This window comes from Pyrus communis, chromosome 13, assembly GCF_963583255.1.
Source record: "Pyrus communis chromosome 13, drPyrComm1.1, whole genome shotgun sequence".
NCBI classification, from domain to species: domain Eukaryota; kingdom Viridiplantae; phylum Streptophyta; class Magnoliopsida; order Rosales; family Rosaceae; genus Pyrus; species Pyrus communis.
Genome location: NC_084815.1, coordinates 7656559 through 7787498, shown reverse-complemented (window position 1 = coordinate 7787498; position 130940 = coordinate 7656559). Strand labels below are relative to the sequence as shown.

Below are 130940 nucleotides of genomic sequence, written 5' to 3'. Positions count from 1 at the left end.
GGTTGAAGCCATTGCTACAATAACTAATGATCATAAGGTTGTTTTGAATTTTCTTAAAGATGTGATTTTTTGTAGGTTTGGAACCCCAAGAGCTATTATTAGTGATGGTGGCAGCCATTTCTGCAACAAACCCTTTGAAACCTTGATGAAGAAGTACAACATCAACCACAAAGTGGCAACCCCATACCATCCTCAAACCTCAGGACAAGTGGAGATTAGCAATAGGGAGATCAAGAACATTTTGATGAAGACCGTAAGCCCTACAAGGAAGGATTGGTCACTGAGGTTGAATGATGCACTATGGGCATATAGAACAGCATATAAGACCCCCATTGGCATGAGTCCTTATCGTCTTGTGTTTGGGAAAGCTTGTCATTTGCCAATGGAGCTTGAACACCGTGCATATTGGGCCATCAAGAAGTTCAACTTTGATTACAAGGATGCTGGAATAGCAAGGAAGCTCCAACTTAATGAGTTGGAAGAACTCAGAAATAAAGCATATGAGAATGCCAAAATCTACAAGGAACGGACTAAGCTCTATCATGACAAGGCCATCATATGGAAGGAGTTTCACCAAGGTATGAAAGTACTGTTGTATGACTCACGTTTGAGACTTTTTCCAGGTAAATTGAAGTCTAGGTGGGTGGGACCATTTAAGGTGCTGCAAACATTTCCCCACGGAGCTGTGGAGATAGAGAACATGAAGAATGGCACCTCTTTTAAAGTCAATGGGCAGCGATTAAAACCATATTTGGAGAAAGTGGAGGAAGAGCAAGTTTATCAAGTTGTAGATTTTCTTGAGTTTACAACACCGTGAACACGCTACCATGTCTTGCCTAGACATTAAATAAAGCGCTTACTAGGAGGCAACCTAGTGTGGTTTGTGTTCTTTCCTCATTTTGTGTTTATGTTGTCACCATTCCATATTCTTTGCCTACTTGCCTTGTGTTAGTTGTGGTTAAGTGTGTTTTTGCTTACTAATACGAATGTATATGAGGGCTATGTTTGTAGACAAACTATTGGGTTGCTATGAAAAAGGGTTTTATGACACGGGACATGTCATAACTTTCGAAGGGGTGTTTATTTGTAAGTTCATGTCGGAGCACAAAGGTAAGCCGCCTCCCCGAATTTCAATTTTCTTTTATACTAATATGTTGTTAATGATTCAGGCATCCACACTAGAATTTAAACCATTACCGGATCATTTCAAATACCACCCTCTATTCAAAGATCAATTCCATGCCGTTTGATTTGATTAAAAAAAAAAAAAAAAAAAAAAAAAAAAAGAGATACTAAACATGGAGAAAGATGGAGCTTCACAAAGGTTGTTTACGTGAAGCCCCACTACGAGGCATAGAAGCGGGAGGCATAGAAGCGGGAGGCATCGGAGTGGAAGCCATTGGAGCGGAAGGCATCGGAGCTAGAGCATTCCAGGCCTCAATACTTGGCCAAGCGCTGGATGACCCAGGAAAAAGGTGCCTCTGGAGATAAGCCGTAAGCTTTTGACGGTCACTGTGAATTCGACCCTCAGATTCTTGCAGCTCATCAAGCTTCCTCTTCATGCCCGACGAATAGTTATTTGCAAGCACATGCAAACTTCTATTCTCGTACTTAAGCTGCTGGATCTCTTGCTTAAGACTTTCCACCTCTGCCATCAATGATTCCACCTGATGGGAGCGGGCAAGCAGGCGTTGGCCCATGTTGGACACAGAACTCGCACACTGAACACTAAGTGCGAGGGACTCTTGAACGGCCAACTCATCAGACCGTCCTGACAGCAGCCTACTATCTTTTGGAGTGAGGAGGTTCCTAGCTACTATTGTAGCTGTTGTGGCGTCCTGCATCACGGAGTCTTCACCTGTAAGAAGACCGTTAGAAGATAAGAAAAAAGGGCGCCATACGTTACCTTGACGCGGCGCGCCCGTATCACTGCTAAGGCTCAATTCCAAGCTAAGGTTCGATGGGTTTGCCATTTTTTCAAAAGTGTTCAAAGAGAAGGGATGAAGTTAAATTTCAAAGGGCCGGAGTCGATTTTCAAGAATGGGAAATCTTCAGAGTGTGTTTGTTGGCGGTGATCGATACCTCTATAAAAAGCCAAGGCGACGCGTCCACCGATTCAAAAAGCCGGAATTTCCGGCGTAATTTTGGCGACGCTTTCTCGGCTTTTCAGAAGACGTGTTCAACTTTGTCAAAAGATTTCTTCTTTTCAGAAAACACGTGGAGGCCATCATCGCAACTACACATCTTTAGCCGACAGGCGCAAAGTCCGGCGACGCTTTCTCTGCTTTTCGGAAAACGCGTGCAGCTTTGTCAAAATGAGCCGCATCCGCACTACTACATGTCGTTCAGAAAGCAAAGGGGCGCCTGCTCAGAAATCGAAGGGGCGTCGTTCAGAAATCGAAGAGGCGTCTGCTATTTCAAAAAGCCGGATTTGCGGGATCAAAACGTTTGTCGACAATGGTAAAAGAACAGTACCACCACTTGATATTATCTCTATATATGTCGACCTTCGTCTTTTATGGCAAGGAAAACCTGAAGAAAATGCCCAACTCTCCCTCACCTCTGAGGGCGCACTCCCAGCAAAGCCTTTCGAAATACTCAATTCTTTCTTCTTCCCCAAAGATGATACCAGATGCCTGGAGTACAGATGACCCAGGAGGAAACGGCGGATTGAAGTGTGCTGATTCATTCACCGCTTCTTCAAAAGCAAAGGTATCTCATATCATCAAGGTCAAAAGCAAAAGTATCTCATATCATGCTCTTTCCCTGTCTTTTTCTTTGTCCTTGTTCTTACTCGCATGGCAAAGTGAAAGAAGCAATCAGCCGGCACTTGGAGTCAGTCTTCTGTTCTGGAGCCAACTGCCTGGAATCTATTCCTGATTGCTTACCTAGCGTTGCTCTCGAGTAGTCATCTTCAACGGTTGATACACTTCCAGAGAAGGGACCACTTCTGCGAAGATTGAACAAAGAAACAAATAAAAGGAGAAAGCTCAGACCTTCGGGGAAGACCAAAAGAATCCTGCTGCCCAGTTCAAGAGTAGCACAAAGGAAAATCAACGATGGGCAGAAACCAGTTCAAGAGTAAGCCTGTGGAATCACAAAGATCATTGCCTCAATGCAATTACCAAGGAGAAGATGGAATTTACACTCTATAACCAGATTTGCGTCCCTAAACTCTTCTCTTTGTTAGTTACATTCTGCCATGTTTAGTATGTTTAGTGCTGTTTGTGTGTTTACTTATGTTTTGTGTGAATCTATGCTTAAAACATTGAGGACAATGTTTGATTTAAGTGTGGAGGGGTAACTAAGTTTGTTGATGCAAATTCGTTGAATTTTATCACCCATAACTTCAAGTGTTGTTCCTTGCTGTTTTAAATGTTTTTAAGTTGTGTTTTAGAATGTTTTGTTTTTATAACTCCGAAAATCACATAAAAATTTAAAAAAAAAAAAAAAAAACATGTTTTGAAAAGCCTAAAAAGAGTGTTTTAAGTCGTTTTTGTGTGTTTGTGTCTTAGGGTACCTTCCAACACAATGATAAGGATTTGGTTTGTAATTGCATGACTATTAAAGAGAGTTATAAACATGGATGAAAGTTTGATTTACTCTTGGTATATACTTGGTTATGGTTATAATGTATGACTTCACATGCAATCATAAAAAATAAAAAAATAAAAAATAAAAAAAAAAATTTGTGACATGCTTGAAGGAAGGAACTCAAACAAACGCTACAACCCTGTGAGACTCGAGCCATTACCTTCTTTGGAGAGTTATTTTCTGTGATTCTTTGTTTTCTAAAGTTGTTGCATGATCTCATTATTCCTTGCTTGGTTGCTACTTAGAATGCAATTGTATCATGATAGAACTAAAAGCTAGAACTTATATCCATTTCATTCAAAGCATGACATTGAATTGCATAACATATATCAAGATAAAGTTGTGTAGTTGCCACCATAGCCAAATAGCCTTACTTCCCATATTTCGTATTTGTTGTAAGTTTTAACCCCTTTGAGCCTTGTTTAACCTATGTTCTTTGTTAACCCATGTTATCCTTACCTAGCCTAGAATAGGACCATCCATGCCTTTGTTCTTAAAGCATAGTAAGCATGACGGAAAATGAATTCCTTTTTGATTAATATGTTGCAGAAAATAAGTGTGGGGGAAGGATTATTGATGAGAGTTGTTGTGCCATAGGCACGGCTAAAAAAAAAAATAAAATAATAAAAAATAAAAAAAAGAAGAAATAAAAAATAAAAAAAAGAAGAAAAAAAAAATTGAAAAAAAAAATGAAAAAGAAAAGAAAAATAAGAGTTGTTTGAATTTCCCCTATTAGTCTAAAAGTTGTTTTCCGCGCTCTAAAGGGAATTCTAAGTGCCTAATTCAATACTTTGCTCACTATTGCTTTAAGAATGTTTGTTTATCCTTCACCTTTCATTGTTAACCAGTACCCTAGCCCCGTTACACCCCTTTGACTTCTATCTTGATCGTTATGTGTTCAATAATGTGGAGTTTGGATTTGATATGAGCTTATGGAATCACTGGTTCTCATTCTAAGTAGTAGCATTCCATTCATGAGATCATATTCATGTCATTATCGTAAATCCAGAAAATGCTTTCTTTGTTATAACATATGTGAGATACTAGTCTTTCATGTTTACATCAATCTCTCACATATAACTAGTGTAGGGTGTGTAGTCAGAAAATCTGTGTGAAAATAGAGTGCATTCTAGTAAGGAATTGAGTAAATTCTCTAAAGCATGTTACTACATTTGAAATGTGTTTTAATTGCTTAAATGTGAACTAGTATGTGGTGACTATGATTAAGAATGTACTTAAGTGTAAAGATGGCTAAAATCTGTGAGAATAATGATTTTTAACTTGTCATGTGCATTGGAAATCCCTAAGACGGTTGTTGGAAGGTTTAGGTTGTGTTTTACTTGTTTAGTGTCGTTTTGTTTATTTGTTATTATTTTGTTTTGCTCGAGGACTAGCAAAAGCTAAGTGTGGGGGAATTTGATAGGAGCATATTTAGGCGACTTACTTAGCTTGTTTTCGTGCATCTATGTTGTTAATTCATAATTGTTTTAGTAGTTTAAGCCATTTTCGTGTGTTTTTAGGTTCATATGGCTAAGGAAGCAAAAAGATGCATTTTGGAGCATTTTGGAGCAAAATTGGGCTTGGAATGGATAGCATATGCTTGGAGCCAAAGTGTTGGACGAATTTGAAAGCCTTGTATGCACTTTGGACATAAAACAAAGGGCCTAGCCCAATCAAACAATCCTTTGAGCCATGCAAAACCTCTAGCCCAATCAACAACCCTTAGCCACATGCATTCACATGCATCACAACCCCAAAACCATCAAGAAACACCATTCACACACACATGCACTTACTTTTTCATCATAGCTACCACCATTCACACACACATGCACTTATTCTTTCATCATTGCACCACCATTCACACACACATGCACTTACTCTTTCATCATTGCACCACCAATTCAACACATGCATTCACACACCAACAACCTAGCTCTTTTTCCATCATTATTTCATCCACATGCACTCTCAATCATAACAACCACATTCACTCTTAAACAATCACCCACATATTCTCCCATTCCCCCTATAAAAACCCATGCATTCATACACAAAAATCTCATCTCATTTTCATACACAAGACACCACAAACACATCCAATCTTCCCCTTTGCCGCAAATCCCCTTCCATTTCTACACAATCTCTTCTTGGCTTCATTCCATTCCATACACTCTCCCATTCGCAGAAACCATTCAACCTTAGCCGCTCCACCTTCATTTACAACACACTTGGAGCACCCACACCGAAGGCAACTCTTAAGGGATTTCGACATCAGTTTTGCTTCAAGGGTTCTTTCTTCTTAATCCTATGTTCACTCATGTTATATATTTTTATGTCAAACCTTTTGTAAACATGAAGTGTAACTAATCTCTCTCTAGGGATTCGATATAGCCTTGCAAGATTGCCATGTAGTTAATTCAGAATTCTCATTTAATCTATCTATTTCTTGTTTCATTCTCCATTTTAATTGTGACTTAGTGTGTTGATTTTAATGCTTGATCATCATTTGAATTAACCACAGGTTGTTTAGCCAAGATTAAAGCACACATCATGCATAATCTTGGTGGATATGTGAATGAATGAAGGGAATGTTTTGCAAATTTCCTGCCGAGTGTTCCCTTTGGTTTTGTGAAAGTTTCTTGTGCACTATATATTCTTGATTAGGAACCAAAGTTGCACATCACAATTAGGCTCATGATTAGAGACATTTGATCAAATCCACACATCATATGGTTGATCATATCTAAGTGAAACAAACTCAAGAAATAGGTAGATGGATGAGTATAATCTGATTCAACAAGCATGGCCTTGGGTTAGCAATGGTAAAATCGAATCCCTAGCTTCATCTCCATTGGTACTATCTCATTTTATTAGCTGTTGATTCATTCATTTTGTGTTTACTTCATTTCCTTATGCTTTCAAGTTACAACAACAAATCTGCCTACATTGATTAGTTTTATTTCTCTAGTAAAGAGTTCTTGCAAAACAAGTGATTATATAGGTCCAATTAGTCCATGTGGATTCGACACCCTTACTTGTGCCATTATACTAAACATATTCTAGCATGAAGAAGGAAAACAACAATCACTATCCCCACCCTTAGGCGCCTTAAGCATTTCCGCCAAAAGCTCCTCGGACACGAACCCGTACCGTACCATACTGCATTGAATCGGAGCGACCCACGTCCAGAGTTGTAGAACAACAAGGCGGAGGTCGAGCAGGAGCACGGAATCATTCGACCGTTGATCAATGAATAAGATGAAAAGGTCGAGAAGTAGGGACTGGATGGCTTCTAGTATGAGAAAGGCGAGTTGTTGCGGGCTCGTGAGGACGAGGCCATCTAGCTGAGTCAACTCGGACAGTGACTCGGTGAGAGAGATTTGATAAAATGTAGCAAATAAAAAACAAAAAAAAAAGGAGAAGGAAGGAGAAGTAAAAGAAGAGCAAAGTGATCCGACTAAGACTGCAAGTGCGATCGAAAGCAGCGAGCTCGACCAGAGAAATGGGGTTTTCGAGTTCTCGGAGTTCGTTGTATTTTAGGTTCTCGCTAGCTTGGTGGACATGGAGGTTTGGAGGGCGAAGGAGGTGAAGAAGAACCGTTGTGAGGAACGGCAGAGGCGAGAGAACCACGACACCATGGCCATGGTGATCTAGGAGGTACAGAGATGGAGGGGTGTCGGGTTGAAGGGTTTTGTTTTTTTTTTTTTTTTATTTTTTTTTTTATTTATTATATATTTTAATATTTTAAATTTGGATGAGAATTTTTTGTTTGAATTTTTAATTTCCACGTGGATCCCTTAATGACACGTGGCGCCTAGTCATTGTCCACATAGGCGCCTCCTCACAATTAACAAGAGACTTAACAGTTTGACTAACGGATGTATGAGACTGTCCCAAAATTTACACTTTAGCTATGACTTTGGGACAAAAAAAAACTAATGTACTAAATGTTGAAAATTACAAAATATGAAGGTAATAAACAGTCTTTTGCCCTTTTATTTTTGTTCAAACATGTGCACTATTTTAAAGTCTGACATAGCTTCTTCTTCATCTGCTTCGTACCTTATAATTTCTCCAACAGTAGGGTATTAATACTGGGTCCAGAGCTTTGGCCCACTGATATACACCGTGGCTCTATTCATGGACAACATCAATTGCAAAAAGAGTGGGCCCATTTGATCGTATGGCCACATATTTGTCCAAGCCCAACAATTAATCTCAGTCTCAAGTCTCAAATCTTAATAGTGGAGTGGTCCCAATTTTTCAACCGTCCATGTTATATTTATGTGTAATTTTCAGCCACATACAATATGATAATGATCTGACATATTTCATCATGTGGCTGAAGATGAACAAAACGACTCCGAATGGGCCATTTGTGTGTGGATTACGTTCCTTCCTTTGAATTGAAAGCACACTTTGCTTTTCATCTGTAAGGATAAACATAATTTGGACAAGAAAACACGTAGGATATATACAATCGTCCACAATTATTAGAGTCTCACATTAATAAATAAATTTACCATCTTTGATTTGAAGGACTTTGTTGCGATATGCTCGCCTTCTAAGTCAAATCAAGATTTTTGTTTGCTGTCATGTATAAGCAATTGGATTGATGGTCAACGAGTTCACAAATTCGTCAATTGTTTCACGGATTCTTAATGGCTAGATGCGATGAGTTCTATGATAAATTTAATCGGCCTGACATGATCCTCCACCAACATCATCGACATTGTTCCAACTTAAACACCTATTACTATTTACTGAATTTTGTCATACTCGGTTATATTTGTGGTGGATACTCTCATGTATTAATTATTTATTATATGACCGATGCGTGATCATATTCTTCAACATTCTACAGCGTGAGTCTTCGGTTTGTGGTGATAGTCGTGGTTTAAGGTTAAGAGTTAATTTAAGGTTTCGGTTGTGTGTTGTATGAGTTTGGCTTTAGGGTCATGCTTATATGCGGAGTTTTTCTTTGTGAGATTATTTTTGTTACCGTTAAAATCCTTGATTTTTGTCAACGTTTTTAATATACTGTTAAAATTTATCTAATGAAGCGTGTTTTATGTAAAAAAAAATGTCATTTCAACTAAATCATAACAAAGTTTATTAACTGCCATTACCCTGAGAAGAGACCAAAAAAGAAAGCATACAACAAAGTATATTTATTTGCGATCCAGCTGATATCACATGGTGTCACTAATAATCATTCTATTAGTGAATTGATTCAAACTTACCGTGCGAGGTTACTGTGTAATTGGGAATGTAATATTCGACATATCCATCGTAAGATGAATTTCGTTGCTGTTGAGTTGACCAACATGAGCCTCGCTCATCATTTGGATAACGTTTATTTTGAGCAAGCTCCATATTCTTTTAAGCAATTATTTATTATCTAATATTTATGAATTTCTCAACCTTGCAACATTATTTTGTAATTACTTTTTTGTCGGATTATTAGCCCCTTTGTTTAACAAAAAAAATTAATACCATGAGAATAGACAAAAAGAATATAACAAGGCTAGTTGGGATTTTCTCTTAGTTTGGACTTTGGAGTAGGGTGAGACGAGGTTGAAAGGTAATTAAAATATACAAGAAGAAAAACTCCGCCAAATGTTAAATTATTGATTGATCTGCACAACATTATTAGTAATTTAGAATTGCATAATACTAGTGGGTGAGTCTGTCATGATTGCATCATGTAATCTTGCAGTTTCGTGTTTAAATATAACTTCTCATGATTGAAAGAAAATGATTATATTTCTTTAATAACAGTGTAACTACTATATAAATTTCATGATCAAAATAGTTCTATTACTGTATTATCATCTAAAAATCATTTTTATAAAACTTCTTTTAATATAGAAACCGTTTAATCATCTTTATGTGTCGATTATGTGTCAATTAAATCGATAGTCACATTAACAAATAGATCTCCATCATGAACTATCAATTTGTTTGATTTATATAAATAACTAAACAGTCTCCAAACAGAATTATTTCTTATGAGATGACTTATAGATAAAGATAAGTATCAAATGAACAGTTCTATGACATTTATACAAAAAAATAATGGCTTTTTAGCAAAATGGTTCATGAGATTAACATAACTCCTCACTTTAGTCCCTAAGATTTAAAATTGACAGAACTGATCCTTGAGTTTGTCCACCATCAATCATTTTAATCATTTTGTGAAAATCTCCATTAAATAAAGAGAAAATGACAAAAATACATTTAATTTTGTCAAATCATTTTGGTTTATTGTTTATTAAATTGAGAATATTTGTTTCATTTTGGTCCTTATTTAACAGAGATTTGTTCACCAAAATAATTAATAATGGATAAACTCAATGACCACTTCTATTGATTTCAAATCTCATGGACTAAAATGAAGAGTTATGTCAATTTTCAAGAGTACGTTAACTAAAATGCCAAAATAATATTACATGTCATTAAAGAATCAATAATTCATTCCATGCAAAGAGTCAAAAACGCTGTCCTAACACAATACCATTTGGCAGCTTATCAAGCATCAAGCAAAAGCTTCATGTTAGCCATGTCATGATCAAATTACAGGACGCATCTCACCTCTGAAGAAGGAGCTAAACGATTGATGTCAAAGATAACTTAGACACGCACTGTTTCACTCATTCCATCACATTGTGATATTATCCACTGCTTTAGGCTTGCATGTAGTATTCCTCCAAATTTGAAAACATAATTTTACAAAGAGGGAAAAAAAAAAAAAAAAGTGGTTGGCAAGAATTCAAACTTGAGATCTTTTCGATTTTAGAAGAGTTGGTTTCAGGATACTAATATTCATCACAAATCTTTTTTTAACCTTTTACATGTAAATTTTTATCCATTTTTTATTTCATCTAAAATCGAAATTTGAGAGAGATGTGTGAAAGGTATAGATGGTACGTCAATAGCACCACCCATAGTTTAATTGGCATATTGCAATAATATACAAAAAATTTGAACTTAAGAAAGAGCTCTAACGGTCGATTCTTATCAAATGCGCGAATTTGAACCACATTATAGTTAGACAATTATGAGAATTAACTCACTCTCTCACTCTTGATGTAGATAATATTATTTGTTTAAAAAAATAATACTTACTTTTTTTAAGAAAAATAATTTTCACATATTTTCATATCTTTTATTAATTTTAATACCAAATTAAATAAATTAAACGAAAATAACCAACATCATAAAAAGATAAACATGGTGCCTGTTTGTTGTTTATCGCAACTCAACTCATACTCAGCAGGTGAAGTCATAAGAGTGGGCCCATTTTAACGATTTGGTTGAAGTCTTCAAGATCGCAATTTTGCTGATATGGATTATAACTAATTCATGCGTCTGTCACACATCAGCTATTTTATGGTCTTCTAACAATCATCTACGTGTCATGTATATGTTTGCCAGATTTGGAAGGTTTTTAGTTGAACAAAAATAAAGAGTTTTTATCACCCTCAAAAAAGAATTATCATAAATAGAAATAAATGATTAAAATCAACGATGCTAGGCGCTAATCAGATATCAAATTAAGATTTAGCATTGAGGCGATTACAGAAATGTTCTTCTAAGGCTCTCAATATGAGAACCTATGAAGTCCTCTTTCATCTGAACCATTAGATTGATCTAAGGATAGATTAACCTATAATCTTAACGTATTCTAGTTTTACCTTAACAAAATATATACGGCAAATGAATTAAATTAACAAAAAACTAAAAATAATCTCTTCCTGCAATTCGTCTCATCTTCTTTCCGGCTGCTATCCTCCTAAAATTTGAATTCTCTTTCAAGATTTGTAATCAAATTGTGCCCTAATGGCTTCGCAATCATAAGAAGGAGAGGATGATGCACATCAACTCAACACAATCATCCTTTTGGCTATTTAAATTAGATCAAAGAGGCACAGCAAACGTGGTGGCCACTGTTTGATGTGAATTCACTGCAAAATGGATGGCAAAATACGGGATTGCCTCCAATAAACTTAAGGCTTTTGATAATGTCTGCAAGACAGCTCGTTTAGGCCCGTCGGCAATGGCAGTTCGAAATCTGAAACATGTGAGGAATCTGGGGAAAGACCTCTCTGCCAACTGGAAGGAATTTTCACCCGTGAACTTTTTGTTTTTTGTTTTTATGTTCTTTATTTAATCTGTTTGATATATTGTTATGGTATAACAAGGATAATTTACGCTTATTGGTTAATTTATCATTAGATCAATTTAATGGCTCAAATGAAAGAGCATCCCAATGGTTCTCAAAATGAGGATCTTAGGAGAGCAGCACTCTAGACGAATAGGTGATTAGGCAGGGCTTAGGTGGAAACCTAAGTGAACTGAGCGGATTTAAATAAATTTATTATATATGGTATAAATAAGTGTCTATTTATACCCAAGAAACACACATAATTATATTGAGACACATAGCTTGCATAATAAAATGACATATATATTATAAAGTATTAGAACATATTGAAAACATGGAGAACAAACATATAATGAGTGTTTCATCCAAGCATTTAACAAGTCTTTTACATTTTATTGAAAAAATAAAATGCAAAATGAAAGTTACCGATTTTTTGCCTAAGTAAGAGTCACGATCTAGGCGGATTTAGGCATGCTAGGTGGATGCTTAAACTGATCTAGGGGTACTTTCTTGATTTTCAAAAGCCTACGAACTAATCAGAGTAATGACCAACCACCTAGCGCCTAGGCGGAACTAGACGGAGATTTTTAGAACAGTGACTAAATTTGAGAAATCTCATCTTTCTAGTTGACAAGCAATGTGTTCATCTATTTTACAATCAAGTTCTAAAAGACGTTAGGCGCTAGTCGGGCGTCGGGCTGAGGCCTAGCCCCTAGGTGGTTAAGCTAGGTCTAGGCGAGCTCCTAGGAGGACTAGGCGGATTTAAGTAAATCCATTATATTTCGTGTAAATAAGTGTCTGTTTATACTTAAAATATATATAATTCATCATAAACTACAAAATAGAATGACACATGGATTATGAAGTATTGGAACATAATGAAAACATAGAAAACAAGCATATAGTGTGTACTCACTTAAGTATTCAACAAGTCTCTTACAATTTATTGAAAAAAATTAAATGCAAATTGAAAGTTATCTGTTTTCTGTCTAAGTGAGTTGCAACCTAGGCAGGTGCCTAGGTGGCTCTGGCGACCTAGGCAGATGCCTAGACGGTCTAGGCGGGCGCCTTAGCTCCTTTCTTAACTTTGAAACGTCTAGACATTAATCGAGACGATGGTCAGCCGCCTAGAGCCTAGCGGGGCTTAGGCAGTGCTAGGTGGTGATTTTTAGAACAGTTACACTAGAATAGTGCTTAGAAAATAACGATGATGAATGTTGTTGCTTCTGATAGTTACTAAATTAACTATACTTTATCAAGTTTAAATTATTTTTTGTGTTGGCATTCTGAATCACACCCCATCATAAAAGATAGTGACTAAATGAAGTATATTTTTATAATAATCCTACTCATATGTTGTCATCTTATGCTTGTCGATACAAGAATATGCAAGCTCACTACGGGTGCAATATAGGTGGGAATACCTGATTATGAGTGATTTTGAATTAAAAAGTTTTAAAATATTTCGTCAAATTAAAATTCGAAATAAAAAATTTTAAATTAAAAAAAAAAAAAAAAAACCACTGAACTGAATTAGATAGGAATTGAAATGTATTTGAATATTTCTCGAAATTGATACTTTTTTTTTTTTTTTTTTTTACTTTTTGGATTGGAATTTGAAACTTGTTTTTTCAATCCGATCTGGTAAAAATTTAGGCCTAGTGAGGACTAAGGAGAGAGAGACTTTATGTCAACATTCAATTCATTATATTCAAATACATAAGTAAATTCATTATATTTCGTGTAAATAAGTGTCTGTTTATACTTAAAATATATATAATTCATCATAAACTACAAAATAGAATGACACATGTATTATGAAGTATTGGAACATAATGAAAACTTAGAAAACAAGCATATAGCGTGTACTCACTTAAGTATTCAACAAGTCTCTTACAATTTATTAAAAAAAATTAAATGCAAATTGAAAGTTATTTGTTTTCTGTCTAAGTGAGTTGCAACCTAGGCAGGTGCCTAGGTGGCTCTGGCGGCCTAGGCAGATGCCTAGACGGTCTAGGCGGGCGCCTCAGCTGGTCTAGGCATCCTTTCTTAATTTTGAAACGTCTAGGCATTAATCGAGACGATGGCCAGCCGCCTAGAACCTAAACGGGGCTTAGGCAGTGCTAGGCGATGATTTTTAGAACAGTTACACTATAATAGTGCTTAGAAAATAACGATGATGAATGTTGTTGCTTCTGATAGTTACTAAATTAACTATACTTTATCAAGTTTAAATTATTTGTTGTGTTGGCATTCTGAATCACACCCCCTCTTAAAAGATAGTGACTAAATGAAGTATATTTTTATAGTAATCCTACTCATATGTTGTCATCTTATGCTTGTCGATACAAGTATATGCAAGCTCACTACGGGTGCAATTTAGATGGGAATACCTGATTATGAGTGATTTTGAATTAAAAAGTTTTAAAATATTTCGTCAAATTAAAATTCGAAATCAAAATTTTTAAATTAAAAAAAACAAAAACCACTGAACTGAATTAGATAGGAATTGAAAGGTATTTGAATATTTCTCGAAATTGATACTCTTTTTTTTTTTTTACTTTTTGGATTGGAATTTGAAACGTGTATTTTCAATCCGATCCGGTAAAAATTTAGGCCTAGTGAGGACTAAGGAGAGAGAGACTTTATGTCAACATGGAAGCCATATTTTGAGTAAAAATACAATATTCATAGATAAGAAAGAAAATCGTTAATACGTTTGTGACCAGCTGCCCTGTGTTGAATTTTTTCTTTCCGTCCAAATAAACAGTTATTTAGACGACGGATTATCAAGTGGTAAGAGATTTGGACAACACTAGTCTCATTTTAAATTTAAAAAAAAATAAATAAAACAAATAAATAAATAAATAAAAAAGCCATGATAGTAAAACAAGAAAGCCACTCCTTCGTCCTATATAAGTAAAGGACTCCGCACATGAAGGATACAAGCAGAATTCTTGTCAGAGCTGAGTCAGACCCAAAAGAAAAGCTGAAATCCCAACATAAAAAAACCAAGTGCACAGGAGGAGACACACCCTCAAATGAAGCTTCAGCAATGGCGTTAATGGCAACCAGAACAAACTTCTTTAGGCTCCTCACAACAAAAGCACCAATTTTGGGATCTGTGTCTTACTCCAATGGCCTCAAACGACCGGTTCGGGTTGACCGGGGCGGTGGAGCCGGGTTGACGTCGCCGTATTCCACCTCTGCGGTGGCGCAGCAGCCAGAGTCCGGGATCATTGGGTCGAGGCCACCGCACATGGGGTTGGAGATATTGGGTGTGAAAGATTACGAAGATTATAGGAGGTCTTTGTATGGTGAAATCACTCACAAGGCTTTGCTTGTTGATGCTGTTGGTACCCTTGTTGTTCCTTCCCAGCCAATGGCTCAGGTCCTCTCTCTCTCTCTCTCTCTCTCTCTGTGTCTAACGCTTTACAATTACATCAACACCCACATTTTCATTTCTCAATTTTTCTATCTATGCTTGTAAATTGTAATGAACCTTTAGGCTTCTGGGTTTGTATGTATATGAATTGAACTTTTGGGTTTCTGGGTTTGTGTATAACTGCATAGAAGTTCTTGGATCTTGTGTCCTTTCTTATTTTCTTTCTTTCTTTCATTTTCCGTTTTGGTGTTTTGGGTTATGTTCATACATAAATGATAAAAATCCAAGAACTTCTTGTGCATATTTCAATCGTGGGAATACATTTATACATAATAGATATTGATTATTTATGCATGTATTGAGTTTCTGAGTTTTTTTTCATAGAATTGGATTCCTGGGAATTTTCCTTTTAAAATTACATTTTGGTTGCCGTTTGTAGCTTTTTTGCAGGTTTTAGGATTTCTTTTTTTCTTGCATGATTATCTGTCTCTATGACTGCTGATATATATCGATTTTTTTTTTCTGTTTGCATAGATATATAGGAAGATAGGCGAGAAATATGGAGTGGAGTACTCAGAGGCCGAGATTTTAAACAGATACAGAAGAGCTTACGAGCAGCCTTGGGGAAGATCTCGTCTCAGGTCTCTTCCCATCTTCATTTTCAATGTTTCTATTTCCCCTTGTATACTGGGGTACATATGGTTTTTGCTAATCCATTTGCTATCGTTTTAAGTGTAAGTTTTACGTCTTTAGTTTTTGATTCGTTGGCATTTTATGGGATTGAAAATGTTTACATCAATTTTTGCCTGTAATAGCTATTATTTGGCATTTTGGAAGCTGGCTAGGAAGCTAATTCATAGCCTCTGTGTTCTAAAGTTTATCGGTAGAGATTTGATGCTGCATGCAATCAACTCACTTCATTTTTCATAACCGAGTATTGACTGGAAAAGATCTAACAATCTAATGGTCTTGTGGCTCCTTATTGTGTTTTGGGAAATATATTGACAGTCCCCTAAAGTTTAGCATAGAGCTTTCCCCCGTCTAGCCATTGTGTTTTCAATGGGGTTGGTTAAGAAGAAGTGAATCCTTTCTTGCTGTTTCTTTGCAGTGTCCCCTTTAGTCTCATTCATTAAATACATAAGTTTAGCGGTAAGCCTGCCATGTTTGGAGTGAATTCTCTGATTTTCTCTTTTATCTTTAAAGTGTGTGTTTCCTCTTTTTTGTTGTAGATATGTAAACGATGGGAGACCCTTCTGGCAATATATAGTCAGTTCTTCCACTGGCTGCTCAGATTCTCAGTACTTTGAAGAGCTTTATAACTACTATACGACTGACAAGGTTGGGTAATTTTTAAGTACCATTTTCTGTATAGCAATATATAGGCATGAAGTGGGTTATAATATACTTCTGTGTTTTCTCATAGGCTTGGCACCTCTGTGATCCTGATGCTGAGAGAGTGTTTAAAGCTCTGAGGAAAGCAGGTGTCAAAGTAGCTGTTGTGTCAAATTTTGATACCCGATTAAGACCTGTTTTACATGCTCTACATTGTGAACAATGGTTTGATGCAATAGCAGTGTCAGCTGAAGTAAGTGAATTGCTTAGTATCTTTCTGCAGTATGCATGTCTTTGCGTCGTTCTCTCTCTCGCTCTCTCTCTCTCTCTCTCTCGCTCTCTCTCTCACGCATACACACATGTGCAAATTCTAGAATCTTCTGCAGTAAGCATGGTTCTTGAATTAGGTGATTGGTTGTCCATATTATCCATCGTTCAGAAACTAAGAAGTTGAGTCCAACAAAATTAGTCTTTATTTTGCAGTAATTACGAAAGAAGGTGATACTGTCCTTCTGTTTAACTCCCACCCTCCGACAGACACAAAAAGGGAATGCAAAAGCTAAATGGGATTTTTGAGAATTCCATATTTGTATATATACATACAAAAAGATTTTAAAAAATTTGTTTTTTGGTTCTCCACATAATCTGTTGGTCTGATGACAAAATAGCTCTGTTGTTCGTATTGTTGTGTCATTGCTGATGCTATGATTATTTCATATGAACAGGTTGAAGCAGAGAAACCAAATCCAACAATATTTCTTAAGGCTTGTGAATTATTGGGAGTAAAACCTGAGGATGCTGTGCACGTAGGTGATGATCGTAGGAATGATATATGGGGTGCTAGAGATGCAGGCTGTGATGCTTGGCTTTGGGGAAGTGATGTTCACTCCTTCAAGGAGGTGCGTCCCTGTCATATGTCTTTTTATGCAAAGGAAATTTTAGGCAAGGGTGTTATGCTGTATAATTTAGTCTCTGCATGTATTTTATGCGTATCTTTTCTAATCACCCAAAAATTGCACGTAATTCACTTTGCGTAAACTAATTACTTTTGTGCTGCCGATGCAGGTGGCTCAGAGGGTAGGGGTCCATGTTTAACATGATGTCGTATTATTATGCGACCTGAACGATGCTCGCTCTGTACAGGTTTTTATTTAGCTTCTTCAATGCGGGTGTTGTGTGTAATGTGCTTTTGTTGTAATATGTATTAGAGAGACGTGAAACCTAAGGACGAAAATAATGCTAGACATTTTTGTCTTCTTTTTCGTGGAAAATGGAAAGTTCTGTACTTTTAGTTATCCTGCAGAAGTTTCGATTTCGTGCTAATTTAAAGTTAACAAAATGGTAAGTAACAGTTGCATCAAATTCTGATGGTACTAGAGACCACACTGATTTCTGAAACTTACGGTACAAATAAACTAGGGTTATTTTTCCAGATTGGAGGCCACCACTTTTGGTGGGCCTGCACGGATGAACAGCCTAAATTTGCAGAGGGCTGGGTGCACCCCCCAGCCCCAATGTAAGCAACCAATATGTGATGAGATAAAATTACTGATGTACTGCTAAGGTGACATGGAATTGTATGCCTGATGCTTGGAGTGGAGACGGGAGAGAGTGTCGCATTTGTTAGGGTTTACCTGGGTTTTTCGAACAGGAAATGATGAAATGAAAGACGGGACGGGATGGTGTGGGGTGGTGGTGGTTGTTCCTTGTGGTTTTGTGGTGGCTTGTATGGTGGGAAGTATTAGTTCACAAAGCACAGAATCAGAAACTACCACTCCCAGCTCAACACCAGTGAGGTTGAAGAGTTTGACTGGCATATATGCAACCCTGTTTGGCAGATCGGATAAAGGATCAGATAGGATTAGTTATACGGATTCGGGTGTTTGGCGTTCACTCGTAATAAATAAGTGCCGGATTAATTTAACCGGTCGGATAGGATAACACGGTATACACCCGCTTAATAAAACCAACCAAAACGCCCGGATTATTTAGTCGGGGAAGAAGAATATGGGAGAGAAAGGGAGGGAATTTGGGGGGTGTGGCGGAGAGAGCTGGGGAACAATTATTTGGGATTCTTCTGCAGTCGGGGAAGAAGAAGGGAGAAAGAGGGAGGGTGTTTGGGGGGTGCGGAGAGATCTGGGAACAAAAAAATGATTTTACTTTTTTTCAAACTTTTTTTTTAAGTTTGATTCCTTCTATCTAGTATAATACCAAACATAGTATAAATAATACGGTCACTAGTCCGATACTGCACCAAACACCCGACTAATTTTGTCAGTACTATCCGGTGGCTATTTATCCTATCCGACAGAAATAGTCAGTACAGTTCGAGCTGCCAAACGAGGCCATGATTATCAAGAAGAGGACTTTAACTAGACTTTTGCATTGCAACTGAAATTGGATCGATAAGGATTCTTATTGCCTTAGCAGCTTAAAAAGGTTGGAAATTATGCCACCAGCTTATTTTTTTATTCAACCAAGGGTTCTTTCTTCCTTTGTTTTTTTAACATTGAAGGGAGTAGGATACACTTATTTTGATCCTAACTCATTACTCCGCCTCAACTCGCCACGTTAACCGACCAGAACGACTTACGTATTTCACATCTTTCGACATAAAGAAACGCATTGATCTCCTTCAATAAGTATAACTAGTTTGGGTGCAAAAGCGTCAACCAAACCACTCAAAATGGAAGTGATTTTCCACACACCCCCTTTGCTTCCTTGTATTTTTAGCATTTGAGTTGAATAGAAAGGATAATCTAGGGACAAAATTAAAGATAAGTATGCAAAAGAAGAAAAATGGCGTGCAAAACCCACTCAAAATTACGAATTTCGTGTAGACCAAGAGTATAACTGGTTTCATCATAGACAAGGAAGATTGAATTTGAAACTTTCTAACATATAACTTCAAAAATTCATATTCCCTTTTAACAATACATTCATACAGGAAACAAAACCACCTCTGCTTACGCCGATTATACACCCAAGGCTGTGATGGGGTATTCCAAATATCATAAAAGATTCCAAAACTGCAAGACCTCTAGAAGGCAATGCTACTTGTTCCCTAGAAGAAGCTCTAAAGTTTAGAAAGGTGAGAAAAATACTCCTCTATCGTCTTCTGGTTTAACCAGATGAAGGTCCAGCTTGGGTTCTGCTCTTCTTGTAGTAACTCCCAAATCTTTGGGCAACCGCAGCATCATACGTTGTATCCCATACCTGCAAATTCAGCCATTACATTAGCGGTCGTGATACACCATTGAAAAGCTGCCCTTCAAAAAGTGCAACGATAAACAAGATACAGAAAGACAGCTCACTTCCAGTTTCCCTTTTGAGCCTCCTATGGCCAGCAAAAAGGGGTTATCTTCTGCAAACGAAATAGAAAAGACAGCTCCCTGACAACATTCAGAGCAGAGTCCAACAATCAATCTCACATTAAACAGAAGAAACAGAAGAATAACTCATTGCATTAAAATGATGAACTATGATCAATCACTTACTGCTTTAGGATTCCTGGATGAAATGCATGAAGGTTGGTTGTTTGACAAATCCCAAAGCTTTACCTGTAACAAATGGTAGTGGATACATTACAAAACATTCCAATCTACCAGGTATGCGAGTGTGCAGTTAGTGAGAAACACTTCATACCATTTTATCTGTGGATCCAGTTGCAAGAAGCTGGAAAAAAAAAAAAAAAAGGCACAAAGGTGAGATTACACATAACTCGGCGATACAAAATGTACACCAAATTGAGGAGAAAAAGACTGTACATTCGGTGCTGCAGGGTTATATGAGATTGAGCATACAGCTTTGTCATGAGCATGAAGAGTAAAACTCGGTTTAGACTCGGAAGTAGGAGCAGATGTGGCAGCCCGAATATCAAAACCTTTGATTGTGCCGTCTTCTAGGCTCACCTGGATGGATTTACAAAATGTAATGATCAATAAAGGATAATTCTCATTTAGCCACAGAGCAACTGTTTCCACTTATTAACAAATAACACGAAAAGGGATAAACAAAAAGCAAACACTTTGTGATAAGTATGAAAAAAGACTGTCTTAAGAGCCAAGGCACACACCACAAATGAATGCTCAGTGTGTGGATCCCATGCTAAGCTTTCTACATCAGCTGTGACTGTCCACTTATACCCGGAATGTGATGGCACCCTCCCATCTTTCTGGAATGAATAACAATTGTAAATGCACAAGTCAAATAAATTTTCAAACAAATAAGTTTCTTACGATCGCTTAAGTTTCTAGGATAACAAATAAATGCCAACAGAGTAACTTTGTAAAACATTGAATACCAAGACTACTGTATGATCAAAAGAACCACTGAGAAGAACTTGCGGGGCAAAATGATTCCATGCAACTGCCTGAACCTGTAAAAATAGTATGAAGATGGTTAATGAAAAAAATTGAAAGGAAAAGTAACTCCTTAAAATGAAGATCTCAGGATTGCATTTGTTCTATAGCATGCCATCGAAAATTTGATTTCAGGTTAGAGCATAGAAAATCAATCCTGTCTAAATTCTTGCCTTGTCTGTATGGTGCTCCATGGTAATATTACATTTTCCAGTAGCCACATCCCAAATCTTAACTTGTTTGTCAGCACTTGCACTAGCAAGTATATTTCTGTTTATAGGAAAAGACAAGATAGTTTATGAACCTCCCACTGAAGCAACAACAGGAAGTACAAAACTCTAGAAGAGTACAAACCTGTACTCCTTATTCCAAGCAAGCCCGAGAACTGAATCTCTGTGACTGTCTTCTTTGTATTTGATTGATACCTAATACAAAGGAAGTTTCAGAATTGGTAAAGAAAGTTAAAAAGAGTTGCACGATTCAAAAGCCCAAACAATGAAAGAATTGAGCATCGAACCTTCTTTCCTTTCTTTTTTTTCTTCTCAGCAATACCACCCAATATCACGCATGGTTGCACTTCATCAATCTGAAAAACAGCAAAAAATGTTAGAAATTACAATTAACATTTCCATCAATTACCCACATAAACCTATGCAATGAGACTAGTATCCATGAACTACATACAATGTCAAGATCCCATATCTCAATGGAAGGTTCATCCATTAAACCAACCGCAATGAAGTTTCCTGTCAACGTAGAAAACATTTAGACATCAACTAAATATAAAGGTAAAGCAAAGCTAAAACTGAAATTTGAAAAAAAAATTGATAAAATTGCAATTGATATCAAGGAAAACAAGTATTCACAATGTATAAGATAATCGTCTTTAAACTTCACCATAAGAGGGAGCTCATGGTAACAGAAATTTTGAGCGGAATAAATCTAATTTTAACAAAATTGTACTTGTCATCAAAGAAAAAAACAGTGAAAAAGAACTTTATTAGAAGAAGATATTACAATTCTTCTAAAAACAGATTCTAACTATAAATATAATTCACGTATATGAGTAACCTCCAGATGTTTCAAACAAAATGCACACGTAACACATGAAAAAATTATCTAAATTGTGATTAAAATGCAATTGATATCAAGGAAAACAACTATTCATAATGCATAAGATAATCGACATTAAACGTCACCATAAAAGAGAGCTCATGGTTACAGAAATTTGAGCGGAATAAATCTAATTTAAACAAGTTTGTACTTGCTATCACAGAAAAAAACAGTGAAAACAGAACTTTATTAGAAGAAGATATTACAAAATTTTCTGAAAACAGAAGAAATTCTAACTATAAATATAGTTCAGGTACATGAGTAACCTCCAGAAGTTTCAAACAAAATGCATGCGTAGCACATGAATCGCACCTTTGTCTCCACCTTTGAGAGGACAATCAAGCCATGCTGTGCAAAGGGGAAATGATGAAAGGATGACATCATGGTGAACAAAAACATCTGCTTCACCATCTTTTGATTCAACATACAGCCATATCTGCTTGTACATAATTCAATTACGATCAGTGGAAAATAGACAAGAAAAAGGAAACAAATAATTTAAAAAACTATTACATGCCTCAAGCTGGCTGACTTCATCCTCATTGCGGGCACAAACTATGACTGCATCACTTGGATTAATTGTCATGTCATCACTGTCTTCAGAATCCTCGTCCTTTGAGGAAATAAAAATGAGAATGAAAAACCAAGTTGCTCTCCTAGCCTCACAAAAGAAGGAAGGAAAACAAAAACAATGGCATAATTTACGTAGTAAAAAACTTACATCATCCTTTTCCTTCTTTAGATATGGATCCATATCGTTACTTGGGTAGTAAAGGTCCCCAACCCCACTACTAAACACATCAATGCCTGAGATCAGACATACCAAAATGCACTGTTAGCTATAAATCCTAATCAACACTCATGAGAAGAAGCATATAGTAAACTTAATCAAATTACTAGTTAGTAACTTCATCAATGCTTCAAGTTAAACATTGTATAATACATCCATTTTAATAGAAGATAGTTGACGTTCCACCATAAAACCAATTGGCAATATCAGAAGTAGCTCAATTACTTATAAGCACATGCAAGGTCCCTCCTTTCCCCGAAGTGGGATTGATATGTACTAACAAAACTTAATCAAATTACTAGTCAGTAACTTCAACAATGCTTCAAGCTCAACATTGCACAATACCTCCACTTTATTGACATGGTAAAACCATATGCATTAACAAAACCATCTAACTGTAAACTAAAGAAAAAGAAAATTTTACAGGTCTCACAAGACTTCAAGATTATTGACCAAAAAAAAAACACTATCAAGTTTAACTCTGAGCAACAGTTTGATTGCCCATCCAACATCTCCAGCTTAAGCAACATTGTAAGTAACTCCCTCTTATGCTCCAAAAATAATCTCAAGAGAATAAAGAACAAAGGGAAATACCATCATCCTCGTCGTCATAATGTTCCATGTCAAGTTCCCTCAATTCATCGGCTATGTCATCAAATTTGGCCCCTGGCTCCGTAACTTTAGGAGCTCTTCCGAGTGCTTTTGCCACCTCTAATGCTTGGGAGACTTGATCACCCTGCTTGGGGATTTCAACATCCATTTCTCCATCATCGTCCTCACTTTCAGCATCTCCACTGCAAAATCAACAACCCATCAAAACCATACAAATCAGTGAGTCGAAAATGAACACCCAAACCGCCCAGAGCTTCATATCCCAATTCACAAACCACATTACACATACACTACACTGGAAATTCAACCCTTTCCCACTTGGTTCAAGAAATAAACAGCCAACCCTCCACCAAGTTTTTAACTTTTCGGAGAAAAAAAAATTACCCAATTATTCATTTCAAAGAAAGTGAACATCTTTGACACAAAATTTGAACTACCACCAAACATCAATAAGTTGAGAGCTCTGCAACAATGGCAGCTAAAGGAACATCAATGTTCCCGCAACCAGTACAGCACTCTACGACAGCAAACACAAAGACATACAAAATGAAAAATGAGAAACGAGGCGAAGAAGTTTCACCTTTTCTCCAAGGCGCCGGTTTTAATCAGCTCTTCGATTTCCTCTTTGGTGGGCGGGTCGGCGACGGAGGGAACCGGCTTCGAAACCCCTTTGGGCACCCACGAAATTGCTGATATCATTTTTTCTTCTTCTTTTCGAAACTGGGTTCAATTCAATCGCTGTGTTTTGGTGGAGGTTTAGGAGGTTTAGGAAATTTGGCGGTGTAGCAAACTGTTTTCAGCTGCCTCTCGTTCGCCTCGGTGAGGAGTAGGGTATCCAATAAAACTTCGTTTTTGTTTCTCTTTTCTGTGTAATTCCACATGCGCCCCGGTGAGTTTCAGCGGTTGTTTCATTTTGATCCCCAAACTTTGTTTTTTCTTTCCGAGTTGCTCCCTAATTTAAAGACATGCTAATTAAGTACAAATGTACAATAGTGACGAGTTTGATACTAATTTCTAATCAGACATGTTTTAAAAAACAGCATATCATATATGGTGGGACCATAGGCTTCGGACCACCACATCAAGACTAGTGGAATGACGAGATCAGATCTCGAAGCTCGAAGCAACTTGTGAAACCCGAACTAGGATTATCATCATAGGGACTGTCAGAGCATGTCATCTTCAAGGAAAATGCACTTTCCAAAGCATATTTAGGGGCATTTGTGTGGTCATGAATTTTATTGGACCGGAGTAAGGTGGATCAAAATATGAATACCTTAGAAGTCCTGTCATGGACTCAATGGCTCATATCGGAACAAACCCCCTAAACGGACCAATGATGCCACTACATCTTGTTGGGCTTCGAAATTATAGGAGCATGCTTACTCTGCAAAGACACGAAAATCTAATTCAATTGAGGATCAAAATGGTTTAGTATGAACGTTACATTTGTAGATCGAGTTGGAGAATGTTTGATTTATTCCAATATAAATCAACCATGAGTGGTTTACAATGTAATAGGAATGTAATATTGGAGATTAATGTTGAGATTGTGATTTTATTTCCTCTTAATCGTCTTGGAATACAGTTAAGATTGATTTTAGTCCTTACTGATTATGTAATTATGAAAACTAACTGATAGGCTAAGAAAATGGGTGTTGGGATACTTTTATAAACGAAACCCTAGTAACTTAGCCAATATAAATACTAAGGTCCCTGCAAACCCTAAATACACAATAAAATCTTCCCATAAAGTAGTTGTATTGGGCTAGGTTTTTGTAAAAGATATCGGTATTGTTAAAGCTTTTCTTCGTTTCTGATTGACCCAATGGCTGTTGTTGGAGATATTTTCAGGCTAGTCATCTTTCTTTTAATTTTGTGTTTTAATCGTATAACCATATCAACCTAACAAATGTGATACCTGTTGGACTTGTCCGACATAAATCAACCTAGTTATGGTCTACTACATGTAATAGGACTGTATCATTAGAGAATAATATATATTGTGATTTGATTACCCAATAGATATCAATCTTATATATTATGAGTCTTATATAGGAAATAGGATTGATGAAATCCTTATACGATTATGATTATGATATATTACTTGGAGGCCAAGAAAGTAGATTTTATGTTTCCTTTATGGATGGAACTTAAAGTTTTTGGCATATATATATATATATACCAGTCCCTATGAACCTAAAAACTACACGACAACAGCTTCCCATAGAGCATTGTGTTAAAGTTAGGAATTCATAGAAGGCTTGGTATTGTTTTCTCTCGGTGCGAGTTGTTTCTATGGCTGCTGCAGGCAATACATCAGGTTAGGTTTCTTTCATGTTTACATACTATTATCATGTATGCAGTGTTTTAGTTAAATAACCTAATTAAGATAATAATTGGAATCAGAGCCCTAGGTTGTACAGTTAAAACCTGCAATCACAACTATAATCAATGCTTGTATAATCTGCTGAGTGAATGGTGCATTGGTGCCTATAAAGTCTGCATGATCAATATGTATACGTTATCTGGTTAGATCATACACTCAAGCCCTAGCCGATTATCATGAAATAGCTGAATAATATAATCAAGTTACTGTTCACAATTGCATTCGAAATCATAACGTGGATGCAGTTCATCTGCTTATAGGTGTTGATCGTGTTTTCATGGTTAGCTTTTGAATGGCATAACATAATATATGCATTACACTAGTTGTGGTTTTTCTATCTGCTCATATGTGTTAGAAACTACCATAAAGGTAACTAATATAATGTATATGTTAGTGTTAGAAGCAGTTTAATTCATCAGCTCCTAAGTGTTGAATTAATCTTGTCTTATGAAGTTTATTGGGATGTTTAATTTTTAAAGTATGCATGTCGTACATTCAGTTATGATTGTTAAGAACACAGTTCAAACCTTAAGTGGTACAAGCTACAAAAAGTGGAAGCAAGACATAGACATATGTCTGGGGTTGATGGATCTTGACATAGCTATAAAGGAAGACTTTCCTCAAGAACCTGTTGCAATGCAACTGTTGATGTCAGGGCCAAATACGAAAGATGGTTGAAAGCAAATCGTATTGCTCTTTTGGTGATCAAAAAGTCCATGTCTGACACGGTGAGGGGAGGAATACCGGAATTTGAGACTGGAAAGGAGTACCTGACCTCGATTCATGAGAAGTTTAAGGAATCAGACAAAGCTGAGACAGGTAATCTTATGAATGAACTCATGACAAAGAAATATAATGGCATGGGATGTGTGAGAGAGCATATACTGGAGCTACTGGATGTTGGTGCGAAACTAAATGCACTGGATGTTCCCATGAGTGATGCGTTTCTGGTTCATGTAGTGCTCAATTCATTGCCTAATGAATACTCACAACTGAAGAGCACATATAATGCACAAAAAGAGAAGTGGAGTCTGAACGAATTAATTGCCATATGTGTACATGAAGAACAACATATCAGGTCTCAAATTTCTAAGAAGAAGGTCAACATGGTTACTGATTTCAAAAACGATGCTCAAAAGACAGATAATGGAAAAGGCACATCAAAGCTTGGAGTGAATAAGAATTTCAAAAGTGTTAAAAGGAAGTGCTTCTTCTGCAAGAAAACTGGACACATGAAGAGAAATTGTCAGAAATATAAAAAGTGGATTGAAAATGGCAAGGGAAAAGGTAATATTTCAATTTATAAAGGTCAAGTATTAGTTTGTTTTGAGACGAATAACACTGAATTTGCTAGAGATTCATGGTGGATTGACAGTGGTGCCTCAATACATGTGACTAATTCCTTGCAGGGCTTCATAGACAAGAGGGTGCCAAGAAAGGATGAAATCTCAGTGATCATGGGAAATGGTGACAAAGCTGCTATCAAGTTCATTGGAACGATTAGAATAAAGCTAGAGTCTGGTTTTATTTTGGATTTGAGAGATGTTTGTTATGTACCTTCAATTAGGAATCTAGTGTAAGTTAGTCAGCTTGTTAAGAAAAATTTTGAATTATCAATAAATGATAGTGGCTTTATTATTTATCAGAATTTGCAAGTTATTGGAAATGGTTCTCATATTGGTGGCATGTTTCAACTTAACTGCAAGGAATCTTGTTACATGGCTAATATGGTTGGACAAAAATGGCTTAATCTAACTGAGACATCATCCACCCTCTGGCACAAAAGATTGGGTCACATTTCAATTGAGAGATTAAGACTCTGAGCAAAACCGGTATATTACCAAAGCTAGAGTTAGATAATTCTGTCACATGTATTGAGTGCATAAAAGGAAAGATGGTTAATTCGCACAAGAAGAATGCAACAAGAAGCACCGATCTACTTGAACTTGTGCACCCTGATATATGTGGACCTTTTCCCACTCCAACATATGACGGTTATAAGTATTTTATAACTTTCATAGACGACCTTTCAAGGTATTGTCATTTGTATTTGCTCTCTAAGAAGTCTAATGCACTTATGGCTTTTAAAATCTACAAGGCTGAGGTAGAGAAATAGTTGAAGAAAATGATTAAGGTGGTAAGGTCCGACAGAGGTGGTGAGTACTATGGGAGATACACTAAACATGGCAGAAATCCTGGACCTTTTGCACTTTACTTAGAAAATGAAGGGATAATGGCACAATACACGAACCCTGGTACTCCACAACAAAATAGAGTATCAGAAAGGAAGAATCGCACATTAAAAGACATGGTAAGAAGTATGATGAGTGCAACAAGCTTGCCTGTGTACTTGTGGGGTGATGCCATTAAGACTACAATTATATATCTAATAGAGTGCCTAGCAAATATGTGATTACAACACCTTTTGAATTATGGTACAAAAGAAAATCAAGTTTACAACACCTTCGAATTTGGGGTTGTAGGGCTGAGGCAAAGGTATATAACCCTTAAGAAAGGAAACTAGATCCTAAGACAGTGAGCTGCTACTATGTGGGATATCCTCAGGGAACAAAAGGTTACAGGTTCTACTGCCTTAACCACTCTATGAGATTTGTTGAAACTGGAAAGGTGAAATTTATAGAAGAATGATCGATGGAAGCAATAAGTAATGAAATTGAATTTGAAGAGCAAAATGAAGAAATTGCAGCTGATTCATTGCATCATATTACACCAAGTGAAGACAACCATTTAGCCTTGGACCATGTTGCTCCAGTCACAAATGATGGTGTACACGAGATTCAAATGAATGTGAATAATGATGCAGTGAACGACCAAGTGATACATGATAATGCAAGTAATGCACTGCAGACACAAAATCAAGTTGTAGAAGGAATTATGGACCAAGTTGCACTTGCACTCAGAACGTCAACAAGACTAAGAAAACCTGCGATCTTAGATGATTTTGTTGTGTATTTAAATGAGGCTGACATTGACATTAGGGAACCATCAACTTACAAAGAAGAAATGAACAGTGTACAACAAGTAGAATGGCTAAAGGCTATGGAATCAAAATTTGAGTCAATGCAGAAAAATGAAGTCTGGGAACTTGCAGTTTTGCCAAAAGGATCCAAGCCGATTGGATGTAAATGGGTATACAAAACAAAGAAAGACTCAAAAGGAACTATAGAGAAACTAAAAGCCAGGCTTGTAGCTAAGGGGTACACTCAGCAAGAAGGAGTGGACTATAATGAAACATTCTCACCAGTTTCCACCAAAGACTCATTCAGATTTGTAATGGCTTTAGTTACTCACTATGATTTATTTCTTCATCAAATGGATGTCAAAACAGCTTTTTTAAATGGTAAACTTGAGGAAGAGATATATATGCGAGAACCTGAATGATTTATCAAAGAAAGAGAAAGGGAATTAGTCTGCAAACTTAAGAAATCCATATATGGATTAAAGTAGGCATCTAGACAATGGTATCTAAATTTTGATGAAGTTATGCAATCACATGGTTTTATTGAAAACTCTGAAGATGAATGCATTTATGTCAAGTCTAGTGGGAGACATTTCATCATCTTAGTACTTTATGTAGATGATATATTAATTGCAGGAACTGATTTGAGTCTGTTGCAAGAGACAAAAATCTTGTTGAGTGACAATTTTGAGATGAAAGACATGGGAGAAGCCTCATATGTCCTTGGAATTGAAATTACACGTGACAGGAAGAGAAGTCTACTTGGTCTTTCGCAAAAGGGTTACATTGACCAGATTTTGAAAAGATTCAATATGTCAAACTGCAATGGAAGTGAAGTGCCAGTTACTAAGGGAGACAAATTAAGCAAAGAACAATCTCCAAAAACTGACATTGAGAAGAAAGAAATGGATGACAAGCCATATGCCTCAGTGGTAGGTAGCTTAATATATGCGCATGTATGCACTAGACCTGATATATCTTTTGCATTAAGCTTATTAGGGAGGTATTAGTCAAATCTAGGACAAGCACATTGGATTGCAGCAAAAAAGGTGATGAGATACTTGCAGAAAACTAAAGACTATAAGCTGGGTTATGGGAAGGGCACAAACTTGAAAATAGTTAGTTATTGTGACTCGGATTTTGCAGGATGTCAAGATTCATTAAAATTAACATCAAGCTACATAGTCATGATGGTAGGATGTGCTATTTCTTGGAAAAACATGAAGCAAAAGAACATAGCAACGTCCACAATGATGGCTGAATACATGGCATGTTTTGAAGCTACTTCACAAGCTGTGTGGATTGGCAAATTCATAGAAGGGAGAATAGTTGCTAGACCAATGCAAATCCTTTGTGACAACACTGCAGCTGTTTTCTACTCCAAGAATAATAAGAGGTCTTCAGGGACCAAACACATGCATATCAAGTACATATTCATCAGAGAGAAGATCAAACAAGGTTTTGTCAAGGTTAGCTACATTGACACTGCATCAATGCTTGCGGATCCCTTGAATAAAACGTTACCAGTTGCAGCTTTTAAGCAGCATGTAAAGAACATGGGTTTGATTGCAGATCTCGATATGCTAAGTTAGTGGGAGTAGATGCTATTAGTCAGTTTTGCACTGAATAAGTGAGTTGTTTTTCACAAGGATTCTATGGATTGTAGTTTTGTTACCAGAAGATTTTGAATTCATAAACATGTTTTCTGATTAAGTGTTCACATAAGGTAATATATATATATTCATGCATATAGGCAGATAATATTTGCATTATGTGATTTTACCATACATGTTTTAAATCACAGGAAGGATGCGATCACTCATTGAGTGACACATACTTGTATCGACAATTTTATAGGTTTGTTAAAGCATAAAGTGTAATCGCATGGTTACAATAAAGAGGATCTGAGATGATATAGGGAAAGACAAAATTACAGTTATGAATTCATCTCTCGATCATAATTAGATGGTGTTTTTCATGTAGGTAAAGCATTCAACATATGTGATTATGAAGATTATGAGTTATGATTACTTTACAATCTTGTTAGTTCCATGTTGAATGGATTATTTGACAGAAACTTGAATAAGGATGGGATATAATCACTGCACATGGCCATTAAAGTTATATTAGTCTCTAATCTAAGACAAAACATGAGCATTACATTTCGTAGACCAAGTGGGAGAATGTTGTACTTGTATGACATAAATCAACCTAGATATGGTCTACTACATAGGAGTGTATCATTAAAGAATAATATGTATTGTGATTTGATTACCCAATAGATATCAATCTTATATATTATGAGTCTTATATAGGAAATAGGATTGATGAAATCCTTATACGATTATGATTATGATATATTACTTGGAGGCCAAGGAAGTAGATTTTATGTTTCCTTTATGGATGGAACTTAAAGTTTTTGGCCTATATATATATATATATATATATATATATATATATATATATACCGGTCCCTATGAACCCTAAAAAATACACGACAACAGCTTCCCATAGAGCATTGTGTTAAAGTTAGGAATTCATAGAAGGCTTGGTATTGTTTTCTCTCAGTGCGAGTTGTTTCTATGGCTGCTGCAAGCAATACATCAGGTTAGGTTTCTTTCATGTTTACGTACTATTATCATGCATGCAGTGTTTTAGTTATATAACCTAAATAAGATAACAATACCATGCTTCTTTATTCTAATTTTTAATTAAAAATAGAAAATACAAAAATCATGCTATATCTCACTTGAAGATTGCCAAATAATGACTTGATCATCCATTTTTCATTGAAATCTTGTTTCTTTTCACAAATGTATCATGAAACATGTAAATGGAGTAAATTTGAACTATGGCCAAGATTTTTTGAGGAACTTGGGAGTAAGGATGAGGCAGAAGTATGGGTGGGTATTTGGTTGGGTTTACTTATGAAATCAGATTTTGGGTTTAATGTCTGTCTATTTTGTATAAGATTAAAATAGGAAATTCAAGTTTCATTAACATTTGGTGAATTTAACTCAATAATTTGCCAACCATACTCTATTTTCGGTGTGGATGTCCCACCTCTGTTATTCTCAATCAGGGCGGGCCCTTGGGCAGTGCAAACAGGGTGCCCGCACACGGCCCCAAATCTTGAGGGGCACCAAAATTAGTTTATAAGCATATGTATATGGCAGCAACCGTGGGAAAGAATGAACCAGAGGACAACCTGAGGAAGAAGAAGAAAAATAGTTTTTTAACCCTTGACTAAACTCTAGTATTTGACAAGGCTTGAGTTTCCAAGAGCTAAAAATTGAAGAAGAAACAAAATAAAAAATAAAAATTGGTGGGAATTCAGTAGAGCAATTTTCAAGGTCGACTGTTCAATACTTCACTAGCGATGAAGGAGATCTACAATAATTTGGTGGAAAGAATAGTTATTGGATCCTTTAAAAAATTAAAACAAAATAAAAAGATAGTTAATGGATTATGATACTTAGGAAAGAATAGGGCATTAGTGAGTTAAAAAGTGTCAGGCGTGGTAAAGGAAGAGTGCAGCGATTTCTATAGGGTAGTGCTATCTACACACCTATTTTTATTTCTCATACAACTTTTTAATTTTCGATCATCGGATCAAATGAATTAAGATGATCAATTACTAAAAATTAATAAAGGTGTGTGAAGAGTAAAAATAGATGTGTAAATAACACTTTCTTTTCTATATCTCGGTCAATTTTGGCTCACTTCGGTTAGAACTTTTAGAAGGTCAATTCTAGCAAACTTGTAAACGGGCGGGTGTGTTATAAATTTTTATCTCAAACTTGAGTCTTTCGAGGATTGTTTGGCTGCGAGTATTGCCACAACCGCGGCCGCTCGTTAACATACTCAACTAAGCACAGTTATTTGAAAAAAAATAACCACATTTGACAGCAAGAACAAAGAGAACATAACACATTTAGAAATTTAAGTGCCAATCCAATAGATCCAACAATCCAAAATCTGATGCTGTGAATGGTAAATATTTTTAAGCAACAAAGTAGATAAAAGGACAGAAACATAATATCATTTCCCTTCAAAGCACTTATTAACATGTGACGAGCAATTATTAAAACTGAAATTAAATCTTATTTCCATGCTTTCCTAATATTGTGAAAAGACAAGCTCTCCACGTCATGTGAGTAAGTAGAAATAGGACAAGCTTAACAACACTACACTTTTCCAATTCTCAAATAGACAGGAAACTTGACAGCCTTCTGACCATGGTCTCCACCTTCATTCCACGCTTGCTTAAATGCCTCAATCACATGATCACTCAAGAGCTCAACACCCCTTCCTTTTGCCGTGTGATATCCAGACCATGACCTTATGTATGTAAAAAAGCCATCCAAATCCATCAACTGCTCTGTCACGAACTTAAACGGTCCTGTGTTCTCTTCTCCGTCCACCGGCTCAAATGGAAAATCGATACTCTCATACTTGTCGTCCACCATTTTACGTGGTGGCTCCCAGTAAGGATCAGAATCAACGGTGTAAAAACGATCAAAGACGGTATCTACAATGCTGTTAACCCTAGGCACTGTATAGCACCATGCTGCAAGGACACCATTAGGTTTCTTCAGTACATGTTTCACTTGTTGGTAGAAATTGGGGAGGTCAAACCAATGGATGGCCTGAGCAACGGTCACCAGATCAACACTTGATTTTGGTGTCAACTTTTGTTCAACCTCGGCTATTGACATGACCGGAGGGGTGTGCTCGTAGCGAATATTGGGCAGCTTGGGTGCGAACTCGAGTTGTTTTTGGCTTGTATCAGTGGCTATCACATTCTTGAAGATCTTGGCCAGCTGCAATTTACTATAACATGTTACTTATTATGGTTCGAGATTCATGAAAGAACGAGAAACACTTACACTAGTTTAGAAATATTTTGAATATGAAAAATTTATGACTTGAAGCTTTCTACTCTCTCAATCAATAGTGTCAAGATTTTAGAGAGATGAGCAAGCGGCTCATTACTAATCATAATAAGAATATCAACTATTGTCAATGCATGTTATATTTGAGTTTGTCAATTCTCCGATATGAGATATTCTTCAACAAACACAGAATATAGGGTATACACACCCTTTTTCACCTTCTCTACACTCCTGTCAATTTATTTTTTGCTGTCACATTGAATAAATTGAAGAGGACAAGAGCACAAAAATTAATAGAGGACGTGTGAAAAGTAAAAATGGGTGTGTGGATAACACCACCTAAAATATATAGTCAAGGAGGTGACTCAGATAGCAAACCCAGGCAAAGAAACAATACTGAACAAAAAGGTTTCAGATGACCTTAGCTTAAATTTGTGCTACAATGGATCTATGTGTAAACCGCAAGAAGCGAACGGAAGATGTTGGAAAGAGGAGAAACTTACGGATCGGGCAGCCTGGCCATTGCCGGTGCCGACGTCCCATGCGAGGTCGTGACAAGGGGTCTTGGAGGCAATGTATTCAAACAGCTCTTTCGGGTAGCATGGCCAACCCTCGGCATATTGCTTCGATTGTTTTATGAACAGCTCCGACATTTCTCCCTGATTTCGGTACTGCAAGTCGATCGTATCAAGTTTTAGATAAGAACAGTAATATTGGTTTGTAATTCTATTGGGTTCAATGCTACCAATTTAAACTGGTTTTCGGTTTAGACTGTGTGAGTGTATTTTGACCGTGGAGAAGAGTTCTAAACGAATCTTTCTGCTGAAAAAAAGTGAAAGAAATAGAAATGAGAAACGACTGACGGGACTGGTTAATAAAAGTGGGACGTAATTAGGAGCAGATGACTTGGAACAATTCAACTTGGCAACTTCCCCCCGGCAAGTTGTCTTATCTTTATGCATCCACCCCATTTTAGGCCTATTTTATTTTCGAAACTCGACGTGATTCTATTTCTTTTCAAAAAAGTATCGAAAAAATTTGATCCAACGACTATAAACAGATGTCCACTTTAAAAGTTATAATAACTTCAGCCGTTGGATTAATTTTCAACAGCACAAATTCTTTGATTTTGTAGATTAGGAGGAAGGGATCCGGAGAGGATCCCTTTCCAAAAGAAACTATATATGTCAGTTAAAAGGGGAGTGATTATTACAATACCTATTTTATATATTGCACGTCAAATTTGACTTCAATCTATTTGTCCCCGAATAACGTGTTTAACTTGCCATTTTCAAGGGGTCAAATGTCTCTGCCCCGTTTTTGGGCAGCTAGAAGTCGTCTACTAAGAAGTTGGTGTTGAAAATTTGCCCACAAAGTCACTCATTTGATGTAATAGCTTTTGGAATACTTATTGTGTTAAACTATTATATGTTTAATGAAGGGCAAAGCTTGTTGTTAATCACTATTTATTGTATTATGTGTTTAAGCAATAAGGGAATCCAATAAATGTATTTAATCTAAGAAAGAAGTGATCTAAGTAAGTTAGATTAACGAGACATTTCTCTTATGTTCATTCCTAAAACGTTCATAGTCATAGGATTGCCAATTGGGCATTGACAATCCACTAAGGTTAGTGTGTGTTATGTTAATTCAAGCATGAGTATGACTAGTCTCAAGTCATTTATTGCATTGTAATTGTAACTAGGTAGGTTATCCAACCACTTCTACTTAGCTTAGGTAGCCATGACATACTGCTAGATGTCACTCATGGTTTGTGGAAGCCCTAAAGATTAGCAAACACTAATTTTCATCAAATGGAGAATTGAAATGTAGTTCAATTCACAATTGATCGTTAAGAGTAACAATCGCTTACTGCCTCATTAATTGAAACCTAATGGATTGTACATCGAGTAAGGATGAAAGTGAAGAAATATAAATGAGATGGATAAGCAATGAAATGGTTTAATTGAGAATGATCAAGATTAATTAATTATACGAAAGGTTCATATTGGGCTTTCAAGTTAGTTTTGGGTCTCGGGGCCCAAAAGGGTTTTGGTCCACAAGGCCCATTATGTTTAAATTGTATGACAACCAAAACAAAATGGGCAATTAGCCCATTAACTAAAGGATGGCCGGTCATAAGGTGAGTGGTAGTGAACTTGGCATAATTGCAAGTTTTCCACTCAAATGTGAGGTGCTATAAAAGGAACTTTATAGCTTTACCACATTAGGTTTTTCTTTTGAGGCAAAAGAGCAAAACTCTTTCTCTATTTGTCTTCCAAAGAGCCACACTTAGAGAAAAATAACTAGCAATCTTACTTCCTCTAAGTCATCCATTTCATCTTCACACCTCATCCTTGGTGTGGAGACTTAGAGACACCAAACTTTTGGTGTTCTTGGAGTTCTTCTCCTCATACCCTCAAGGAGCAAAGGAGAAGGAAAGAAGCAACCATCCAAGTTGACTTGAAGGCCCTCCACTCGGGTGAATCTCTTGTGTAAACAAGGATGAGCTTCAAGGGTAATGAAACTCAAACTTTTTCTTTTCTTCAATTTGTTAAAGAGTCTTTTGGTTCACCATTCACTAGGCTTTGAAAGTCATGGGTTTTAGAATTGTTTTTTAATGCATGCCTACCTTAAAGTGTTATTAGTTTGATTATGTGTTCAAATGTTCTCACATGTTCTTGACAAATTTTTCCTTTAGTTGGTAGCATGAAGGCTAGGCTTGATGTGACTCAGGCAATGCTAGAGGCTACAAAGAATGAAGTCAACAGCTACTGCCTCATATCCAAGACTTTGAGGTCTCGTTTGGCAGCTCGGACTATATTAACTATTTTAGTCGAATAGGATAAATAGTCGTCGGATAGTACTGACTAAATTAGTCGGGTGTTTGGTGCAACATCGGACTAATCACCGTATTAATAGGATCGATTATGTTATATTTTTTTAACTACTTGTTAATAGTATTTTAGGAATGATAATTCAAATTAAAATAAATTCAACAAAAAAATAAAAAAAATCAAAAGAAACCTAGAGAAGGACGAACAAGGGAGAAGTGCTCAGAGATTCGAGATCCCTTTGAAACCCATACCAAAACGAAAATCACAAACTAATCCATCAAACAAAAAAAAATCACAAATTATCAAGAATCATAAATCCATCAAATAGAAAAAATCACAAACTAGAGGAAACAAGACAGAGAGAAAAAGAGAAAAACAAAGAAGAAAAAAATGGAAAATTGCAGCAAGAGGAAGATGATGAAGATGAAACGACAAATCACCCATGAGGAAGATGATGCGATCAAGTGTAAGCGGGAGTGGTTCCGCTGATTTAGCTCTGAATTTCCAGCAACAGACATGAGATGACGGAGCAGATGCAAGAGTGGTGCGAGGCGTTTTGAGGCCGACTAATTTATACCGAGCTTTTTGAGCGTACTAACTAGCAGGTGTGAGGCGTACTAATTAACTTGGACCAGATTCGTTAGTCCGACGACTATTTAGTACGTAAGTCTCCAAACACCCGCTCCCATATTATTAATCCTATCCAATGCTTAATACTGTGTGCCAAACGAGGCCTGAGCATGTCAATTTGGAACTTCTGTTAACCTGCTATGTGAAGGACGTGGAACTTATCTCCATCTATAATGATTTGAACCTGAAGAAGGAGTTAGATGAACTGCAATGCGCTTGTACTAAGATGGTTGAAGAAAATGAGCAGCTGAGAAGTAAAAAGGTCGACATCGAAATCATGGTTACTCGAGGTCAGGCTGATTTCTACAAGTTAGGCTATGTAGACCATCTCCAAGGTAGACCGTCTAATTATGAGTTTTTTTAGAAAGACTTCGAGGCGTTCTCCATTTCTCCATATGACCTGCTTAACTTTTCTTTCGAGGCTGTTATTGGTGGAGCAGTTGATGATGGTGTCATCCAAGTTGAGGCAGCTGAAGATAAAGTGCTGGATGGTGTTGTTGCTGAGAGCAGTGCGACTGCATGTTTTGGTGTGAAACCTTGCAAAGCTATTAGCCATAGGGTTGGCAACCGAATGTCTTACTTAAAAAAGCAGACGAATCCACATAACCATTTGGATGTAAGCTTTAATTTTTTGGAGCTTTGAACTGCTAAGCTTTGTCATATGTTGTAGCCCCTTAACCATGTGATGATGGGCTTAGAGCCCGTTGGGCTCGAGCAGAGTTGTGGCTTTGGCTACTTCTCGTGCGACTCGGGCCGACTCACCATGCGCTTGAGCCTGCATAGGTTGGACAGGTGTTAGGAGTTGACGCCTTGGGCCTGTGCCTGTTGGACTAGTGGTGCTGCACCGTTGTTCTGTTGCTCTACAGCTCCTTCATTGTGGCCTGATGGTGCACCTTTGACCACTACGGTGGTGGCTGCCGCTGCTGGCATGGTCTCAATGGCCCTGAGGTGGTAGTGTTGAACCTTTTGCTGCGATGAGCCTCGAGGAACAGGGACGTTGGGCCACGTCGCGATTTCCATTGTCTAGTTTGTATCTTTGAGAATATGGTTTTCGCTAGTCGTGGTTTCATAATTTCTCGTCATTGTATTTCTTCTACAGGGAAATTTTAAATAATTTATAAAAACTCTAAGAATATGAACGTGTGAAAATTTACATATAAACGAAAAAAATTGAAACGTTGAAAGCGAGAGTATTTTTCGAGCGTTTGAATCAGGCTCTCAATTAAATGTTTTTGGTAGAAAATTTCTGCCATTTTTAGTCTTGACGGAAAAGTACGTACAAAACAATCAACACCTTTGATCAAAGAGCAAAGCCTCACAAGCCAACTAGGAGTTGGGGGGGGGGGGGAGGGGTTACTTACTTGATAGAGTTGATCTCCAATTAGGAATGTATTAAAGATAGAATATAGTAATTAATCTTATATATAATGCCTTTGACTTTTCCTTGTAACGAGCAGGGGAGCTTTAACCAGTCATTAGGGGTGGGCACTTGGAACCGAAAATTGAAACCAAAACAAGAACCAAATCGGATCATGCATAAAGGTTTGATTTTGCTATTTTGAAACGGTTTCGGTTTGCAACCAAAGCGCAGTGAGGGAAAACGGTTTGGTTTCGATTTTGGTTATTTGATTGTTTGTTAAAGTCCATACATTTATTATGGACTCAACCATGCCAAAAATTCATCTCTCTTATTCTTCGACTCTCAGTCACTCAAAATTCATCTCTTTCATACAACCTCCGAAGTCAACAACAATATTTTGATTTGACAGATAAATATCACAACAAAAAAGGAGGTGTTTCCTCTTTCCAATATGCCAGTAGATGAGATGTCCCTTTTGCTCCTTTCCAATTCAGCAAGTCTAGCAAAAAACTATATTTTCCAACACAAATTTGGTACTTACATTGCTAATTATCCATTCAGAAATCTATTTTTCTTGGTTTAATGATATTTTATGAAACGACGTTGAAAGAGTTCAGGGAGTTGGCAAAGTAAATCAAGAAGAGAGATTTGAAGCTATTTTTTCATTTTGTTTGTAAATGGTTTAAAACCGAACCGAAACCTTTTGAAACCAAACCAAATGGCTTGGTTTTATTTCGATTTTAGCCTCAAAACCGCACCGAACCAAATAGTGCCCACCCCTAGCATTTGTAATCCGCTGCTTGAACTTCCAGGGATGCTGAGATGCGTGTAGGGATGCTTGAGAACGTTTCCCATTTAATAAGGGCAATCTTGTCCTTCTTGGGTAAAAGTTCATGCATTGCCTTGTGGATTTTTGGCTCCACAATTGCTACACACCCTTTTTTTTCTTTTCTTTTTTGCACTCCCTTACTTCGGGTCTTCATTTATTTATTCAATCCAATTGTTAGAAAAAGGAAAAAAATAATTAAAAAGCGTAAAAATCATTTTTCAATTGTAAAACACTACAATACTTTGAACATGACAATGCATGTTTTGGTAAATACAAAAACCCACATAGTTTGGTGTTATTTTTTAAATGAGATGCAACTTTTCAAAAAAATCAAACTACTAAAAGTATTAAAACATATAATTCAAGTCATTCTTCTGTCTAACGTTCTAGGCATTTGTTAACTATCGACGTGGCAAGTGTGAGGCCCATTTTTAATCACTTCAATAGAAAAGGTGTGCAATGGTGTAGCCACCCACAAGGCTAAGGTAGGTTGTAGCCCATGGAGGTTTTGTGTAAGGGTAGTGCTATCCATACACTCATTTTTACTTCTTACACACCTCTCTTCGGTTGTTCGGATCGAATGAATTGAAGATGATCACTAACAAATTATTAATAAGGTTGTGTTGGAAGTAAAATGGGTTTGTGAATAGATCTATTCTTTTGTAAACTCATGCTTATAGCCTACTCAATTTCAATACATATTATTTTTTAATGTATATTTAGTAGAGGAGATGTAGTAAATAATACGTTTTCTGCTAAAAATTATAAATTAGTTCTATCTCTAGTCCCCCTTTATTCTATTCTTTAAAGAAAAAGACCATTTACCCTATGTCATTTAGCTTCTGTGCTTCTTACTCAAGAAACGATTAATAAAGTTCTTTAAATACACAATTAAATCCCTATCTCTGCAATTCTTGACTTTCTGTTGCAATTTTCCAATGAATGTCACCTTTGGTACGTTCTTAATTTCTTTATTTACTTATTCTTGATTTAATTAGTAGGTAATTATTTATATGGTCCTTGAATTTATTGGTTAGGATTATGATTTTGAGAATAGTTTATATTATATTGTTGTTCTTTTATATTGATTATTATATAATTTTATATAAGCAAAAAAATAAACATATAATTTTATGGTACTATTTTCAGCTAGCCCACCCAAGAAAAAAATCCTAGCTCCGCCCTTGAAGGTGTGTAGTAAGGCAACTGGTCGTCCATGCTAGCTAACACATCAACACAATGAATGCTGGTAATCGCTGATCAGCGGCTCTTTCTCAGTACTAAAGAGTTGAGCTAGTTGTATTCGGTAGGCAAGTCTGGCTCAGACCCAGTGCTGGTAGGGCGATCGTCCGAGGCCCAAAATAATTGTGGGCACCAAAATTATTAGGGTTGTGACATCCCGTCTCGAAATTATTAAAACGTACTTGTGAAATGACCATTTTGCCCCTAGTTTGTTTTCGTTATGTTGTTTGGTTGTTTGTGTGGTGTTGGCATGTGTTGGGCCACACACACACACTGTCACTCTCCCTCTCCTTCTGTCTTTTTCCCTGTCTCTCTCCCATGCTCCCATTCCTTCTCCTTCTCCCTTCGAACGTACGGACACCACACCAAACCCATCAAACCTTAGCAGATCGAGGAAACTAAGATCACAGTCGAGATCGTGAGGCTCATGGGAGTGCAGTCGTGCCATTTTCAGGTGAGAACTCCGTCGATTTCACGTCGATTTCACGAGGTCCGTTTGGAGTACTATTCATGCAAACGTAGTTTTTAACGTTTTAGGAAATTTGAAGCTCGTAGGTAGCTTGGTGGTGTCCCAAGGAGTCTCGGAGTACTTCGTTTGAAGAATTTGGACGTCGGAATCGTAGTTTTCGAAGTTGGCCGGATTTGAAGCTTGGTGACAGGTGAGATTCCTTGATTTTTAGCCCTTGAAACTTGTATATCGTTGTTCTACTAGTTCTAGGCTTCAATTTGGTGTAAAAATCGTGAAAAATGGTTGAGAAACGAGAGAGAAAACGAAGTTAGAAAATTTTTCCAGTTTCCGGCGCCGGCGACGTCACCAGAAGTTCGCCGGAGAAGGAGACGGAATATTCCGTCAAATCTAACGGAATATTCCTGACGCCGTTGACGGAATCCGTTAGAACTAACGGAATATTCCTCACAGCGTCAGGTGTGATATTGAGGTTGTGTAGAGCATGTTGGTATATTCATTTGTCCATTTTGAGCAATGTATGAGAAGTTATTACGAGAAGTTGGTTATGTGCTTTAAAATTTACGTTTTTATAGTTGTTTCGCATATAGGTGATACGTATCCCGAGGACGAGCGTGCGCACTCGAGGCAGGGGGGCTACGACCCTTCCACATACCAGTGAGTGGGCTTTTGGTTTTCCGTATATACCTATATACATTTATTTTCCAAGAAATTGTTTAAAAAGGGTTAATTGTTTTATGCCATGCACCATATTATTATCGTTTATGCATCATTGCATGCACTAGTAGTGACATACGTATTCATATGCATATTGGGTGCTGTGGACGCACAGGTAAGTGCCAGGTAGGTATTATTCATGTTTACATTCAGCAGTAGTTTGAGATGTTTAGAGAGCTCATAACCTGCACCCCCGGTGTTAGTGCTCCCGCCCAGAGTAGGGCACAGTCCTTCACGTGATGTTCACCTCCCGCACCACACGCTCAGCTTGGATCCAAGTTAAGTGCACAGTCCTGTCGTACAGACCACTTTAGGTGGTTCCGACTCGTAGGTGACCCGCGATTATTTGCACAGCCTTCACGTGATCGTAGCACTAGAGCGTATATATATATGTTACACCCAGGCCTGTTGTACAGACCACATTAGGTGGTTCCGACTCGTGGGCAGGTTCAGTTATTGAGTTTGAGATTTGAGCTCTATATGCAGCCATACAGGTCACGTTAGGTGACTCCGGCTGCCAGATTAGATGTTATTGATTTGATTTACACCTGAGCACTTGCATTTCTTTATGAGGCTTTGTCATGGCATATTCTTGAGCATGATTGACATATCTATACATACGTATATATGTTTATTTTCTAGGAAGTATACAGGTTTTACGGCGAGGGGTTAGAATGTATTTTACTAAATGGTTTTCAAAGAGCTTTGTTTTTGCCCACTCACGCTTTTGTTTTGCGCCCCTCCAGGTTCTAGTTGCTTGGCAGGTTCGGTGGTTTCCCAGAGGGTTTTCCCGGCTTTTCTGACAGACACTCACCAGCGTAGGGTCACCTTTGGGTGTACTTTTATCGCATCTTTTCTTTTGGACTGCTGTAGACTTGCTCTGAACTTGTGTCTCACTTACGCTAGCACTTGTTTTAGTACTTTGTATGCTAGTTTTTAAATTATTCGTACTTTTATATTTCTATTTCATTAGCTTCCGCACGTGCACATGGTTATGTCACCTCCGTGTGACGGCCAGCACGCCCTGATCTCGATCGGGGTGTGTCAAGGGTGGTATATTTATATATTTTTTCATAAGAGTATAAAATTATAAAATTTGGTTCAATGACAGAGAAATTTAACTAGAACTGGTGGTTTTGTTATTTGAAATTAATGAGGAGGTCTTTGGTTCAAAACACCATGTGTGCTTATAAATTTCTTTTCATAAGAGTATAAATATATAAAATTTGGCTAAATAATCAAGAAGTTTAATTAGAATCAATGGTTTTTGTTGTTTAAAATTAATGAGAGGTCCTAAGTTCGAAATTCTAAGTGCATGTTTCTTCTTTTCAACTTTTACGAATTTTTATTTGGTTGTTAATTTATTTTTAATTAGTAGCTAGTAGCTATGTGGGTTGTTATTTTTAAACATTTGTTCCAATTCAAGTCTAATCTTCAACAAAGAGTAATGCGTTGACCAAATTTTTAGACCAAATTTGCAAATCATATGACGTGTCATCAAAAAGTTTAATTTAATACCCATTTATTACTTATACATATCAATTAAAGTCTCAAAAACATCATTATTTTTTTAATCCCATATTGACAAGGTTAGTAAATAAGAAAAAACACCTCATAATTTATACAAAAACACTTTAAAGTTCAGATGGAAAACAAAACTCATATATATCTACTTGTAAACATGGAATTTTTTTGTTTACTTCTCACGATACAAAATAAATTAGTTTTTCCGTGTTTCTAAATTATTAAGTTTGAAATTATTTTCTAAGCATAATTTTATCGATGTCTTACGTGTGAAAACAAATAATTTTCTTATATAAAGTGAGGGCACATTTTTTGGCGTCGCCTCGGACCTAAAAAATGACACACCCCGACCGAGATCAGGGCGTGCTGGCCGTCACGCGGAGGTGACGTAACCATGTGCACGGTGCGGAAGCTAATAAAACAATAATGGAAATAGTGATACGAATAAATAAAAACTAGTTTACACGAAATGATAATAGGTGCAAACGTAAGTGTAACACAAGTTCAGAGCATAACGCCTAAAGCAGTCCGAACGAAAATGACGCAACAACAGTACACCCGAAGGTGGCCCTACACTGGTGATCGTCTATCAGAAATGCCAGGAAAGCCCTCTGGGAAACCACCAAACCTGCTAGACAATTAGAACCTGGAGGGGCGCAAAACAAAAGCGTGAGTGGGCAAAAACAAAGCTTTTCAAAAACCATTTAATAAATACATTCTAACCCCTCGCCTTAAAACCTGTATACTTCCCAGAAAATAAACATATGTGCATAAATATATATATACCAATCATGCTCGAAAATATGCCATGCCGGAACCTCAGAATGAAATGCAAGTGCTCAGGTATAAATCATATCAATAACATATAATCTGGCAGCCGGAGTCACCTAACGTGACCTGTACGGCTGAATCTAGAGCTCAAATCTCAAATTCAATAACTAAACCTGCCCACGAGTCGGAACCACCTAAAGTGGTCTGTACGACAGGCCTGGGTGTAATATATAAACGCTCTAGTGCTACGATCACGTGAAGGCTGTGCGAATAATCGCGGGTCACCTACGAGTCGGAACCACCTAATGTGGTCTGTACGACAGGACTGTGCACCTAACTTGGATCCAAGCTGAGCGTGTGGTGTGGGAGGTGAACATCACGTGAAGGACTGTGCCCTACTCTAGGAGCACTAACACCGGGGGTGCAGGTTATGAGCTCTCAAAGCATCTCCAATCACTACTAACTATAAACATGAATAACACTTACCTGGCACTTACCTGTGCGTCCGCAGCACCCAATATGCACATATATATATATGTATATAACTAACTAATAATGCATAAACAATGATAATATAATGCATGGCATACGACAAAATAACAATTCCAATCAATTTCTGGGAAAATATAAGTATATAGGTATATACGGAAAACCAAAAGCCCACTCACTGATATGTGGAAGGGTCATAGCCCCCCTGCCTCGAGTGACCACGCTCGTCCTCGGGATAGGTATCACCTATATGCGAAACAACTACAAAAACGTTAATTTTAAAGCACATAACCAACCTTTTGAAATAACTTCTCATACAATGCTCAAATGGGGCAAATGAATATACCAACGTGATCTACTCAACCTCAGGAACATCCCCAAATTTTCAGAAAAAATTTCCACCGCCGCACGCGCCCCCACGCACCGGCCACGCGCAGGCACGTGCCTGGCACACTGACGGCGTCAACTGACGCCGTAGGGAATATTCCGTCAATTTTAACAGATTCTGTCAACGGTGTCAGGAATATTCCGTCGTCTTCTCCGGCGAGCCTCCGGCGCCGGAAAACTGGGAATTTTTCAAATCGTCCTATCTTCTTCGTTTTTCAACCAAATTTCACAAAATTGGTACCAAAATGAAGCTTAGAACTAAAGGAACACAATCATACCACTTTCAAGTGCTAAAAACCACGAAATCTCACCTGGAAAATCACCCCAACTCCAGCCAACTTCGAAACTAGTGATCCCGACGTCCAAATCCTTCAAACGAACCACCCCGAGCCTCCTAGGGACCTCACCAAGCTACCTACAAGCTTGAAATTCCCTAAAACGTGAGAAATCACGTGTGCATGAATAGTACTCAAAATCGGGCATCATGGATTCGACGTGAAAACGATGGTGTTCTTACCTGAAAAAGATATAGTTGGACTCCTACAAGCCTCACGAGCTCGAATATGTGCTTGGATTCCACAATCTATGAAGGTTTGATGGGTGTGTGGGTGTGTCCGTACGTTTTCAAAGGAAATGGAAAAGAATGGGGCTCGGGACAGATGCAGGGAAAGGGAGAAAACAGTGAGGGAAATGTGTGGTCCACCATTAGCCAGCAACCAACCAAAAATAACCACAAAACGTAAAGAAAACGAACTAGGGGCAATCTCGTCTTTTCACACGTATGTTGTAATATTTCTGGGACGGGCTGTCACAACCTACCCACCTTATTAGAATTTCGTCCCGAAATTCAAAACAACCAAACAACAACCCCTAGCGATCAAAGAACAACCGAGGATACAAATCCCTCATCTGATCTTCTGTTTCCCACGTAGCTTTCTCGACTGAATGATTCCTCCACAAAACTTTCATTAAGTTCACTGTCTTGTTCCTTAGAACTTTTTCCTTCCAATCAATGATCGTCACCGGTTCCTCGTCATAAGTCAAATCTGGATTAATTTCCAAGGGTTGATGAGGTATCACATGAGACGGATCAGCAACATAATGTCAAAGCATAGACACGTGAAAAACGTTATGCACTCTAGCCAACTCCGGAGGCAACTCCAACCTGTAAGCTACCTCACCAACTCGCTCTGTGACCATGTATGGTCCAATGTACCTGGGACTCAATTTACCTTTCTTCCCAAATCGCATGACTCCTCTCCACTGTGAAAGCTTTAGAAATACCCAATCTCCGACCTCATACGCTCTGTCCGTAGCATGCCGATCTGCTAAACTCTTCTGCATGTCCTGGGCTGCTTTCAGGTTAGACTTAATCACCTGAACATTCTGAGTAGTCTCCTCAACAATCTCCGGACCCACTAAGACTCTTTCTCCAACCTCTGACCAACATAACGGTGTGCGACAAGATCTACCATACAACGCCTCAAATGGTGCCATGCCGATACTCGAATGAAAGCTGTTGTTGTAGGCAAATTCCATCAAATCCAACCGCTGGTGCCAAGCATCACTAAACTGTAGCACCGAAGCTCGCAACATATCCTCTAAAGTCTGAATAGTTCTCTCTGACTGTCCGTTCATCTGAGGATGATACGCCGTACTATAAAGTAGTCTCGTACCCAAAGCTTCCTGAAATGCTACCCAAAACTTAGATGTAAATCGTGGATCACGATCCGAGACAATACTCACAGGGACACCATGGTACTTCACAATCTTCGAGATAAACAACTCCGCTAAACGGCTCAAAGAATACTTCTCTCTCACTGGAATAAAATGTGTCGACTTAGTAAGCCGATCAACGATCACCCAAATCCCATCAAAACCATTATGTGTACGCGGAAGCTTGTACACAAAATCCATAGTGATATTTTTCCATTTCCACTCTGGAATGGGAAGCGGTTGCAACAATCCAAACGGCTTCTTCCTTTCCGCTTTAACTTGCTGACAAACAGCACACCTACTCACATACTCAGCTATCTCCCTCTTCATACCCGGCCAATAATAAAATGGTCGAATGGTATGATACATTTAGTAGCTCCTGCATGCATGGCATAAGCCGAGATATGTGCTTCATCGAGAATTTCTTTCTTCAAGTCCAATTTATTAGGCACGAACATTCTACCCTCTTGCATTAACATGCCATCCGAATCACGAACTCTGAGGTCTCTCCTCCTTCCTCGATCTCAAGCTTGGATTAATTCCTGGGTTTCCCTATCCGCTACCTGAGCTTCAAGCACCCGATCCACTAAAATTGGTCTAACTTGAAAATTAGCAAGTAAAGCTACCTCTCGATCTTCTGCTTCTAACCTCACTCCCGAAACACGTAAGTCTGCCAAAAGAGGAATACGACTAGCGTACAACGCATTGATACCGCCCTGAGACTTCCTGCTAAGTGCATCAGCAATACATTTGCACGACCAGGGTGATAATCAATCGTGCAGTCGTAATCGCTGAGCAACTCCATCCACCTCTGCTGACGAAGATTAAGTTCCCTCTGGGTAAAAAGATACTGAAGACTCTTATGATCTGTAAAGATCCTACATTTCTCCCCATAAAGGTAGTATCTCCACAAGTTCAACGCAAAGATAATCGTTGCTAACTCCAAATCATGAGTAGGGTAATTCAACTCATGAGGTTTCAACTGTCGTGAAGCATAAGCAATCACCCTACCATGCTGCATCAACACACATCCCAGACCATTCAAGGAAGCATCACTATAAACCTCGAAATCACCACTATCGTCTGGGAGTGCCAAAACAGGTGCATGAGTGAGACAATGCTTCAATTGCTGGAAACTCTGCTCACACTTATCGTCCCACTCAAATTTAACGTCTTTCCTCGTTAATCTCGTTAGTGGTAAAGCAATCACAGAAAAATCCTTAACAAACCGTCGATAATACCCCGCCAAACTAAGGAAACTCCTCACCTCAGTGACGGTTCGCGGTTGCTCCCAACTCTCCACAGCTGCGACCTTCTGAGGGTCCACCAAAATGCCCTGAGCAGAAATAATGTGCCCCAAAAACGTAACTTGGTCTAACCAAAACTGGCACTTGCTAAACTTATCATACAATTGGTGTTCCCTCAACCTTTTCAACACTAAAGTAAGATGTCGAACATGCTCCGCCTTGGACTTCGAATACACCAAAATGTCGTCGATGAAAACAATAACAAACCTATCCAAATAAGGCTGGAACACCCGGTTCATTAAGTCCATAAAAGCAGCTGGTGCGTTCGTCAACCCAAATGGCATAACTAGAAACTCGTAATGACCGTAACGAGTCCTGAACGCCGTCTTAGGAACGTCATCCCTACTAATCTTCAGCTGATAATATCCAGACCTCAAGTCAATCTTGGAGAATACACAAGCACCTCGAAGCTGATCAAACAAATCATCGATACGTGGCAACGGATAGCGGTTTTTAATCGTCACCCGATTCAATTGCTAGTAATCAATACACAGCCTCAAAGTTCCGTCTTTCTTTCTCACAAACAATACTGGAGCTCCCCACGGTGAAGTACTAGGCTGAATGAAACCCTTATCCACTAATTCTTGCAACTGAACTTTCAATTCCCTTAACTCAGCGGGAGCTATACGATAAGGAGTCAAGGAAATAGGATTAGTACCTGGAAGCAACTCGATAGTGAACTCCACGTCTCGATCTGGTGGTAGGCCAGGTAAATCCTCGGGGAAAACATCGGGAAAGTGTCTGACTACTCTCACATCCTCAACTCTACTAGGAACGGCCTCATCCAACACCACATGAGCTAGGTACCCCTGACAACCTTTAGACAACAACCTTTTCGCTCGTAAAGCCGAAATAACGCCATGTCTCACCCCACTCTACTCACCCACAAAAGTAACCACAGGTAGTCCAGGACAATGAAACGTAACTATTTTCCCGTAACAATCAATATTGGCACGATAGAAATGCAACCAATCTGTGCCCAGAATCACATCAAAGTCAACAATATCTAACGGGATAAGATCAGCTGGCATAACAACATCCTCAACTATCACTGGACATCCTGGGTACACGCGATCTACAATACATCTCTCCCCTTTAGGCATAGCGAACTCTAAATCGTACCCTAGAGGTGTTGGGCGAGGTTGCGTCACTTGAGCAAATGTATGAGAAATCACAGAATGTGTAGCTCCACAATCAATTAATACTCTAGCAAAATAACCAAGGATATTTAACGTACCCATAATCAAATCCGGATTGTTTTGAGCATCCTGTAGAGAAATATTATGAATACGCCCCTGGGTCTGCTGTAGTCCACCGCGACCTCTGCTCGTCTGACCACCACGACTTTGAGTACCACGCCCCTGACTGGGCTGACCAGACTGCCTTGAAGACCCCGCACTACTAGTAGCAATCTCTCCCGGCTGAAACTGTCCTCCCTGAAACCACTGAGAACCGCCTACTGAAACTGGAGGATACGGCATATAGCTGCCAGGATACGGAGGATAACCACCCTGAGAATACGGGTCCTGGGGATACTGATACTGTCCCGGGGCATAAGGAACAGCATCACCCTGGTAGTGGTAGGCACCACCTCGACCAGCCTGTCCATAACTACCCAGACCCTGAATCTGCTGAATCGGTGCAGGTGGCGGCAAGAAAGTCTGCTGCGGCTTCTGCTGCTGACTTTGGGGACAATTCGCAGCCCGATGTCCCATCTGCCCACACGTAAAACAACCACTGCTGCCACGCCTGCACTCACCAAAATGCCGATTATTACATCTGCGACAAACTGGAGCTTTGCCTCTACCACCATCACCCTGTCTCTGGCCTCGAGCACCACCAGCAAACCTACCTCCACGTCCCTAACCAATGGCATTGAAACCACCGCTAGAAGAGCTAGAACTAGAGCCACCCCTCTTAAAGTTCTGTGTCCTACGAGGCTCGAGCGACGCTTGACCTTTACCCTTATCCTCTTTCTTCTGATTACCATATTTTTCTTCTTCCTCACTCTCACTCGGCATGTTCTCTGAATTCTCAATCCTCAACAATATCTCGTAGAAATCCTGGTAGGTATCACAGTGGGTAGTGGTCGCCATCGAACGCCACTTCTTCTTAGTACCCAAATGGAAACGACGAAGCATCTCCGCCGGATTACCAGCAACATCTGGATGATAGCGAGACAAATCAGTGAACCTGCGATAGTACTCATTAGCTGTCAACTTCCCCTATCTCAACTCAGTGAACTCCTGCTTCTTACGATCAATGTACTCAGGAGGCATAAACCTTCTCTTGAACAACTCCTGGAAAACATCCCAATCAGTCCTCTCAGCTGGAGTCAAACGGCGAGATTCCTGCTCCCACCAGGCTGCGGACTCCTTACTCAGAAACCATGATGTCGTCTCAACCCACCTCTCAATAGGAAGGTTCCCCTGATTGTGCAACACATGAAAAGTTTTCTCAATGTGCTCTAACCATCGCTCTGCACCCTCGTGACCCTCGCTACCTTCGAACTTATCCAATTTCAAATTGTACATAGTCTCCAGATGAGTCCTCTGGGGAGGGCGGATCGCCGACTGAATAGCGGTAGCAATAGCTTCCCCCAGCTAGGCAATATCAGGGAAGCTAGGCTCATCAGAGCGACGTGGTTTCCGACGAGGCGGCATAATTCTGACAGAAGACACCAAAACCATTAGAATACTCATAAAAGCACATGACTGCCAAACCTAGGCTCTGATACCAAATAGTTGTGACAGCCCGTCCCAGAAATATTACAACGTACGTGTGAAAAGACGAGATTGCCCCTAGTTCGTTTTCTTTACGTTTTGTGGTTATTTTTGGTTGGTTGCTGGCTAATGGTGGACCACACATTTCCTACACTGTTTTCTCCCTTTCTCTGCATCTGTCCCGAGCCCCATTCTTTTCCATTTCCTTTGAAAACGTACGGACACACCCACACACCCATCAAACCTTCACAGATCGTGGAATCCAAGCACATATTCGAGCTCGTGAGGCTTGTAGGAGTCCAACTATACCTTTTTCAGGTAAGAACACCATCGTTTTCACGTCGAATCCACGATGGCCGATTTCGAGTATTGCTCATGCACACGTGATTTCTCACGTTTTAGGGAATTTCAAGCTTGTAGGTAGCTTGGTGAGGTCCCTAAGAGGCTCGGGGTGGTTCGTTTGAAGGATTTGGATGTCGGGATCACTAGTTTCGAAGTTGGCCGGAGTTGGGGTGATTTTCCAGGTGAGATTTCGTGGTTTTTAGCACTTGAAAGTGGTATGATTGTGTTCCTCTAGTTCTAAGCTTCATTTTGGTACCAATTTTGTGAAATTTGCTTGAAAAACGAAAAAGATAGGACGATTTGAAAAATTCTCAGTTTTCCGGCGCTGGCGACGGCGTCGGAGGCTCACCGGAGAAGACGACGGAATATTCCGTCAAGTCTGACGGAATATTCCTGACGCCGTTGACAGAATCTGTTAAAACTGACGGAATATTCCCTACGACGTCAGTTGACGCCGTTAGTGTGCCAAGCACGTGCCTGCACGTGGCCGGCGCGTGTGGCAGTGCCTTGACCGATGCGTGGGGGCACGTGCGGCGGTGGAAAATTTTTCTACAAATTTAGGGATGTTCCTGAGGTTGGGTAGATCACGTTGGTATATTCATTTGCCCCATTTGAGCATTGTATGAGAAGTTATTTCAAAAGGTTGGTTATGTGCTTTAAAATTAACGTTTTTGTAGTTGTTTCGCATATAGGTGATACCTATCCCCAGGACGAGCATGGTCACACGAGGCAGGGGGGCTACGACCCTTCCACATATCAGTGAGTGGGCTTTTGGTTTTCCGTATATACCTATATACTTATATTTTCCCAGAAATTGATTGGAATTGTTATTTTGTCGTATGCCATGCATTATATTATCATTGTTTATGCATTATTAGTTAGTTATATACATATATATATATATGTGCATATTGGGTGCTGCGGACGCACAGGTAAGTGCCAGGTAAGTGTTATTCATGTTTATAGTTAGTAGTGATTGGAGATGCTTTGAGAGCTCATAACCTGCACCCCCGGTGTTAGTGCTCCCGCCTAGAGTAGGGCACAGTCCTTCACGTGATGTTCACCTCCCACACCACACGCTCAGCTTGGATCCAAGTTAGGTGCACAGTCCTGTCGTACAGACCACATTAGCTGGTTCCGACTCGTAGGTGACCAGCGATTATTCGCACAGCCTTCACGTGATCGTAGCACTAGAGCGTTTATATGTATTACACCCAGGCCTGTCGTACAGACCACTTTAGGTGGTTCCGACGCGTGGGCAGGTTTAGTTATTGAATTTGAGATTTGAGCTCTAGATTCAGTCGTACAGGTCACGTTGGGTGACTCCGGCTGCCAGATTATATGTTATTGATATGATTTATACCTGAGCACTTGCATTTCATTCTGAGGTTCCGGCATGGCATATTTTCGAGCATGATTGGTATATATATATATTTATGCACATATGTTTATTTTCTGGGAAGTATACAGGTTTTACGGCGAGGGGTTAGAATGTATTTATTAAATGGTTTTTGAAAAGCTTTGTTTTTGCCCACTCACGCTTTTGTTTTGCGCCCCTCCAGGTTCTAGTTGTCTAGCAGGTTTGGTGGTTTCCCAGAGGGCTTTCCTGGCATTTCTGACAGACGATCACCAGCGTAGGGCCACCTTCGGGTGTACTGTTATTGCGTCATTTTCGTTTGGACTGCTTTAGGCGTTATGCTCTGAACTTGTGTTACACTTACGTTTGCACCTATTATCATTTCGTGTAAACTAGTTTTTATTTATTCGTATCACTATTTCCATTATTGTTTTATTAGCTTCCGCACCGTGCACATGGTTACGTCACCTCCGCGTGACGGCCAGCACGCCCTGATCTCGGTCGGGGTGTGTCAGTTTGGTATCAGAGCCTAACCCTGGCCGCGTGTGTGCCGACGAGGACGTCGGGCCCCTAAGGGGGGTGGATTGTGACATCCCACATCGCCCAGGGGAGTGATCCTTGTATGTATATTCCCATTCTTACCTAGCCCGAGGCCTTTTGAGAACTCACTGGCTTTGGGTTCCGTAGGAACTCCGAAGTTAAGCGAGAAGGGGGCTAGAGCAATCCTATGATGGGTGACCCACCGGGAAGTTGCTCGTGAGTTCCCAAAAACAAAATCATGAGGGAATGGTAAGCCCAAAATGGAAAATATCGTGCTACGGTGGTGGAGCGGGCCCGGGAAGTGGTCTCGCCCGGGCCAGGATGTGACAAAAAATCTCTAGACCGACCCTGATCTCTATATGAAATTTCATCAAAACACATAGATATTGCAAATATGAACACTTTGTCATAGGATTTCTCCACTCTTGTGACCCAAACATGCTCATAGACAGATTGGGGTAAGAATTTCGTTGACTTACAGCTTGTTTTCAAGGAAGCATAGGACATGTGCCCCCATTCTTTAATCAATTAGGGCACGTTTAGTATTCTATTTGAGTTCCACTTTTTTAACTCAAAAACAAGTTTTGAGTCATGTGTTGTAAATTCTTGTTTAGTACTACAATTCTAAAAAACTGAACTAAAAAATACCCACTAAATGATAAAGAGAGTCTTATGTAGTTCAAATAATTTTTTTTTAACAAACGATATTATCACACTAAGTAGGATAAGACTTACAATGAGTTAATAATAATATGGTTCAAATTCACTTTTGATGATAATCGAACCCAAGACCTCTCACTTACAAGTGAAGAGAAATACCATTAAACCGTAATACTAAGTGACTATTCTAGTAATATTTAATCTTAGAAAAATTTGTGCTTGTTTACTTGGTAAAATAAATTCAGGCGCCACATGGACAAAATTTTCAGTCCACCACTACGTGCCAATGTTGTTAGAGGGGCTCGGGAAATTGAAAATAAAAATAAATAAATAAACAACTAAATATCGAACCCAATAAGATATGAATTAATATGTTATTTATTTATTTATGTTCGGTATTCATTTTTCATTCTCCATTTCAATTCAACTATTAGCTTAATCTTAACCCAAGCCGAATTGTGTGAGAGATAAATGATGTCATTGACAAAATATGCAACGAAAATTAATATAGTTGGCATGACCAACTCCAATGGTGGGCTAAAAGCCAAATTACCCTCCAAAATTTCAACAAGGAATAATCTGGAATTCAGTGGCTTAAGGGTGCAATCACGGAGGGCCATCAAGTAGCAACGTCCGTGTACGGTGCGATCTTAGTGTACCACGGGTAGGATTCCAAGCACGAAGGGCTCAACCTTTTCTATTATCTCAACCATCACAACTTGGGATGGTTGAGTGTAATGGAATGCCGAGAGAGGTTTCGGTTATGTCAGGTTTTGGGTGCATATGGAAGTAAGGGTCCAAATCCTAAAACTGCACCACAACAACGTTGCCATCAAACCTTGCAGCGACTATGGAAGTCCTCAGGGTCCTGTCACACTCTGAACGCATTGTGATGCATGTGACCATCAAAAATTCACTACATGTAATGCTTGTAGATGGCATCAGGAAGTGAATGTATTTTGTGATATATTATGTGGTAAAGATAGGTACTAAGTTTGTTTTTTTTTTTTTCGTTTAATTTTGTTGTAATCACAACGTTTAAATTCTAACGTTTAATTTTGTTGTCTCTCATGTACTACTAAATTCATATTTCCATGGACTTTGTACTTTTAAAATTTTTCTTTGTACAGATACACAAACAACAAGCTTTAAAAACTAGACATAATTACAAAAAATAGCCCAAGGTGTCATCATTTTCATGTCATCAATCTAACTTGCTGCCACGTTTTCCCCCTCATCAATGTTTGTCTATTTTTTATTATTTTCTTTGGATATTGTGCATGAATGATTGACATGCAAAGCAAATGCACATTCCATACACAGAAAATGCACATACACATGCACATGAAATGCACAATATATGCACACAATAGCTTCATGTCCCCTAAACGAACCCAAAGAGTACAAATAATAGTCAATGATGGGTCCCATAGGTTTGGTGTGTGGTTGGGTTCTCCAGAGTTGTTTGAATTAAGAGTGATGACATTTGGTTATTGTGCATGCATGGTTGGGTTGTAAAGTCTCAACCACCTCATCCAGTTTTTTTATTGTGCATACAAAAACAAGAATCTTTAAAAAGTAGGCATAATTAAGAAATTGTGATAATTAATTACGAAATTGTGCATGAACGACTTTTGGGTTGCATGAGAGATGGTGTACTTATTCATACTTGTCAAAACACAAACCACCTCATCCAATTGCAGAATGATGAAGAAAGGCACAATGATGCCAACTTTCATACAATCTCTTTCGGATGAGCTTCTTCTGGAAATACTCACCAAGGTTGCTTCCCGCTCATTTCGTTCCCTATATTCAGCAAAAATGGTGTGCAAGAAGTTCAACCAACTCGCCCAACATGACCGCATCTTCGAACATATCAGCATTTGGAGATTTGAAAAGTTCGACTCGCTGACTTCACGAAGGAGACATGAACAAGTATACAAGTTCTTGGAACGGTGCACGGAGTGCAACAATCCCAAGGCCTTGTACACCCAAAGGATGCGATGGTACTTCCAATGCAATAATTCTGAACTCGAAGTTGAGTCTTTAAAGATGGTGATCTCCAAGGGTCATCAAGCATCAACACACGTCTACGGTGCAATTTTAGTGTGCCCCGGGGGGGGGGGGGGGGGAATGAAAAAGACATAGGCCTCAACCTTCTACATTCTCTCAAGCATTAGAAATTGGTGAGCATAATGGAGCGTAGAGAAAGAGTTCGATGATTTTTTTGGTGAATTCGGGTGGAAAGGGAACTTAAAGGTAGAATAATAAAACTTCACAAGGACAGTGTTGCCGTCAAAGCATACAACAACTGTGGAAATGCACAAGGTCCTTTCACAGTTCGACTCCATTGGGATTTCTAGTGTCATGACAAATTTAGTAGCTGCAATTCGTGTAGCCATAGGAAATGAACATTTTTTGTGATATTTTAAATGGTTTTAATAGGGACCAGATTTGTTTCTTTTCCTTTATTTTTCTTCAAATTTAGTTATCATGTACTTTTTGTTAGTAAATGAAAAGGGGAGAAGCTTTTGTTATCATTAACAATGTTTGCTTTCTTAAATGAAAAGATGCACAACACAAAGTATGAACAAAGCATGCTTAAGTCTCCAAAACCCAATGTCGTAGGTTCGAATCATGTAAGACATGATTCTGTGTCGTTGTTCATCACATTACGTCAAAATTAGAATACAATAATTGAGCACAAACCCAAATTTGACCTCCTTTATGCATCTTGTGTGCATACAGTGTATAGTTTTCTAGAAAAATTAAAGTCAAAGCCAAGAAATATTTGACCCCAACCATAGAACCCATAAACTCACAAAATACAGGTAAAGCCAAGAAACCCAGTAGCCATAAAACATATGAACCCAATACTCATAAATATTTCACTTTGAAATCAAAACCCTTAAACAAACCTTTCAAAAATTAAAAACGTTATTCCCAAATATTGTAAGGAAACCCGCATCGTACTAGGCTTTAACTCATATTGATTCATCCAATCCCACCTGCGACCTTCATGAGATCTTTGGTGGATGAATTATTATCCATTACACACCAAGCTTTTGGGATTGTGAGTTGGGAATTGTATTGCCACCTAAAAGTTAGATGCAATCTAAATCTTGGGTCACTAGTTCGAAAACAGATGAGAGAGGGGACTGTTGAAATGATTGATGCGAAAATTAACTAACACACAAATTAAACCCTCTTTTGACAATTGTAGTATATAAGTAAGTAGGGATCGTTCTTAAACCGAGGATTAGGAGGGATTGCTAAACACTTTAAACTGACTCAAATAGATAAAACTAACCTTTAAAACACTTAACTCAACTTGAAAGACTCAAAACAAGTTCATAAGACTCAAACTAAGCTAAAAACTGCCTAAAAACACAAACTGGGCAGATTTGACTCTAAACACAAAATTGGACGAATTTTGGTTTTAACTTGACTCAAATCACTTGAAAACACAATCTAAAACAGATTTTAACTAGTTAGACACTTTAAACTAAAAGGGGATTTGGTTTTGGACGAAAATAAAATAAACAAAACAAGAATTTAAACTAGGCAGATTTGCACGAAATTGGTGAAATTAAATGGATGATGGGCTAGCTAGGAGGTCTTTCTCCACACATGACATACTTGCATACAAAACAATCTCCAGTTGCTTTTTCAATGAATCATGAACCTCAACACCCCAAGTTAATTAGGTACGCTTTAATTAACTCTCAGATTTTCCTTAGGTCATTGAATTGAATGGAATTAGCGCATTGCAATCAAATTATTCCTCAAAAGTTCTCTACATGAAAGCGCATAATAGAGAAACAATCAAGGATCATTAATTTCTATGAAAATCATAAGTGTTGATAAGGCGTTCGTAACTATGAAAGCGCATGATACTTATGCCAAAAATTTACTTAACATGATTGTGACTAACAACCTTTACTACTTATGAATATAAGTTCACAACAATTAGGTGAAGTTTCCTTATATCCTAGCATCAGATTTATGCATGCAAATTAAGTGTGCACTCTCAACCCACATACACAAACAAGTTTTAATTCAAATAGATAAGTAAATTGAATTCACCATTCATGAAATCACAACTGGAAGTAATCAAATCATAATGCAAATATAGCCATGGTTTCAAAACTCCCTCTAGCCAAAAGGGGATTAGTTCCTCATACTCGCAAAGCAAAGATTCTTGAAATTAAACATTGAAAAACACAAGAAAGATTACACCTAAAACGTTCCAGCAACTCCAAGTCGAATGGCATGCACGTTTAGGGCTCTCCTCCTTCTTCCTTGCTGCGGCACAAGATGTGGGTGGTGGTTTTGGGGGTTTTGAATGATGTATTATTTTTTAGGATGATGAATAATGGCTGATTATGGTGAAGGGTTGCGGTAGGTTGTAGATGGATGTGAATGGAGTGTATGAATGATGGAGAATGGAGGCTAGGGTTTGCGGCAAGGATTTTCTGAATGGCATAAGGGGTTCCTTTGAATTTGTGGCTGAAAATATCAATATATAGTCCTAGGGTTAATTAGATTAGGGTTACAACTTAGTAGATTTTATGGATTAGGGCCCTAGGGTTCGGCACAATTGATTTAATCCACATAGGAGAGGGTTTAGCCCAATTAGTTTCAGAAAAGGATTTGTGTAACCCAAATCTACAAGGAATAAGGCCTAACAAATCAGAATCCAAAAGGAAAAAGGCTTAGGAAATTCGTCCAAAATTGGGCCTTCTAGAAACTAGGTGTTTTGTGGCTAATTTTGGGTTTTCTAGAAAAGATAAAAGGGGGAAGGGTGTGGCACCCTTTTCGGGTCAGATAAGGCTTCTAGAAATCATGTTTTTAGGTCCACTTGCAGCTAGGATTAAGGTGGAACAAGATTAGGTTAGGATAAGATAGGATAAGGTTTAGATAAGATAAGGTTGGATAAGGTTTTGGATAATGTTTCCTCTTTTGAGCTAATTCCTTATCCACTTTGTTTTGAGTTTAATTTCTTCATCTTCTTATCAGATTTCTAGCCTTTTGAACTCCAAATTCGTCCATCCATGTTGGCCCATATACAAGCTATCCACTTAGTGCCCAAAACTGCTCCAAAATGCACCAAAATGCACTTTCTTGGTACTTTAACCCTTTGGACCTACAAACACACGAAAATGAGTTGAAATACTACATTAACTAAGAAATAATAACACAAATGCACAAGAATAAGCTAGCTAAGTCGCCTAAATATGCTCCTATCAATGATGGCCATTTGTGAGAGAGAAAGGGTTGCCCCCGGTGAGGTGGGTTTAAAAGGGTGAGCGCATCATTAGGGTTCTTCAGTAGAGAGAGAGTAGAGAGAGAGAGAAATCAGAAAATGGGAGGAAATAATCCATTTATATACAAGGGCAATTAGGTCATTTCAAGGTGTAAGAAAATCCTATTTCTGTCCAACAAATGCGCATGGCATGTGCATGCTCTGTGTACATTCAAAAAATCCTATTTTGGTCCCAAGATTAAGAAAATGTCCCATTTTGGGGTATTTCCCTTTAATTAATGCACATACTGGAAACTATAACATCTAAATGCCTACAATAGAAGTATACAATATAACACATCTGAATATATTCATTACTAAATTACTACGAATAATCCCTACAACGATGATCGAGAAGATTTTGCCACTATGTATCAACATCAAGAGCTCCAAAGCCTACTGAATCTTGAAAAGGCGCAAAACAAAGTGTAAGTGAATAAAAAATAAAAATTTCTAAAAATCATTTACTCTTTCCAACATACCACATCATTGTAAAAATCAGTATAATAAACAAAATCATACTACATCATAAGTATGAAAAACCAAGGTAATAGCACAAAATTAATTATTCATTATGAAGAAATGACAATTATAAATCATGAAAATCCCAAATATCTTGTTGTAAACAGTAATAAGTAGAAAAACATCATGGTATCAGTGAAAAGCTAATCTTCCAAGTAGATGGGCAACATACCCATGGGTTTGGGTAACTGCAGTTACCCGTCCATTTAAAGTTCACGGTTACAATTATGGTTAACCGTTTAGACAAACAAACGGTTATGGGTATAATCGTTTATCCGTGAAATTTAAATGAGCAGCTATGGGTATTACCCGCGGTTATAACGGGTATCCCTCGATTATGGGTATTACCCACGGTTATAACGGGCATCCATTTACCGATTCAATTTAATATATGTAAAATTAAAAAAAAAAAAATTAAAACACTAAATTTTCAATCTCTCCGCCAGACTCAAAATCTCAAACGCCCCATCCCCCACTCATCTATCCCTCCTCGCTGCCTTCTCGCTCATCTCTGTTGCTCATCTATCTCTCATCGCCGCCCTCTCTCTCATCTACGCCACCCTCTCTCTCATCTACGCCATTCATCTTTCTCTCCTCGCCGCTCATCTCTCTCTCATCTTCGCCACTCATCTCTTTTTCCTCTCCCCTCAAGGTGCGTTTTACCCTTCCGATTTCATACTTAACTAATTAATTATTGATTTATTTGTTTATGAATGCTTATAAGATAGTTTCGTTGGTTTTTGCCTCTATGCAAATAAATCCATTAGAGAGGTGTGTGTGTGTGTGCGCGCGCGCGCGTGTGTGTGTGATCGTATTACTTCTAGGAAATCAAATTCTTCTTGAGCTGCTATGTAATTCATTCTTCATGATCGAAAAATGATATAGGGATGCTAAAAGCCTGGAATCTTTTTTTCACACTATTAGTCATCATCTTGTCCATTATTGGAATTATATGAGGACTTAAATGATTAAAATAGGGAAATGCATGCTAAAATGTACCTATAACGATGTTTAATTGTCAGAAAACGAAAATTATGACAAATTTTTCTTTTGTAATTTTCAAGTTGTTAAAAAAAAAAAAAACATGTAGACGAGTGAAAAAAAGGATAAATGGGTAAAACAAAAAGGATAAACGGGTTCAAAATGGGGTAAATGGGTAAATGGTTATGGTTAAACGGGTAAACGGTTATAAGTATGGTTAACCGTTTATAAACGGTTATGGGTATGAGTATAACCGTTTATGCAATTACCTAACGGGTAAACAGTTATGCGGATATGAATATAAACGGTTATAGGTAAATAACTACAGTTACCCGCCCGTCATAACCGTTGCCCATCCCTACTTCCAATTAAGCAGGTAAATCACAAATCATTAACAAAACAGACATGTTATGCTCATTAGATAAATACACAAGCTCATATAGAGATGTTCTTACATGAAGAGGTTGGCTGTATAAATCTACACATGATCGCGCAAAGCGCATCACATACGAGTTCTAGTTGCCTAATGCAAACTAGTACATGTTGGCACCAACAATGGATCCAATGCGAGTGTAATGGTGCATGTGAGCATACTCATGAAGCTAGTTTCGGCCCCAGACAATACTATAGACACCATATTGATAAACCAACATCAGTTCTGATTGATTCTGTTGAGTCACAGTCCTATTCTAACAAGGACAACACAGAGGACACGCCTGGAGAAGACAAGTCCTCGTCCTAGTCTTAGAGTGTTTACTCTACTTCTAGTTCTTGTGTAATTATGAATGTATTCTAATATCTTAATCTTGTATTGATTAGTTTTATATTCCTATAAATGTTAATGGAATCCGGCTCTCTTATTATTGAGTTGAGTTTACAAACATATCATATTATCTTTCATGTGTAAGTATACATGATGAGCGGATAAGTCATGAAAAAACATGTCATGAATAATGTCTCAAATCACGTCACAAATCATAATAACCATTGCAATTCCTAAAAGTAATACACGATAGTAAAACGTTTCCCAAGAAAGGTTCTCAAAAATAAAAAAAATCAGATCATCATCATCACAATAAACATGTGCATTATCTGTGCAAAAGTAAGGCATGATATAAAAGCATCACGTAAAACCAATTTCGGAAAATATATAATATAGTTTAAAATCAAAAGTGCACTCACAGATTACACCTTATGGTCATAAAAGCCTTGTCTGCACGCTTTTTGTAATCCATGGGGATACCATTCCTATAGTGAAATAACTCATACTTAGTATACTAATCAAATACTACGAAGACTACTGAAAAATAGGATCGAGAAAACCTTGTTCACCGTCGTGGCTGCTATGTGTCGCCGCACGCACCGCCATACACCGGCAGGAGGTCTGCATGCGTCTCCACACCCACACGACGTTGACCGAAATGTTCCAAGTTTGGGACACGTGGATAGAATATTCAGTCGCCACCAAGGAATATTCAGGGGACTCTGGTTGCTGTAGCTACCGTGCACTGGTCGAAATTTTGCCACAATCTGGGTTTTTGGCTATGAAGTTTTGATAGAGCCAAAACAAGCTCAAAACTCAACCATTTTTCATGTACAGTATGTCAAAATGAAGCTTGAACAACCAGGAATGAGATTTTACCTATTGGGAGTTTAAAAGGTGGCTAGAAATGGTCTAAAAGTGGACTGAAAGTGTCGGCCCGAAATTGGGCTCTTGGGTTTCTTCGAATTCAAGGCATATTCGAGCTTGCAAGGTTCGAATATGAAGCTAGGGATAATGATGAGTGGATTGGTAGTGGTAGTCTCTGTTGGGAATTATATATTATAATATGAAATATTGTACTATATAATTTTAATAATTGAATGAAAAATATTGTTAACCAATTTCTTAGAAAGGTTATGTTGTTTAAGTGTCCCTTGATAAGTGATGTATACTTATAGATGAAAAGTTACATCTCTTTAATAAGTAGACATTGGATTCTATATAAACTCATGAAACCATTGGTATTAAATATAGAAAATTAGAGTTAATTTTTACTCTTCAGAAATAGGGTTTCCCCACTTTGTTTCTCTCATGCTTTGTGAGTCAAATTTCGAGTCGTGTCTTGAAAGCACGGAATATATAAAGTTCGCCAGAGTCCGAAGATTGAAGTGCTTTGACTTCGGATTATAGATTGTTGAATCCTGTGAGATGGACACTTACCAAACTACAAGCATAGGAGTAGGGGCAAAATTCTATATTTAGGACAATGCAAGCCTCAATCTCCAAGTTTGTCAGTTATTCTAACTTTCTCTCTAGTTGTTTATATTAATCTCATATATCATTGATATTGTGAATTTCTTTATGATTATTATCATTGGAATTATATTGTTATTTTTCATATTTTCTAATATTGCTCCAACAATCTAAAGATAGAAATTTTTTTATGCAATAATTAGAAAAAAAGAAAAATATGAATGTTCGCGATTCTCATATTTAGAGTTTAAAGTTGTGGCTTTAAAAGTATCAGACAACATATGGTGTCGTATTTGATGTGCCAAGAATTGAATGTTTCTTGGCGTTATACTGTGAGTTTACTCTCGTTAGTTTCTGATTTAGGTGAGAAATAAATATATGTTTTTGTGGACTGTATGCAACAGTGTAAATCTGGGTTTGTATCAAACATGTTATCTCATAACTGAAAAGGATTTGATACAGATATGTCTCAGAAGATGCATTCAACCGTAAGTCGAATAGATGAACTTCCTGGACGAAAATTTGTATGGGTATTGCCACATTGCAATAGAAAGTCATATTGGTTGACTGCAAGGGTTAGATGGTTTGTGATCAGACCAGTGGATATTTGGGCATCCCCAATGACTTTTCTCAACAGATGCCTTGCTTGATCAGTTTGGTTGACGGTTGCCGAGAAAAATGTCTGTATCATAAACTTTCAATTCATTCCCACATGGACTAGATATGCATGATACAGATGATCGAAGATTTTGATTTTCGCATGGGTTTCATTATTGTCAAATTCAAAGGTGATTTTATGAAACCAAAATTTTCCTTCAAGATTGATCAAAAGGATTTGGAATGTTTCGAATGCATATATACATGGCTATTAGAAGATTTGTATATAATGAATGATATGACGCCAATCCAATTCTGGGTTGGAACTTGATCATGATGGGAATATTTAGAAGATTATACTTCTAAAATCTTTTCAGAGGGAAAAATTATGACGGATCTTGGGTGAATGACCAAACTGCCTATTTCAGATAGGTGCATACCAAATGTTTATTGGTTAATAAGGAAATGCACTACTAATATGCATATATTTATCAGATTTATGTGTGTATTCATAAAATCCATGTTTGCAATACAAGGTATATAGAAATGCATTTATTATCGTTTGTCATATCATAATTGCATATTTGTATTTCTCCAGTGTATATCAAGTGTTGTATTATGGAGAATTATGAGTACTTTCTCAAAAGAGGAGTAATGTAATGGGAACCATGTTCGTCATGGTAAGACGATGAAATTTGACTTTGAGTAGTGACAATCAGTAATGATGTTGTCCTTAGTTAAATTGTAAAGCATGAACTCATTCTGTTTGATTTATTCATCTTGAAGATGACGTTTCAGTTGTGGGGGCCAAAGTCTACTTTGAAAGGTTTAAGCACTCTAGGGTGAGGCTTACGGTGGAAACTGTGTACATTCTACAAACAAACCCCTAACAATTGAAGATAGACATAAAAATGACTTGTGAGGCTTGAAAGCCTAGAAGTGAAGATAGATAAAGAGAAAATATATTCATTGGTTCCTACTTCTTAAGTATGATGAAGAGTAATTGATAGTATTAAAAAGCAACCACAATGTGAGTGAATTGTGGGGGAGTGACGTAGTTATTTTTGGATTATATGTCAACTTAAGTAGAATGAAAAAGTAATTTGCTTCTAGAAAGAGATAAAGAATATCTCTTGCAATGGTATTTTAAGGTATTGAAAGGTTATAGACTTGTCAATAAATACCTTAAATGTGGAGGGAGTTTACTCAAGCATAGGCAAATTACTTAGAAGAGTCCCAACATATATATACTTTTGAGGACTTAAAATTGAGAAACAACTACTCTCATATGAAATATAATTTCATAAAATGGACTCTGCACACCTTAAAGATAGTCAACCTTAGTGGTACCAATTATTGAAGGTTTGACTAGAGAGTAAGTTGATTATCGAGGGGAATGAGGCTAAAGCCAACATAACTAATGAATTAGCCGGGCGGAAACCTAACTTAGTTGATTGGAGATTCCATGATCTAAGTTCAATAGGCAAACTGGTTGCGCATGATTCAAAGAAGTTAACTCACTATATACCTCATTCCTATGGTGGAAGAAGTGTGTTGTCTGCAGAAGTTTTAGAATTTATATTTATACTTAATGACAGTGATGTCTTATAAATAAGAGGAATAGAACAGACTATTCTTAATCAATGGTCACCTATGTGACAGTAGAAGTGGGCCGCTTCTATGAGTATAAGATGACTAAATTCTCTAAAGTTTTCATGAATCCAGGATTTGTTCAGGATCAAAATGAACACAACCGTATGAACCGGAATATATTAGGATTAGAGGTATGTGTTGCTTATTGTCTTGGTTTACTACTGCGGTGAACAGTTCAAGATTTATATTCACTGCGTCACCAAGTAAATCCGATAAGTATTCACTAGGGTAGGTTCAAGTCCAAAATACACCTCTCTGGATGCATCTCTTGTCTGCCTGTACTCTCAAATTCTTCCTAATTTTTCATTCATGTGGGGGATTGTTGGAAATTATATATTATAATATGAAATATTGTACTATATAATTTTAATAATTGAATGAAAAATATTGTTAACCAATTTTTTAGAAAGGTTATGTTGTTTAGGTGTCCCTTGATAAGTGATGTATATTTATAGATGAAAAATTACATCTCTTTAATAAGTAGACATTGGATTCTATATAAACCCATGAAACCAGTGGTATTAAATATAGAAAATTAGAGATAATTTTTACTCTTGAGAAACAGGGTTTCCCCACTTTGTTTCTCTCATGCTTTGTGAGTCAAATTCCGAGTCGTGTCTTGAGAGTATGAAATATATAAAGTTCGTCAGAGTCCGAAGATTGAAGTGCTTTGACTTTGGATTATAGATTGTTGAATCCTAGGAGATAGACGCCTATCAATCTACAAGCACAAGAGTAGGGGCGAAATTCTATCTTTAGGACATTGCATTTATGTAAGCCTCAATCTCTAAGTTTGTCAGTTATTCTAACTTTCTCTCTAATTGTTTATATTAATCTCATATATAATTGATGTTGTGAATTTATTTATGATTATTATCATTGAAATTATATTGTTATTTTTCATATTTTCTAATATTGCTCCAACAGTCTCGCCCAACTCGACGAGTTCAAGGTGCTAGGAGGAATGTAATGATGGTGCTGTATGGTCTTAGTTTGTTAGAGAATCGGTGGTGGTGTCGCCGTTGTCGTCGTGTGTGTACGTCGGAGGAAGAAGAAAGTGCGAACAATCAAAGGGAGAGGAGAGTGAAACTGAGTGAGGAAGGGAGAGGAATTGGGTGAGTACAGGGAGAACTGAGAGAGTGGGTCCAAGTGGACCCTAAACCCAATATAATAAAATAGTAATGGAAGTGTTAATAAATCTTGTGTATCACTTTGTATGCCGATCACATTGAAAATTTAATTTTTTATTATTTATTTCCAGCGAATACTTTTCGAGAAGCCTATTTCCGTAATTTAGCTGCGTTGTCTTCTCCCACTTCCAAAGCACACAGAGGCGGGAAAGAAAGCCAGAGCACCCAAATGAGCTTTTGAAAACCGCCACCTAATTCTGCAGAGCCAGAGAGAATGGAGAGAATACACGTCACTGTGCGTGCTCGGCCGCTCTCAGCCGAAGACGCCAAGACCAGCCCTTGGCGCATCTCCGGCAACTCCATCGCCATCCCCAACTACTCCAAGTTCGAATTCGGTACCCACTCAGCCCTCTCTCTCTCCTCTGAACTTTTCAATTTCCTGGGTTAGATGTCTTCTCTTTCTCCAATTTACATAGATTTGTTTTGTTTGGGTTTGTAGATCGAATTTTCGGTGAAGATTGTAAGACCTTCGAGGTCTATGAATCAAAAACCAAAGATATAGTCGCCGCCGCGGTTCGCGGCTTCAATGGTACCTTCAATGTTCCCAATTTAAATAATGATATTTTTATTTATTTATTTTGAATTGTCACTTATTTTTTTTCTTTTTCTTTTTTGCTTATTTGTTTATAGGAACCGTGTTTGCATATGGGCAAACTAACAGTGGGAAAACTCACACCATTCGAGGCTCGGCTACTGAACCAGGGGTGATTCCTCTTGCAGTGCGCGATATGTTCGACATTATTCAAGAGGTACTTTGGTTGGATTGTCAAATGTGTAATTTGGTATGGATTATTGGTAACACTGTAAATTGCAAAGTAATTAATTTCTGAAATTTCTCTGACCAAACAAGGTGCGAGTTCTAACGCTTAAATGTTCGTTCAAACTTATATGATTACGTTTTATATGCCTACAAATTATCTTATCATTTCAGTTCTTGGCTGCAGAAAACTGTTGTGCACACTTCTAGTAATATTAATTAATACACTTTGGTAATTAGCATACTTAGATCAATCAAACAGCGATTTCGTAATTGTTTTTGTAGCTGAGACTTGTACGGAATGACTGTTGATGCCATTTTATTTTATTTGGGACCCCTAAGGACGCAGCTTCATCCGTTTCATGTAAGGGTGGCTGAAGCTATTTTATGTTGTCCACTTGTCCTAGACTCCGCAAATGGCTAAACTGAGTAGGTTACATCTGATACATAGCTTAAGTATTATAGTGTGTGGACTGCTAAATAGATCACTTAAAGTCAATTATTCTTTAAGACTTACCAGTGACCATAGTTCTTTATTTTGTATTCATGAATTCGTTCACTGGTTTAGCTCCTTAACATAGAAATTTTATTTTAATATTTATATTGGAAACCCAGTGTATGCCCAATTGTGCATTCTCAAGTTATTTCTTGATTTTAGGATGTGGATCGGGAATTCCTATTACGAATGTCTTATATGGAGATCTATAATGAGGACATAAATGATTTGTTGGCTCCTGAGCATCGAAAGTTGCAAATTCATGAAAGTCTAGAGGTATTGAATTTACATTATAGTTTAATTATTATGATAGTTTATCAGTACTTAAGTAACTGAAAGTTCCGTTTCCTTTTATGAATACAGCGAGGGATATACGTTGCTGGGTTGCGAGAAGAAATTGTTGCCTCTCCAGAGCAAGTCCTTGATCTCATGGAGTTCGGAGAGTGTAATTACTTTTTACAGTATTATATGTATTCATCTGTATTAAAGTACTTATCAAGAGTTATTAAGTTCTCCCTAAACGGATTAGCTATCACTGTTGTACTTCTGTTTGGGGTATGCAATTAGGATTAAAGAATGTATGAACTGCAAGTACTGTAGTTAGTTTCCAAAATCATTCCATCTCTCAGCTTTTCCTTTTCTTCGAAATCTTTGTCTCTCTGAACTTCTATCAATACAATATTTAGGCTTCTCTTTGTCTCAGTCTCACACCCTCACACACACAAACACACACACAGCCATACATGTAGAGACACTCTCCTTAAAACACCAAACACCGCACACTCTCAATCCCTTCCTTTCACCTGAAACAAAGGTGCTATTGGTTGCCCTAGTTTTTGTGTGCACTATCTATTAAATATATCAGCCATTTGAAAGTATTTTGACGCTTTTATCTTTTAAAATTTCAGCTCATCGGCATATCGGAGAGACAAATATGAATCTGTACAGTAGTAGGTCCCACACTATTTTCCGCATGGTATACTTTTACATTCTTACCATTGTTGATTGTCATTTAGATTATACATCTTATGTGGCTCATGGTTATTATTATTATGCTTTAAATAGATAATTGAAAGCCGAGATAAACATGAAGGTGAAGATATTGCTAATTCTTGTGATGCGGTCCGTGTTTCAGTTCTGGTATGTTTCTGTCAAAATCAGTATATCTTTCTTTTTCCTTTCCTCCTATTTTATTATGGATCAAATTCTTTCTTTTGTTCTATTTCTAATTTTCATAAATATTATTTTGTTTCTAGAATTTAGTGGACCTAGCTGGTTCAGAGCGTGCTGCAAAAACCGGTGCAGAAGGTGTTCGGCTCAAAGAGGGTTCCCATATCAATAAAAGCCTTATGACTTTGGGAACTGTCATTAAAAAACTGAGTGAAGGTGCTGAGAGTCAAGGGTAGGTTCTGCATTTGTTGGATCTTAAGTGTATATCTCTGTACATAGATTGACCTTCCTCAATATATGATGCAGGGGACATGTCCCATATCGAGATAGCAAACTTACGCGCATATTGCAACCTGCTTTGGGTGGAAATGCAAACACAGCTATAATATGCAACATCACGCTTGCACAAGTAATGTTTCCTATAGTCCTTTTAAGTGAGAACCAGGCTTTATTAATACCAATCAAAATACAAGAAACAAGACTCTGTGCACCCAGGTCACCATCATTGTGATAATTTCATAGAAAAAACAAAACAAAACCAAACTATAACTTTGTCATCTAACTAAAAAAACCTACTCATATGTACCCCAAATGTGACTTTGCTTTTTCCCAACAATTCTTTCTTTCATCCCAAAATTTGTATTTCTGTTTGACAAAACTACCAAAATACAGTTCCACTATATTCTTTCTTTCCCTTCAACCCCAGAAGTCTTAAACATTTCACCAAGAATATCCAAAGGTGACTGAGGAATAACCCAACCAACCCCAGAAACCTGAACCAACATCACTACAGTCCTAAAGCATATGGCAGTGTAAGGTCAAGTGAGTTCCAGATCTGCCCCTTTTTGTACATCGCTTGGATACGTAATAATATGCATATGTGGATATGTTTTTGTATATGTGGATGTCCGGCGACTTCCTTTCTATGGTCGATTCTTTGAATCTGTTTTCAGACCAAATAATGGGCGTTTTGTGGGATGAATTTTCTTTTAACTTTTCAATATTACATTTTTGTGTTCTTCTTGGTTTCTCATACCTTTGTTTTATGTCAGATTCATGCAGATGAGACTAAAAGCAGTCTCCAATTTGCAAGTAGAGCATTACGTGTCACAAATTGTGCTCATGTCAATGAGGTTTTCTACTCACTTTATTTGTTGCAATCTTTCTTGGTTTAATTTTGAATGTTCCCCTTCAGATTCTCCTAAGTTTGTATCCGTTGGACATAGGAATTGTTCTTGTATGTCTATCATATGTTTTAATTGTTATTATTTCAACATATGTCCTTCCTGGCAGATTCTAACAGATGCTGCTCTTCTCAAGCGTCAAAAGAAAGAAATTGAGGAGCTTCGAGCAAAATTGCAGGTTGATTTTGCTTTTATTTTAGTTGTCATCACTCATGTATGATAATCATTATAAATATAGATTATCAACTCAAAATAAAGGAATTTAAAAATTCGGCATGTTTCAGGAATCTCATTCAGAACATTGGGCAGAGGAAATCCTCAATCTACGAAATACGTTATTGCAGGTTTGGAAATATACACTTTATGTTTATTGTAATTAGTTGAATTCAAGTGTATTCTGGAATATGCATACTTTCTGTGCAGACTGAGTTAGAGAGGGAGCGTATAGCTTTGGAGTTGGAGGAGGAAAAGAAAGCCCAAGCAGAACGAGAGAAGATGGTGCAACAGCAAGCTAAGAAAATTGAGAACCTGAGTTCAATGGTGTTGTATTCAAATAGAGATGAGAATCGCGACCGCTTGAAAAAGGTTTGCATGATGATTAATTATCTTTTATTGCAGACTTCTGTATAATGAGTTTTGATGTCCATATATATGTTTTGTTTCCTAATTTTATTGTTATGAAAATGAGAATAACAGCTTCAAAGTTCAAACTTCTGTTATCTGTAAACACAAAATATATGCTTGATGTTATAATGTATCATTGCCAATGAGATAAGATTAGTTAAATCTTCATATACAAAGATAGGGGGATTAGGGATAGGTAACCAAAACATAAATAAACAAAGCATTGTTCGGTAATTGGGATGGGTGGAGGGGTAGGGTATGTGGGATGGAATCCAAGGAAATGGATGAGACACAGTTGTGGGTCAAGTCGTAAGCATGAAAAAACATTTTTCACCAGGTTGTGGTAGTTTCTCAGAGTGCCCTGTAAATTGATGTTAAGGATGGAGAAAGGGTCAGGTTTCGGGAGGAAGTGTTGACAGATCAGTTTATGAGTTCGGAGGCATTGTAATCTGTCAAACAATCTCAACAATTGTTGGGATCAAATAGGTCCTAACAATTCAATTTAGCTGGGATTCGTCATTCAGAAGGAACTTACATGACTTTGAGATGGAGGAATTGATTTTGTTACTAGCTCTGCTGGAAAAGGGTTTAATTGGTAAAAAGCAGTCCTGGAAAAATAAATAACCCTCAAGCAATGGAACAGAAAAAGAAGATCGTACCAGTCATTATCCTTGATCCTTTACTTCTTTGGGCAGGTTTATATGCAGATAACCTTTGTTATGTACATTAGTCCCATGTGTGAAGAGGAAATGCTGTGCAAAAGAAGTTATATGGGTCAAGTAACCAATGACAATTAAATACTATCTTTTTAGTGAAATACAATTATACAAGTCATGGTGATGCATAATCTGGGCAATCCTGCAGCATATCAGTAGCTAAATTAGGAGATTTTCCAATAGATTTCCTTGTGTTTCAGTGGAACTCAGGTTATGTGACTTTTCTTTAAAAAATTTGTTTTGGGCCCTTTCCGGCTTTCCCGTTACTGAAGGTGACAGTATCCCGACCATATGTACATGTATAACTTGCCCCTCCCTGTTTGTCTGTCTATCTATCTTTTGTTCTCCTTCTCTCTGGTTCTATTTAAGTTTTCCAGTTTGTTTCTGCAGGAGAAGAGGCGTGATACTTGGTGTCCAGGTAAACTTGCAAGGGAGACTTTGGGAGAGGTAATACTTTATTCTTACTAAGTGTATATGATTATTAATTCTCATGTTAAATTTGATTACAAATACTAATTTTTAATACATTCACGAAAGATTTATTCTCGCCCATGTGTTGTTTATTGTATGTTTAGTTTATTGTAGAATGCAAAATAAGTAAAAACTGGGCACTGTTGGTGGTACTTACTGGAAGTGTAATTTGATTTGCATTTTATACTGAACAAATCAATGCAAAGCTTAGCTACCAAGATTTTCACCACCAATGTGCAATCATGGAAATTTTAATCTTCCCCAAATAATACAGCTGTGGAAATTTCTTAACTTTGATAGGAAATATGTTTTGGTAAAGGAAAAGGGGATTACACAAAAGATTGGACAACATGGCCCACTGAATCTAAGATCTAACCACCCTGTTTCAAGTTTCAACATCTGACTACAGCAGAAACATCCTCATATGCATCAGTGATATAGAAGATACCGGAGCCTAAAAAGATACTTCCTCCCTCTAATTCCAGCATAATCTTCCAAATTCTTTCATAGGAAACAGGAGAAAGTGTTACCATCTAGAAAAGTGATGGCATGTGATGGATATGGCCCCAAATAGAGCCGGAAATTAGGAAAAGGATCTGCAGTTAATCTTAAGGGGCGAACATCACAGTTTGTGGAGTTGAACCTTTTCCCCATACAAAGTAGAATTTAAAATACTTTCGTGACATTCCTTAGTCAGAATAAGGTTATACTTTCATATAATGCTATGCATATCTTTCATTTGCCTGGATTCCGTTATAAAAACTTGTTAAGTTTTTATTTGTGACTTATATTGCCTAATCTGGATAAAGATAAGACACAGGCTGCTCCAAATACATCTCACGTGCTTTTGTTATCTGTGTTGATGTGGTCCCTGAATTTTCTGAACATGTCTATCATCCGGTTGTGCGATAAGTTTAAGCTATTATTATTACTTTCCTGCATTTCAGGTGCCATCCACCATCCAGTCGAAGGCATCTGCTGCAAAACCTATGAGACTGAAGCGTGACATCGGACCACTTCTTCCTTTTGAAGAACTGGTGCATGAGATTGAAGTTTCTGAGAATGAGTCTTGCAAAGAAGACGAAGAAAGTAAAAGTATCACATTGGAGGACTGTGCTCTTCCTGATCCCTGTGCTTTGTTACATGTTACTAATAGGAGAAAAGTGCCACCCAGGACAAAAAGCTTACCCTTGGTTTGTACTATTTCTATTACATTTTGCCACACTGAACCTTAGGCAACCCACAATTTTAATCTCCATTGTCTGACAGGACAATGAATTAGGAGATCTGCAAGCAGAATACGAAGATTTGCTTATCAAATATGAAACTCAGGTTCCTATATATAACTGTTTCTGCCCCTGAATGCATCAGCAAATGTTGTTACACTCTATACTAATCTTTACCTCATTCAGAGAACTTTGAGTGAGATACAAATTGATTGCTTGACACGGAAGCTCGCTGAGGCTGATATGTTATCTGGAGCAATGTATAATGATTACTCCAAGTCTTATATCAATAAAGGTACCATTAATGGGGACAATAACGGTAGTTTAAGAGAGCCAGAGGTTATTCTTGTGATTAAGCGACTTCAAGAACAGGTAATTCTCTTGCTTTTTATTTCTTTAAAACGGAATTTTTTTTCTAGGGTCGTTAATTTTTAATCTGTTATGCACGTTAAACTTCTGATAATTCAGTATCTTTCTAATTGAATTTTTATTCGTTTTGACATTTTGTCTGTTCTTGCAGATTAAGATGCTTGAAACAGAGAAGTCTTCAAGCCAGCAAAATCTGGATAGTGTAGTTGAGCTGGCAACCAAGCAAAATATTTGTGCCCAGGAGGAGTTTGACGAGGTAATCATACTTTATGTTAGTCAGTTGTTCTATATAAACGTGTGAATAGATTTTAATCTATGAGCAGCTTCATCAATTCGTTTAGAGAACTACTCTTCAGGATGTTTTTGGGATCTTAGTAGGTTTAAATGTTTATGTCACTAATTGCATTGACAGTCAATTGCATGGCTTTTATTTTTATTTTATATATGTTTAGCGCTAATCTGCTGCAAATTTAAGCTTCAAGCGTATTATCACCACCCACCTGCAATAACAAAAAGAAAAAGAAAATCGTATTCAGTTCATTTTAAGAACTTAAAGCACCTTTGATAGCTCTCTCTCTCTCCACCACTCAATATGCCTCCATGTCTGTATATACTACATACCTTTATACACGTGCGTGTGTCAATTTGGACTAGCTACAGTTGAGCGGGGTTCCTCATGTGAAGGGCTATATATATTTAAAAGGCTATCAGCTGAAAGTATTTTAGGTAAAACTCCCTTGTATATTCTCTCGTCAGACTCACAAGAGCCTGTTTCAAAAACACAGCCTTTAAAAATGATCAAATCTTTTGAGCTTTCAGCAGTAGGGTATTACATATGAAGTCAAATTGTTGTATCTGTTTTAAGTTACCGTTTTATGTATGTACATATGCCCGCTCACTTCCTGCTCCGTGGTTTCTTGGTTAGAAAGATCTAGAGAACTCATTTCTCTGTTTTAATTGTTTAGATCTGTTATTAAGATGTTCCTTCTGTCTCATAATTTTAAAATCGGCATGTCTTTTTAAATGTAAATAGCTCTATGAAGAACTTCAAGTTGCACGTGAGGAGGCCAGGGTAGCTCGTGATCAACGTAGTTGGAATGAATCTGTAACAAAAGTTGATGTACGATCTCCTTCTTTTGTGTTAAACTCTATGACGATCATTAGTATCTATTACTCACAACTTGTATAGTGTTCATACTGTAGATTTGGTTGAGTATACATGTTCTCTTTTAAAAAGTATATTCAGCTAACTTTCAATAGCTTCATCTAGGATGGAAGTTCTGACTTTGTGATCGAGCTTGCAAAGGGAGTCCAAGAAATAATATTGGAAGTTCGAAGCTCAGAAATAGCAGTTGAAAGTGTATCTTCAGTTTTGGATGAGGTCTCTAAGAGTTTCTCTGTGCTATTCGATACATTCCTAGTGAGTATTTCTGAAGCATCATCTTATAATGACTTTTCTTATATTCTAATACTTGTCAAAAGAAATAGTTTGTAGATGTCTTAAGATGTTATCTCTGAGGTGATATTGATTTATTTTCTGAAGCTGCTGTGGTCTTTATTCTGTGAACACTTGAATTCTTTTTTACCATCATATGGCCTGATTTCATTGTAATGCAGGATTTCAAGTCTTTAATGTGCGAGTTATCCTTGAAACAAAAAACAATTATCAGTGACCATGAGAAGTTAAACTCTTACATGATGCAGAAAGTTTCTGGACTTGAGACTGAAAAGGTTAGGTTATAACTTTACTTATGTGAGACATCCTGAAATTTTTTACTTCCAGACCACATTAAAAAACTGTATTAATATATGGTATGCAGTTCCTTTTGTACAATCAATCTGTTGATCTTCAGAACCAGATAGAAGAACTGAAACTGCAGACTCAAAATTCCGAACAGTCTTTGAGGGTAAGTTTTTATGTTGGCATTATATCACTATCATTTTTTAAAGCAATATTCTTACCATTATCATTAGTAAGTCCTTTTCTCTGATTATTATTTCAGGAAATGTTGGAGCAACAGGATTTGGAAAAGGGAGAATATATTTCTCATATACAAGCCCTTGAAAAAGAAATATCAGGTTTATCATCTTGTTCTTTGGCCAAGGAAAAGGAAAATCTGCGCAAAGATGTTGAAAAAATAAGAATGAAGTTGAAAGAGACAGAGTGTAAGCTGAAGAACGCCATACAAGAGAAAACCAAACTGGAGGTTTGATACTATGTGCCTTTGGCTCTGGTCATTGATACCATTAAATCACAGCCTTTCACTTTACAACATATTCGCCTATTTGCAGGGTGAAAAAGCATCTGCTGAACGAGAAATAAAACGATTGCACAGTCAGAACTCTCTTCTTGAACGTGACATGAACAAAAGTGAGTCACTTGCTGGTAGAAGGCGTGATTCAGTTAATGATAAGGGTTTGAAGACATCAGATCCTAAAAGAGCAAAAAACCTTGCCTTCGAACAGACATTGCAGGTGCTGAAAATGATGTCTAGTTTCTGCTCCTTTACTATGCATCATGTTGGTAACACAACATGCAAGTTATTTTAGCTTTACATGTCAATATGCTGAATTGACAAGCGACTTATACAAAAAGAAAATAATTGTCAATGCTGACAAGAGAATAATAAATATTTTGTTGAGGTTTTTAAGTAAAATTTACATGAATTTACTTGTTATGTTCTTTGGTCTTTAAGTTACTCTACTTAAGCATTTTAGCCTCGTTTGGATAAAATATAGATTGTAGCATCATAGTTTTGTTAAGTATTTAATGATGATAACTCTATTTTTTTGGTCTTTTCTGTTTTTCAGGAAGAATACAAAAAGATGGAAGTTTATGCTTTTGAAACAGAGACAAAGATTAATTCTCTAGAAGAAGAGTTATCAGCTGTATACAGGGAAAAAGAAGACGCTATGTCCACCAACGATGCTTTAGCATCTGAATTAGAAAACCTGTCTGAAAAACTGAGCACATCAAACTTGGAACTGGAAGCTTTGCAGGAAGAGCTTTTGGCCCTGGTAAGCTTGTCTTTGTTTCTCTTTCACACTAACCCAAGTCTTTTTGTACTTTCATTTCCATCAATAAATGGCTAGTGTCTTTATTATGTGAATTTTTCTTATTTTTCATTGTTACCTCTCTGTACATCCAGAAGCAGAGGTTAGAAGAATCTACATTTGAGCAGCAAAAGATGGAAGGTTCCATTAAAATGTTCACTGAAGAAAAGGAAGACTTGGCAATGGTAGCCTAATTTTGGGCAGTAATTTTTCCTATATTATAAAATAAAAATATCAGCTCTTATTTCAGGTTGTGTGTGTAACTGGTTCTTGGTGCATAGTTGCTCATTTGATTTGTATCTTTTGTTTGCAGCAACTTACAGATTCCCTTTTGGAAATGGAGGAGGAAAGAGCAATATGGTCAGCTAAGGAGAAGGTTTCCATTGAAGCGATGGAAGAGAAATCAAAGTTATACAACATGGAGATTACATCATTAACAAGGGAAATGTCTGAGGTGGTATTCATCTCCGCTCTTGTGTACACTATGAAGAGTTTCCTTGCTAGTCTTTGATACGATCTCTACCCAAAACCTTGAATTCGAGAGAAAATTGCGTAAATTTGGCCATTAAGTTTCACTGTTCTTTCCCACTCATTGAATTGACCTTATTGTATCACCATCAGTTTGATTCTCTCCTGCCGAACTTCCTTGAAGCCTTGGTTGTGGTGTCACAAAAGATTCTCTTTATTTAAATTGCCCGTCTAAACATATCAATTTTGTTTCTCCCATTTGGTTATTATGATTAGGAACGATACTTTTACCATTTGTCCAAGTATATTCAGAACTATTGTGGTTGGTCTTTTCCTGTTGCAGATGCATATAATTGTGATATAGAATGTTCAAAGCCCACAGTATTTCTTATTGATTATTGGTTGCGATTATGTCAAACTGTTAGGTGAGGAATGAGTTGGACTCTTGTAGACAAGAGTGCAAGGTCCTAAGGGAAAGATTAACTTGTTGCGAGGAAACAGCTGGACGGAAGACGTTCAGGTTTGTTTCAGTTTCCTTTCCCTCCTTTTTTCTCCACTTTACTTACGTCTTAAATATTATTTGGTCTTGGGTACCATTGGTGGCGATTTCTCTCTCTCTCTCTCTCTCTCTCTCTCTCTCTCTCTGTGGTGCAGCAAAAGGTCTAGTATTTTTGCAGCTCTCAGTGCTTGAACTGAGCTGCTTGACTGCGTTTGGTGATGAAATTATGGCTTTGCCACCGTTTCACACCATCTTGGTCATTATCTAATCTTTGCTATGCATGCATATACATCACAAATGATCATGGTCCTTTTCCAGCAAACTTTTCTTTTTTATTCTGAAGTTTCAGCCCACCCTTCTAATAAAAGATAAAGATAGCATACGTCTTCTAATCTATAAATCTTAAATCTTGAATTATATGCCTCAACTTTCAGAAACCAGTACGCAGTTTATATGGGCTGGTTTCTTCTGCTGCTCTGTTGGGGTTGGGTAATGGGTGTTGTTAGCTTGATTCATGCTGACCGATTCCCTAAAAACTCATGTTCCCCCGTTAAGGGTTTGTTATTTTATCTATCCGGCAGGCTCAAGACAACGTTTCTGCTTGCCAAAATATTTCTTCTCCTGTTATTTTCTACCATCCGGTGTAAATTACTCCTTTTTTCCCCTGCTGTATGTATTAGAATGTCTTGAATCTTTTTTTTTTTTTTTATCCAATGAATGTCTTGAATCTGAACATCAAAGTTGTGAATATCTGGAAGACCAAAATATTATTATTTTATTATACTTCTGTTGCAGCGTGGAGAAGTCTTTGGGGATTGATCAACTGAATAGTGGTGAGAGTATAGATGATATTCTGAGCAAACAGTCTCAAGAAGTGAGTTTTTTGCTTCTTCTCAAAATACTTTTTGGTATTATTACACGTATTTATCATTGTTCTGTATGTTTCTTTTTTAAAATTACTTGCAAACCATTTAGATGTTGAGCTCAAACTGGGGGACGTGCGGAATTAATGATTGTGAGGAGGTGAATGTGCTTCGGAAGGAGCTCAGTTGTCTGAGTAAAGAAAGAGATGGCTTGTTGATTCAAATAAAAGAGTTATCCGAACTTTCAAATGACTACCAGGTAATATCTCCATTTCTGTTCTTTTCGAAACAGTACATAATGTTCAGGGAAGAAGTATAGTAGTTAGTTGTAAGGAAGAAACTAACATTTATTCTTGAAATTTATTCAATATTTTTGATTCATTGGTTTTTGTCTACAGAGTCTCAACAACCAGCTCCATGTTTTGACAATTGAAAGGGATAATCTAGTGACTCAGATCCAAGAGCACCAGAAACTTGCAATTGAAGAAGAAAGTCTTAATAAACGTTACAATGATTTGGTAGGTGACTGAAAAGTTCTTTTTTCTCAGTGGTACTTAATTGTTTGAGATTCATCTCATATAATGATGAACTTGATACCAGTTGTTGGAGGCAAAGTTTCAAGTCGACGAACTGACAAGGAGAATATCAAGCATGGAGTTAAAGACTCACAAAGTAAGTGCTTATATACTTGAATTTGTCCTGCAATGTAGTTGCTATATTTGTAGTCATAAAGATAAACAATAGTATACAGCTGAGTTTCAACAATTGGGTCCGGTTAACCATTTGGATGTTAAGATCCATTAGCTCCAAATGAAGTCAAGAAATCTCTAACTAAATTTCGGCCAATTTTTTTTGTGGTCCCTGTGGTGAGAGCTCAATTCTAAGGTGACCCTTGTGGTGAACCCTGTTAACAATTAAGGTCCAAATCCAAATTCTATTAGTCTTCTGTTAGTAAAGGGGTTAATATCATCATTTTCAAACAATTAACTTCATATGTTGTACCATTTGGGATGGTCGTTCGCATAATACAGTTGAGGTGTTTGAAATTAGGATTTGATGGAAATTCGGAGGCTTGAGGCTTAAATTGAACCGTATTTTCAGATTTCTGATTTCAGTCGTTTTCTTCCATCTCTCTTGCAAGTTCATATGCTTCCTTCCTTCTTCATACTAATATACAGAAGCATTAATCACATGTCTGTAAAGATATGGAAAGGCCCCAGCATCTACTCGTTCCTAAATTAAATGACATGCTTGATCTAACGTCCCTTGAAGGTAAATCCCTTTGATAATTGCAGCATATACAAAGTTGCTGTGTTTCTGTGATTCTGTGATAGCCAAATAACATCATCCCAAAACCTCTTAGTCTGTTCTATTTGATCCTACTCTGGCGCACAAAACTTGTCCACCGTCATGTTGTTTAGCGTCTTTAAAGCATCTTCAATACTCCTCATCTTGCAAAACCCATTCAGAACTATGTTTAGGGTGATTACACCAGGCCTCAAGCCTCACAATGCACATGAAATACCAATTTCAATAAATTAGTGAGTCCCCAACTCTGTGGTCAGTGAACGGCCTTCTCAAACTCTAATGCTTTTGGCTTCTGAGTTACCTGAATTGTTTGAAATGACAATTTTAAGCCCCCTTTTTAATGGAAAACTAATGGAAGTTTGATTTGATCCTTAATTGCTAATGGGGTTTACCACAAGTGTTTAACTTCTTCACAACGGTCGCATTAAGAGTGACGTATCACCACAGGGAATAAGAAAAAAAAATGAAAGTAAAATTTCATGTGGAGTCGGAATTCAAATCTAAAACTTTCATGCGTAGTTGTTTCCTCTCAAGAAAAGAAAGAAAAGAAGTATCGCAAGTAATATAATCTTTCTTTGCTGCGTCCTTAATTTTGGCCTACTATACTTTGGTCAGGATCAAGTTGAAAACAGCATAGACAAAGCAAAGCTCCGAATGAGGCTTCGAGGGGCACAAGCAAAGTTAGATGCCTTCCGAAGTAGATACAAGGACGCTCTAGACGAGTCCAATCACATGAACAGGAAGTATGAGGAGGCTACAGTCAAGCTAAAGGACCTGTTAGCTTCAAAAGGAGTTGAGGTCCTCGGCCTTAAAAAGCAGCTTGCTGCTGCAAAGAGTGGTCATGAACAAAAATAAATCCATGAGTTGCTTATGATTATATTAGAGATTGATTTATCATTAGCCAGTGCCTCTTGTGTGCTGTTTAGTGAACATCTAGTTACTATTTAATGAATGTAATATTAGATTTATCATTAACAAGTGCTTATTAGTGTCCTCATTGGAGCCACCGCGATGGCAGAACAAGCGTCGTCAACTTCCCCCTCCCTGCAGCTTTCCCGGCAATTTGTCATTTTTCCGGCAACCTCTTAGGGTCGACCCGGATGTTTCAAGCTCTGACTGATTGCTCTCTTGTTGCTGAGTTATACTGAAGCGACAAGGAACACTTCTCGATCCTGCCACCCCCGCTCGCCATTTTTATTGCTTCAGATTCACGTTAGATTCATGTTATCACCTCAAATCCAATTTCCAGCTCCCTTCACTAAAACTTGGAAAGAAATAGGGAGAAAACTTAGCTCATTTGGAGGAGGGTGAGGAGTCTAGGATTCAAAGCCCCAAAGAGCCCACTCCCTACTAGGGGTGGGCAATGGATCATTTGGTAGGGTTCGACTTCAACTTGTTGTCCAACTCAATTCACATTATTCGAACTTATTTCCACCCATTAAATTGGGCAAACCAACCCACGCAAACTATTTTATGGCGGGCTTGGTTGGGCAAGTTTCACATGTTATAATTGTTTACTTTCGTTCTTATTCCTAATGTGAGTATGAGTGATAAATAATCCAAATTAAATGTCATATTAGACTCTAATCATGTGAACTTGGTGTTGTGAATCACTACTTTTTTTTTAACAAACGAATATTATCTACACTAGGGGTGGGAGAGTGGGCTAAAGCCTCACAAGGGGCGAGTCATAATAATGTGATTGGGGAGAATCAAACCTAAGACCTCTAACTTATAAGTGAAGAAGAATTACATTAGATCATAGTATTAAGTGGCGTAGAATCACTACTTTCTACTTGATATTTAAATTTCATCATTGAAATGAAATATACGTAAACAAATGTGTTTAACAACTATAAGATTTTGTGTATATGTCTATTAATATACATGTATGTTTAATAAATTGTTGATACAAACAAGTATGGACCCTTGATCCAGAAGAAAATTCTTAATTGTCATTGCTTCACGAAATTTTGCATAGTTACCATTCTTGGAAGGAAAACATAGCAACTAGATTGTCCTTTTGTTTGTATAAGCTTTGAACCGTAAGAAAAGAAGTGGAAAAACGAGTGACCACGAGACAAAGAATTCTTGTATTGTTGGTGAAATCAAGGTTCTCGAGTTCAGATTTGTAGTGAGATTCATAGACTGATTGGGATTCTAAAGAGAAGGAAACAAAGCATGCTCTCACCAATTCACGTCAAGGAGGAAGCGCTTAGTGAGGTTCTTAGCAATCCCATAGTTTAGCGGAGGACTAACTTAGACGAGCTAACAAGTCCCCTAGTCCACACCTAGTCCAATCCCACTTAAGAACGTGAAACAAACACACCCTCAGGTGTTGACAAGAAATTTGACTAGACTCTTACTTTTTCCATTCGACCATCTATCTCACATAATGGTGCAATCATGATGCTTCGAAACTTTTACATGATCTTGAATCATTCTTTGCACATCATCAACTATTTCTTTGAGAATCCAAGTCGTCAACTCATGGCTAGTGGAGGTCAAATCGGGATCAAAATTCAAGACTGCTTTGATTGTCGCAAAGTATTGATTGCTCGTCGCATTGAATGCATGACACTAGCGTAGAACCACCATCCTATTTTTGGCACACTTGTTTTATTTCTTTTTTTTTTTTTAAAGTAGTATTCAATGTTCAAATTTGGATATGTAGGCCATGGACTGTGGTTTGGGCGTTGTACAGGTGCGTTGTGTTGATCTTCATCTTCCACTACATTCTAACAAAGCTATGATCTAGTTGGACGTTCTGAAATTTCTTAAATTTTCAATCTCACATGGGAATTACTCATTAGGCACACTACTTATGATTCCGGGCTATTTAAAGGAATGGATTTCCCTTTTTTTTTTTTTAAATGAGGATTATCAAAATTCAACTATCCGAACTGTTTATTTTTATAAGTCTCGATTCATAGATCATCTATAAAAAAAATTCAATTTAATCCGAAACGATTTATCCATTTAACTGCCATGATGAAATTTCAATGTTTTTTTAAATATAGTATTCGTCAATTTCTTTCAACTCAATTAGATATCTTAAATATTTCGAACTTAGCTAATAATTTACAAATAGGTTGCAATTTGAAAAATAGATAGTTGAGATTATTAAAATTTTTCTATATCATGGCCCCACAACTAATCCCGAGATAGATTTGGGCCTATGATCAAAATCCTACAAGCCCAAAATGTTTGAGCTCGACATCACATGTTGCCCTAAACCCTAAACGTGTGATAATCGTCTTCTCCAAACTCTCACTTTCTCACTGCCAATATAATACTCTCCAATCAAGCCATATATTCGGGTGGCCTCAGTCTCTGAGAAGCCGATAAACCGCGAGTTTGAGCTACAAAAATGGTGAGGCCGTATGCAGTGAAGGGAAAGAAGCGAAAGAAGAAGGCAGATGTATACGACAGAGCAGAGGAAGAAGAAGAAGCAGCAGCAGCAGCGGCAGCAGAACCAGAAGAAACAGAGACAGAGGAAGCCGATAAGAAACGGAGCAAAGGAAATGAAGCAGAAGAAAGGAAGGGTAACCCAATTGAGCTCGAGGGTATTCCAATGGCCCCAGCAGAGATTAACCCCAAGAACGGACCTGGTGCTATCTTCATCCTCGAGAAAGCTTCTCTGGAAGTTGCCAAAGTTGGAAAGGTTTGATTTTTCATTGCTATTTCTATTATTTTATATTTAATTGTTTGTTTTAGTTTTTAAAATTTTCATTTGTATATTTGTTTGTAGGAGCTGGTAAATGGGTGTTTAAGGCTTTTAATATTTGGTTTTTAGTTTGTTTCTTCAGTGTTGGTCTAAGCCTTTTGCTTTCTTACAACTCTTGCATCTTTCTCAATATTTTTTTTAACTTGTATTTTGCTTGCAGACTTATCAGCTATTGAATTCTGACGAGCACTCAAATTTCCTGAGGAAGAACAACAAGGATCCTGCTCTTTACCGGCCCGATATCCTTCATCAGGTTAGCAAACTCTGTCTAATTGGTTGCTTATTTGTTGTATTCCATGAAACTTGTATATATGAAGTAAATTTATTTCCACTCGTTGCTACAAAAAAAGTTTGGTTTAAGCTCTACTATATAAGATAGGATAAACTCTGAACTGCATAAAGTAGCTGTTTCAAAATTGAATTGGCATTATATTGCTGGCCATTACATGAAATGAATTAGAGGCATTCTGGTTAGATGAGGAAACTTTTGTAAGAAGGTGTGGCAGCAAGACCGTCGTGGGATGTGGTGTCTCAAGTGAAGAAGGGTGTTTGATGGTTCGAGAGAGGAGGAGAAGGAATACTTGTTGGAGAGGGTTGAGTTTTTGGTTTCAGAATTGTCAGATTTTTGGAGTGTGTTTCAAAGCTGCTGCTCCTAGTGCTTTGTTCTGTTATTCTAGATCTATTTTTTTCTGCGTTCTTCTTTTTCTAGCTTTCTTTCAGGAGTTCTTTAGTGTACGGGACTTCTTATCCTCGGTTTGCTGTCTTTGATTCCTTTAATCGATGGATTTTAATTATAAAAAAAGAAGAAGAAGAAAGTAACTATCAGTTTCAGAAAAAAAAATTAAAATAATTGATTTAAGTTACAGAAGTGTTATGTGATCCTAACTATTGAAGCCTGCAGGCTCTCCTTATGGTTTTAGATAGCCCAATTAATAAAGCTGGGAGGTTGCGGAACGTGTATGTGAGAACTGCAGCAGGTGTTCTAATTGAAGTTAAGCCATATGTTCGTATTCCAAGAACATTTAAGCGGTTCGCTGGTGTCATGTGTAAGTTCATCTGTCATTGCAAAGCAACACTGTTCTTTACTTTTTCTGAAGGCTATTTTGTCATTTTAATCCTGCCAACTATCTTGCAGTGCAGCTGCTACAAAAACTGAGTATATCTGCTGTTGGTAAGCGTGAGAAACTTATGCGTGTGACAAAGAACCCTGTGACACAGTATTTACCTGTCAACTCTCGTAAAATAGGTGAGTAGACAAAAAAGCCAACCCTTATGCTGCATATCAGCCTTGATCTCGCCAACCATTATTTCATATCTATCTTGAAAACTGAATATGTATTCTTGCATTCCAGGCTTCTCATACAGTTCAGAAAAATTGGTTAACATACAGAAGTATGTTGCTAGTGATGAAAACAGTACAGACTTTGTTTTTGTGGTATGCCCGGAGCTAATGCATTGGCCTTATATTTGAATATTATCTGTTTTCGCTTGGAGCTATTGTAATACTGTATTTTCAGGTTGGTGCGATGGCTCATGGGAAAGTTGAGACAGACTATACTGAGGATTTCATTTCAAGTATGTCCTTGCTTTTCATCAGTATAATGTTTAATTTTTTTGAGGTCTATTTCCCTTCCCATGTATCAGTGTATGGAACCTTTTGTTCAGTTTGACTACAAAGTTTAAAGAACCACGGTTAGGATTTGATGGAAGGATTTAGAAAGACGATTAGATTTTGGCAAGGCTACATTATATGGAAAAGCATAAAAATACCGTAGATACAATGTATTGAAATAACCAAGTATGATGACATATTTGAAATTCATTTATTTATCCTCTTTCATCCTATTTCTAAATAAAAATATTCTTCCATACTAACATTTTATTCAAGAAACTTAACTATTTATCTAAAATTTTAGACATCACTTGAACTCAAGCGCATGACTGTACATTTAGTAGCTGTTGAAGCTTGAATTCGAGCATTGTACTAAGCATGATGATCAGGCTGGGCTGAATTCAAGCTTCCTACTAAACGTTATGATCAAGCTGAGTTTTAAATCCAAGCACATGACTGTACATTTACTGGCACGTAATCAATGTTTTTGTTAGTTGAAAATGTGAACTCTGTGTGAAGTAATTGCTTTGGTACACAAAAGGTCCTGCAATGTAATTACGATATATCTTCTCATTATCAATGCTAGAGTGGAATCCTTGGGAATCTAGGATCCTTCGGTAGATAACTCTTCCTTCAAACTTTTTCGTATTTCGTCTTTATTTTTTTAGTGTTCCAGTACCTTTCATGCTCTTGAATGAAAAATTGATGACCAGAGTGTTGACCATCCTTACATTTATGCATTCTTTTTCCCTTCATTTTCTAGCCTTGGAGTCCAGTTGCATTTCATGCTTTTGCTTTTGACCTTAAAACGTCTCATTTTTATTTTGTTTACTGTATGTTGCTTGCTGCATACTGTGGTGTGAAATTAAACGCATATTATTTGTCAACTCTTGCAGTATCTGGTTATCCCTTGAGTGCGGCATATTGTATCACGATGATTTGCCAGGCGTTGGCGGGAAAGTGGAACATTTTGTGAAGCTTTCTTCTTGTTTTAGGGGAATCTCAATGCTTTCAGGGTTCTTCAAAGTTTGTGTATCCAAAGTTGCATGAGATCGGTCTATTTTATGTTGAATTTTTGAGAGGGATGTAGAAGAATTTATACATTAATCTTGAACTTTGTTTATATAGTTGGTCATATAATATGATAAAGCCTTTCCTACTTGGGGCTGGACAAGATGCAGGGCATCGGCCTTCTGACTCGGCCGGGCGCAGATGCCCTGTGCTACCAGCGCTTCAAACGGCAAACTGATTGTCGTTGTGCTTTGGTTTGCTTTAGAGAGAGACCGTTTCCTCGAGAGTGAAAAGCTAGCGCAAGCCATAAGGAGAGTATAGTCCCTCGCGGGACTAGTAAATCGCAGTATCATTAGTGAAAGAAGGGCCAACGACGGCAAAAACTGTTACAAGTGCGATGTAAGATGTCGAAAGATTTTTATCTCGTTCCATTCCAGTGGCTCGACCAATAACCAATGGCAAAAACTTATCTGTGGCCTCTGGGCAGAACCCATTTCCCTCGGGTTGCTCATAGTGCAATTCCCACTTGTATGTCGTATTTGGCCGAAGAAGCATCAAACAGTTTTGAGTTCTTCGTTCTTACCTTTCTAGCCACACCATGGCCGTGATTGTGGCACTTTGTGGATGGATGACCGAAAGCAAATATGTTTTCAAGGTGCCATTCAAACACAAAGTAGAAGCAAATAAACACTGAAGAAAATCCGACAATGTTGCAGACATTTGAACAATTAAACAAAACTGCTATTGTCTCCTAATACAGAATGTCATCTTCTCAACATCCATTTATTTAAGATTGATTAGAACTAGCTGGGCCTGCACCAAAACCACCAGCTCCGCGACCAAAGCCAGGCCTTCCACCGGGACCCTGAAAACACAGACACAACGAGAAAGATGAGTTAAGAGGTTTTCATATTACGCGCTTTAACACTGACACCTAACAAGGAGGAAAGATAGGGCGCTGCTTCTACACTACACAGAAAAAACACGGATGCATATTATTCTCAAAGTGACTAAACTGTCTAGTCATGCAACACTTATCAAGTCATCGGTAAAAAGCTCGATGGTATTGGATAGAAAACAGTTTTGAAATTCCAAGACTAGTGATATTTCTTTTCAGTTGACATCGAAGTGAAATTGATCCCGTATCCAACAAATGGTAAACACAAACAGAACCTAAGGGCAAAATAGAAAACAAATTAATTCGGAGCAAGGAAATTACCCCAAAAGAAGGTCTATAATCAGCAGGAGCTCCACCCTTGTCTCCAAAGTCACCCCCAGGTGCACGAGGTCCTCCACGGTACCCATCCCTGTCACCACCGAATCTACGTTCTCCATCAAAGCGAGACGGACCACTGTTCACACCATCATCAAACCAAACAGTAAATTCCAACCCAACAAAACATTCAACAAATGGACTAGAAAAGGAAAGGAAGCACAAATCTGTAACAGTTAATTGGTCGAATAATTAACAAAGATTCAAATGCGTTGCAATTCTGTTAAAATTAACTTCTTCCTACATAACCAATAACCAATATTAGATTCAAATGTGCTGTGTTTTGATTCAAACGTGGCGTGATTTCGCTAAAACCCAACCGAAAAATATGCTTCAATCATCTATAAAACCCCACTCACATTTCAATCAATTGCAGTTTATTGCAGAATCTCTAAACCAAAAATGAGCAATGTATCAAACTAATCAATCAAAATAACAAATTCCTAATAATATATAACAACAAATCGAACAAGCATTTCGACATTTCGCAATTCTACCGAAAACAATTCCATCAACATAAATCAATAAGCGAATTACCGGGGGCGGTCACCGGAGGGGCCCATGGGGCGGCCAGGAGGCTTGGCCTGCTTCTTGAGAGTAGCAGGGACAATCTCAGAAGGGAGATTGAGATAAGTCCTCAAGAACTCGATACCGTCATTGGTAAGGTACCAGTAGTAGTGCATCCAAGCAAACGTCTCCCTCACATACTCCTTGGACTTGAAGCTCTGCATCAGCTTAATCACCTGCAGATTTGGGACGTCGATGTCGGGATGCTTCGCCAAGTTATAGTCCTTCTTCGCGTAGCAAACTCCCTCTTGGAACAGGTACTTGGAGATCTCCCGACGATTCTTCTCAGAAATGATCTGCAGATACAACAAATTCAACGTTCTCTTTCTTTTCGGTTTCTCGGGAAACAAACAGAAAATTAGCTGGAGGGAGAATTACCATGGTTGCGATTGCGGAGGGAGGCGGGGGCTGGAGGAAGAAGAAGAGACGGCGGCGAACGACTGAGCTGTGTTGAGGCTGCGCGCTGAGAAGTAAAACCCTAGAGGGATGCAACTTTGTTTATAAGTGAGGTAGGGAATGTACGATTGAGATTAAATTTTAGGCTAAATTACAATTTTCACCTTGGGATTTATGAAATGTAACTATTTGGCCCTAACTTTTTGTAAAAGATTAAATTAGAGAAATCGGTCTTAAATTATTGGTGAATTGAAGTTTTGGTAACTGAATTAAAAATTCGTGGTATTTGGTATTTGAATTTGATTTAATACAAAGTGTCGATTTTCTTAGCCAATTTGTCTAAATTGCGCAATTGAGAAGAACATAATCATTTGTGAAGCACATGATCATCTTTTAAACTGAGGTTGTGTTGTTTAACATATGATATGACTACATGTCAATAATGATTGATGAACTGAATGCATTGTTGATCAAAATTCAAAGGTGCTTGTATTTGACTCAAAAACGAAAAATCAAAGTTATGAGGAATCACAATTTGATCAATTTAGAAAGATGTTCCTTATTTTGAAGTTGAAGAAGGTATAAGCATTGCGAATATGAGATGTTAAGGATTTTGGGCTCCTCAAATGTGCAAGGATTTTGGCCTAATGATAACTAAATTATTTTTTTATACAAAGTGATGATCTACTTTAAATTTATTTAAATTACGACGATGGAGATTCAAACCTTGTTGCATGGGTGAACAAATCTACTTGAACCAATGTGGCTACTTTCAAGCCTACAATGAATAATTTGATTTAGATCATGTACTAGCAAATTCCTCATGTATTGAGTTATTTTCCCTTTATTGTTCAGTTTTAGAAGTCACAACTTTGACACATATCTGAACTTAACCAAAGTATATTTTATAGCAGCGTGCTTTTCGTTCTATATCCAAATTTAAATATCCTTCCTTGTTGTTTAGAATAAATCAAAATAGGGATCAAAATATGATCCGAGTAATAGTTAACAGCTCCTGAAGTAAACAACCGTTTTTATTATTAATAAGGGCCTAAGGCCTTCTCTAATGCAAAACATACATTGTCATTGTTTGGTTGGTTTAATCACAACAGCAAGTGGTGAATTGTTTTAATGTTTAATATCTTATTATTAAATTCATTTCGTGCTAGGTTCAACCTTTCTTTAAGATCAGAGCATTTTCAATACTAGGTTGAACATGCTTTGGATGGACCGAATTTTTTAAAGGTTAAAGTTAAAACCTTGAGTGTTAATACTTTTTGCTCAAAAAAAAAAAAAAAAAAAAAAAAAAAAGCGGATTCTCAATAAACTCTCCATCGGCTGATATTTTTTGCATAATATTTGGCTGATAATCTAAACAGAGTCTTACTTTTGAGTGACTCTTTGACTTTTCTCAAAAAAAACAAAAAACGAAAGAAGGGAAAGGAAAAAGTAAATCCTTGTTATGAACTCTTCCGACTTTTTTTTTACTTTAGTTTACCCCAAAAGGGGGGCTGGGATTGATCAAGGTGCAAAACAATTGTAGGGGGAAGGAAGCCTCCCCAGAAAAATGGTAATGCCATGGGGCGTCACTGTTTGGATGGCAAAGGTGGTGTGGTTGGTCCTCACCGGCTTGATTTCGTCTTGCTTAGCCGCTGCCGATGAAGTCGCCGGCTCCCTTAGAACCGGAGATATTGGCCCTTTGCATGTCGGCTGATTGATTGTCTCCGGACTCACCACTCCTATGCTCTCTGGTTTGTTCTCCTCCTCCTCCTCCTCCTCCATCTTTTTGTCTCTGTAAATTCAGTTGATTGCTTGATTTCATGTTTGTCAAGCTTTGTCTGGTTGATTTGCTTGATGGGTTTGTTGGGCAATCAGTTACAAGCGACATTACTACTGTAAGCTAAGGGGAAGGGTTTGAACGGTAGTTGGTTGAAGAGGAAGACCGTATTCACCTAAGCAATTCACCACATGTTGTTTGTTGGATTGTTCCACCACTTGTTTTTTGGATAGTTCCGGACTGTAATCCATTTAGGGCATGTTTGATGGGCTGGTTGGGTTGTGATCAATTAAAATAAACCTGAGTCCAATACGTTGTTTGTTGTGTCTAAATGTGAGACGGACATGATGATTTATGAATCCACAATAAAGTAGGTTATCTAACGTATCTTTATACATGGATTACAGGTCCTGTGTTACATGTCCCTACCAATCCAACCCTATTCTTAAGGCGTAATCCCATCCAGCCCACCAAACAAGCCCTTAATGACTAGTATTAAGAGTTACGTCACAAATTGGAGAAACCACGCCCTAGACAAGGACTCATGCTTATCCTTTTTAGACCAGCCAATCCACTTTATGATCCGCTTAGGGCCCGATCATAAGATGTGTTGTTTAGGGCTTCCAAGAATGACAAACTCATGGCTTTAGGGTTGCTGTGAATGGTCAACAAGAAAAGTACCTTAATCACCTTTTTCCGGGACGTAATTTGAGGTTCTATTAGGTGGTTATGCTTGCTTAACATTAATTTTTGTGTGAATTGAATTGGATACAAACTGTAGAATTTTGGTTAGAGAAGAAATATTTGTAAGTCAGGAAAGAATCAAATACCCGTGAGTGTTTAGATTGTCTTACCTAAAGCGAAGACTTGTTTATAAAGAGTAGCCCACAAGGGTGCTAGTGAGGCCCAACTTCGAAATCAAACTCAATTCACAGAATATGTTAATATTGATTTATGGTGAGTTTCTTGCTGTCTTTAATACGTTTCTAAGGTTGTTGTATCAATGTCAGGAAATAACTAATATCTGATTGCAATATCATTTTACTTTTTGAGATATGTGGAATTTATAAATTGTGTCACATATCCTGCAGACATGATCTCTTTGGAAAGCAGGCTGTTTGTAAGTCCAGTACCCCTGTACCCATATACAAAAGAAATCCCAAGTACCTAGCTGCCGTAGAAATTGAGATTGTAACTGGCCATTGTTTCTTCTATATGGCTTGTCACAATGCGGGTAGTGATGAGTTCCACAATTAGGTAGCCATCATTTGTGCACATTAGCAACCTCATTTGAATCTTATCGACCTTTACCTTGACGGTTTGCCTTTTTCTTTTGGAACGTTACCATTTTTTTACAACAGCAAAGGATGATTGCAGTAACTGTTTCATTGCTACTTCTTTAAATAACTTTTTCAAAAGTTCGATTGCTAGTGGATCATCAGAACAATGAAGATAACCTTGATAATCTTTCCGAGCATAAGCCAGGTCGATCAAGATTTTGGGAATAATTAATAAGGGCAAAGCATTTAGGACAGATCCAGCAAGCTCGTTTATTTTGTGCATGTTATGGTTGCACTTGAGTTCTTTAATCATAACATTTACTTGAGTCTTGTGCTGGGCAAGCCTTATATTTTGGAACAAATTTTTTCTCTTCCTGCAAGTTGTCTGTCTCTAAGGCGTTCCTGCTCTACATACTTTGATATCACCATTAAAATGATAATTGTTTTCCGATGAGATGGGAGATTTGTCATTGGTTTTCTAAGTCCCTGTGCCCATTTTATTCACAAGCCCGAAATTTCAACCAACCCAATCCATCACCTTGTTTTTGCACTCCAACTCAACAAACAAACATGATGCTCTAGAAAGGAATCTCGATTGAGATTTGTGCTAAGAATATAAGTAAAAAATAGAATCAAAATATTCTAAGCATATTTGTAGGAGAAAATGTGTCTTGTCTAACTGGTGCATCAGCTATTTAGCAAGTTTGGTACCCTATACAACTTTATTTAGGTCAGGTTTTCAGCTCCAAAAATTAGAGTTGATGCAATCCAAATTTCTTGTTTTTACCCGATTCACCCTGTATCGTGTTTTACTGATACACGTAGCTTGATTACTTCATTAACGAGTTTCAGTCATTTGGTCTTTCAACTCTGTATAACAGCGACTCCTTTTTCCTGTACACTTGCAGATGATTAAAATCCGTAAATAACGGTGAAGGGACGGTGGGTGCATGGCCCGGACATTCAGAGCTACTAATTTTATACTGTGAATACTGTAAATACTGTGAGTATATTTCTTTTTTACAATGGAATTGTGATCTGTTTCATATTAAATACAAAATCATAGTTAGGGATTTTGTATTTTTCTCATTTTTTTTTTTTTTTTGTTTCATATTAAATACCAAAGTCATACTGGGGTTTGTGCTTTGTACTGGAAAGTTGTATATTTCTGGTTTGTGTTTGGAAATCAATAAGATTGTTGGGTGCTAGGCTTTAAAACCAAGTCTCGTGCTCGGCAACATTGTTACCAAATTTCCTAAGCTCAAACCATAGTTTTATGCTAATTTGATGGCTACACAACGTTTTTCTTCGTTTTTTCTCCCAGCCTTAAATTGTGGCACTCAACAGCTGCTTTATTAAAGTCGAGTCTTTGTCTTTCTTCCCAGCATCTAATATGCCCTGCCTAGATGATCTGTGTATCTTAGATGAATCTATCCACTTTGGGAACTTGCAAGAGTTAAGTAGTAGTAAGAATTTCACGATTAAGAATCAATTGGAGGATGACAGGTGGATAAATTAGGGTTTTTTTGCCAATTGTGCCGAGTGTTTTTGCATAAAACTTATAGTTGTCCGGGTGCTTTTTCAAATTGAACCAATGTCTAAAACACACCCTTAACCTTGTACTAAATCTAAAAGCCCTTGGCCTGTACAGTTTTGATGTTTCTTTTTGTATACACCACTGAGTTAACTGCATAAATCCAAATCTCTAGACCAAAACAAATGCTAGGGTTAAAAAGTTAGAGCTCTTCTGGGTACTAACTTGGGTAGCATATTTTTCTTCCAAATGAATGCCAACATATATTTCTAATCAAAATTTCACAACTAAACTCTTAATTAGGAAGTACATCAAATCAAACCTGCCCTTGTGACTCTTCTTTTGAAAAATTAGTGGAGGAGCATATATATTTTACCACATTAGTGTTGTGTCATGGGCTCCATAATTGTCCACTATTGAGGCCGCCATGCACCGATATTGTCCCCATTTATTCACCTAGGCTCCATCCCCTGGGTGGTATCAAGCCCAATGAACCTCAGGTGTGGGGTTTATCTCAAAAAGCCTTGATGCAATTAGAAGTGGAACACCTATATTTAAACCTTAGATTATTGTTGGGACTTCTCCGATGGGGGACTATCTTCACATCCATCTTGACTTATATCGAGCCAACCTTTTATACCAACAATTAGTGGATTACATAATATAACAGTTGATTCCTTAACTAATAGTTTGTCATATTAATTCATGTAAGAAGTATGTATCAATTGACAAACTATGCTGCACGTGATTTGCCCCAAGTGTTTCTTTCGGTCTCAATGTCCAAGAAAGGCTTGAGATAAAATATGAGTACAGGGTTGCCACTGTTTACACAAATAATCTCATTGGTAGGAAAGTTTATGCAAATCAAACAAATTTGTGAATTTTATTTGCTCCTTTCTTCTTTAAGACTTGGAGTACTTGTATCTAACTTGACACAAAACCGAGCGAAGTGGCGTTAGGATTCATACAGCTGATCTCACTTAGTAGGGTAAGGCTTTGTTGTTGCTTCTCTGAGACAGAGAGATTGGATAAGGCAGAAGATAGAGCAATAAAGTTAGCAAAGATAATGACTTGGCAGCTCAACCCACATGGGATGAATGGACCTCCGTGGAATTAGCCCTAATTTTTTGAATAATTTTGTGAATGGTGGTCCTTCCCATTTATCATAAGTCCATTTCAATCTGCTGGAAAACCATGTCATTTTCTTGGATTCATTATTATTCTTTCAGTCTCTTTCTGGTAGAACTCGGATAACAGATATTCCCAAACCCAAACCCAAACTAAACCCATGCTCAATTTTAGCATCTCAATCTCAAAAGTTCTGGTCCAAAGTAACCTAGGCTCCGGAATTTTTAACCGTTAAATCTCGGTCATTATATCTTTGATTGAGAACCAACGGTTAAAAGAACTCCAGTAGGCATATGGGGCAAACAATACATTTTGTTTTCTTCTAGGATCTTGGAAACTTGAAGGCCCTTGACAACAGTCTTCGACTTGGTTTATGTGATTACACTTGCACGTTTAGGATAATAGAAATTTGTGAGTATTGATCCCCTAACTTGTCACAAGGTGGAACGATGATCAGTTTGGATAACTCTATTAAAACTTTCGTCCCTAATTTGCTCCTTTAAACCTTTTATTTTGGATGTAAATTTTAACATAGAAAATGATCATTGTTCCGGATTGTGATAAGTGCAAGGACAAATACCCATGAATTTTTATGGATTTTTAGTTTATGGACCTTTATTTCACATTCATTCATGTGAACAGAGTATGCATTTTCTTTCCTCTATGCCGCCTGTATATGGAGAAAGAATAGTCCCGTTCTCCTGAACTCCATCATCTCCACTGTTTGTACTAAGAAGTCTAAGATCGAACAATAATTGGCCACAATCTCCTTGGACCGTAGGGTCTAGGAGAACGGGATTGAATGAAAGAGATCAATTAATTTATAGAATTAATTTGGCAAGAAAATGCTAATAATTAGAACAATTGTCTATTACAAGAAAGGATATTTGATAAGTCCTAATCCAAGTAGCAGATTGATAAGCATGTACTACACTCTTTCAAAGTTTGGACAGACAAATATTCCATTAGTTTACTTGATACATTTACCATTTAACGATTCGATATGCAACCAACCAAATAGAAAATATCATTATCTTACCGTTAAATGATCGATGTGTCCAGGGACGAAGCTAGAGATTTGCATGGATGGAGACACCCTCAAACAATAAAGTCACAAATTAAAAAGTTCAAGAATGTACTCAACAAAACACTTATATATTAAGTCATAAGTTTTCTTATACAACTTATTACAATATCTCTCGATACGTTTCATGTTTTGAAACGTTGCATGACAACTTCATTACTAATACCATCAAATCTCGCTATAAAAATTAATCATGTTATTATTAATCCATTGATCTTCCATCCAATTTCTCAATCGATCTTCAAAAATTTTATGACTAAATATGCTATTTCAACCATGACAATAATAATAAAAGAATTAATGCTAATATCACAAACAACTCAAAAAATATTTTTTCAACAAAAAAATAATTGAGGAGGAGCATCGGTCCCCGCTGGGCCTAAGTGAGCTCCGACCTTGGCCAAGTTTCCACTTTTCGTCACTTTTGTTTGTTGTATCTACAATTATTTATGTTTTCGTATTAAATAATTGGTGGAGGTAGTTTTTTTTATTTTTTTTAATCATAATTGGTGGGGGTAGTTGTGTTCACACCATTCAATTTGGGTGATAATTTTTTGTATAAAGATCGTTGCTAAGTTGGTCCTGCAACAAGATACACAATTAAAGAACCAAATTTAATATAATATGTGAAAGTGAATGTGCTTTCAATGCAAGTTTTCTAACCTGCATTGCACATGTAATACTCTTCACTTCTATAACATTTGAAGCATCAAACTAGGACATGTCCTGCATTGTGAAATTGAAGCCTTACCTAACAGTATAATATGTTTGGCTCCTCCACGGCACATATCCAGAGGTTATTGCCGATGTGTTGGTCACGTGTTTGGCTCAAATTCAGAACAAACAAGACCGTGGTGTTTTTTATATGGGTCAAATTATATCAGAACTTGGTTGTTTGTGATAAGTGTTTTAGTTTGTTATTAGCAATGGAGGTCAAACCTTACAAAAATTACTCGTTTGAAGCATTATGTAACAAGCAGACATGAAGATAACCACATTACACTACTATTATTACCTGGACCAAATATGCTTTCATCTCTGCACTTAACTTCGAATCACTTTCCCCCACTAACCTAAAGAAAAACTTCAATTATATCTATGCAAAATATATAGGGAAACTGCAATTAACCATAAATATTGGGATTGACACGTTTATTTTATTTATAAGAGACTTTTCAATGTAGCTAAAATACAGGGTGATATGCATGTTATTGTATAAGTAGAAATTTTTTTCAAGTATCATTCCACTCGTATAATGACAATGACGTATGTGCTGAAATTTGTTGCGCATTGAAACACCTTTCCTTATTTACCCTTGCGAGCGTAGAAATTGATCCAAATGTCAATCCGCACACATGAATGCAGACTGCGACATATCATACCGGTTCCTTTACTGCAAATGATTCTTGAAACTTTCCAAAATTAATGATTTCCTTAATCGAAGGTTTTGCCTCAAATGATTCCAAATTTAGTACAACTCGCGCGCCCTAACAAATTTGTTTAATTACAAAATTAATATTTATTTATCAATAAATTCATAATAAAAACCTCCTAATTAGAAACGAACCGCGTTTTGTGCCTTCATTCATTTATTCAACTTCCCCTCTCCCACCCAATTTCTCAATTACCCAAACCCTTTCTTCTCCTTCTTGAATCTCTTCCTCACCAAAACATTACTCCCTCTCTCTCTTTCCTCCTCCTCTCTCTCTCTCTCTCTCTCTAAAAGCTCCCAAACCCACCTCCACAACCCTCTCTCTCTCTCTCTCTCTCTCTCTCTCTCTCTCTCTCTCTAAAAGCTCCCAAACCCACCTCCACAACCCTCCTCTCTCTCTCTCTCTCAAAGCTCCCAAACCCACCTCCACAATCCTCCTTTCTTTCTCTCTCTAGAACTAGAAGCAATCTTATTCCCTTCAGAAAACAAACGAGACACAAACCAAACCAAACCAAACCAAAAAGTCTCTATCTTTCTCTCTCTCTGTGTCTGTGCAGAGAGAGGGAGAGAGAGATGGGGTGCTCTGCTTCAAGACCCCTCACCCTTCTAACCAAAAACCCAGAACAGAATTCACAAATTGCTCCTACTTCCTTCCAAGACTCTTCAAATTCCTCCCCACTTCTCCCCACCTCCAGAAGAGCTCTCTCAATCTCCTCCGCCCCTCTCGTCCACCACCCTCCTCTCCGAAAAGGCGACACTCACCACCTCGTCTCCCTCACCTCCACCACCTACGGCTCCCTCCGTCTCGACCCTCCATCTCCCTTAAACCCCCTCCTCAATCTCAACGGTCACGATTCTCCTGAACATCACCCCCACCCCCAACAACACTCCACCTCCTCCCCCGACTCCGTCATCAACACCTGGGAACTCATGGATGGTCTCAACGACTCCGATTTCCACTCCCATTTCTCTGCAAAACACCCCATTTATGACCGCCCCATCGCTTTTCCCGAGAAGGCCACTTCTTGCAGTTACTCAAGAAGACCGTTTGATTCTTTCGAATCGGCGAAATACTCGGAAGTAAAGGTTGAGCACGCATTGCCAGCCCCTTCTTCTTCTTCGTCGAATTCAAAGCCTCTGTGGCAGCATTTATCCGAGGAATCGTTGTTGTCGAAAATGGACCCCAATGTGGTCTTGACTTACAGAAGAGCATTGTCCTCTAGACAGTTGGGCGACAGCAGCAACAACCGATGCAATGTTGTAAGATCATTCACTTGTACTAGTACACCTTTGCTACATTCCCCATTTTCAAATCCTTGTTTTTGTCTTCCGGGCGCTGAGGATAAAATCGTTATCTACTTCACCACATTGAGAGGAATTCGAAAGACTTACGAGGATTGTTGCGCCGTTCGGATGATATTTAGGGGATTTAGAGTGGCAGTAGACGAGAGGGACGTTTCAATGGACTCGGAGTACAGGAAAGAGTTGCAAAACGCGGTTGGGGACAAGGTGGTGAGTCTGCCACAAGTGTTTGTTAGAGGCAAGTATGTTGGAGGCGCAGAGGAGGTTAAGCAACTCAACGAGGCCGGAGAATTGGGGAAGCTTTTGAGGGGGTTTCCGGTGAGGGATGGCGGGTTTGTTTGCGAAGGATGTGGGGATGCAAGGTTTGCACCGTGCCCGACATGTAATGGCAGCCGAAAGCTGTTTGATGAGGATGAAGGGGAACTGAGGAGATGCCAGGATTGCAACGAAAACGGGTTGATTAGGTGCCCTGCTTGCTGCTTGTGAATGTGGTACTGGTATGCCAACTACTGATTGCATATAGCTATTGTTCTTAGGTGCCTAGGGGATTTTGTTTCAAGTTTGTTTAATATTTGTTAGGATTTTGGTTCTTTGTGTTCGTTGTCTTCTTGAACAGTATGCAATAAATTTCACATTTTCATGACATTCAATTTTGCAATTCTTTGAATTATTTTGTGTTCGAGTTCGTACCAAAGCTTGTTTGTAACCAATTTGCATTGCTTTGCTCCTGCCATGGTTTCATCACCAGAAACCTCGTCTTCCCAACGCCTTCTGAGAACCTCGTCTCCTCCGTCGGCGCAACTCACTTCTCCTCCATCCTTTCCCTGTCGATGCCGCCCCATAATCCTCCTATTCTTTATCGTGGAACACATACCAGCACCCTGTCATCGGCATCGGAATCTCCATCGTGGAATCTATGGCATTACCGAACACCAACTTTCTCTAAATTTTACCGAATAATTTCAACCTCCTTCATTATTTTTCTTCTGGGTGAAATATCCTTCGTAGGGTTAGCAAGATGGATCTAATCTGTCATGGGTTTGGTGAAATTTGAGGGCGTGGAGCTGTCATGGCTTCGGAGAATGGAGAGGGAGGTGATGGTGGAGGTAGGTGAGAGAGAAAATAGATGTTTGGATACAAGAAAAGAGAGGAAATAGTGTTTTTGGTTACAAGAATACTAGACATTTGGGGAGTGTTTCATTTGACAAATTTTTTGAATTTAGGAAAGGGATCCTCTTCGGATCCCTTCCACCTAATCCTCAAATTCAGACTTTTGAAATTTGATTCAATGGTTAAAGTTATTATAACTTTTAAAGGGGACCCCTTTTTGTAGCCATTAAATCAAATTTCAAGGATCCGGATTTGGGGATTGGATGAATTTGATGGAAGAGATCTGGAGAGGATCTCTTTCCTTGAATTTAGTAGTTAGCAATTTGGGTACTCTCTAGTGAGTACCCAAGTATTATCCCTTGGGAAATAGCGTAATCCAAATTCTCCATCACGGTCAACGGATGTTAATGGCGGAATCACTATTTTGAAATCGAAGTGAAACGCTGTGAAGAAAATGTGAAGAGGGCACGGGAAGTTAATTACTCCAGGCCAAGTACATAAATATGAGCGATGCATGCTTGGTTGGTTGCATGCAGTGTTTAAAATTTCTTCAATACAGTCGATGTTTCTAAGAAAATATCCACAAAGTTAGAGAAAGATATGGAAATAGGGTGAAGTCAAAACTTCACGAGAAACTCTTAAGTTTAGGCCAAAATATTGTCGATATTTATGACACATTTGTTAAATTTAAAAAAAACTCTTATATTTCGTCCAAACCAATGTTTGACAATTCCTAAAGTTTCATTTTAAATGTCCATCATTTCCATTTCCATTGATATTGATATTTGACATATCCCTTAATATTTCTACAAATTTGCAATATCGATATTTTAAACATTAGTTGTATGAAAACAAGTTTGGAACATTTTTTAAAGGTCCTGTTTTGATTTAATTTCATTTAATCTTAAAATCTGTTTCCTAACTAGTATCTCAGTTAGTACTTAATCTCAATTTGCTCAAAAATTAACTCTCATGCGATTCTATTACCAAATTCATACTTGATTGTAGTGCTTTTTTTTTTTTTTTTTTTTTTTTTTGATAAAATGTAGACTTACATACAAAACAAAAGCTCACAACTAAACATAAACAAAAAATGGGCCAACACAACAACAGCCCAACTTAAGGGTTGAGCCCGAAAAAGAAAGACATAGAAAAAAACTGAAAACCTTAGCCGCTAAGTTCCATTGCCGTAGTCAAAGCAAGCTCCGACGACCATGAACCAGCAACCCAACAAACACCAGAGATGAAGACCAACCAAGCCCCAACAACAAAAAGAGAAGCAAACGTCAATGTCCTCCATTGAACTCCACACAGAACCTATCTACCGCTACCAATGGTATAAAATCGGGGAGGAAGTTAGTGGAATCACCGACAACAGTGCCGAGACTAACACACAGGTGGAAGGTGGTGGTGTGAACACCAGACCTGAGGCTCTACGCATCTTCTGATAAAGCCATTGAATACGGCGAAACAAAGTGGGAGCAAATCGGATCTAAAGTGAAATCGATAGAGAGCGATCACAGGTGGGAAGGAAAGAAGGTGAAAAGAATGGATGCATGGAGGGGAAAATAAGGTGGAGAGAAGAAAAGGGTGTTGGAAATGCGCCCTAAAACCAATCATATGATGATACTTTACGGACATTTCACAAAGTTAAACTAATGTAGTTTAAATGTAAAGGGCAAAGATTATTGTTTGAGCCGTCTCATATAAATGTTATATGCTTAAACGATAAGTCCAAGGAATATGTGATTGGAAGAATGCGATCTAAAGAAGTTAGATTCATGAGACCATTCTTTCGTTGACACATCCTAAACGTTCCTGATCATAGGATTGTCAATTGGACATTGACAGTTCGTTAAGATCAGTACGTGCTATGTCTTCTCTCAGGGAGAGTGACTAGTCTCGAGTCATTGGTGTGTGTGACATCAAGACAAGTACGTAGGTGCTCAATAGAGAATGAGTTCACTGAACACGATCAACGAAGAGTTCTCATATTCATGTCACATGAGAACTCATGGTTGGGATAATGCAAATTAGTCTTTTGACCTGAGGCATCACAGTTGTCTTGTGGTTAGGTCCTTAATCTTTGATTATGTCAAAGTCACTCCATCAGGAGGGTGTCCACGACATCGTTGGGGTTAAGCCACTTAGCCATGGAGGCAAGTGAATGCGCAATAAGGGATCTCTAACCTTCAAACTGTTTGAGGGAGAATACTCTATGATATGATTAAGAATCTTTGGCCAAAGTATGAATGAGATTTAGGAATGTGTTCCAAATCACATTCAAGGTAATCATATAAGCACAAGACTCACATTGGATAGTAGACATGAATAAACTATCAAACCAAACAATGTGGTCAAGAGTATTGTATTAGAGAAAGACCGTATTGCATTTGTAATCCTAAAACTGAATAGGTTCTCCACCTCTTCTGATTAGCTTGGGTAACCATGACATGCTGCTAGGCGTCAACCATGGTTTGTGGAAGCCCTAAAAGTGTATTATCACTAACAGGAGAATTGAAAGTAAGTTTCAATTCACAATCGATTAGAAAGAGTTTTAATCGCCCACTGCCTCGCTAAAAGGAACCTAATGGATCGTTTACCGAGTAAGGTAGAGTTTGAAGAAACAACGGAGATGAGTAAGAATAATTAAATGGTTTAATTATTTATCTAAGGCTAGGATTAATTAATATGTTAATTAATCAAACGAATAAGTTCGTTAAAGACCTCGGGTTAGTTTTGGGCCGCAAGGCCCAATGTGATTTGAATGTCAAGCCCATTAACTCAAGTTGTATGACAACTTAAATAAACAAAGGGCTTGAAAGCCCAATAAACCCTATAGCCCCGCCATGTTAGAAGAATAGGGCTTTTGGTCCATTAGGTCACTTATTTGAAGAGACTATATAAAGGACTTTATAGCCTAAAATTCATTAAGGGTTGTTTTTTGGGGAAAGGATGAGAACACAAGCTCTCCTTTCTCTCTAAAATTTCGGCCACCTTGGAGGGATCATCTAGCAATCAAACTCCTCCAAGGTCACTCATTTCTTCTTCATTATGCCTTGGTGATGAATCATTAGAGGTTCTCAATTTTGGGAACTTTGGAGAAACCTTTTTCATCCATCCAAATCCATAGATCTAAGATGCAAGGAATGAAGGCCCTCTCTTTGGGTGATTAGCCTTTGTTTAAATACAAAGAGGAATCTACAAAGGTATATATTTCAACTCACTTTGTTTTGAGTTGATTATTGGTTCACCATTTTACTAGGCTTTGAACATTCATGGGTAATGTTTTGTTTTTAAGTGCATGCTAGCATGATTCCGCCTTTAATTTGTTAATTGCATGCTAATGATGTTGCTTAAATGAACATGTCATCTTCCAAAATAATCCTTCAAAGGGAGACAACAATACAAAGTTTTCCGATCATGGCAAGGAGTGGTTCCATTTGAAAACAGAGGGGAAGAAACAGAAAAAGAAAAACGAAAGAGACTGCCATCAACCGTGGCTGAAACTAAGGCTGGCAGCTGAACTAGAAACTAAGAAAGGGAACACTGCCACACAGTAAGAAAACTCTCACTTAGAGAGAACAACTCTTTCCCGGCTGGGGAGAGAAATTTTTTGTTCATGATTGTAGTGTTTAAATCAAGGGGCGTTTTGATATAGGTGCCTCCGTTTTTAATTTTTTAGATTAAATATACACTCATTTTGAAAATTTGATCAAATATTTTCCTGAAGTTTTGGTTATTAATTTAAGTTTTTCACATAAGTTCAATTTTGTTTGAATTTTAGTTTTTCACAACTTCTTATGGGCATTTCGTTTTCTTTTTTTTTTTTTCTTTTCCTATTATCCCTATATTTATGCATTTATTATCCATCTCTATGCATTATGGACACATTTAGTTTTATAGTGGATTTGATTTTTTATATTTCTCAGTATATTTGGAATGTAAATGTACCAAAAGGGTTATTTGATAGAGACATTTGGTTTTGTGATACATTTGTTCTTTTGGTCTTTTGGTACATTTGGAATCTAAATATACCAAAGGGTTACCTGACAATGGGCACATTTGGATTTATGGTACATTTGGTTTTTTTGTATATTTGAAATGTAAACGTACCAAAAGAGTTACATAATAATCGGTATATTTGGTTTTATAGTACATTTGAATTTTTGATACATTTGGTTTCTCGGTACATTTGAAATCTAAACGTACCAAAAGTCAATACTTTTGTTCTCAAATCTACCATAAGTTTTAAGTATATTTTATATATATCTATACATGAAAAATATATGTATTGAAGACTTTTTATTGACATTTTTAATAGAAAGAGAAATTTTTTTTTTAAATACTGATAATAAGGAAATGAGGAACTTGTTAATTAATTTTTTATTTCATTTTATTAAATAAATGTTATTTAATGCGTAGAAGGGAATTGACAAAATGAAATTCCTATATTATAGGCAATTAGTTGCTAAGTTACCTTATGCCTCTATATGCATTTAAATTAATGACATGGAAATTAAATAAATAGAAAATTATTGAGGTGACAATTGATTAAAGCACCTTAATTAAATCTTTAAAAAAGATAAATGTTTAATCTAACAACTACAGGAAAGGTGTAGGACATTCTAATTTTCCTTTAAATCAATGGAAAACATATCTTTGATACGATGAAATTGCCTCGAAGCCAAATGGTGAACCGATATATTTTTTTATAAATGAGAAGGGTAAATTGAAATTGAATGTTAAAGGCTACATTTTTTTTCATTTTAAATATTATTCTTTTATACAACTGTATATTTATATTAAGAGTGTGAGAATATATATCAATATCAAATTTGTCATTCATAAAGTTCGAACTTAAGAATAGGAATCCTACAGAATTGTAGTACATTCAATCCTGCTCTTTTAAGGTCCTCATTTTGAGTAGGACCAAATGCATATTAACCATAAGATTATATTAGTTTAGAGCCAAAGTCTTTAAATATTTGACAACTTAAGAAAGTAAAACCAACTTAAAATCCATGAACCATAAGAAAACTCATTTTCTTGTTTTACTTTATTAAATTGTCAAATATTTTAAGTCTTTGGATCTACACGAATATAATCTTGTGGTTAATATATATTTGGTCATCACAGGTCCTCAAAATGAGAACCTTAGAAGAACATGATTGAATGTACCACAATTTAATGGTATTTCTGTTCTTAAGTTCAAACTTTATAAATGACAAATTCGATATTAATATATTTTCTATATATATATATATATATATACACACACAGTTGTACAAAAACTAACCTTCCCATATTTCTTAAGGGTAATGTCAGGAGAACTAAATTTGTACACCAAATTTTGTAAACTAAATGACATGAAAGTTGATGATTGTATTATTAAATATCTAGACTTAGTCTACTTAGTATTACTCGCTTCTTAGTGTTTGCCCTCACTAAAATGCACTGGACTGGACTGGATTAACTCTTAGTCCAGTCTCGTGTTTGTTTCTTGGAAGGCTTAGGTTTAATGAGATTAGCTCTCACTCGCTTCGACTAAAGAAGAGACTAGCATTTCTTAGCTAACCCCCTCCCCCCCCCCCTCCAAAAAAAAAACCATGGGATTGCTAATCCCATCTCCAAAAACGATTACATGATGCAAGTTTATAAACGCTGCAAGTCCACAAGCCCGTAAGCATGGTTCTGGGCAACTCCATTTGCCAACCCATTTCCTAGATCTGAAACCCAGCCTCACCGCTACCTAAATCTCAACACCAAAATTCGAAAAAAAAAAAAAAAATGCAAAACGATAACAACAACAATCCTAATAGAAAAATTCTACCTTATTCTAAAACATTCCCAGAAATTTGTCATTTTTCCCATAAAATTTCGGAGAGAAATGGATAGAGAAGGGGAGAAAATAGCTTTGGGACGAAGAGCAATGGAGAGACGAAGACGAAGGAGAGAGTAGTTTTGAGGACGATTTTGCACAGGAAAAACGATTTTGAAGGTTGTGGTTTTGCAGGACAAATGATGGAGAAAAGGAGTGTTATGGGGGACGAAACTAGGAAGTAAAGAAAGAACCCTCCAAAGAGAGTCTAGAGAAAGGTTGGATAAAAAATTAAAATATTGTTGAATTAATAAAGGACGGAACGAAAGAGTGTTCTAGACACATAAAAAAAGGGGCAAATGCTTGAATAAAATATATTAAATTAATAATAAAATATTATTGAATGTGTATTAAATAATATAATATTAGGCTTATTATATTAACACCATGTTGAATAAACTTCACATTACTTTTTCAATTAAAAATTATCTTAATACACTCCACATGCTTTCCTATAATACCCTCACACCCCACATTCTCAATATACACCTTACATTTTCTACGTACATCCCATATTTTCTATACACCCCACATTCTCTCAAATCTTATGAAGTTTTTAATTTGGACAAAAAATGTCGACTGAGATTTTGACAAAAGATGCCGCCTGAGATTTAAAGTATATGTGGGTTGTTTTCGATTCCACCATTAAAACCCATGTCGTATGTTTTTAATATTTGGTGGTGATTTTAGGTGTTTAATTCTTCATGTAATCCCTGTGATCTCTAAAAGATGAATACGAACATAAAAGTTTGAATAATGCAGTAAAAACAAGATTAAATAATTATTGATGTAATCAAAATCACTAAAACAACAAAAAATATGAAGTCTTACCTCATATGAAGCTTCTGAAACATTGATTTTGTGTTTCATTCGTCAAAAATAATTTTTCTCAATCAACATGTTTGTAATTTCATTGGTTAGAGTTTTGTTCAACAATAGATGGTCAGAGGGGTTTTGATAGTTGAAGAAGATAAATAATACGTTAAAAGTGATTCGGGGTATATATAGAAATTTTTTATTTTTCTTCTAAACCTAATAAGGTCAAAATTGTCATTGCATAGTAGGTTAAATAAGTCATTTATTATTAAATTTTAATGTGCGGTGCATTCAACATTTTATGGGGTGTTAATATAAAAAAGCCTAATATTATAGTTGTTAATTATCCTTCTTTTAGTCCGTCACTGCATCAAACGCTTAACTAAGTCAGTCCAGCTTAGTCTAGTCTAAGCCAATCCAGCTTAGTCTCAGAAGTTAGTCCAGTCCGAGATAGTCCCTCACAACAAACGCCCCCTAAAGTTCCAAGTTCCAACGAGGCAACAAGTCTGATACGAATTGTTTTGTTTTTCGGATTACAAGGGTTATTTAACACTAATTAATTTTAATTTGGGGAGGGGACATGTTCAAGCCCAATACAAAGTGTTTTTAGTACAAGTGATATCATACACTAATTAATCCACACTTAAGGGAGGGAATGTATTTTGAACATGGGACACAATGAGTTAAGGAAGAATTCTTTAACACCAAAATAGGGGTGATTTTCAGACGAATCAGATTAAAAACATCATTTCCAATTTCCATTCCAAAATTTTAGAACTAGATTGGATCTCATCGCAAATTTCAAATTAAAAATTTGATAGATTTTGAATATTTTCGTATATGTAATTTATTGTTATTTTTTTAATTTATTATTAATGTTATTATTATTAACTGGTGGGAATGATTTGAAACTATTATAATAATTTAGAAAATGAGGAATTTCGAATCTGGGATGCATGGATGGAAATCCAATGCCATATCCACTAAGATATTAGACCACATGCAATTAATTGTTCTCTCTTAATATTTGAGCTCATGTACAAATTCATTTAATTTTTTGGTATACTATGTATATCCTTTTTAATATATAAGTGTATTTTAATGCGAAAAACAATGAATAATAGGTACCCACAATTAACAGTAAAATACAAAAGATGACTACAAAATACATAATTTGAGTAAATAATTATAAAGGATCAGAATATCAAGAGTACCGATCGCATCCGCCCATGGCTCTCCTGCGCATGTCAAGAAGTTTCTTGGTTAGCAGACTTAGTATTAAATCTGAACGGTTGATTTATTGTAATAACTCAGCAACGGTTGGGATTGTTTTGACCCGGAACAAAAAGAAACACATACACATGATACTACTTCCCAGAACCCCAAAAGCGACAGTGTACTTTCTCAGTTGAGTTCAAGTCTTTAAGACCGGTCTCAGGAGAGAGAGAGAGAGAGAGAGAGAGATGGAAGTGGAGGGAGAGCCGGCGAATGGGGAAACCAACGGGGAGATTCTGGGGCCTTGCTTGACCAGCCACGTGGACGACGGCAGCGCGGAGAGCCACCGATACTACCTGTCACGGAGAACGGTGCTGGAGATGCTGAGGGACAGAGGCTATTCTGTTCCCGCCTCCGAAATCGACCTCTCTCTCCAAGACTTCCGTTTCCTCCACGGCCCAACTCCCGATATCGAGCGCCTCCGCTTCTCCGCCACTCATTGCGCCGACCCTTCCGACAGGGTAAGTAATTCATGACTTTCTTTTTCTTGAATTTATTTTATTTTATTTTATGTATTTTTATTTACTTGAAAATGGAAGAGAATAGAAAGAAGAATTTCTGGTTCTGGGTCGTTTTTGTCTATTGTTGTACTTGTATTGTGTCGGATTTCATGATCGACGTGCTTACAACTTCTGGAAATTTTGAGGCTTAGCAAACAATTAGGGTTTAGGGTTATAGCAATATGTGTAGGATTGCACTACCAATGAGTACGCTCTGTTCGTTTGCTTCCTTGCGGTTTTTGTGTTTATGGTTCTAAAAGAAGAAGCAAAGCTGATTCAGTGCTTGTGACTTCGTTGGTGCTGTGGGTCTTTTCTGTTTTTGATAAATCTCAATACAACCTAGGCATGCATGCGCCGTTGTAATTAGATGTTTACCAGGCCACCGATGGCGTAATTTCATTTGAAGGTTGCAATAAATGATATAAGATTTAGGAATTTACAAAAGTTATTTGAAAAGAAAAGATGCCGGATTTTCCTGTGGAGGATATGAAATTACTTGATCAAAATCCAGGCTTTAGCTAATCTGCTAACTGAGGTTTTACCATTAGTCAAGAGCTTTGCGATTAGATCTGTATACTGTTTTTTAGCATCCGTTTGTTGTTTGGCCAGCAGTTCATGTGCTTAATGTGGAGTGTGTGTTTCATATTTTAGAAGCTTGTTTGAGTTCGATGTCTGGATCATATTGCAAAGTGATTATTTATTCTTTTGGATGTCTGTCCCTATAAACTTCAGAATCTATTTTTCAGTGTACTTCTTGATCTTCTTTCCCTATTTATACTCCATCCCTAAACCCTTTGTTCATTTGGACAGATCTATGTTATAGTTCATAATAAATTTCTGATTTGTCCTTAAAATTGCATCTTAAGTAATAGTTACAAGTTATAACTCCCTGATTGACTTTCATATGAACAAAGTCACGACGAGTTAACAATTTTTTTATTCTGTAATACTTCATGTTGTTGTATTAGTATGCTGTCATGCTTTGGTATCATCTCTAGTGTCATATTCTCATATAAAGTAAATGATGTGGCCAAGCTGCCAAGTACAAACTGAACTGCTGGAAGGTCCTCCTTACAGGCTTACAGCTTAAAGGGGATGTTAGATATGTTGTTACTTGTTAGTGATATGCATGCAGACTTTATCCAGACCAGATATGATTACTTAACCTCGGTTGCTTCCACACTTCCCTTACACTTTAGTCAATGTGATTTCTCCTACCTACCATCGAATTGAAATGTTAAAGTACTGTGCATGGATACTAGACAAAGGCATAAACCGTAGCACTGATGTATATGCTATGCTCTTCAGTTGAAATTAGTGTGAGTGATCCTAGTAATAACTTATGCGCAATTGGTATTTATGATTAATGTTTGGATTGCAGATGCTGGTCATTTACTGTGGCCCTGGTATCGTGAAGGTTAATGTGATTCGTGGGCTACATTCTCAGATTGCTAATAAGGACACTTTAACGGGGCTCATATTAATTACCCAAAACCAAGTAACAAACCAAGCTCTAAAAACTCTGGAGCTTTATCCGTTCAAAACTGAAATATTCCAGGTTTGTTTCCGAATGTCAATTATGTTTTGCATTTCATTCTTTTACATAACAAGTCCTGCAAGGTGATTACATTTGACTACGTTTCTGATTCTCTGGATTAGCTTTATGGATGGCTTATGACTGGAGAGGCGTTATAAGCATTCTCTTAGAAGATACAATTGATGAACTAAGTGCTGTTTAAGCCTTTAAGGATCAAAATGCAGCGATAAAGTTGGCTTCTTTATATCTAGGCATAAAGAATATTGGGGAAGGTGATTTAGGGTGGTCAACTGCCGTTAATTGTGTTGACGTGGCATGGACAATTTAGTCTTTTCAACTACATTGGTTATGCGGCATGTGACGTGGCATGTTAGTGGAACCCAGGGGTAATGGGAGGTGGGTTAAACTCACATGAGGGTTTGATTTCTCCAGGCTAAGAGAAAAAATATAAAACGAGAGGGTTGAATTTCAAGATTCGCAAATCAATTTCAATGTTTTCGGATCCTTTTGCAAAGATTCTTAGGGAGACTCTCTACCTCATTGCTCTCCTATTCTTTATTTTCCTTAATATGAAGAAATCAAACCCTGGTTTTAGTTTAACCCACATCCTTGCATTCACGGGTCTTACTAACATAGTTGAAAAGACTAAATTGTCCATGCCACACTAGCACAATCAATGGCTCCTTTTAACTTATTTGATGAAATAGGGTAAAGTGGGACATTGAGGAAGAGTGCAGGTGTTTAAGTGAGCCAATATAGAGTGTAGGGGCTATTGAGATTTGGTGAAGAGTACAAGTGTCATAGCTAAAAATAAGCCCTTTTTTGGTATCTGAAAATTCCTCAATTATTTGCTTGGTTAATTTTTTTACCAAGGTACGTACGTACGGTTGTGTTTTTGTTATATCTTTAGGTTTTCACGGAAAGCATTTCACAATATGATTTTTAACAGTTTCTTTAGCCTTTTGTTTTTCCCTTGACATTTGTTCTCACTTTCTCATAGCATATTAAATTATTATTGTTTCCTTGTTAACCCACCTTAGTTGGTTGTTTAATTGCATTTTTACAGCATTTATACTAAAACACTTACTGATAACTGTAAAAGTGTTTCTGCCTTTTACTTTTAATGGTTCGTTCACTTAGAAGTTCTCCTTCTCACTCCTGTCATAATATATTTTTTTTGTTTGGCAGATTACCGACTTGCTTGTTAATATCACGAAGCATGTCTTGAAGCCAAAGCATAGGGTGCTGACGGACAAAGAGAAACAAAAACTCCTAAAGAAGTACAACATAGAAGAAAAGCAGGTTATTTTATTAACTCAAGTAAAGAAAAACCAGACTCTGATTTTCTTTCTCTGGAGATCCTTCATATTGTTCATAATTTCTGAATAGTCTTGAATAGATTTGAATTTGCTTATCTGACCTTCGCTGTGGTTGCCCGCTGTTGTTTGAAATTTCTTCTGATATGTTGCTGGAAGAGAGTGTTACGACTTTATGTGTGAGTGGTTGGTAGGGATGGTTTGGTGAGTGAATTGGGTTGGACCCATTTATATGTTATGTCATTCGTATTAACTCCATATTTAGATAAAGGAAATACAAATGGCGACAATGATCGAATCACCACATAAATTTGTTTAACATCTTTGATGCATCCAGGATACTATGATAGGGGGAACACTTGATTAAAACAATTGAAATTGCATTGACTAAATTGAAACTTTAATATAAGTACAGACCAAAACTTGATACATAAAGGTTCAAGTGCACATATTTGAAGTGGCCACATATTGAAGGAATTCTCTAATGTTATTGTTGATCAATATGTGATTATCTCATTATATTGCTCTATTGGGAACTTCAGCTGAGATTGCATATCGAAATGGCAACTGATACTACTTTGTGCCTATAGACGTATATTATGCAGAGCAAACTATGGTGAACTGGTTTCCTTGACCCCAATTTGAGGAAACTCTGACTGTCCCTACCTCACGATTCATGGATCTCCCTTCTTTTGGTCCTATAAACCTTTGAGCTTTGGAAGCTTTCTTGTCTTTGGTTAACTTATGGTAGTCATCTAGCAGTCTTGTTTCTCTCTCTTTGCACCCACAGTGATTCCTTGAAACGGTCAATTTTACTATTGGACTGTCCCAGTACGAAGAATCACCTACATTTGTATTGGAAGTGCTTTGGTATAATCGTACATCAAATGTTGCATTCTAGTTTTAAAAAACTGTGCATTACTATTACATTTCACGTAGATGGTTGGTTGGCTTCTGACTGGTAGCTAAACTGTAATGTTTGCGCTGTTTTAATTTCATCAACTGTTCTCCTGCAGCTTCCCCGACTGTCACGAAAAGACGCAATTTCAAGGTACTACGGACTTGAGAAGGGGCAGGTAGTGAAAGTTACTTACAGTGGTGATATTACCGAGTCTCATGTTACATACCGTTGCATCTGGTGATGCCTTCTTCTGGGTGCACTTTTGTATCATATCCTTTTGAGGAATGTGGCCTTTCTAGTTTCTAGTTTCTAGTGTCTAGTTTATGTGATGTCATGTATTTTCAACCTTGACGATTAGAAACCTTTTCATTTCATATCATGTCTGTCATATGGATAAAGAATTTCATTTCTCGGTCCGGCCGTAGCTAATGAATGGTTGATTCCTGGTTCTGGTAAGCTTTTAGCCTTTCACTGGTCAAATTCACCTTTCTCTGGAGAGTGTTGTTCCGTGACGGCTTGTTCGAGCGTTACACGCTCAAACATCGGTCACTGAACTAAGCGATTTATGAATTGCTCCAAAGTTGGGACTTATCATGATCAACAGGATGTTATATAGTTTACAAATTTATTGGCAGTCGGATAGCTTTAGTTTAACATTTTGGCTTATTTTTGGCTATGTTCTTGGAATTCCATTTTAATCTCGCTTTGTCTTCTGTATCTTGAAAGTCATCACTTTACTTCGAGGAACTCAAAATTCGTTCCACTTTAACTTGTGTATTCTCTCTTATTCCTGAAATTTATAAGCCGTCTCCTAAGCATATATGTGACTCACCACCCAATACGATTATGCCATATATGCAATAAATTTGATTATAAATCTCTCTTATGCTTCAACATTTAACAATCAGAAAATATTAGGTTTAAAAGAAATTGAAGAGATAAAAAAAAATAAAAAAGAAATTGATTAGTCTATCTCATCCGAATTAAATCTACACTAGAAACTAGCAGACTAAGTCAATATTGAGCAAAATTTGAGTTTTATAGAGATGACTCATGTTTTAGGCGGCAAGTTGGGATAAAAAATTTGAAATAGAGTTCTAGAGGGCAAAGTGAAGCGAATTTTGAGAGCGTCGGTTTTTGAGTTACAGGAACAAAGTGAGATTAAATTGAGTTACACGTAGTTGATTTGCACAATTGGTCATTGCGTGTGGTTGAAAAGCCAGTGGCGTGAGTGCTGGATTATAACTGAAGTCCTACCTATAATTTTGCAACAAATGACTCTGCCAGTGCACCCGGGTGCCCGGTAACCGGTTATTTCGGCTGCGGCCGCCTGCAGTGCCGGCCATACAATTAACCTCAATCTTTTGAAGTTACAGATTCATTGTCATACTTTTATGTATGTATTAATTAAAATAACATCACCCATGTTTTAGAAAACAAACTTTTAATTACAAAATTGAACTCCTCCCAATGTTTTCAATTTTTTTCGATAATGTCAATATTTCTTCACCCTAAAAACCATAGATTTTGTTAATATTTTTTTTCATATTGGTTAAATATAGGATAAATTCTTACATTTTGTCTAAACAAATGTTTGATATTACCTAAAATTTCATTTTAAATTTCGATAACATCGATTAAATTTAAAAAATGCTTTTCTATTTCATCTAAATCAATGTTTGGCATTCAACTTTTAAATTTTCTTTTTTAACAAATCAACCAATATCAATATATCCATAAATAATTCTACAAATTCACATATCATTATTTCTGGATACTAATATTTTAAACCTTTGAAATAGAGTCGAGTGGTGTGAAATACTCTTGTAAAAATTAAAATGCAAACATACCAAAGTTTCAATTTAATTCAAATCAAATAATTCTCCAAATCTAAAAAAACAACGAACGAGCCAACGGTGCACTGAATCGGCTCAGCTATCCCTCCGCAATGACCGACTCCTCTGTAAGCGATACGACGTCGAAGAGCAGCAGCGCCAGCGGTGGCGGTTCGGACGCATCTCGAATCGGCGACGTAAAGCAATGGCTCACTCAAGAGTTCTCCCAAGCCGGAAAAAAAGTGCCCGATTTCGAATATACCCCTCGTTCGGTGGCGTATTTACACAACCTTGCCACTCTCTCCCAGGCCCAAACTCAAGCTTCCAAGATCCTCGCTTCCGATTTCCGCCTCAAAGCCTCCGAATACCGAGCCCAAGGTATCTGCTACTCCAATTTTCTTCCTATATATATATTGTTTAATTTGTATATTTTGTACGTGTTTTTCTTTTCAAAATTTGAAATTTTGTGTTTGTGGGCGTTAGCTGCGAGGATCAGAGAGATATTGGAGAGTGTGGGTTTGGCACAGGAGGGTTTGCCTTCGAATGTGGTGTCATCAGCTCAGGTTTTAGCCAATGTAGCCAATTTGTTGAATATAAGAGACACTGAGCTCAGCAGGTGTGTATTTTTGAATTCCGGATTTACATTTTGCTTTGAATACTGACTCGTTCACCTGAAATAATGATAATAAATGTGGGTATTACATTGTTGTTTGATTTCTGAGATGACATATGAAGGGTGGGTTGTACATTGTTTGAATGCTGGACTGACATCGGAGATTTGCTTTTTAGTTTTCTTGTGGCGATGGGGGATATATCGTTGAGGAAGACGGGTGTGGAGGAGAAGAGGGCTAAAGCGCAAAAAGAGTCTAATGTTCTTCTTGATTACACTCGAAAGGCGATTTCCAGGTTAACTTATTTGAAAAGGTATGATCTTGTTGGATATATTCCAAGAACTGTAAAGTTAAGAGTATGGATTTTAATGTAGGATTTTGGTTTTTCTGAATGTGCTGAGTTTTCAAACTTTGGTAGAACACTTGCTCAACTAGAAGATGATGCAGGCCAATGTGAGGCGCATGTTGAGCATTGGAAGAACAACTTGGTGCTCATGCTTGGTAAGGAGAAACAGTACAATCAAGAGACTGTCCGTTTCAAGGTATTTATTTTCGGCTCCCGCACTTTGTTTTGTTGGTGTCAAAGTTTGGTCGATGACTTGTAGAGAATGAATTCAGAGAGTATAAGATTGTCATGCACTCAAATCAAATTCATTTATAGTGAGATAACATGAAATGGGTAAGTCTATGGAACAGACTACGTAGATGGTACTGTTACCATTTGTTTTTAGGTGTGTAAATAGTAGGAGGTGGTTGTAGAAGGTGATTATAAGGATTCTCTGGGTAAGAGGCTCATATGACAAACTGCATCATCTGCATGTTCCAGTTTGTTTGGGTGGATATTTCTTGAGCATCAGTATCTAAGAGTATAGAACAAATTGCATTATCTGAAGAGTTATCTTGTTATACATCCAAACTGAAGCAATAACTTTGGCACCGTTTTAGTGGAGTGGTGCCAATATATATAATATTCATGCATGCATGAGTTTTTGGGTGGTGCTAGTGGAGAAGATGTGCTATACATATAAAGATATACCTCCTATGAGGTGAAAAGAAAATTTGGAATTGGAAAAAGAAAATATATAGTTAATGGCGCATAGAACTTTGATACGTATTCCAGGATCTTATAAATTTACAATTCTATAACTGTGAAAATAATTCAGGTCCAGTTGCATGAAGTTGATAACAAATTATATTGTTGGTTTTTGAATGCATGCCTATGTTTCCAGAATGCTGGAACACAGAACCAATCAGGATTATGACAAAATGTGCATTTCATAAAGCATCTGCATAGCCTTCATCATAAAGAAAGTGGGCTTTCTATGAATGGTGACGATTGATAGAAAATTTGGGAGTTCAACCTGTCGCAGCTTGTCAATTCTTACTTTTGGTGATTGCCTAAGAGTAGCTTAGTTTGGGAGCAATCATGCTATAGGTAGAATGTAGCCAGTAAATTTCTGCTTGGTAGATGATATAAAATTAGCAATAATTGTTCATCGGTCTCTATTGGCTAGTATATTGAAATTTCATATTTAAGTCACAAGAAGAACGCATTTTCTCATCCAAATTTTTTGTTATTTTGTAAAATATGGGGCTTTCAAAAACCCAATTTTCTTTATTTATTCCTAAAAAGAGTTGTGCTGTAAACTTATTGGACAGGAAACTCTTAATCGCGTGGGCTACACCCCAGAGATTAGCCATGGGATGCTGGTTGAATTGGCCGAGCACAGAAAGGAATTAGAGAAGAAGACAAAGCCCGTCCTTGATACTTTGAGAAGCTACCAAGACTTGCCTCCGGTAGTTTTCTACTTAGGTTAATTGATCACAGTTTATTTAGGTCCTAGAAAGATCGGGAGGTTGATGAGATATGTATGTGTGCAGGATAAAGCTTTGGCTGCTTTAGCAATCGAGGACAAGAAAAGACAATATGCTGCTGCGGAGAAGTATCTCGAAGATGTATTGCATTCAGCTCTAGCCACTTCAGAGTAATGCACCACTAGACTTATTGTTGTATGATTGCGTCTGTAAAATTATATATAGTTTTGTTTGCATTATTGGAGAACTGGTAAACGGGTCAGTGTTTCTGTTGATCCGATGATTGTTGCACAAGTGTGGTCTCATTATTTTTGCTTCTTTTATTTTTGAGCTGTTTAACACCCAAATTTTTATCAAGATAGAGTTAAATTTGGGGATTTGGCTACAACATACTTACATGTACTAAATGGATTCACGATCTTGACGATTAGATGGTGATTGTATTATATTCACATGAGTATATCTAACCGTTAGATTGCGATTGTATTATATCTAACCTTAAGTTGATTACAATGAAAACATGTTATTCTTTTGATTTTTACTTCACAATGACTCAGATTATTTTCAATACAAGCGATAATAGAAGAGGGGGTATTGAAGGCGGGACCTCGGGTGCAAATGTTGACCCTCTTAACCAACAAACCTAAAAATACGTTGTAATCATTGTTATGTTTTATACAACCTTGTAAACAGTTGGCTTAGAGCATCCATCCGTTTTAGGAGGGCAAGCCTGCAAGGGCAAGGGCAAGGGCAGTGAAATTGCCCTTCCCATTCACTATAAACAATAATTGTTTTTGTGCAAGTCTATCAATTTGAGAAGATGAAGGGTAAAGGCAAGAGTGATTACTATTCATAAATATAATTTTTTTATTATTTTGTATGCCTTGTAAGTGTCCACTTAATAAGTTTGTTTTTTGAAAATAAAACATTATGTTTAACTCCGATAATTTAATTTTAAATACAAAGCAAACGTAGCATTACAAACAAACATAATTAATTAAAAATATTTAATTAATTTGTTTAAGTGTGTTTAATTTAAGCGTGTTTAGTTTTTAGCGTGTTGAAGAAATAAAATTGTTTTTTTTTTTTGAAAATTTTTGGTAATTTTTTGGGTTTGTTACTTTTAGATTAATCTTGATTGTTGATTTTCTGTGACGACCCGTCCCGAATTAATATATATTTTATCCTCGATTGTGTGAAAATGACGATTATACCCTTGAGTCGTAGTGACGTGAATGTACGTATATGGTTTTAAATTATTTTTTCCGTTGACATAATTAAATCATACTCGATGTCACGACAGTGTTGACGTGATTTAGGGCCGAGTTGGGTTCGTAACGAAAATATTATGAATAAACGATTGTGTAATTGGGCTAAGGAAATGGACCAATCACCACACCTCCTACTTTCTTGGGTCCAATTAGAATTTTAGGTTTGTTTTGGGGTCAATTGTTAGCCCTAAACATGTAGCCCAATTAGGGCTTAAGATCCCTTTTATCTATGCCCAATCTGGACCACACGCGCGCACACGCACACACACACACACACACACATACCCTTATCCTTTCTCTCGATCTTTCATTCGTCCGTACAGTCCGCATACACACACACCCAACCATCTTCATCTTGCATAGATCGAACTAATGGAGGTCACTTTCGAGTTCCTTGCAAGGTCAGGAACCTAATCATACCCTTAGTTTTGTGAAAGAACCTCGGAAACCTTGGAACTCGCGAGCTCCGGCGAGGTGCTCTGCTACTCCATTGTGATCGTGGACGTTTCATGGAGCTTCAGGGCTAAATGGAGTCTTAAAACAACTTCAAATAGACCATAGAGAAGTTTTGGAAGGTTTTGGATGTCGGGATAGGTCAGTTCCTCGGTTGCAGTTTTGACCAGAATATCGAAGGATTTTCCGACTAGTTCCCGTCAGTTTTAGGACTTCAAAGTAGTAAGAACATGTTCTACTCGTTCAAGGCTTTAAATCCATGTAAGGTTTGTGAAGTTTGGTTGAGATTTGAGTGAGATATTTAAATTTGAAATTTTTTCCAGTTTCCGACGAAGCAACGGCGATCGGCGCCAGAATTTGGCGAACCACCGAAGAAGGAAGGAGAATATTCCATCAACTTTGATGGAATATACTAACGGCGTTAGGTAAAGTTAACAGAATATTCTATTATTTAGCGGAATATTCCCTAACGGCGTTTAAAATTTCGTCCGTGTGCTAGGCACGTGGGACGTCGGAAATTATTCTAAAAATATGAGAATGCTCGTGGTGTTGAGTAGGCCACAATGGTATATCAAACACCCCAATTGAGCAACGTATGATAAGTTGTTACACAGTTTTGGTTATGTACTTAAAATTAATGTTAAAATAGTGATTTCACATATAGGTGAGACGTTTCCGGAGGACGAGTGCAGTCAGGCGAGACTCGGGGGTCATGATCCAGCTACATACTAGTGAGTGGGCTTTTGGTTTTCTATATATACGTATATATGCTTTTCACTTTCCCATAAATTTGTTTTAAATGAAATTACGTTTTAAATGCCATGTCAATTACATTATGCTTTAAAGTATGCATTAGTATAGATATGCATATTGATGCTAGATGCTGTGGACGCTCAGGTAAGCTTCAGGTGAGTATATATTGATGATAGTGGATGCATTGTTTGTGGTTATATGTAGATGCATTTAGAGCTCATTATCCTGCACCCCGGTGCTAGTGCTCCTGCCCGTGGCTAGGGCACAGTCCTTCACGTGATGTTCACCTCCCGCACCACACGCTCACCTTGGATCCAAGTTTGATGCACAACCCTGTCATATAGACCACATTAGGTGGTTCCGACTCGTAGGTGACTCGCGATTATTCGCACAGCCTTCACGTGATTGTAGCACTTGAGCATACTTATTTGCACCTAGCCCTGTCGTACAGACCACAATAGGTGGTTCCGACTCGTGTGCATGCATATTTGATGAGCTATAGGTTCAACCGTACAGGTCACGTTAGGTGACTTCGGCTGACATATCATTTTACATTGATTTATTCACCTGGCTATTTATGTCCATACTGGGATACTTGATATGGCATATATTTAAGTTTCACTACTCTCGAGCGTGATTTTTATATAGTATGTATTTTTATTTTTTGGGAAACTATACGGGTTTTACGGTGATGGGTTATTACTTTTGGAAAGAGAAATGGTTTTGAAAAGCTTTGTTTTTGCTCACCCACGTTTTCTGTTTTACACCCCTCCAAGTTTTAGATAGAAGTGTGTGTTAGTGGCTTACGAGGACTCTACTGCGGTTCTGATAGACATCCATCAATGTAGGGTTTCCTTTCATACCCTGTATAATTAGTATTTAGCTTGCTAGACTGCACCTTGGCACCTACGCTCTAACTATGTGTATCTACACTCTAACACTTCTTCCCGCACTTATTTACTTGTCTTGTGTGCATTAGTTAATTGGTTTTTTGATTTCTCACATCTTCATATCACTGTCACTTCCGGACTGCGCACATGGCTACGTCACCATCACGTGACGGCCAGCATGCCTCGATTTAGGTCGGGGTGTGTTAGTTTGGCATCAAAGCCTAGGTTTGACAGTCCTACATATTTTGTGAGTATTCTAATCATTTTGATGTCTTATGTCAGAACCATACCTCTTCTGCCACCTCATAGAAAGTCCTACATGCCACCTCATGCCACCTTATAGAGAGCCACGTACCTCTTCTGAGACTTGGGGAGGCTATTGCTAATGCCATTCAGTCCTCACTTCGTCCACCCAGAGAACTCCCTTGGAGACTATATATAACTTAAAGTTGAATAATTTTGTGGGTAATGAGGGGCTCGAGGGAACCGAGCAGTGGCTTAACCATGTTGAGAAAACCTATCGAGTGATGCAGCGACATGGGAATTTCCGTGAGGGTAGATGGGTTGAGACGACCACTTGGTTTTTGGGTAAGGAGGCTGCATCCTGGTAGAGCCAAGAATCTTTTTAGTTGTCACCGGAAGAAGCTACATATTCGGAGGTTTTTAAGCGATTATTCCAGAAGAGATTTGTACCCCCAGAGTATTTGCATTGTAGGAGGCAAGAATTCTCGCAATTAAAGCAAGGAAAAGTGTTAGCTATTGAGTATTATAGAAAGTTTACTGATCTGTCTCGGTATTGTTCGGAGATTGCTGAAAATCCTGCTGAGATGCTTTGACGATTCAAATAGGGTACTCGAAAAAAGTGGCGTTCTATGGCGACCACGACTCCTTGCTCTACATATCAGGAGTTTTATGAGATTCTACTGCGGGTTGAGGATTATGAAAATATGCCCAGTGACAGTGAAAAAGAAGAAGAAAAAGATAATAGTCAAAAGAAAAATAATAATAAAGATAAAGGCCAGTCATTTCAAGGACCTCGCAAAACGCAGAGTTTTAAGAGAAGTGGTACTAGTTCTAGTTCTTCTAGTGGGGGTTTGAGTTCCACTGCGTAGCGGAAAGGCGGCCGATTTTTAGGAGGTTCTCGGTTCCAGAGACAGAGAGATTCTAGTAGTTCAGGTGGCCCACTGTGTCGCAGATGCAATAATCGTCATTTTGGGGAATGTAGGCGAGGTAGCAGTGGATATTTCACGTATGGCCAGATGGGACATCAGGCTATTCAGTGCCCAATCAACAGAAGCCCCAGCCATCAACCTTGCCACCACCAGCTCCTATTTCACAAGTCTCGGAGCCCAGTACTTATACCCAGACGAGTTATGGTGGAGCATATCATTATCAGGGGGACATAGCTCCATATTCTGGAGGACTGTATCAGTACCCACACGATCCGTATCATTAGAGCGGTTACGCTCAGTATCCAAGAGGTTAAACGCCATATTCAGGTGGTGGATCACAGTGGTATTCCAAAGGACAATCCCAGAACGTAGAGGTTGCTTCTAGCAGTTCATGATCATCGAGGCAGCCTAACCAGCCTAGTCAGGGACGAGGTACACAAGGACGTGGGAACCAAGCTAACAGAGGTCGTGGAGGACGACAACAGCCTCAGGGCCATGTTCATCATATCACCTTGCAGGATGCTCAGAACAACCCCGATTTGATTATGGGTACGTTAAATATCCTTGGCCATTTGTCTAGAGTATTAAGTGATTATGATGCCATACACATTGTTATTTCTCATACATTTGTTCAAACAATGCAACCATACCCGACCCTACACCTCTCGGTTATGAGTTAGAGTTTTCGATGCCTAGAGGTGAGACATGCTATGTTAGCTGTTCTAGTGGAGGACGTCGTCATGTCAGCTAACTTGTTTCATTATATATCGTTGATTTTGATGTCATTCTGGGCATGGATTAGTTACATGATTGTTGTTTTCCTTCTTCATGCTAGAATATGTTTAGTATAATGGCACAAGTAAGGGTGTCGAATCCACAGGGACTAATTGGACCTATATAATCACTTGTTTTGCAAGAACTCTTTACTAGAGAAATAAAACTAATCAATGTAGGCAGATTTGTTGTTGTAACTTGAAAGCATAAGGAAATGAAGTAAACACAAAATGAATGAATCAACAGCTAATAAAATGAGATAGTACCAATGGAGATGAAGCTAGGGATTCGATTTTACCATTGCTAACCCAAGGCCATGCTTGTTGAATCAGATTATACTCATCCATCTACCTATTTCTTGAGTTTGTTTCACTTAGATATGATCAACCATATGATGTGTGGATTTGATCAAATGTCTCTAATCATGAGCCTAATTGTGATGTGCAACTTTGGTTCCTAATCAAGAATATATAGTGCACAAGAAACTTTTACAAAACCAAAGGGAACACTCGGCAGGATGTTTGCAAAACATTCCCTTCATTCATTCACATATCCACCAAGATTATGCATGATGTGTGCTTTAATCTTGGCTAAACAACTTGTGGTTAATTCAAATGATGATCAAGCATTAAAATCAACACACTAAGTCACAATTAAAACGGAGAATGAAACAAGAAATAGATAGATTAAATGAGAATTCTGAATTAACTACATGGCAATCTTGCAAGGCTACATCGAATCCCTAGAGAGAGATTAGTTACACTTCATGTTGACAAAAGGTTTGACATAAAAATATATAACATGAGTGAACATAGGATTAAGAAGAAAGAACCCTTGAAGCAAAACTGATGTCGAAATCCCTTAAGAGTTGCCTTCGGTGTGGGTGCTCCAAGTGTGTTGTAAATGAAGGTGGAGCGGCTAAGGTTGAATGGTTTCTGCGAATGGGAGAGTGTATGGAATGGAATGAAGCCAAGAAGAGATTGTGTAAAAATGGAAGGGGATTTGCGGCAAAGGGGAAGATTGGATGTGTTTGTGGTGTCTTGTGTATGAAAATGAGATATGAGATTTTTGTGTATGAATGCATGGGTTTTTATAGGGGGAATGGGAGAATATGTGGGTGATTGTTTAAGAGTGAATGTGGTTGTTATGATTGAGAGTGCATGTGGATGAAATAATGATGGAAAAAGAGCTAGGTTGTTGGTGTGTGAATGCATGTGTTGAATTGGTGGTGCAATGATGAAAGAGTAAGTGCATGTGTGTGTGAATGGTGGTGCAATGATGAAAGAATAAGTGCATGTGTGTGTGAATGGTGGTAGCTAGGGTGAATTATGATGAATGCATGTGGAATAAAGATGGAGAAGGTGGTGTAATGATGAAGGAGTAAGTGCATGTGTGTGTGAATGGTGGTGCAATGATGAAAGAGTAAGTGCATGTGTGTGTGAATGGTGTTTCTTGATGGTTTTGGGGTTGTGATGCATGTGAATGCATGTGGCTAAGGGTTGTTGATTGGGCTAGAGGTTTTGCATGGCTCAAAGGATTGTTTGATTGGGCTAGGGCCTTTGTTTTATGTCCAAAGTGCATACAAGGCTTTCAAATTCGTCCAACACTTTGGCTCCGAGCATATGCTATCCATTCCAAGCCCAATTTTGCTCCAAAATGCTCCAAAATGCATCTTTTTGCTTCCTTAGCCATATGAACCTAAAAACACACGAAAATGGCTTAAACTACTAAAACAATTATGAATTAACAACATAGATGCACGAAAACAAGCTAAGTAAGTCGCCTAAATATGCTCCTATCATTACATTACAATCGTGCCAAGATGGATTGTTATGAGAAAACAATCACTTTTCATCGGCCGAGCTTGCCTATGGTTACATTTATGGGTATATGTAGTGGACTAAGGCAAGGCATTATCTCTGCCGTGAGGGCTAAAAGGTTATTAAGGAAAGGTTGTCAGGGATATTTGGCTCACGTGGTATTGAATGAGGATACGCCTACCCTGTGGAGGATGTACGGGTAGTTAGGCACTTCCCTGATGTTTTTCCGGATGATTTAACTGGATTACCACCACATAGAGAAATGGAATTCACTATTGATTTACTCCCAGGTACATATCCTATTTCCTTAAATCCGCATCGAATGGCTCCTGCGGAGTTGAGGGAATTGAAAATCCAGTTGCAGGAATTGGTTGATAAAGGTTTCATTCAGCCTAGTACTTCACCTTGGGGGGCTCTAGTTTTATTTGTACGAAAGAAAGACAGGACTTTGAGGTTGTGTATAGACTATTGACAGTTGTATCGGGTAACGATTAAAAACCGTTATCCAATGTTGCGTATAAATGATCTATCTGACCAGCTTCGAGGTACTTACGTGTTCTCCAAGATTGATTTGGGATCTGGTTAAAGATTAGAAGTGAAGATGTACCTAAGATGGCTTTTAGGACTTGATATGGTCATTATGAATTCCTCGTGATGCCATTTGGGTTAACGAATGCACCCGTAGCTTTTATGGACCTGGTGAATCGGGTATTCAAGCCATACCTCGATAGGTTCGTTATTGTTTTTATTGACGATATTTTGGTGTATTCTAAGTCTAAGGCAGAGCATACTTGACATCTTAATTTGGTTTTGAAGAAATTGAGGGAGCACCAATTATATGTTAAGTTTAGCAAATGTCAGTTTTGGTTAGATCAAGTGGCATTCTTGGGGCATGTAATATCAACCTAGGGTATTCAAGTGGACCCATAGAAAATAGTTGTAGTTGAAAGTGGGAGCATCCACAAGCAGTCACTGAGGTACGAAGTTTTTTGGGCTTAGCAGGTTATTATCGATGGTTTGTTAAAGATTTTTCAACCATAGCGTTACCACTGACGAGGTTGACTAGAAAAGAAGTTAGATTTGAATGGGACAATGATTGTGAGCGGAGTTTCCAGCAACTAAAGTATTAACTCACTTACGCACCTGTTTTGGCGCTTCCAGACGACAGTGGTAATTTTGAGATTTACAATGATGCTTCTTTAAATGGCTTAGGTTGCATATTAATGCAGCATGGTAGGGTGATTGCATATGCCTTGCGACAGTTGAAGCCACACGAGATGAATTACTCTACCCATGATCTCGAGCTAGCATCCATCATTTTCGCCCTGAAGACTTGGAGACATTATTTATATGGAGAAAAGTGCAAGATTTTCACAAATCATAAAAGCCTCCAATACCTATTCGCCCAGAAAAATCTTAACCTTCAACAACGAAGATAGATAGAATTACTCAGTGATTATGATTGCACAATTGAGTATCATCCTGGTTGTACAAATGTGGTGGTAGATGCACTTAACAGGAAATCTCAGGGCTGTATTAATGCTTTATATGCTTGCCATATCCCTCTTCTCACATAATTGAGATCTACTGGAGTTGACTTGGAAGTGATAGATCGGGAAGAAGCTTTACTTGCTAGTTTCCAGATCAGATCGATTTTAATTGATTGGTTGCTAGAAGCTCAAGCGGAAGATAAGGAATCTCAGGAATTAGCCGAGGCAGTATCATGAGGAAAGAAGAAAGATCTTAGAATTCAGGAATTTAATGGCATGCTTATGCAGGGAAGTCGAATGTACGTGCCGAATATTGAAAAACTAAAGAAAGATATTCTCGATAAAGCATATATATCGACATATGCGATGCATCCTACGAGTACCAAGATGTATCACACTATTCGACCTTTCTACTATTGGCCTGGAATGAAAAGAAAGATTGCTAAATACGTGAGTATGTGTGCAATTTGTCAGCAAGTTAAGCTGAGAGGAAAAAGCCTTTTGAACTGATGCAGCCACTTCCTGCTCCCTAGTGGAAATGGGAAAATATTACTATGGATTTCGTGTACAAGTTTCCTTGTACGTAAAATGGTTACGATGGCATCTGGATGATAGTGGATTGACTTACTAAGTCAGCACACTTTATACTAGTGCGAGAGAACTATTCTTTAAGCCGATTAGTGATAGGAGCATATTCATGCGACTTAATTAGCTTGTTCTCGTGCATTTATGTTGTGTTTACTTAGCTATTTTAGTGTTTAAGGCTACTTTTGTGTATTTTCAGATTATAAGGCCAAAGTGTGCAAGAAGATGCAAATTGGAGTCTTTTGGAGCGAAAGAGGAATGAATGAGTTGAAGACTTGAAGAAATGACGAATTCCTACTCCAACGATGAATTCTTACCAAAACGAGGATTCCTACTCAAACAAGGTTTCCTATTTTAGGAAAGTTAATCCTAAGTTTCCCGTTTTGGTAACCTTTCCTAATCTTAAACGTCCGTATTTTCTAGCCACTTTGAAGTCCTTGTAGGCGCTTTAGGACACAAAACGAAGGCCCTAGCCACTTTGTAACCCTTTGCCGTGCCCTTTTATTTTCTCCCCTTCCCTTGCCGTGCAGGGGGGGGGCATTTGTGTCCAAAATCATTCACTTAAACCCTATTTCCTTCACCCTAACCTAACCCTAGCCGTCACCCCACAACAATCTCAGATTTTCACCCTTTTATTTCACCCTAGCCGACCTAATTGATTCACTTTAATTCATATTTTCAGCCACCACCCTAATTCCTTCTCTAGCCGTCACATTCCCATCCATTTAATTGATCAAATCCATTTATCTCCACCTTTTCCCTTGTGCCGCAGCCACCATAAGCCTAATAACCCTATTTACCAAAAGCCACCATCCCATTCTTCTAAGCCGTGGCCCCCCCACACTTTGGCACCCTAATTATCCACCAAACAGCCGCAGCATCCATAAAAAAAAACCATTTATTCACCCTAAGACACCTAAAAACTGTGGCAGCCACCACCATTCCAATATATATTATTTTACCCTAATAAACCAAAAAACCACGGCCGCATCCCACCATTCCATAATTCCAGCTTTTTCCCATCCAAGCCGTCACACACATCCACCCTATTTTTCCCTTAACAGCCGCCATATTTCCTCCCTAAGCCGCAAGCATCCCATCACCCTAAAATTTTGCCATTCCAGCCGCACTTCTCCCTGCCATTCCAGCAACTGCCGTGCCTTTTCCCACACCATTCCACCACCATTGCCGCCCACTTTAACACCCTAAATCCATCCCAAAGTCAGAAAAATCACCCAAATAAACCCACACAACATCTCTGCCGCAGCAAGGAGAAGAGGAAAGAGGACTTAGACGCGCAGAAATTCAAGTGGATTCGTTGGGCGTTCTAGGTGTAATCCATCCTTTGTTTTTTATGTTTAAATTCAATTTTATTTTTCTTGTTGTGAACATGAGAGGCTAAACCCCTATTTAGCTAGGGGGTGATTCGAAACCATGTTTATGCTTGCAATATGAATTGATTACATTTGGTTGGAATTTCATGAATGGTGAATTCAATTTGTTTAACTGCTTGATCGATAACTTATTTGTGTATGTTTATTGAGAGTGAACGCTTAATTTTCATGCATGAATATGACGCTAGAATATAAGTGAGTTTCACCTAATAGTTATGAACTTATATTCACAAGTAGTGGAGGTTGCTTATAAACAATCGCGTTAAATAAATTCTTGGCATAAGTTTCATGCAATCATAGTAACGAATGCCTCGTCAACACTTATAGTTTTCATGATGCTTAATGATTCTTGCTTGTATCTCTATTATGCAATTCATGTAGGGAACTTGTGGGGAATGCTTTGGGTTGTCGCATGCAATCATCCAATTCATTAACTTAAGGAAAACTTGACGGTTAATTTAAGCGGACCTAATTAACCCGGGGTGTTGAGTTTCATAATTTATCGAAAGACCAACCGAAAATCATCTTGTATGCAAGTGTAACATGTGTGGAGAAGAACCTTCTAGCTAGCATTCATCCCTATTTTCATCACATTCATATTTACATTCTGCCTTTAAATTACAATCTGTGTATTTAGTTTCATTTCATCAAAACCTCAATCCCCCCTTTACCTTAGTGTCTAATTTAGTTAGAAAGTGTTTTAGGTTTGTTTAAGTGTTTTAACTTTTAGTTTTGCATTCTTTGAGTCGAGTTTAGTGTTTTAAAATTTGTTTTTGAGTTTTTAAGTCAGTTTCCAAGTGTTTAGCAATCCCTCCTAATCCCCGGTCTAGAACGATCCCTACTTGCATCTTTACTACAATTGTCAAAAGAGGGTTTTAATTTGTGTGCTTAATTAGTTCGCATCAAATTTTTGGCGCCGTTGCCGGGGATTAGCAACTTTGCTAATCCCTTGGATTGTTATTTTCTGTTTAATTTAGTTTTTTTTTAAGAATTCTGATCTTGTTTTGTTTTCCTTGTTTTAGGTACTAGTGCATGACTCGGAGTTCTCAACCGATTCGTGAGCATATCTCGGATTTTGACAGCGATTTTGAGAGGACTTTGAGACGGAAGAGGAAGCCACACGAACCAAGTCCACAACGTCTGGAATCTGACCTTGAAGAAGAAGAGGCCACGGCAGGTGTATTTGAGGAACCCACGGCAGGGATATTTGAAGAAGTCCAAGGCATGGCGGTGGATACCCGGACACTCAAGGAGCTTTCCGCCTCAGGTTTGGATAATGCCGCACCCTTGTGCATTCAATACCCCACGGCTGCCCAAGGTAAGACGGATGAGTTTGAATTAAAGTCGAGTTTGCTTCATCATATTCCTAAATACCATGGCTTGTCCATGGAAGATCCTAACAAACATTTGAAAGAATTTGAAGTAGTTTGCTCTAGTATGACTCCCGTCACTGTTGACGGAAATATCTTGAAGATGAAGGCTTTTCCATTCTCTTTGATGGATAAAGCCAAAGATTGGTTATATGAGTTAGCTCCCGGCACTGTCACTTCTTGGGAGAGTATGAAGAGAGCGTACTTGGAGAAGTTCTTTCCAACTTCTCGCATCATCCTCCTACGCAAAAAGATAAGCGGAATCCAGCAAGAAGAAGGTGAGTCTTTTCCTACGTATTATGAATGATTTAAATCACTTGTTGCTTCTTGTCCACAGCATCAGATGAAGGAGGAGTTGCTCTTGCAATATTTCTACGAGGGTCTCCTACCTCTAGAACGTCAAATGCTTGATGCTTCGGCGGGTGGAGCATTGGTGGACAAGACGCCCAGGGATGCCAAGGTCTTGATCGCTAACCGAGCATTGAACGCTCAACAGTATGAAGGAGTAGGCCAAAGAGGACCCCCACGGCAGCAGGTTCATGAGGTAAGTTCCGCACTTGATATTCATTCACAGTTAGCTAATCTTACTTCCATTATGGCACAGATGGCCGAGGGAATGAAGATGCAAGGACCTGTGGTATGTGGCGTATGTTCTATCCAAGGACATGTCTCCGAAAAGTGTCCTCAACTCATCGAGAATGGCGGATGGGAGAGTGCGAATGCCATTGGGTTTCAGAGCCAAAATCAGTCAAGACATGATCCATACTCCAACACGTATAATCCGGGGTGGCGAGACCACCCAAATTTCAAGTGGAGGGAGCCCCAGCAACCACCACAACAAGGAGGCTTTAGACAACAACCCCCGGGGTTCTTTCCCAAAACCTATGGCCCACCCCAAAATCAAGCCCAATCCGGCCCAAGTGCCTCAGGTACGTCTCTTGACAATGATGCACTTCTTAAGATACTAACTAAGTTGTCTAATGGGCAGGAAGATCAAGCGAAGGCTATGCAAAACCAAGATAAGAGGGTGGATCAACTTGAGAAACAAATTGGGCAGATTGCCGAGTTTGTAGGTAAGTTTCGAGATCCCGGACAACTCCCTAGTTCCACCATTCCAAACCCAAAGGGAGGGTTCGAAACGGCCAACGCAATTACCTTGAGAAGTGGCAAGGAAGTTGGCATTACATCCAAACCATCACCATCAAGCCCCGAAGAGGATGAAAGACGGAGAATTGAAGAGGATGAAGCAAGCCAACCCACGGAAAAGGTGGAAACACCTTTGCCACAAGCTTCAAATGACTCCAAATTGTCTAATTCGGCCAAAAAGGGTAGGAATGTGTCAAATTCGGTTCCTACTAATGTTTTTCCTTTCAATGTGCCTTTTCCTAGTAGGTTCATGCAAACAAAGAAGGAGGAGCAGGAAAAAGACATTCTGGAGACGTTTCGGAAAGTCCAAGTAAACATTCCTTTACTTGATGCCATTAAGCAAGTGCCCAGGTATGCAAAGTTTTTAAAAGAGTTATGCACAACTAGGAAAAGAATTTCAAACAAAGAAGTTGTGAAAGTGAGTGAAAATGTATCAGCGGTTTTGCAACGAAAGTTGCCTCCAAAATGTAAGGATCCAGGGAGCTTTACTATCCCATGCACAATTGGAAACACGAGATTTAAACAATGCATGTTAGATTTAGGTGCTTCTATTAATGTCATGCCATATTCCATTTATGCATCTATGAACCTTGGTGAGTTAAAACAAGATGGCGTTATAATTCAGTTGGCCGATCGTTCTAATGTTTATCCCAAGGGAGTCCTTGAGGATGTTTTAGTGCAGGTCAATCATCTCATATTTCCTGCAGATTTTTATGTCTTAGAAATGGAGGATTCGAGCGATGCTCCATCATTGCCACTCTTGCTAGGCCGTCCGTTCATGAAAACGGCCCAAACAAAGATTGATGTGGCCAAAGGAGCACTAACAATGGAGTTTGGTGGTGATGTAATTAAATTTAATGTTTATGACTCTATTAAGAATCCCAACGATAGCCGTTCTTGCTTTGTCGTAGATATGCATAAGGACAAAGGGCCGAAAGGATCCACACTTACCACGAAGGATGTATCAAGCACCACCATTGGAGAAGAACTTGGAGTGATTGGTCTACAACCACCCAATATGGCCGAAACTTCAAATGGGGACATTGTTGATAGGGCTGCCGATTTTGAGCCTTCACCACACTATGTTTGTAAGTCTTCAATTCCAATCTCAATTCCTATTTCAACTAATAGGTTGTTACCTTCGTTGGTGCAGGAGCCCAATCGATATAAAGGTGGTGGGAGCAGTTATATGGATTGTCGGAACCGAAGCACCACCATCAGGGAGGATCACTATCCCCTCCCATTCAGTGAGCCATACTACAAGAAATTTCAAGAAGTATACCGTGGAGGACATATCCCCCCATTCCGTGAGCCAGAGTGAAGATTAAGAGAAGGTTTCGTCCGGCTGGAAGACGTTAAAGCAAGCGCTTCGTGGGAGGCAACCCATGCAATTAACAAAGGAAGAACTTGGGAATCGCTCCACACTCAGATTTGCGTCCCTAAACCCTTTCCTTTGTTGTTTACTTTATGTTATGTGTAATGTGTTTAATTGTGTCTAAAACATTGAGGACAATGTTTAGTTTAAGTGTGGGGGGGTAACATTCTGTTTTGAGATATTTTTGCATGAAATTCGTAGGGAATTACCACCTAACATTTCTAAACTTGTTTCCCACTGTTTTTAAGTGTTTTTAAGCTATTTTAGAGTGTTTTAGAGTATGTTGACTTAAAAATCCGAAAATCCCATAAAAATTTGAAAAATTGCTTTGAAAAACCCAAAAAGAGTTGTTTTTGTGTGTTTGTTTGTGTCGTAGGTTACCTTCCAACACAATGATGAGGATTTGGTTTTTAATTGCATGATGGTTAAAGAAAGTTACAAACATGGATGGATGTTTGATATACTCTTTGGTTTATGCTTGTTTGTAGTTATAGTTTACGAATTCACATGTAATCACAAATGATAAAAATCAGTTTTTGTAACATGCTTGAAGGAATGAACTCAAACTAACGCTACATCCCAGTGAGACTTGAGCCTAAACGTTATTTGGAGAGTTAAAATCTGTGCATTCTTTGTCTTCTAAAGTCGTTGCATGATCTCATTATTCGTTGCTTGGTTGCTACTTAGAAGGCGTTTCATCACTTAGTTCCAAATGCTAGAACTCATGCCCATTTCATTCAAAGCATGTCATTGATGTGCATAACACATATTCAAGATGAAGTTGTGTAGTGACCACCACCATCAAAGCCAAACAGCCATGTGCCTTTCACTCATTTTGTGTTTAAGTTTAACCCCATTGAGCCGTGTTAGCCCATGTTCTTTGTTAACCCACATTATCCTCACCTAGCCTAGAATAGGACCATCTGTACCCTTGTTCTTGAAGCATAGTAAGCATGAATGAATTCCTTTTGATTAATGTGCTGCAGAAAATAAGTGTGGGGGAAAGAGTATTTATGTGAGTTGATGTGCCATAGGCACGGCTAGAAAAAGAAGAAAGAAAAGAAAAGAAAAGAAAAAAAAAAAAAAAAAAAATAGTTGAAAAGTATTGTTTGTTGAAGTAAGGGCCCAAAACAATGAATTAGGCCCTAAGAGTTGTTTGAATCTTCCCTATTTGTCTAAAAGTTGATTTCTGCATTCTAAGGGAATTCTAGGACTTAAGTTCAATACTTTGCTTGCTATTGCGTAAAGAACTTTTGTTTATCCCTATCTTTCCTTGTTAGCCAACACCCCAAGCCCCGTTACAACCTTTGACTTCTATCTTGAGTGTTGTGCATTTTAATTGTGGAGTTTGAATTTGGTATGAGCATATGGTGTCACTGGTTCTCGCATCTAAGTAGTAGCATTCCATTCATGAGATCATATCTAAACACGTTTAATTACTCCAGAAATTGCTTTCTTTGTTATAACGTATGTGAGTACTAGTTTTTCATGTTTACATCAATCTTCTCACATATAACTAG

The 130940-nt window shown here is 37.7% G+C and overlaps 9 protein-coding genes across 9 annotated transcripts; 6 read left to right on the top strand and 3 right to left on the bottom strand.

Annotated features, from left to right (window-relative positions):
- Positions 1-14703: 14703 nt before the first annotated feature.
- LOC137712896 (uncharacterized) lies at positions 14704-17776 on the top strand. Its single transcript, XM_068452082.1, has 6 exons — positions 14704-15155; positions 15684-15790; positions 16379-16487; positions 16573-16734; positions 17207-17380; positions 17547-17776. The coding sequence occupies exons 1-6, from the start codon at positions 14820-14822 to the stop codon at positions 17574-17576; spliced, it is 918 nt and encodes a 305-aa protein (XP_068308183.1). The 5' UTR covers positions 14704-14819; the 3' UTR covers positions 17577-17776.
- A 1570-nt stretch (positions 17777-19346) lies between these two features.
- Positions 19347-24189, bottom strand: LOC137713168 (uncharacterized). The gene is made up of 16 exons (XM_068452434.1): positions 23938-24189; positions 23340-23539; positions 22677-22762; positions 22473-22568; positions 22268-22391; positions 21527-21588; positions 21360-21428; positions 21197-21267; positions 21016-21112; positions 20785-20859; positions 20557-20655; positions 20249-20392; positions 20127-20156; positions 19979-20041; positions 19796-19873; positions 19347-19697 (listed from the first exon to the last, which is right to left on the bottom strand). Exons 1-16 carry the CDS (start codon positions 24054-24056, stop codon positions 19605-19607), a joined length of 1506 nt encoding a protein of 501 aa, XP_068308535.1. The 5' UTR covers positions 24057-24189; the 3' UTR covers positions 19347-19604.
- An 8528-nt stretch (positions 24190-32717) lies between these two features.
- LOC137713907 (uncharacterized) lies at positions 32718-34363 on the bottom strand. Its single transcript, XM_068453261.1, has 2 exons — positions 34125-34363; positions 32718-33549 (listed from the first exon to the last, which is right to left on the bottom strand). The coding sequence occupies exons 1-2, from the start codon at positions 34272-34274 to the stop codon at positions 32914-32916; spliced, it is 786 nt and encodes a 261-aa protein (XP_068309362.1). The 5' UTR covers positions 34275-34363; the 3' UTR covers positions 32718-32913.
- Positions 34364-66171: 31808 nt separating this feature from the next.
- Positions 66172-80092, top strand: LOC137713592 (kinesin-like protein KIN-7O). Its single transcript, XM_068452911.1, has 33 exons — positions 66172-66337; positions 66442-66531; positions 66633-66751; positions 67418-67531; positions 67619-67700; positions 68164-68231; positions 68321-68395; positions 68512-68657; positions 68732-68834; positions 69478-69558; positions 69719-69787; positions 69894-69953; positions 70033-70194; positions 71340-71396; positions 72368-72613; positions 72690-72752; positions 72833-73018; positions 73167-73271; positions 74049-74135; positions 74286-74435; positions 74633-74746; positions 74836-74922; positions 75019-75222; positions 75308-75490; positions 75827-76033; positions 76165-76254; positions 76383-76523; positions 76963-77057; positions 77832-77910; positions 78012-78158; positions 78298-78417; positions 78500-78571; positions 79823-80092. Exons 1-33 carry the CDS (start codon positions 66217-66219, stop codon positions 80060-80062), a joined length of 3963 nt encoding a protein of 1320 aa, XP_068309012.1. The 5' UTR covers positions 66172-66216; the 3' UTR covers positions 80063-80092.
- Positions 80093-82447: 2355 nt separating this feature from the next.
- On the top strand, positions 82448-85683 carry LOC137712940 (uncharacterized). The gene is made up of 7 exons (XM_068452146.1): positions 82448-82871; positions 83095-83187; positions 83836-83980; positions 84070-84180; positions 84287-84369; positions 84452-84509; positions 85443-85683. Exons 1-7 carry the CDS (start codon positions 82578-82580, stop codon positions 85520-85522), a joined length of 864 nt encoding a protein of 287 aa, XP_068308247.1. The 5' UTR covers positions 82448-82577; the 3' UTR covers positions 85523-85683.
- A 521-nt stretch (positions 85684-86204) lies between these two features.
- Positions 86205-87913, bottom strand: LOC137712862 (small ribosomal subunit protein eS10z-like). Its single transcript, XM_068452039.1, has 4 exons — positions 87776-87913; positions 87368-87693; positions 86777-86909; positions 86205-86422 (listed from the first exon to the last, which is right to left on the bottom strand). The coding sequence occupies exons 1-4, from the start codon at positions 87776-87778 to the stop codon at positions 86345-86347; spliced, it is 540 nt and encodes a 179-aa protein (XP_068308140.1). The 5' UTR covers positions 87779-87913; the 3' UTR covers positions 86205-86344.
- Positions 87914-96440: 8527 nt separating this feature from the next.
- On the top strand, positions 96441-97975 carry LOC137713290 (uncharacterized protein At3g28850-like). The gene has a single exon (XM_068452578.1). The coding sequence runs from the start codon at positions 96602-96604 to the stop codon at positions 97814-97816; it is 1215 nt and encodes a 404-aa protein (XP_068308679.1). The 5' UTR covers positions 96441-96601; the 3' UTR covers positions 97817-97975.
- An 8550-nt stretch (positions 97976-106525) lies between these two features.
- LOC137712772 (DNA-directed RNA polymerase V subunit 5A-like) lies at positions 106526-111116 on the top strand. Its single transcript, XM_068451933.1, has 4 exons — positions 106526-106873; positions 108294-108470; positions 109638-109751; positions 110782-111116. The coding sequence occupies exons 1-4, from the start codon at positions 106601-106603 to the stop codon at positions 110905-110907; spliced, it is 690 nt and encodes a 229-aa protein (XP_068308034.1). The 5' UTR covers positions 106526-106600; the 3' UTR covers positions 110908-111116.
- Positions 111117-112520: 1404 nt separating this feature from the next.
- Positions 112521-115354, top strand: LOC137713714 (AUGMIN subunit 1-like). The gene is made up of 6 exons (XM_068453056.1): positions 112521-112879; positions 112985-113117; positions 113291-113425; positions 113531-113654; positions 114772-114909; positions 114994-115354. Exons 1-6 carry the CDS (start codon positions 112615-112617, stop codon positions 115099-115101), a joined length of 903 nt encoding a protein of 300 aa, XP_068309157.1. The 5' UTR covers positions 112521-112614; the 3' UTR covers positions 115102-115354.
- Positions 115355-130940: the final 15586 nt, after the last annotated feature.

Coding starts and splice junctions, on each gene's coding strand:
- LOC137713592 (XM_068452911.1), top strand. CDS start 66,217: ATGGAGAGAATACACGTCACTGTGCGTGCTCGGCCGCTCTCAGCCGAA. Junction 75,491..75,826: donor CCTTCGAACAGACATTGCAG/GTGCTGAAAATG, acceptor TCTGTTTTTCAG/GAAGAATACAAAAAGATGGA. Junction 78,159..78,297: donor AACTTTCAAATGACTACCAG/GTAATATCTCCA, acceptor TTTTGTCTACAG/AGTCTCAACAACCAGCTCCA.
- LOC137712940 (XM_068452146.1), top strand. CDS start 82,578: ATGGTGAGGCCGTATGCAGTGAAGGGAAAGAAGCGAAAGAAGAAGGCA. Junction 83,981..84,069: donor GCGGTTCGCTGGTGTCATGT/GTAAGTTCATCT, acceptor ACTATCTTGCAG/TGCAGCTGCTACAAAAACTG. Junction 84,510..85,442: donor TACTGAGGATTTCATTTCAA/GTATGTCCTTGC, acceptor CAACTCTTGCAG/TATCTGGTTATCCCTTGAGT.
- LOC137712772 (XM_068451933.1), top strand. CDS start 106,601: ATGGAAGTGGAGGGAGAGCCGGCGAATGGGGAAACCAACGGGGAGATT. Junction 106,874..108,293: donor GCGCCGACCCTTCCGACAGG/GTAAGTAATTCA, acceptor TTTGGATTGCAG/ATGCTGGTCATTTACTGTGG. Junction 108,471..109,637: donor TCAAAACTGAAATATTCCAG/GTTTGTTTCCGA, acceptor TTTGTTTGGCAG/ATTACCGACTTGCTTGTTAA.
- LOC137713290 (XM_068452578.1), top strand. CDS start 96,602: ATGGGGTGCTCTGCTTCAAGACCCCTCACCCTTCTAACCAAAAACCCA.
- LOC137712896 (XM_068452082.1), top strand. CDS start 14,820: ATGGCGTTAATGGCAACCAGAACAAACTTCTTTAGGCTCCTCACAACA. Junction 15,156..15,683: donor CTTCCCAGCCAATGGCTCAG/GTCCTCTCTCTC, acceptor CTGTTTGCATAG/ATATATAGGAAGATAGGCGA. Junction 17,381..17,546: donor ATGTTCACTCCTTCAAGGAG/GTGCGTCCCTGT, acceptor CTGCCGATGCAG/GTGGCTCAGAGGGTAGGGGT.
- LOC137713168 (XM_068452434.1), bottom strand. CDS start 24,056: ATGATATCAGCAATTTCGTGGGTGCCCAAAGGGGTTTCGAAGCCGGTT. Junction 22,569..22,676: donor TAAAGAAGGAAAAGGATGAT/GTAAGTTTTTTA, acceptor ATTTCCTCAAAG/GACGAGGATTCTGAAGACAG. Junction 20,860..21,015: donor TGGAGCACCATACAGACAAG/GCAAGAATTTAG, acceptor CTATTTTTACAG/GTTCAGGCAGTTGCATGGAA.
- LOC137712862 (XM_068452039.1), bottom strand. Junction 86,910..87,367: donor CCCTCCGGTGACCGCCCCCG/GTAATTCGCTTA, acceptor TGGTGTGAACAG/TGGTCCGTCTCGCTTTGATG. Junction 86,423..86,776: donor ATTATAGACCTTCTTTTGGG/GTAATTTCCTTG, acceptor CTGTGTTTTCAG/GGTCCCGGTGGAAGGCCTGG.
- LOC137713907 (XM_068453261.1), bottom strand. CDS start 34,274: ATGTCGGAGCTGTTCATAAAACAATCGAAGCAATATGCCGAGGGTTGG. Junction 33,550..34,124: donor ATGGCCAGGCTGCCCGATCC/GTAAGTTTCTCC, acceptor AGTAAATTGCAG/CTGGCCAAGATCTTCAAGAA.
- LOC137713714 (XM_068453056.1), top strand. CDS start 112,615: ATGACCGACTCCTCTGTAAGCGATACGACGTCGAAGAGCAGCAGCGCC. Junction 112,880..112,984: donor CTCCGAATACCGAGCCCAAG/GTATCTGCTACT, acceptor TGTGGGCGTTAG/CTGCGAGGATCAGAGAGATA. Junction 114,910..114,993: donor GCTACCAAGACTTGCCTCCG/GTAGTTTTCTAC, acceptor GTATGTGTGCAG/GATAAAGCTTTGGCTGCTTT.